The 131,678-nt window shown below is 43.4% G+C and overlaps 3 protein-coding genes, 2 long non-coding RNA genes, 1 other non-coding gene and 2 pseudogenes across 8 annotated transcripts; 3 read left to right on the top strand and 5 right to left on the bottom strand.

Moving 5' to 3' along the window:
• The first annotated feature begins 25,007 nt into the window (after window positions 1–25,007).
• On the top strand, window positions 25,008–25,114 carry LOC127778165 (small nucleolar RNA R71). Its single transcript, XR_008018434.1, has one exon. It is a non-coding gene; the product is annotated as a small nucleolar RNA R71 (small nucleolar RNA).
• Window positions 25,115–33,015: 7,901 nt separating this feature from the next.
• On the top strand, window positions 33,016–59,896 carry LOC127776943 (acyl-coenzyme A oxidase 4, peroxisomal-like). The gene is made up of 14 exons (XM_052303496.1): window positions 33,016–33,142; window positions 39,599–39,705; window positions 39,954–40,060; window positions 40,174–40,251; window positions 48,392–48,515; window positions 49,019–49,092; window positions 49,176–49,235; window positions 50,995–51,104; window positions 51,240–51,399; window positions 51,718–51,794; window positions 51,895–52,039; window positions 52,171–52,263; window positions 53,535–53,632; window positions 59,869–59,896. Exons 2-14 carry the CDS (start codon window positions 39,615–39,617, stop codon window positions 59,894–59,896), a joined length of 1,245 nt encoding a protein of 414 aa, XP_052159456.1. The 5' UTR covers window positions 33,016–33,142; window positions 39,599–39,614.
• Window positions 42,868–45,833, bottom strand: LOC127775872 (uncharacterized). The gene is made up of 5 exons (XR_008018051.1): window positions 45,260–45,833; window positions 45,013–45,189; window positions 44,852–44,924; window positions 43,939–44,136; window positions 42,868–43,172 (listed from the first exon to the last, which is right to left on the bottom strand). It is a non-coding gene; the product is annotated as an uncharacterized LOC127775872 (long non-coding RNA).
• LOC127775873 (uncharacterized) lies at window positions 55,401–58,491 on the bottom strand. The gene is made up of 5 exons (XR_008018052.1): window positions 57,963–58,491; window positions 57,607–57,890; window positions 56,301–57,518; window positions 56,135–56,182; window positions 55,401–56,055 (listed from the first exon to the last, which is right to left on the bottom strand). It is a non-coding gene; the product is annotated as an uncharacterized LOC127775873 (long non-coding RNA).
• Window positions 59,897–60,870: 974 nt separating the features above from the next.
• Window positions 60,871–61,319, bottom strand: LOC127776942 (flavin-containing monooxygenase FMO GS-OX-like 9; annotated as a pseudogene).
• Window positions 61,320–61,708: 389 nt separating this feature from the next.
• On the bottom strand, window positions 61,709–63,971 carry LOC127775871 (sulfite oxidase-like). 3 transcript variants are annotated; one of them, XM_052302181.1, is made up of 6 exons: window positions 63,455–63,971; window positions 63,153–63,255; window positions 62,988–63,055; window positions 62,842–62,878; window positions 62,685–62,752; window positions 61,709–62,028 (listed from the first exon to the last, which is right to left on the bottom strand). In XM_052302181.1, the coding sequence occupies exons 2-6, from the start codon at window positions 63,170–63,172 to the stop codon at window positions 61,991–61,993; spliced, it is 231 nt and encodes a 76-aa protein (XP_052158141.1). In that variant the 5' UTR covers window positions 63,173–63,255; window positions 63,455–63,971; the 3' UTR covers window positions 61,709–61,990. The 3 variants fall into 3 exon arrangements, 1 of the variants encoding a protein (XP_052158141.1); XR_008018050.1 differs by lacking the exons at window positions 63,153–63,255; window positions 63,455–63,971 and having other exon boundaries at window positions 62,685–62,766; window positions 62,988–63,060; XR_008018049.1 differs by lacking the exons at window positions 63,153–63,255; window positions 63,455–63,971 and having other exon boundaries at window positions 62,685–62,759; window positions 62,988–63,060.
• A 3,809-nt stretch (window positions 63,972–67,780) lies between these two features.
• LOC127776941 (uncharacterized) lies at window positions 67,781–69,797 on the bottom strand (annotated as a pseudogene).
• Window positions 69,798–72,023: 2,226 nt separating this feature from the next.
• On the top strand, window positions 72,024–88,777 carry LOC127775869 (acyl-coenzyme A oxidase 4, peroxisomal-like). The gene is made up of 14 exons (XM_052302180.1): window positions 72,024–72,050; window positions 72,142–72,204; window positions 73,109–73,208; window positions 74,182–74,288; window positions 74,391–74,468; window positions 78,153–78,276; window positions 78,904–78,977; window positions 79,079–79,138; window positions 85,344–85,453; window positions 85,589–85,748; window positions 86,120–86,196; window positions 87,012–87,183; window positions 87,293–87,385; window positions 88,329–88,777. Exons 3-14 carry the CDS (start codon window positions 73,118–73,120, stop codon window positions 88,443–88,445), a joined length of 1,263 nt encoding a protein of 420 aa, XP_052158140.1. The 5' UTR covers window positions 72,024–72,050; window positions 72,142–72,204; window positions 73,109–73,117; the 3' UTR covers window positions 88,446–88,777.
• The last annotated feature ends 42,901 nt before the right edge of the window (window positions 88,778–131,678 follow it).

The raw sequence follows: 131,678 nt of genomic DNA, 5'->3' as shown, positions 1-131,678 counted from the left end.
TGGGGTGCTTGGCGAAAGTCAATGTACCAATAACGAAGAAGCGCAAACTTGGATCTAAGACTGTGGACTGTGTCTTTCTGGGATATGCTCATCACAGCATTACCTATAGATTTTTAATAGTTAAATTCGAGGTACCTAACATGCATGTTGGTACAATTATGGAGTCTCGTGATGCTACCTTCTTTGAGAGCTTTTTCCCAATGAAGGATACTCATAGTGGTTCGAGCCAACCCTCTGAAATAATTCCCAGTTCAATCACACCACCAGAACAAACTGAACATACACATGAACATGTCTCTGAGGAGGATGTCAGTGAAGCTCCTCGAAGGAGTAAGAGACAAAGGACGGCTAAGTCCTTTGGTGATGATTTCACTGTGTACTTCGTGGATGACACTCCTAAGTCAATTTCAGAAGCATATGCATCTCCTGATGCAGACTACTGGAAGGAGGTTGTCCGTAGTGAAATGGATTCCATTATCGCAAACGGGACTTGGGAGGTGACAGAGCGACCCTATGGGTGTAAACCTGTGGGGTGCAAGTGGGTGTTCAAGAATAAGCTTAGGCCTGACGATACTATTGAAAAGTACAAGGCTCAGCTTGTTGCTAAGGGCTCTACTCAGAAAGAAGGCGAAGATTTCTTTGACACTTACTCACCTGTTGCTAGATTGACCACAATTCGTGTGCTACTTTCCCTAGCAGCCTCACATGGTCTTCTCGTTCATCAAATGGACGTTAAGACAACTTTTCTTAATGGAGAGCTGGATGAGGAGATCTATATGGATCAACCTGATGGGTTTGTAGTTGAAGGTCAAGAAGGCAAAGTGTGCAAATTGTTGAAGTCTTTGTATGGTCTGAAACAAGCTCCTAAGCAATGGCATGAGAAATTTGACAAAACATTGACATCTGCAGGCTTTGCAGTCCATGAGGCAGATAAATGTGTGTACTATCGCCATGGTGGGGGTGAGGGAGTTATTCTGTGCTTGTATGTTGACGACATACTGATATTTGGGACAAACCTTGAGGTGATAAATGAGGTTAAATCATTCTTGTCTCAAAATTTTGATATGAAGGATTTGGGAGTAGCTGATGTTATCTTAAACATTAAGCTAATTAGAGGTGAGAATAGGATTACACTCTTGCAGTCCCATTATGTGGAGAAGATCTTGAATCGCTTTGGCTACATTGATAGTAAGCCTTCTCCAACACCTTATTATCCTAGCTTGTTGCTTCGTAAGAACAAAAGAATTGCTAGGAATCAACTGGAATACTCCCAAATCATTGGCTCGCTGATGTACCTGGCTAGTGCAACTAGGCCTGATATCTCCTTTGATGTGAGCAAGTTGAGCCGGTTTACCTCTAATCCAGGAGATGATCACTGGCGTGCGCTTGAGCGAGTAATGCGCTATCTGAAAGGTACTATGAAATTGGGGCTTCACTATACTGGGTATCCTGCGGTACTGGAGGGTTATAGTGATTCTAACTGGATCTCTGATGTGGATGAGATCAAAGCCACTAGTGGATATGTCTTCACACTGGATGGTGGTGCTGTTTTGTGGAGGTCTTGCAAACAGACCATTTTAACGAGGTCAACCATGGAAGCAGAACTGACGGCACTGGATACTGCTACTGTTGAGGCAGAATGGTTGCGTGATCTATTAATGGATCTGCCTATTGTTGAAAAATCAGTGCCGGCTATCCTTATGAACTGTGACAATCAAACGGTAATTGTCAAAGTGAATAGTTCTAAGGATAATATGAAATCGTCTAGACATGTGAAAAGACGATTGAAGTCTGTCAGGAAATTGAGAAACTCCGGAATTATAACGTTGGATTACATCCAAACAGCTAGAAACCTGGCAGATCCCTTCACGAAGGGACTATCACGAAATGTGATAGACAATGCATCGAAGGAGATGGGTTTGAGACCCATGTGAGTTATACTATGGTGGTAACTCAGTCTATGTGATCGGAGATCCTGTGAATTAGAACCTGGGAAGAACAAACCATTAGTAAACTAGAGGAGAGTACCAATATATACCCTCTCTAAGTGAAGATGCATGTACTCTCGTGAGCTGCAAGGCAGGTTGGCTATGCCTTAATGAGTTCTGTTGGCTTTAATTAGTGAAGATGCTGTCCTGCAGAGCATTCTTGAAAGAACTCACCTTTGTAAGCTTGACTGTTGGTCGCAGTCTATGGAGATTTTGGGTGAATCTTCTAGGAAGCTTACTAAAGACCTAGGAGTATGACTTATACGCTCCACTCGAGGGGTAGTCTACAAACGGTCTAGTACCAGATAAGACTCTGAGTGAAACTTGCTTGCACAAGACTTGCAATTCAAGGCGTAGTCCATTGCTCAAGTTGTGAGTAAGTGTAGCTTGGAGTTCTAGGTGGATGTTCAACCTTGATCGGTCTCCATCGAACCGCTGGTATATAAACAGTATATTGGAAAAGGCAAATCTCAGTGGGATTTTGAGATTTGGTGGGGGATTGTTGGAATTAATAGATGGGCTAAGGCCCATTCGAAGATTAATTATTTGGATAATCACAAAAGCCCACCTCATGGGATGGCATGCATGTGGAGTTTAGTACCACCTTGCTTATTCTAGGAGAGGGGGACCTCCTTAAAAGGGAGGATGCCCTCCTAGCCACTTGAAGCATGTGTGGTGGAGAGAAGAGGGGGAACACACGAGCGCGCTCGCTCGCCTGGCCTGGCCTGGCAGGGCAGGGCAGGGCAGGCGGCGCGCGTGCATGACGTACGCGTCGAATGGTCCGCAAAATTGGCTCCTCACCCTTGCGTAGATGCAGCCTCCTTTTGCAGTTTTGTTTTGCTGCAGGAAAGTTCGGATTTGTTTTGTTTTGGGAACATTCCGAAAAATCCGGTGCGTGAAAACGGCGTGGAGTCCGGATAAGTTACGCGCGACTTATTCGGTTCGGTTACGTGGAGTGGAGATCGTGCGGGCGCCTTGATCAAGCGACCTATCTCTATATAAACCGAGCCGCCGCCTTCACGCAACACACATGAAATCAATCTAGGGTTTGCCTCCTCCTCTATGCTGCGCCGTCGCTCGTAGACTACTCCATCCCGCTCGCCGGCGTGCTCCTGCGATCGGGAGAGCAGGTCTCCGGAACCTCTGCCTTCGACGTCCTGCACCGGGAGAAGGCGGCAATAAGGTTTTTGGGAAGTGCTTCGCGCGACTGCTCCCTGTTCGTCCGTTACGGCTCGCCTTCCTCTCCGCTCGCGTGCTTCGCGCCTTCGTTGACGCTCGCAACCGCGAGTAGTTCCTGCCGAGCAACCGGTCTTTCCGCCACCTCGGTACGTGTTCGACATGTTGCGCATATTTGATCTGTTCATGTTTTACTGCCTAGTTTACATGTGTAGATCTAATGATGTGTTCAATCTAGTTTACATCTGCAATGTCATGATTTATTTATGAAATAAATTAAATCATTATGTGCTTATAGTTTCAACAATATATAGCTACATAAGGAAAGAGAAATAACCTGGGAAAAAGAGGATAAGGTCGAGTATATTAACAAAATGACAAATTTTGAGTGTTGCTTTTGTCTTATGTACATTATTTTTGCTGCTATATTTTGTGATGTATGAAGGGCTTATGAACCTCGTAGATAAGACAACACGCTGCTGCCACCATCGCCCCTCGCCTCCCGCCACCGAGGGATCCGGGCGAGGGACGGCCGCTGTCCCTGGATCCACATGGGTGAAGGCCCGCCGCTGCTGTCGTCGCCCCTTGCCTCTTCTGCCGGGGGAAGGGCCATTGCACATCAACGGCGAGGGCGGCCGGCTGCTCGCCGCTGCCGCATGCCACGTGCCCAGCACCGACCACTCCCGGTCAAGCCTGCCGCCGGCCAGTGGCCCATCACCGCCGCTCGGGAGGGGAGTCGAGGGAAAGAGAAGTGAGAAGTGAGAGAGAGGAGTTTTAGAAAGAGAGAGGAGTATATGAGGAGGTGAGTGAGAGAAGGAGATAAGGATGATGGTCTTGAAAAAAATGAGGTGTTGAGAGGGAAATGAGGTAAGGCAGACTTCTAGATGGATTTTTAAGAGGTCTGCTAGTGAAAATTTTTTTCCCATGCGGCCATTTAAGAAGTCTGCCTAGGAAAATAGACTTATTTTATGGGTCCTTAAGAGGTCCGGTTGTGAAAATAATTTTTTAGCCCGTATACGGAATTGGAAGTTCATAATTTAGAGAACAAAATAGATGTCTCTTGAGTAAGTGGTTGTTCAAGTTAATAAATCAAAATGGTGTTTGGCAACCCAAAGAACATGGTGGTTTGGGGGTTCATAATTTAGAGATTCAAAATAGATGTCTCTTGAGTAAGTGGTTGTTCAAGTAATAAATGAGAATGGTGTTTGGCAAGACCTATTGAAAAGAAAGTATCTTTATAATAAGTCTATAATCCAAGTTGATAGAAAGCAAGGTGATTCCCATTTTTGGTTGGGACTCATGAAAGTCAAAAACACTTTCTTAACTATGGGTTCTTGAATTGTGAATAATGAGGAACACATAAGATTTTGGGAAGATAAATGGCTAGGAAATGTGACTTTTAGAGAAAAGTATCCATCTTTATATGCTATTGTCAGAAGGAGAAGTTCTTTTGTTGCTAGTGTTATGGCTTCTGTTCCGCTCAATGTTTCTTTTAGGAGAGCTTTAGTTGGTCAGAATTTAACACTTTGGCATGAATTGTGTGCATTTATTGTTCATATTCAGTTGAATAATACTTCTGATTGTATTAGATGGAACTATCATCAGAATGACCAATTCTCGATAAATCAATGTACTTAGCTTAATTAAAAATGGTTACATTGACAGAAATAAGTTAATTTGGAAGCTTAAGATGCCGCTTAAGATCAAGATCTTTATGTGGTACTTACTTAAGGGAGTTGTGTTAACCAAGGATAATTTTGCAAGACGGAATTGGAATGGTAATTTAAGATGTTGCTTTTGTATGAAAAATGAGTCTATCCAACATTTGTTCATTGATTGTCATTTTGCAAAGTTTATTTGGAGAGCAGTTCAGTTTTCTTTTGGTTTATATCTTCCTACTAGCATATCTCATATTTTTGATGATTAGCTTCAGGGAGTGGTAAACAAAAAGAGCAAACTGATACTTGTTGGAGCATCTGCCTTGTGTTGGGCTTTGTGGTTGAGTAGGAATGATAGGGTTTTTGACAAATCACCTACTGTTACCTATATGCAGGTCATTTTCAAGGCAACATATTGGCTTCGTCTGTGGGCACAGTTACAAAAGTGTGATGAAGATGGAGAATTCCTAATTTTTGCATGTTGTAAGCTTGAAACGACGGTTATGCAACTCTTTGCCAATCATGGATGGAGATTTACCAATAGACTGGAATAATGTTATTTTTTCTAGTTTGGTTTCCTTTTAATTTTGGTTGGTGTGTTTGCTTTCATTTGGACTACACTCTTGCAGAGTGCTATATTGTAATAATTGGCTGTAACTCTTCTGAGCAAAGGCCGGGATGTTATTTCATTCCATTATCTAAAAAATACGGAATTGGAGGTCGATTTTTGCAGGCGGACAGTTACTGTTCGCCTATAACCAATAAGGATTCTTGTACAGAAAAAATATATTTATGTAGTAGTGTCACTTGCCATATTCTTCTTATCTTCTCCTTTTTTCATTGCCCCGTGTCCCACACGTGATGCTGCCTCTTCCCTGACAATGTTAACTGCCGTGGATGAGTTTTCATTTATCTAAAGACTGTCACTAATGGTACTCTGTTGACATGAAAAACACGAAGGTCTGGGTGATCTACTTAGCTCTAATGCAAGTTCTGAAATATTGATGAGATGCGGGCGTGCTACAAGATATATAAATGGATGATCAAAGAACCGATCGGCTAACGAGCCAATGCATTGGTACTAGCCGATGTCGATAGGGTTTTGAACAATCGGTTATATGTCCGATGTAGATTTTGACACTTGTATAAAAAATTATAGAACTTGAACAAACAATTCGATCGACCGATGATAATATGATGAAGTAAATGTCCAATGAACCAATTGCCTAATATTGATATATAATATTAAATGTAGGCTCAGTGATTAAAATATACATTGGTTGGAAGGCCGATACAAATATAACTTATCAGCTAGCACTACGATAAAACATAGGTATGGAATCTATCAGCTTAACAAGACTTAGAGTATCAACAACAATGTAGTAGGTCGGACCTAACCGATGCAGCACGACTTTATATATGATAATCTCATACTGAATGAGCCGAAAAGCCCATAGAAATGTGATGGATATAAAAAATCTATTTAAAACAACATTGTGATTGTAGAAATATATCGGCTAAGATAGAAGATGAGACCTAACCGAGACAGCCCCAACTAAATTGATGCGCTCCAAACACAATGCGACTAAAGATAGAATTCAAATATCAGGTAGGCAAATATATTAACCGGACGAGAGCAATCCAAGAGGTCGAAGCGATGCAGCCTTGAACAACACCAATGTAGCCGATAAAATTGCTAGGGCCAGCGGAACTTAGGACTTACCCCTTCACTTGAGATCGAAGCATATGCAGCCCTGCGTCATGTGCCAAGTTCCACCGGTGATAATAAAACCTACGAAAAGAGGGTGGCGATGCGCCGAGAGTAGTTGTATTGATCTGTGAGATAAATTACAGGGACCTGGGTGTACATATTTATACCTATAGGCTGATAAGAGTCCTAGTCGGACATGCCACAAACTTTCCTAAAGATAAAAGGAAAAACATAAGTCCTGATCAAACATGACACAAACTTTCCTAAATACAAAACATGCCTAATTAATAGATAAACTCAAGCTACCATGCCGTGGTCTTCGTGACTCCTTCTCGAACTCGGTCTTTTCTGGATAAGCTTTCCATCGGGTAATTGTAATCTTTCCTTAACCGAATTTACTAAAAAATCTTACCAAACTTTGGCGTTAACGTACTCCTAACATGTTTACTTGGCAACTAGAGAAAAAAGAAGTCTACTTGGCACCTGCACAACGCCACCTATTCCGTATCTCAGCTGATAAAAAAAAATATGATCCACCGCCATATGCAATGCACCTGCAGCAAATCACAACATGAAAAAAAAATCCAATTCAACACATGAATAACACCATCATTGTGAAGGATAAGACTGCAGAAAAATATGTAGTGCAAACTAAAAATGTAGTATAAACCTACAAACTACAGTAAAATACACAAATAGACGTCTGAGATTTGTATACATTATCGTGAGTAAATTTTTGCCGCAACAACTCACGTGCAATCCATAGCAACACAACAAGCAGAGCACCACGCCACCTGGCACACGGAACACAATCTGGATGCTCCGCTCGTTCGGCATTGGTGAGAGAAAACGATAGGAAATCACTACTATAGAACACCACATAGTGACCGGAACCACAGGTGTCGGTTTGATAAAAAGTGACACTTATGAGGTGTTTCCCGCTAGATTTTTCACAATTTGGTCCTTTTGAAAAACTTATTTTGCAAATAGACCCCTGGAAAAACTTATCCTAGAAATGATCCTTTTTGGGGCGCAGAGTGGCTGGCACCGTCGTCCAACGGGACAGCGCCAGCCACTCTGGCGCCGTCCTTCTGCCACCGTGGCGGGGCGGTGCTAAGGTGGCAAGGGGAGCACGCCAGAGTGGCTGGCCCTCCCCTCCCCCCACAATTTTTTATTTTTCTTTTATTATTTTTGATATTTTTTTCACGTTTAGGAACATACAAGATCCAACCACATAAAAAATGAACTCAAATGGACGAAATATGTGACCTGTAGAATTTTTCCTCTACATCTCTAGTTTACAGGAGAGAGATGTGCAACTTTTTTATTTTTATTTTATTTTTTTGATATTTGTTTTACACTTAGGAACCAACAAGAACCAACTATAGAAAATATAAACTCAAACGGACGAAATATGTGACCTGTGGAATTTTCCAAAGCTCTACCGAAAAACTTCTCTCCTCGAAAACACAATTTTGCATTCGGATGTAACTTTTTCTGTAGACGTCCGTGGATATATTATTTGCCTGATTCTGAGTCCATATGAGAAAGTTACGCCTATTTTAATCGATGACACCCGAATGACGCCTATTTTCGGTAGAGCTTTGGAAAATTCTACAAGTCACATATATTGTCCGTTTGAGTTTATTTTTTCAATAGTTGGTTCATGTGTTGTCCTAAGTGTGAAAAAAGTATCAAAAAATAAAATAAAAATAAAAAAATTGCATCTCTCTATACTGTTTAACTTATGGCTATAATTTCATGTGGTTATATTTTAAATTAGATTAATTAATTTCACCTAGTGGTAGAGTGCATTAAATTTAACATGCTGATCAAAGGGTTTTACTAAAGTAGTTATGGTCTAATTTTAGTGAAGGTGCAAAGTAGGCTAAGTGGTATGCTATTTTCAGACTTCTAGCTAAGTGGTACATTCCGTTCGAGTTTAAATTTTTTTGTGGTTGGTTGTATCGTGATCCTAAGTGTGAAAAAACATCCAAAAAAAAATAAAAATAAAAAGATTGCAACTCCATATAGAGAAACAGGAATGGAGGTGAGGGGTGGGGGGGCGCTAGCCATGCTGGCGCCCTCCTCCTAGGGGCGGCGCCAGCCATGGTGGCGCCCTCCTCCTGCCACGTTGGTTCGCGTGTACCACGGTGCCAGGAGGACGACACCAGCAAGGCTGGCGCCGTCCCGTTGGACCATGGCGCCAGCCACTCTGGCGCCCCAAAAAGGACCATTTATGGGATAAGTTTTTTCAAGGGTCTATTTACGAAATAAGTTTTTCAAAAGGACCAAAATGTAAAAAATCCAGGTGTTTCCCGCCCAACGAAGCCATTTGAGCCGGATTAAATTAATAACTGGCACCAATGAGGGCTTGTAAGTGTCGGTTCATAAATATAACTGGCACCTATGAACACCTCCTTTCCCCCAACGGTCCTCCGTCGACTATAGGCGCTAGCAAGTTTTCTAAAATCGGCACCTGTGCCAGTTCTTAACAAGAATCGGCACCTATGAAGGGCTCTGACAAAAGTAGCAAGTACGCCTAATAGATGTTGGTTCTATTTAATAATCGGTACCTATGATACCGGCTTTTATGTACTCAATCCAGTGTAACATAGAGGAGCTTTGTTCTTGCTTGATCACCCCTCCTCCTCGGGGGGGGGGAGGGGGTCCTGTTGACGGTCCTTAAATCATAATATCTGACCGTCAATACCTGCATAGATCTAAAAGTATAAGACATCCAACATAGTAATAGGGTTTATTTCTAACAGTTTCCACGAGTGTTGGTGTATATTCATATGTAGGTGACAAATTACCGAAGTTGAGAGGAAATATATACATGAAGGAGGAGGAGAATCAAACTCGTGTCAGAACTTATGGAGTTTTGGAACCAAAAACCCAACTAAACACCTCCAAATGGGCCAAACATCCATACCAATAGAATGAGGAGCCCAAAATGAGTGTCCAGGCCGAAAACCGGAGCGAACAGAGCCACCCCCAGTTTGGCCGAACCCTCACGGAGGCCGTTGGCCAAGGCCCAAGTTCAGTTCGGTAGCAATCTGCTTCCCAATGACTGTTATGGCCGTTTTCACCGGTAGAAACTGTCCTAAGCATTGACACTTGGCAACACAAGAGAGAAGATGCTCTTTGGATGCTTGGAGCATCTCCATACTCCCAAGGCACTTCTCCACCTATAAATACCCCTCTCATCCTCACTTGTAAAGACACACAACATTGAATTACAAGAGGCTCTATTGTATCTTTTGTACATTAGAAATAGGTAGAGAGTGAGGGGAAGCTCTGGACCAGTGCCCGGAAGTTTGGCGCTCATCCAACTTCTTTCTCGATGAGTGTAACTTTCTAGGAGGAATTCGGGAGGAGTATCGGAGCTACCGGTACACTCTGCTTCGGGTTCGGAGGAACTTCTTCTATAAATTAAGCATTCGGGATCCTTTCTTATGTAATTTAATTACTTAGTCTAAGTAAGATAGATTTTCATCTTTGCGGGTTCATTGTTTAGTATTCATACTAAGTGCTCTAGTACTAGGACTCTGGATAAAGAAAGAAGTTCCTGCGCAAGTACTAGAGTAGTAATTAATAACTTAGACGTGGTGTCTAGGTTAGAGATTACCTTTGTTTATTGTGTATCCCATGGATTTGTCAGAGGTAGGCGGCAGGTGGTGACAGCCCTGAATCCCATCCTAGTAATCTTGCATGTTCGAATACATCATAGAGCTATAGCCGGAACCACGCTGGCAGACCGGCAGGGGTCGGTGCCCGAAGCAACTGATAGGAAATTATCTTCAACTTAGTAAAACACATAGAAAGTCCTCTCTAGCTTAGCTAGCCTACCAACAGTTGTTGTCCTTGGATAGTCTTAGCCTTAGGTAGATTACGCACGTTCCCTAAGTTCAATATCTTTTTGGGGTCATCCGAAGGTGAAGTGCTACAACGGTATTCCATGCGCTTGCGGATTTATCTGTGGTTGTTGTTGTAAGAAATATCAACAAGCATTTCTGGTGCCGTTGCCTGGGAACGGTTGCTAATTTGTCTGAGTCTAGGTCATCCTCATATCTTTATTTTTATTTCTTCTTCTTTTACTCCATTCCTTGATGGAGCAACCCACAATTCAAAACCTCTCTGCTCTCGAGCTGATCTTTGTGAGTCGTCCTGTTATTCAAAACCAATCCTTTTGGATGGCTACAAATTTGGTCTTGACTTCAAAGCCATGGTTCGAGAGCAAACCTTCTCTAGTGGTATCAGTGAAAACCCATACCTCCGTCTTCGGGATTTTGAGCTACTGTGTTCATGCCGATCCATCATAGGCATGACACATGAAACTCTAAAGTGGAAGTTGTTTCCTTTTTCTCTTAAAGATGAAGCGAAGCAATGGTACACTATGTCTATCAAGAAATTCCACAGTGAATGGGAGGAGCTCAAGTGCAAGTTCTGCCTTACTTTATTTCCATTAACCCGTGTGATTAATCTTCGATTAGACATCCTTTCTTTCCGACAGAACGAGAAGGTATCTCTCGGTGCAACCTGGGCTAGATTCTCACTGTTAACTCAGTCTAGCCCAGACTTGTCTTTACCCGACCATGTGTTGTTACAACATTTTCGGTACGGGTTAGACAAGGAGTCTGCTGCAAATCTCGATATTTCTGCCAAAGGATCATTCGCGCACAAGACAACTGCCGAAGGAAGAGAACTCTTAGATACGATCTTAGAGAATGATTCTTTCGGCCGAAGCGAAGCTATCCTAGAGGTCGAGATTATTCATGAGGAACCTCTGCACGTGGCATCGGAACCCGGCTCAACTGCTGAATCCTCGTCCCAGTCGCAGGAGCCGAAGGAAGAAGAAATTCATCCTCCGGAAATTCCATTCGAATTCGAGAAGGATCTTTTCGAAGATTATCGGAACACCTCGAATTATTCCTGCGAGAAGAGACCACTAACCAAGGTCAATTCTAAAGAACCTCTTGATAAAGCTATACTTAAAGAGACGGTGAAGAGTTTGACCACCATCATGAGTAACGAATGGTTGAGAGAAGGAGAGCTCTCTTCTGAAGCAATTCAGATACGTTGCCCCTCCTCAACCGTTACGTGTCTCATTGGAGGTAATTTGGTCCGTGCTCTCTATAATCCCTCCGTTGGTGCCAATATTATATCCGCAACCTTTTCATTTGATTGCTTAGGGGTCAGACCGTTGGAGCCAACTGTCAAAACCTTCTGAATTTCCACAAACTCTATTACCGAAGGAACCTCATAGGAGACTAAATAATGTGATGAGGGAGGTCGTCGAAAAGGAAGTCTTGAAACTCCTACATGCTAGGATTATCTATCTCGTGCCATATAGTGATTGGGTTAGCCCTGTCCAAATAGTGCATAAGAAGGGAGACATGATGGTCATTGAAAACTCGAACAACGAGTTGATCAAACAATGAACCGTTATAGGATGGAGGATGTGTATTGACTATAGGAAACTCAAGAAGGCTACTAAGAAAGATCACTTTCCGCTGCCTTTCATTGATGAAATGCTTGAGCGGCTAGCGAACCATTCCTTCTTTTATTTCCTTGATGAGTATTCTGGTTATCACCAAATCCCCATCCATCCCGATGATCAAAGTATGACCATGTTCACGTGCCCTTACGGAACGTATACATACCGAAGAATGTCGTTTGGGTTGTGTAATGCACCCGCATCATTTAAAAGATGTATGACATCTATTTTCTCTGACATGATGATGCGAACCCGCTAGGGTTTGTGGCCCGATCTTTCGATGAGAGGTAAGGGATAACTCGATTGGATGAAGACGACGTTCACGGCCCGACTACAACCGTCCAAAGACGCTGCGCCTTAGCAACCGATACACCGTCTCCTATGGTCGCCGCGAACTTGTGGTGCGTGTCAACCCGGCCACGAGGGCACTCGTCCTGCAAGCAATCGAAGAACAAGCAAGAACAAGTAGGACAAGCACTGAAATTGCTAGATAAAGATGAAAGTTTCGCTATCAAACACAATATGGTGGGGTTCCGATTACAGGCAGACGGGCGGTTTAGCCAACACGCGCGCTGCGAGCCGGTAGCAAGTAGCTATCTCTATCATCAAAACCCGCCTGTTCTTGGCGGCGACTAGAGGTATAAGAAGAGGGGAAGAACGACCATAGGGTCGTGCTCCAACCCTAGGACGCGCCCCTAATGGGCCCAACTTGGATACACAGCCCATTGGGCCAAAAGAGGTGACGCAGCACCATGGACAGAAAACAGTCGGGAGTAAAATGACAATTGCGGCCGCTCCAGAACAGATATGGACATGTGGCTGGATCCATTTGAAAGTAGACTTGATAAGCTTTCCATGAAGTACTTGCACGCCCAAATCGGAGTTCACATAAAGTCGTGGCGGCCGTCAGAAGATGGCGCTGCCCTGCAGTCCGAATCCACCCCGCGCGAATCCTCTTCCCTTTGGATCCTCTCCATCGTTCCTGAGTAAAACACGAGTGCACGCGTCTCCGGGGTATAAAGACGAGGAATATGAACTCAAGAAAGAACTCACCTGATAATTTAGTTGACGTGCACGAGCGCGGGTAATAGGACCATCATGCTGTACATGGGGGGACGTGGATGTATCGACGGTGTTGATGTCCTCATCATCCTCCCCTTCTTGCATTTGAGTCGTCCTCGACTCAAGCTCATCTTCTTCTCCCAAATACGGCTTCAAATCTGCAACGTTAAATGTGGGACTAACCCCGAAATCTGCAGGCAAATCAAGCTTATATGCATTCTCATTAATCTTTGCTAACACTTTAAATGGTCCATCAGCTCTAGGCATCAATTTAGACTTTCTCAAATCAGGAAATCGTTCTTTTCGCAAATGCAACCAAACCAAATCTCCAGGTTCAAAATTCAATTCCCTTCTACCTTTGTCACCAGCAAACTTATACTTAGCATTCATGCGCTCTATGTTTTCTTTAGTTGTCTCATGCAGTTTTAACATCAACTCAGCACGTTGCTTAGCATCAAAATTCAGTTTTTCAGAAGATGGTAAAGGCATCAAATCAATTGGAGCACGAGGCAACAAACCATACACAATCTGAAATGGGCACATTTTTGTAGTAGAATGCAAGGAACGATTATAAGCAAATTCAATATGAGGCAAGCATTCTTCCCACATCTTGATATTTCTCTTCAAAATAGCCCTAAGCATAGTAGACAAGGTTCTATTCACCACTTCAGTTTGTCCATCCGTTTGGGGATGACAAGTAGTAGAGAACAAAAGTTTAGTCCCCAATTTAGCCCACAAAGTTCTCCAAAAATGGCTAAGAAATTTTGTGTCACGATCAGAAACAATTGTGTTTGGCACACCATGCAAGCGAACAATTTCTCGAAAGAACAAATCAGCGATATGAGAAGCATCATCAGTTTTATGACATGGTATGAAATGTGCCATTTTAGAAAATCTATCCACAACCACAAAAATGCTATCACGCCCCCTCTTGGTCCTAGGCAATCCTAACACAAAATCCATTGAAATATCTTCCCAAGGAATAGTAGGAACAGGAAGAGGCATATACAAACCATGTGGATGTAAGCGTGACTTAGCCTTTTGACATGTAGCACAGCGAGCAACGAACCTGCCAACATCTCTTCGCATCTGTGGCCAAAAGAAATGACTAGCAAGGATGTCATGTGTCTTCTTGGCACCAAAATGGCCCATCAAACCGCCTCCATGCGCTTCCTGCAACAACAACAAGCGAACGGAGCTAGCTGGAATGCATAGCTTGTTAGCTCTGAAAACAAACCCATCATTGATGACGAATTTGTTCCATGTTCTGCCATCCTTACAATGCAGCAACACATCATTAAAATCAGCATCATGCGCATATTGGTCTTTGATTGTTTCCAGGCCAAAAATCTTGTAGTCAAGTTGTGTCAACAAAGTGTATCTCCTAGACAAAGCATCAGCAATGATGTTCTCCTTCCCTTTCTTGTGTTTGATAACATAAGGAAAAGATTCAATAAATTCAACCCATTTAGCATGTCTACGGTTCAGTTTCCCTTGACTACGAATATGCTTCAAAGACTCATGATCAGAATGTATGACAAATTCCTTGGGCCACAAATAATGCTGCCATGTTTCTAAAGTTCGCACAAGAGCATACAATTCCTTATCATAAGTAGAATAATTCAGAACAGGCCCACTCAACTTTTCACTAAAATATGCAACAGGTTTTCCTTCTTGTAGCAAAACACCACCCAATCCAATCCCACTAGCATCACATTCAAGTTCAAAAGTCTTATTAAAATCGGGAAGTTGGAGAAGAGGTGCATGGGTCAACTTATCTTTCAACATGTGGAAGGCGTTCTCTTGTGATGTGCCCCAAGTGAAAGGCATTCCCTTCTTTGTAAGCGCATTCAATGGTGCAGCAATGGTGCTGAAATCCTGCACAAAGCGGCGATAGAACCCCGCGAGTCCTAGAAAGCTCCGCACTTGTGAGACCGTTTTAGGAGTCGGCCAACTCTGAATTGCCTCAACCTTGGCTTGATCAACCTCAATCCCCTGCGGAGTTACAACATAGCCAAGAAAAGAAACTCGATCTGTGCAAAAGGTGCACTTCTCAAGGTTACCAAATAAACGTGCATCACGAAGAGCATTAAAAACAGCACGTAAATGATTAAAATGTTCACCCATAGACTTGCTGTAAAGCAAGATATCATCAAAGTAGACCACCACAAATTTTCCAATGAAAGGACGCAAAACCTCATTCATCAACCTCATGAAAGTGCTGGGTGCATTAGTTAAACCAAAAGGCATCACTAACCACTCATACAACCCAAACTTCGTTTTAAATGCTGTTTTCCATTCATCACCCAACTTCATACGAATCTGGTGGTAACCACTACGCAAATCAACTTTGGAGAACACAATAGAGCCACTCAATTCATCAAGCATATCATCTAACCTAGGAATAGGATGACGATATCGAATGGTAATGTTATTAATAGCTCTACAATCAACACACATACGCCATGAACCATCTTTCTTTGGTACCAAAATTACCGGAACCGCACATGGACTAAGAGACTCGCGTACATACCCTTTATCAAGCAACTCATGAACTTGACGCTGAATCTCCTTGGTTTCCTCAGGGTTGGTTCGGTATGGCGCACGGTTCGGTAGGGAAGCACCTGGGATCAAGTCGATTTGATGCTCAATGCCGCGCACCGGTGGCAGCCCCGGTGGCACTTCCTTGGGAAACACATCAGAGTACTCCTGCAAAATGTTAGCAACAGCAGGGGGCAAAGAATGCTGCATATCGTGAAGTGAAATCAAAGCATCTTTGCATACCAAAGCATAGGCAACTGAAGGTGATGCAATCAACTCATTAATATCAGATTTAGTAGCAAGTAAGCATTTGGGTTTCAAATTGATTGTCTCAGGTGTCTTGCCATCAGATTGGGCTTTTTTATCACTCTCACATTTGGATTTGGCAGCCTTAGCAACATCATCACGCAAAATATCTTCAGGAGACATGGGATGCAACACAATTTTCTTATCATGGTACAGAAAAGAGTACTGGTTTGACCTACCATGATGCATAGAATCCCTATCAAATTGCCATGGTCTACCTAGCAGAATATTACATGCTTGCATGGGCACAACATCACATTCAACAACATCATGGTAATTTCCAATTGCAAAATTAATGTGCACCAATTTTGTTACCTTCGCCTTACCACTGTTGTTCAGCCATTGGATGTAGTATGGATGTGGGTGCGGTTTGGTGCTAAGTGCGAGCTTCTCCACCATCTCGCTGCTAGCCAAGTTGTTGCAGCTACCTCCATCAATGATCATGCGGCAACAACGCTCTTTGACGACACACTTTGTTTGGAACAACGTGTGTCGCTGATTTTGCTCCGCCTTCTCCATTTGTGCGCTAAGGACACGCTGCACAATGAGGCTCTCATAGTGATCCGCAAATGCAGCTCCAATGTGCTCTTCCGGTGGCTCATTATCTGCATGGTCAGCCGCAAGCAAAGCAAGTGTATCATCATCGAAATCACTAGCAGAGGAGTACTCACCATCGTTTTTGACTACCAAAACTCGCTTGCTAGGGCAGTCACGCTGCACATGCCCAAAGCCCTTGCAACGGTGGCACTGAACGTCTCTCATTCGGCCTGTGGATGCCATTGAAGAAGCACTTGGTGCTGGCTGAGCAGCCTTTGTCGCTGACTTGTCACTAGATGGAGGAGGTGCTGCTCGACTGGTTGTGGGTGTGGAAGATGGAGAAGCAGTACGGCCGGCCGGAGGAGTGGTGCGTGTCTGCCATGATGAAGTTTTACCTGCAGAAAAATTAGCCTTGGCACTAGCACGTCGTCCTTGCACTTCCCTTTCAGCCTTACAAGCAAGATGAAACAATCGGGTCATATTAGTGTAATCTTTATAGTCTACGATGTCATAGATCTCGCGGTTTAACCCACCCAAAAATCTAGCCATGGCAGCGTCCTCAGTTTCCTCTAAATTACAACGAAGCAAGCCCATTTGTAACTCCTGATAATATTCCTCTACACTTTTTGCACCCTGTCTCAATTGTTGCAACCTATTCAGCAAGTCACGTGCATAGTAAGAAGGAACAAATCTAGCCCGCATGACCCGTTTCAAAGCATCCCAAGTTTGTGGCATGTTATTAGGATTTTTCTTGCCATGTTCTATCCACCAAACCGAAGCAAAATCGGTGAACTCACTCGTAGCAGCTCTAACTCTAGTGTTCTCAGGAAACTCATGGCATGCAAATTTTTGGTCAACAGCAATCTCCCAAGAGAGGTACGCATCAGGATCATATTTTCCATCAAAAGGAGGAATCTTAAATTTAATTTTAGAAAAAGCATCATCATTGTTGCGTACCTCGCGTCGGCGGCGACCACCCATACCTCGTCGATTGTTGTGTAGCCGTCGACGATCTCGAGCATCTCGATCATCTTTTTCAGTGTCAGCAATATATTCATCCTCCAAATTATCCTCGACGTACTCTCCGTCAACGTCATCGTCATTACCCCCACCATTGCCTCCAGCATTGAGAGCATCAAAATGCCTCACAAGAGCAGCAAGGCTAGTGTCAATGCGGGCGACCGCTGTCTCCAGCCCTGTAAGCTTAGTGTTGGTGGAGATCTGCGTGGACTCCAATTGTCCAATCTTCTCATTTGTCACCTGCAAATCTGTATCAAGTCCTTCTGTGTGCTGCTTCACTTGCCTTGTAAAGTATTGGATGATGCCTTTGGTGCGTGGGGAATGAGATGCACCCTCCTCATCTTTATCCTCTGGACCTGCCATGGGTTATAAATGAAGGACAACAAAACAATGGAGGATGTAATGTAAGCCCTACACAACTATTGGGATGTAGCTTTTGCAAGACGCTCACTCTCACTTCCCTCGCAGCTTGTCTCACAAGCTCTTACCAGTTCTTACCTTGCCCACAGGAGGGGGACAGCAACCCACAAGTTAGCAACCGTGGAACGAGGTGTATCGGTGCTGTAGCAACAAGACCTGTCAAGCTGTAGTCGGGTTTGTGGTGGAGCTGTTGGTGGGCTGAAAGCAATGCTCAAGAGAAAACTAGAAACCACGTTAGCCAAAGCAAATTGAATAATCGCTCAAGGGTATAGTGTACAGTGCTGGTCCTAGGCTGGTCGAAGTAGAGACGCGAGCCTAACCACAAAGGACGCCACAAAACACAAACCCAAACAGCAACGAAAACAAGAAACGGTGGTGGAAGGTGGTGACAAAGGGGGAATGGTGGGGTGTGCTCGCTGGATCCTCTTTTTTTTTTTTTTTTTTTTGCTTGCTCTCTCTAGTGCTGAGGAGAGAGACACAACTTTTTTTTTATTTTATTTTTTTGATATTTTTTTCACAACCAGGAGCACACTGGAACCAACCACAGAAAATCTTATCTCAAACGGACAAAGTATGAAGCTTGTAGAATTTTTTCAAAGTGCTATGCGAATAGGTCCCGAAGCTTCTCGCCACAAAAACAGAATTTTGCAAGAGGAATTTGGCGATTTTAAATTTGCTGAACCCGGCAAAGCCGGGGAGAAACGGATGTAACTTTTTTTGTAGATGTCCGTGGATATATTATAAGCCTAATTTCGAGTCCGTATGAAAAAGATATGATTGTTTTAAGGAAGGTCACTCGAATCAGGGTTCTATTTCCTTTCTAGTGGCGGCAGGTTACAAGGCAACTCACAAAAGCTATCGGCAACAGATCAAACACAAATAGAAAGTGATTTGGTGGGTGACTGCGATGGTGGTGACGGTGGTGATGACGGCAAAATTGATGAAGGTGGCGATGTGCGGTGGTGGCAAGAACTCGAAACTCTAATCACCTAACACTAAGACCAGCAAATTAACACAACCGATGCAATCGAAAACTCAACAAGCCTTAACTAAGCAGTACTAGTAAAAAGGCACAATGGTCTATAGGAACACGGGAAAACTAATCTACTATTTTTTTTTGTTGGTCTTTTCTGGACTATAGGAAAAAAAAATTAATGACGAAGGGAAGGGTAAATTCTCTCACCGATGAACCACGCTCTGATACCACCTGATGCGAACCCGCTAGGGTTTGTGGCCCGATCTTTCGATGAGAGGTAAGGGATAACTCGATTGGATGAAGACGACGTTCACGGCCCGACTACAACCGTCCAAAGACGCTGCGCCTTAGCAACCGATACACCGTCTCCTATGGTCGCCGCGAACTTGTGGTGCGTGTCAACCCGGCCACGAGGGCACTCGTCCTGCAAGCAATCGAAGAACAAGCAAGAACAAGTAGGACAAGCACTGAAATTGCTAGATAAAGATGAAAGTTTCGCTATCAAACACAATATGGTGGGGTTCCGATTACAGGCAGACGGGCGGTTTAGCCAACACGCGCGCTGCGAGCCGGTAGCAAGTAGCTATCTCTATCATCAAAACCCGCCTGTTCTTGGCGGCGACTAGAGGTATAAGAAGAGGGGAAGAACGACCATAGGGTCGTGCTCCAACCCTAGGACGCGCCCCTAATGGGCCCAACTTGGATACACAGCCCATTGGGCCAAAAGAGGTGACGCAGCACCATGGACAGAAAACAGTCGGGAGTAAAATGACAATTGCGGCCGCTCCAGAACAGATATGGACATGTGGCTGGATCCATTTGAAAGTAGACTTGATCAGCTTTCCATGAAGTACTTGCACGCCCAAATCGGAGTTCACATAAAGTCGTGGCGGCCGTCAGAAGTTGGCGCTGCCCTGCAGTCTGAATCCACCCCGCGCGAATCCTCTTCCCTTTGGATCCTCTCCATCGTTCCTGAGTAAAATACGAGTGCACGCGTCTCCGGGGTATAAAGACGAGGAATATGAACTCAAGAAAGAACTCACCTGATAATTTAGTTGACGTGCACGAGCGCGGGTAATAGGACCATCATGCTGTACATGGGGGGACGTGGATGTATCGACGGTGTTGATGTCCTCATCACATGATCGAGGATATCATGGAAGTTTTCATGGACGATTTTTCAGTCTATGGAGAAATTAGACAGTGTCTTACAAAGATGTTCGGAAAAGGACTTGGTACTTAATTGGGAAAAGTGCCACTTCATGGTTCGTGAAGGAATAGTCCTAGGACATCAAATCTCCGAAAGGGGAGTTCAGGTGGATACAGAAAAAATCGAAGTGATTCGATAGCTTCCACCTCCTATAAATGTCAAGGGAGTCCGTAGCTTCTTGGGTCATGCGGGGTTCTATAGGTGCTTCATAAAGGATTTCTCCAAAACCGACACCAATAGTATATGTGCTGGTTGTTTTTAAGCCGGCACATATAAATGAAAATAGGTGCCAGTTTTATAGTATTGAACCGGCACCTATGAGCCATCACCTATAAGGGTTCTTTAGTAGGGGGAGTCTAGGACGCAACCGTTTGAGTCACGCAAACACGTTTTTCCCTCTCTCCGTTTCTTTTCTCGGCAAATTTGCACCCGCATGAAGGTGACGCCACTGATCTTTCAAGCTTTCAACTCATACGCCCATGATTCCTTGTTCTCCGGTCCAACACATAGCATATGTGCAAAATCTTTCTAGGCCCACTAGCCCAAAGCCGTTTCAAAGCCTTTTCTTTTTCTTATTTAGAGGCCTTCTGCCTACATATATATTTTGATTGGATTTAAACTATGGCATAATATATTTACTACTACTAATTTCTACATAATGTATTACTTTATTTGTAAATTAAAACTATATGTACTGACTTTATACATTGAAACTTTCAGCATGGAAACTATATATGTAGAAACTTTTCATATATAAACTTTATACATATTAACTTTTGACATTTTTGTATGAATGAATTTTAAAAATAAAAAATAGGTAAAAAGGAAAAAAACTGTGAACTTTCTATTTGCACCTAATTGGCCAAAGTAGAAAGTAGGATTTATTCAAGTAGAAAGTCAAGTAACATTTGTAATATAATTTTTGAAATTGAATAATCTAACCATATAATAAAAATGGTGTGGACTCAACTATATGCACACATTAGAAAAGAAGAAAAAATAAATTGCTTCGCAGCAGCCTAGCATTCTTGCATGGGCGGCTGGTTTGCAGCTGCGATGGGACCCACGTTGAAAACGACATGAAATCACACTCCGAACAAGCAGCGAAGGAAACCACCGAAGCAACGAAGGAAATCAGGACACGTGCTCTGGTCGGAAAGTGTTCGCGCATGGTGAACGTTCGCGGAGTAGTGTTACCAAATAGGATTTTTATTGATGGTATTATCTCAGTCTTTAGGATGATGTTCGAGTTAGAAAATAATGTTCTAATTAGTTTTCCAGGCAGGCTCATCCCTGAGCACGTGCGAGCTGCGTGACCGCATAGGGCCTCCAAAATTAATGTGTTTTAATTTAAGTCAATACGATTTGATATATTTAGGATCTCTAGGTTTCGTTTTTTTTTTCTCAAATTTCACTCCTTTTGCTCTATTGAATTGGCTAGAACGAGATATTTTCTTCACAACTCCAAAAAGTTCTGATGCTAAATCATGACTACGTTGAATAACTATATTTCGTGATGATAATGTGAAGGTGTGTTCTAGGCAATAATTACTCCATTTTTCCATTTAATAAGAAAAAACTGAATTGTTGTAACTGTTGGAGGTATACCACGAGGATCTTCGGCCGGGCCTACCGAAACCAAGGACCTAGGCGATGGAGTCAAGCCGGAGGTACGCGACGAAGGCCGAGCAGGTACCCACATGGGCGAAAGCCACATAGCAAAAGCCGTGGGTTGAAGTATGCAGGCTTCGTTGAGTGCGGATCCTGTCGGAGGACTGTAGAGGTGAAGACTGCGGGGCGAAAGCCTTAGCGCGAAGGCACAGGCTTCGCCAGGTACCGAACCCTAATGTGAGAAGGCGCAGCGGGCCGTCGTGTCTTTCGGAGGTCTCACCAGCAATTGGGGCGAGCCGTTTAGCCCATTAAGGGCCAATACATGTAAAGGACACTGCGTGCCTCTAGTAATATCCCTATCATGAGGGTAACCATGTAAATTCCCCTGTAAAGCTTAAACCCTAAGGGAGAAGTCTGTAATAGGGTTATAAATAGCCTCCTAGGACCATGTAATAGGGGGATCCCAAAAAATTCTTACTTTCCAATCACTGTTGAGAGAACCACGTCTTTCGACGTGACGCAGTTGTCAATTCGAGTAAGAAAACGAGAACCATGGTCATCTACCACAGCAAATCTCTGCCAACCAATAGCTTTCCAAATAGCACGAAAATCAGTATCCATACCTATCTTTTTCAGCAGCGCCGGAGAGTATTCTCGCATGTGAGCATACTCCCGGTCACTCAGGATGTAGTAGGCTTGTCTTTCCCGATCGTTGACAATGTCGAGGTCGGCGTCGCTCAAGAGACGTTGCGGAACGTCGGTTTCCTCCATCGAGACATCGGCTGATGAACGAGCGCTAGACTCGTCATGATGACTTGATGAAGAGCCGGACCCCTTGAACAAACGAGACAATCGCCTCCTCATTCTGCACAATGGAGCAAGAACGGACTAACTCGGCGGGGGTTAGAATAACAATAATTTCACCCGCCGGTTAGTTTCACCAAAGCGACTTGTATGTATGCAACTAAGTATTTGAATTTAAGGGAAACTATCAAAGCTTGAATTAATTTGTGAGCAAAGTTCAGAGAGGGAATGAAAATGTGTTGAAATGGGGTGGACTTCCCTCTCTCAGCCAGCTGGCTTTAGTAATGCACCCACAACGATCAAAACAACCTGTGGGGCCCACTAGCCGTTACCCTGCCAAAAATGGCAGGTAGCCGTTGCCTAGCTGGTTCGGCCAAACCAAGGATTTGGCCGAACCCCTAGTGGGCCCAACCGGCCCCACTTTTGGCCGTTGGAATCCAACGGTCAGTGTGGTCGTGGCACAATGAATTTTCGTTGAAAATTTTATTTTGATTTGCTCTGAAAAATTCATTTGAAGAATTTCCTCAAAATTCAAAATCCTAAATGCAAATTTTGAAATTCAAACATGTGTTGATGCAAAAATTCAAATTGATGAAAATAAATATGCAGATACATACCAATTTACCTATTGGCGATGGTCGCGTCATTTTGGGTCCGACGTGCAAGACCGCACCTCCTTTCAATTTTAGTTCGCGAATTTTCCACCCGTCTCTGGAGGTGATGGAGCAGGCGTCTTTGGCTTTTCCCTTCCACACCTTCTTTGGTTTTGGTGCAGGAGACGGCTTCTTCTGAGCCGGCTGCTCTAGCTTTTTGATCGGTGTAATGGGTTTCACCGGCATCTTCCAATAACGATTCCTTGGAAACGTTGTTTCCTTTAGCAGGAAATTCTGCATGAACTTCACTAGGCTGTCCGTCTTGGGTGGCTCCACTTCGACCTCTATGATGTTTTGCGGGTTTGGTCCGTACTTGATTCTGACCATGGAGCATTGTTCGGTCCTTGGCTGGAACTCAAACTTCTCTTCTTCATGTTGATATGGAAACGGATACTCCCCATTCCCACGTCAATGTTGGCTCCTGCGGTGCTAAGGAACGGACGCCCCAAGATGAGTGGTGTTTCCTTTTCCGTGTCCATGTCCAGCACCACGAAATCAACCGGGATGAAGAAATCCCGTATCTTGACCGGCACATCCTCCGCTATCCTTGCCGGGTAACAGACTGATGAATCGGTCAGTTTTAGGTGCATCGGTGTTGGTGCCAACACTGTGAAGTTGAGCTTGTTAAAGACGTCCTTGGGCATGACGCTGGCACTTGCTCCAAGATCACAAAAGGCTTGGTCGAACTGCTGTGCCCCGATCGAGTAGGTGATCGTAGGACACCCCGAATCTTTCTGCTTCTCCGGGAGCTTGTGGAGTATGACATTGCTGCACTGCTACGTCAGCTTGACCACCTCCGTTGTTGGGAGTGGTCTCTTGTTGTTGAGGATGTCCTTGAGGTAACGTGCGTATGTTGGCACTTTCATAGCGTCCAACAGTGGCACGTTGATGTGGATTTTCTGGATCACTTCAACAAAACGAGTGAACTATTCGTCCACTGACGGTTTCCTGTTCCTTTGAGGAAACGGCAACAACTGTGTGTCGCAGTACTCATGCGGCACAACCTTCTCTGGCTAAACCTCTTTGTCAGCCGAATTACCAGATGGCGCTTCCTTGGTGATACCATTTCCATGCAGGGTTAGGATATGGCGGATCACAAGTGGACTTACCTCCCCTCGTTGTGATCGCCTTGACATTTTCAATGGATGAGTCGGGCTGCCCCGGAACCCTCCCAGATTCATTTGTAGGTACTAATGCAGCCAATTGAGCCATCTGTGTTTCTATCATCTTATTAAAGCTCAGCTAGTTTTGAAAAGTAAAAGCGAAGCCATCTAGCTTGACATTAATGTTCTCTAAGACCTTGTCATTGGCAGCTAGCTTTTTGCTTAAAGCATCAGTGGTTTTAGCTTGCGCAAAGACGAAATCTTTCATGGAGGATTGGTTAGAAAAGTTACCGTTGTTGTTACCTCCTTGATAGTATGGGCGTGGTTAGTTCTACCCCTGACCTCCCTGTGGACGATACCCATTGTTGTTGTTGCCCATGTACATCGCCTCTTCACGGGTTTCTGGGCAGTCATTCCAGAATGACCCGTGCTGCCGCAGACCTCACACGTGACGTCTGAGTCCAAGGCTTTGACGGTGCCTTGTGGCCTTTTGTCATGGTCGTCCAACAGCTTCATGAGGAGGTCCAGCTTGGCAGCTAGCATTTCCGTCTCCTTGACGGTGTGCATGCCTCGCTGACGGGTTTGGAATCGTTCCTCGCTCCAACCCATATTAGAGACCATCTCCTCGAACTGTCTTTGAGAAGAAGGCTCCTCCAGCTATCGCGTCCAGGTGGTCATAGGACATGGGAGTGAGTCCGTTGTAGCAATTCTGCAAGTTTAGCCAGTCGTCCATCCCATGATGAGGACAGGCGGCCACATATTCCTGAAGTCGTTCCCACGCCTCAGAAATGGGCTCGTTCCTTGTCTGTTGGAAACTCGAAATTCTCCCATGAAGGGTGTTGGTTTTGCCCATCGGGAAAAACATCAATTGGAATGTTGTAGAACATCTGTCCAAGGTGTTGATCGTAGCACGGTTGGCATAGAACCACTGCTTCGCTTTCCCAAGAAGGGAAAACGGAAACAGCTGTAGCCTGACAGCGTCTGGACTGACACCCTTCATGGTGTAGTGCTGCTGATCTCTAGGAACTATTGCAAATGAGCATTGGTATCCTCATTAGGCTTGCCACAGAACGGGCTAGCATGCGCTATCATGATGAGGCTGGACTTCAGATAGAAATCCACGTCTCTCAGGTTGATCTGTGGCCCAATGGCCACATTGTCAGCAGAGGGAGCAGCGAATTCACGGAGTGTCTTATCAGCCAAATTCTTGAAAGTTGGTGGCGCTGGTATGGCCGGTTTCTTTGTCGGTAAAGTTTTCTACTGAGCAACGACTCGCGGCTTGACGCTCTGGAAGAAAGCTTCTGTATTTTCTTTAAAGTTTTTCGGCAAGTTGAAACCAGTCATGCACTACCCTGTTTCCACAACAAAATTGAAAATAACCAAGGTTAGCCTACAAAGGACAGTGATTATACATCGGTAAATATAAAGTATTAGTTTTGGTAATCTTTATTATGAATCTTCCCTGGCAACGACGCCAGAAATGCTTGTTAGTATTTCTTAACGACATTACTAGAAATATAATTCCTAGCAATGGCGCAGAAATACTCCAGGTATATTATGGTTACAGAGTTCATCCACAAGCGCATGGATATACCATTGTAGCATTTCACCCGAGAGTATTCCAAGGGTATCGTATTTATTTAATCCCATGGGAAGATCATAGTAGAGAGAACCGGACTAGTAATTTTTGTGTTACTTGTAATAATCATAGTCTAAGCAGGGGTTAAGGTAAATCAAAGGGTAGAGTGACACACAAGCAGGGAGCTACTCATTCTCATACTAAAATATCTAAGCTAAGTAGAAAGAAAATAGAAAGAGAATTCATTCCTATACTTCTAGTATATATAGTTTACATACATTCTAGTTATCTGATATACTAGCTAATACCCTCTATCCGATGTCCTCCTGGTACTTCGAGAAGCCACCCCTGACTGCCAAGTTCCTTACGACAGCCCGTCATGACCATACAACCGGGGCTAAATATAGAGGAGTACCCTACTCCCCAGGAAATTAACTTAGGACTATATACACGCGAGGAGGAATACCCGTACTGAGCTGTCACCATCAGCGGCCTGCCTCTCATCCGCAGCATATAACCCCAAATAATGATATCCCGTAATCTAGACACCACGCCTAAACTACCAGATACTACTCTAATGTCATCGTCATGACATAGAGTAATTGCATAAGCAAACACTATACCCGTACCTATGCATCTCCTAGATATGCTAGCAGTATAATCAGTATAACATGAACATAATGTAAAGTTGGCATTCGTATACTCGAAAAGTATTTCAATACCATAAATGTATAAAGAAGAGTATTCTAATAAAAGTATAAAGCTTACAGAAGAGGAAAGGAAAGCTACTAGAGCCATACCCGAACTCTTCCGAAGGCTTCCGGACTCTGATTTCTACTCTACTCCTACTCCACTAGCTTAAGAACACTAAACTAAACTTGAGAGAATATAAGAGGTATGTATGAGAGAATATAAGAGGTATGCATAAAGCTTTGCTTGAGGTATGCATAGAGCTTTGCTTGAGGTGTGTGAGTGAAGTGAGAAAGTGAAGTCCTTATATAGAGGTATGTATGACGGTTGTGGAGGGGGAAATGTCCAAAGTGCCCTCCAACCGTCATTGGGATGCAATCCTGGACATCCATGCCAAACCCTGGCCTCAACGGTGGAGATGGGGGTTCGGCCGAACCCCTTGGTTTGGCCGAACCATGGGCTGGCAAAACCAGCCCATCTTCGGCTGGCTTCCTCCTGGACTTCTTCTCTTTGCAGACTTGTGAATTTTGGCCCAATTGATCGTGGCATTTCTGAGTTCTTAGCCCATTCGTACATAAGTTGATTCTCGACATCGTCCGATTGATTTATCGTCTGATTTGATGTCGATTCTCCTCCACTTTATGTTTATTCTCTGCAAAAGGTCAGTGAACCTAATACTAGTGGAATATTATTATTCTAACATGAATATGCATTACAAGCATAACTAGTTCTCCTCTATTTTGGTAATATTGACGGTCGAAACTGATCGCTAACGACCGTCAACAGTGGCTAGATTGGGCGGGGGCGGCACCGACTGCGCCCCCCGCAGCCAAACGGGGACGAGATCGACGGTCTAGTGCATATGTAGCGGGAGTTGTGCGTGTGGTGTCAGGCGCGGGAGTGGCCAGCGGAGGAGGAGGATGATATGGGCGATGAGAGGGAGGCCGTTGTGTCCCGCGTGAGGCCAGCACGTCCAGTGACGGTGAAGATGGGCGCGTCCGGCGGTGGAGGCCGGCTAGTCCGATGGCGGTGAGGTTGGGGCCAGCGCGTCCGGAGGTGGCGAGGTGGAGCCCGGCGCGTCCGGAGGCAGCGAGGTGGAGCCCGGCGCATTTCGGTAGGCTGACAGCAGGAGATGCAGCGAGTGCTAGCTGCGCCGTCGGTGAGCTAAGAGAGGCGGATCTGGGCTGGCTGGCGGTGGGGCGCTAAGGCGGTGGAGTTCCAAGTTGGCAGAGGTTGTTCAGGCGGAGGAGCTTTGGGGCGGCGATGACAGGGGTGTCTGTGGAGGTTTGCAGACGAAAGCCTATCTTGGGATTGCCTGAGTCGGCAATGGCGACATCCTTGGGGCGATGTCGAGCGGCCACTCTCCCCCTCCTCGACAGGACCCTCCAGGTGAAAACCGAGTCCAGTTGGACGGGCAACGGTGACGTCTTTGACGCTATGGCCTTCTTGAAGGCATTGTCTAGGAGGTCCTCGTTTCCTTGCCTTCACCATCTTCTCTCTGTTTGGATGCTGGCAGGTCCTGGTTGTCGTCATCAGGTTGGGGCAAGAGATGAGCGGATCTCCTTCTCTCTTGCTCTCTTGTTGTCCTTCGGAGTTAAGCTGGTGTTTTGGCAAGGCGTTTGTAACCCCCTTGTTGGCCTAGTGGTGACTGGCCATGCTTAGCGGCGGTCGGCTTAGTGCTAGTGTCTTCTTCAATGTGTTGTGTGAGGAGCTACAGCTCGTGGTGGCGGTGTGTTTGTTTTTTGTTTTTCCTAGTTATAACCTCCTAGGTTTTGATCTTGTAATTTTTTTCCTGCTATATCAATATGAACTTTGCACTGTCTGGTGTGAGTTGTTAAAAAAAAAGTTAGCGATGGTCCTGTTATGTATCCATCAAACTGTTATTTGTAATTCACAATGGCTGTAGCATTTTTCTAAGCAAAGTCATGATAGTTTCTATTTTCTTTAAAAAAAAGATCAGCAGCCAGAAAGTCCATCCTCTTTTAACTTCAAGAGAACGTCCAAGGAATTAAAGCAACGTGCATTGGCGGCTATATATAATAATCTTCCCCTCTACATGTTCTGTTCTGGTGTCAATAAACAACCCAGTCTCCAAAAATGTCTCAAATGGAATTCCCCCACATGCATGCAGAGAAAAAGGATCCTTTTGGTGGAAAGTTAACTCCCCTTTTCAGAGCAATTTCAAATGTAACAGTTGGCGAGGGAGATACTACTCTGTTTTGGAAAGATCAATGGAATGGACATGTCATGTCTGAAGAGTATTCAACGCTATTCTCTTCTGTTCTTGATGAGGACAAATCAGTGGAAAATTTTATACAAGCAATACAGCCATCTGATAACTTTCACCTTCCTCTTTCTTTGGAAGCAATGCAAGAATGGAATATTTTATCAAACTAGAAAGGTAGCCCGCGCATTTGTGTGGGCCTTATTTTAGATTACGTTTGAAAAAAATTATATAGACGGAATATCAACCGGATGACACCTCTCATGTTTCAAAAGCACTATTTCTCCATAAATTTTCTTCATCATCACTGCTTAGATAATTTTCTAAAACTATTAGTTAGCTTTTAAAATATATAATATTTAATACATCGCTATAAAATAATTTATAATTATCTATAATCGATTTTAGGAGGTGAATTTTTTCTTAAAGATAATTATAGGGTGTTGCGATTTCGTATAAGAATATCCATAATACTGACATACTTATAGTAAATATGGGTTTTAAACTGTAAATTTATCTAACAACATAAACTTATACTACCATAGAAACCTGGATAGGTGCCGGTTGGAAAATCCGGCACCTATGCCGGGTTCCCAAGCGGTACCGAGGAAGCGGCACATATATTGGAAATCAAAGGTGCTAGTTCCAAAACCATGACCTTTGAGGCTCCAGGTATTCCAAAAAAAAGGCATCGAGTAGCTTCCCTTCACCCCGCCCAAAACACATCAAAGAACATCAAGAACATCCAAGAACACATCAACATGAACATCAAGAATATTCTTCCCAACCACCGGGAACCATCGAAGCTACTCATCCCCATCAAGAACACAATCACAAAATACACATCAAGAACAGATAGATAACACAAAGAGCCACCGCTCGACACCACCTCCGTTGCTGCCGCTCGACACCACCGCCCCTGCCGCTGCCTCTCCTCTGCCGGATCTGGCGGAGGGGGAGGGCGTTGCTGCCGCCTGCTCCCTGTGGGGAGGGTGCCACCGCCTCCCCTCCCGCCAGATCTAGCTGAGGGGAAGGCGTTGCCACCGCTGCTGGGCCGAGAGAAAGGAGTGCGCGCGAGAGAGAGAAAGAGGAACGTACAAGACAGAGAGCGAGAGATAGAGATAGAGCGAGAGTGGAGAGTGCGTGCGCGAGAGAGAGAAAGAGCGAGGGACTCTCGGTCTTATCTACGCGAGAGAGAGAGAGGCGCCGAGCCTTCTCAGCCTTATTTGCTCAAGACCATAGGTCTGCTCTGTTTTTTAGTGTCGGTTTTAATAAAGTAAATTAATGCTGTTAGTTTTTTTTAAAAAACACAATCACAAAATACACATCAAGAACAAATAGATAACACAAAGAGCCGCCGCTCGACACCACCGCCCTTGCCGCTGCCTCCCTCCGCCGGATATGGCGGAGGGGAGGGCATTGCCGCCGCCTGCCGCCTCCTCCCCGTGGGGAGGGTGCCACCGCCTGCCACCGCCTTCCCTCCCGCCGGATCTAGCTGAGGGGAAGGTGCCGCCACCGCTGCTAGGCCGAGAGAGAGGAGTGCGCTCGTGAGAGAACAAGAGGAACGTGCGAGATAGGGAGCAAGAGATAGAGATAGAGCGAGAGAGAGAGAGAGAGTGTGTGGAGCGCGCGAGAGAGAGTGAGAGACTCTCGGTCCTATCTACGCGAGAGAGAGAGGCACCGAACCCTCTCAGCCTTATCCGCTCAAGACCATCGGTCTGCTCGGTTTTGTAGTGTCGATTTTTAAAAACCGAGTGTCGGTTTTAATAAAGTAAATTAATGGTGTCAATTTTTGTTAAAAAAAAAGGGGGCACCTATAGTCTATTAAAAGTGCCAATTTTTTTATTTTCAACATGCAGATGTAGGAAATGGTCTATAGGTGCTGGTTTTATCACTTACGGCACCTAATGCCGATCTCTATATGTCTTTTTATAGTAGTGTGATTAAAACATATACGTATGATTTAGTTACTATATAAATAATCTAGCAGCATAAGCATACTAGAATACTTTTATGATTTAAATGCAATAGTTTTCTAAATGTTTTCACATAAATTTTGCTTTCTATTAGAAAAAGCAAAATAGGAGAGAGAAATAGATAATAGAATGAAAAGAGGAATGGAAATAGGAGCGTACAAAGTTGTTACGTATATATGTGCATCCGCGCAAATTGAGTGGGGCCCAAATTGGAAGGAGATTAGGATGAGTAGATTACTTTTTTTTCTGCATCTAATCTAATGGTCGAAAAGGATGGGCCCACCAATTTAAATGAAAATCAAGGGCTAGATGTTTCTTTGCCACGTGGCAGCTTAGGAGCATTTGTAGAGTGCCACGTGGCGACATAGAAACGTTTGCAGAAAGTTTAATGGACTTTTAGTATATAATAGATAGATATAATACATGACGCCTTGAGACAAACCAAAATGAAGACGGCTGGGCTTACTTTGGAGAAAATAAAAACTTCAGTACAAAGAAACCATATAATCTATACTTCGCTCATATTCAGCCGTGTCCACCCTTATCTATGATATGGAAAAGTAAGTGCACAGTGAAACTCAAAGTCTTTTTATGGCTATTAATGGTCGATGGACTGAACACTAAGGATATGATACAAAGAAGACACTTTACCATCCAAAATGGTCCAGAATGTGTAATGTGTACAGAGTGCATACATGAGGATATCAAGCATCTCTTTTTTATTTGCCCGTTTGCAAAGCAGTGTTGGCAGTTTCTAGGAATCATTTGGCATGATCAATTGACTTTAATGGATATGATAACAGATGGAGGCACTCAATTCAATTTACCTTTCTTCATGGAAGTTTTAGCAATTGCAACTTGGAATATTTGGAAAAGAAGGAATGATTTAATTTTTAAGAATATACAGCCGAGTTTTGGCTTTTGGAGGGTGAACTTCAAAGAAGATTTTGCTCATAGAGCAAAAGAGTCACACAGAGAAATATGGCAATCATGGATTGATACATTCTTGTAAATTCCTGTAACCCAACAATCTTCTTGTAAATATTTCTCTCGTTTCACGTAAAAAAAATACATGTCTCATGTGCCGACATAGCAGTTTTCCAACAAGCTACATGCAAGTTGCAGAACGGGAAAAGAAAAAAAGGGCGGCTGCGTTGGAGTCGACCCATCTCCACACGAATCATGCATTTGATTTGGATACGAGTATACAACCCATTATACGTCCAAAGAAGAAAAAGAAGTACTCCTAAGTACTGCTACGATTTTTTTATTTTTTTATTTTTACGATTACATACAGAAGTGATTTCTCTTATGTTTGTAAGACTGGGCTGACATATTAAAATTGATGAAGTTAGTTATCGACGGATAGGTCGTCTACCACTGATAAAATAGCCGTAAATGCAATGCTTTGAACGCCGATGTTTTGTCAATGTTTTTTTAAAATATGTATTTGTATTATTCCTCCCTAGAAAAGTATATGATATTATTTTTTACTAAATGTAGCACATACATTTTAATACTTTTGTATTAGTTAACGGCTTAAGATTTTGAGATTTTCTCAAACGTATTTTGGGACATCATTCCGGCCATGACAACCGAGGGAACAGATAAAGAAGTTAATTTAAACTTTTAATTTGCTAAAGGAGTGTGGCTTCGTGGAAGCTCGCTTGTGCTTGCTCCTTGCTGCTGCGGCTGCGGTATCTACTAGCCAGCACAGCCGATCGCGACCACTACTTACTGTTAGTTGGAGCCGTTTTTTCCAAACTAATGGCGACGTTTTGTTCTTGTAATGCCAGAATTGGCCGCCGGGCTGGGAAAGTCAACGATCGAATGGCCGATGTATCTTTCTTTATGTTTATGTTGCCCGTATGGTACGGCATTAATTCGGCTATAATCCACTGTTTGTGATTTCTGATAACGTAGAATATAGATGCAAGTACTGTTTCTATATTATTTGTAGTCTACTATACTCCCGGTCGTGTGGAAAAAAAATCGTCTTACAAAACTTACGTGTGGCATACTGATACTGGCGCAATAAAACCGTCATATATACCTGATAGGTTTGGTCCGTACGTGTACGTTAACGACGAACTAGTGGTCTGACCCGACTAATCGTCGATTAGTCTTTGCTTTCTTGGATGATTGGTGCTTGACCCAAAAGATCTTTCAATTTCTAAGTGCCGAAAGCAAGTAAGTTGAACATTATACAGCAAGGGGTCTATATATTGTGCCCCTTTGGCTCCGTCGGCATGTCAAGCTTCCAGAGCACACCGGCCAACTTTTAGCCTCCTGATCTGGTTTTGTTTATTCATCTTCTTTGCTACTCTCCAGTATCCTATGGTCTCCCCATACTGATCTCCGTCAGATCAATTTGTTCGCTTTTAATCTCAAACCAAGGTAAGATATATTCGTCTCACATTCCAAAGTAATTAATCATTTTGTATAATTGGAACTCCTGGCCTTTTTTAACCGTACATCAAATACGCATGCCACACTGACATCACACACATGTGCCTGTCCGATCCAACACAGACTTTCTTATAGAGACTTAGAGGAATTTTCTAAATCCTCTGGTATGTGGGTAAGTCACGGTCTAATGAACACGCCTGGGTCAAGAAATCAATCAAGGGGAAAGAGGTTGAAAATACCATTGGGTGGCTGATCACCTGCTGATCCTAGGGAATTGCGCTAGGCGTAGTATTACAACAGAAATTATTTTTTCGGCCACTAGTTTTTTACAGGTGGCCCTACAAGAATAGTGCCTGAGAAAATGGTTGAGGCTGTCCTATAGCATCTCCAACAGACTATCTAAAATAGACTCTCTAAATACCTATATAGCCAACTACCCAATTGATTTGGCAAGCCAAACTCATTGCTCACTCCAACAAAATCTCTATCTACACTCTCCATTCTGAGTCTATTACATTGGGACCCACTTGTCAGCCTTTACTACCCCTTCTTCTTCCTCTTTCTTCGCTTCAACGTTTCTTCCCCTCTTCCTCTTTTGATATTCTCCCAGCCCTTGTACGGACGACGGCTGGCGATGACGGCAGCTGCAGCGGATGGCGACGGTGGTAGATGGCGACGACGTCGGCAGCTGTAGCCCAGGCCTTGGCTCGGGGAAGCGGAGGCGGTGGAGGCTGCGCGCCGGCCGAATCTGGCGACGACGGCGGGCAAGGGAAGCTGGCGACGGCGACCTCGGTCAGCTACCGGCCAAATCCACGCGGGGGTGGAGGTCATGCACCCCTACCCCCGCCCCAAAATCCACGCCGGCCGAATCTGGTGGGGGCGGAGGAGGTGGCGGTGGCTACGCGCCGGCGAGGGGGCATGTGGATGGGAAGCCGTTGGCGGCGATGCCGTTTCGTGGACGAATCTGCGATGGCGGCGCCTCGGCTCCAACGATGGGGCGAAGGCCGGCGCCACACGATGACCACGGCAACTGCAGCGGATGGCAGCCTAAATGATGGCAGCGGCGACAGCGGCGGCACACCATATGTTAGTGTTGGCGCCCAGAGCCGACGACAGTGGTGCTCAGAGTGGATGGGGGAGGAAGAGAGTGTGGGAGGAGAGAGGAAAGGGAGAGAGCATCACGCGTGGGGCCCACGATTGGCAAGCCAATTTAGACTGGCCATATTTGGCCATTGAGGGAGGCAGTTTGGCCAGTCAAATGGCTTGGCCATCCGTTTAGCAAGACTGTAGGAGCTCGTTTTTTGTCCATAATTGCCAAGTTTTAGCTTGGAGAGTGATATGGTCACTCTGTTGGAGATGCTCTTCGATCAAATACCGTCTTCAAAAACCTAATTTTACGGGTGGATCTGTAAGAAATCCACATGTCAAAATAGTATGTTTTTATGGGTGGCTCTATACGAAATCAGCCTAAAGAAATTGATTTCTGTGGACGGGTTTATGTATGAAAACCACCCTTAGAAATGGAAGCATTACCAAATTATAAAAGAAAATCATAACTCTTTCAAATGAAGTTGGATGATGACAAATTCTACATTAAAATTGGAGCCCTCAATAAGATCTATAACTTTGCTTTGAAAGTTTGTTCATTTGAGATCGTTTAGGGTTCAAATATTCCTTTTTCATCTCAGATCTATTTTTGAATCTGTTTTTCTAAATTTCCTCACGACCATGAATGAAGACATGATCTGTATTAAAATTGTAGAGTCTATGAGATCTTTAACTTTGTAATTTAAAGTTTATACATATGGGATAAATTAAGTGCCCAAATATTCTTTACAAGATTTGCTATCTATTTTTACTAGGGATCTTTACAAAGTAGAAAAACTTAAATAAAATTCTAATATTCACATTTAATATGATTGAAGTTACAAGTTCTATGAAATTCTTATATCATTTCCTATAATAGGACATAATTACTACTTTTATGGAATAATTTTTAGTATAGTCATTCACAAATGTCATAATGTCAAGTTACGTAACACATCAACTGATAAGAACAATCGTATTAAAATGAATATTTTTAGTAAATATGAATCCAACAATATTAAAGAAAATATTGTAATGAACCATATTAAAGAGAATATTGTAATGATCATTGAGAACTTTGGTCCACCTCAATCGAACTTAATTTTCTACAAAATTTTAAAAGTTTAGTAACTTTTAGATAATTAAGGAAAAAAAAGAATTTTGCAGGCAGATGCCATAAAGAATCCACCCTTACAATAAATTTTACAGAGAAACTTACTTAGAAAAAAACCCGCCTATAAAAAAAGACATTCCGTGAAAATCGATTTTCGTGAATGGTTCTCTGTAAGAAAACCGTCCTAAAAAATGACAACAACACTAACATACGAACAAAAACATAACTCTTTCTTTTGTATGATGTCAGATCATAATAAACTTTTTATGAAAATTATAGCTCTCGAGAAGATACAGAACTTTGCAGTTGAACGTGTTTCATTTAAGATCAGTCATGGTGCCAAATATTCGTTACAAACTCTCAGTTCTACTTTGATAAAATTATTTTTTACGTGTTTCATATAAGATTGATAGAGATATACTCCCTCAATCCTAAAATGTCTGACGCTGTTGATTTTTTTAAAAATGTTTAACCGTTTGTCTTATTCAAAAAATTTAAGTAATTATTAATTCTTTTCCTATCATTTGATTTATTGTTAAATATACTTTTATGCATATATATATATATATATAGTTTTATACATTTCACAAAAGTTTTTGAATAAGACGAACGGTTAAACATGTTTAAAAAAGTCAACGGCGTCAAATATTTAGGGAAGGAGGGAGTACTGTATATCAAAGTTGTTGAGCTCGGCGTGATCTACGTTTGTAGTTGATGACCTTTTCATTTGATAGCATTAGAGTGTTAAATAATAGCATTCAAGCCATAGTCACGAATCGATTCGTAGGTGAGATGGTAAAGAATCTACGACGCTATAAGCTGCAGATGCACATATTTCGTGCGTAAAATCACGTGACCTGTGATTTGTAAAATCCTGCCATCCATAGATGACTACTAAAATACGAAATATATTTTTTCAAGCTTTTTGCACCTATAAAAACATAAAGCTTGAAATTCATTTTTATAGGATGGTCTTTAAAGAGTCTCTAATAAAATTCATTTTCAAAGGCGATCGGTATTTTGTCGTACAAATGCCGTAATTTTTACAGGCAATTTGTTTTTTTAATAATGGAATAAACATTCCGGCCTTTGCTCATCAAAGCTACAGCTAATTATTACAAAGTATCACTCAAACAAAGAGTATAGTTCATAATGAAATTAAACACACCCAACAAAATAAAAGACCAAACCGAGATAAGGAGTACACATTTATTCAAATCTATTTGTGAATCTCTATCCATAGTTTGCAAGAAGTTACATAACTGTCGTCTCAAGCCTGTGACATGCAACCTTCATAAGCTCTCCATCATCTTCACACTTTTACAGCTGTGCTCAACACCGGAGCCAATATGTTGCCCTGGAAATTACCTGCAAATATGAGATAGATGGTGATTTGTCAAATACCATATCATTCCTACTCAACCACAGAGCCCAACATATGGCAGATGCTCCTATAAGTATGAGTTTACTCTTCTTGTTAACCCTCAAAAGCCAACCATCAAACATATTAGATATGGTTCTAGGAAGGTATAAACCAAATGAGAACTGAACTGCTCTCCAAACAAATTTCGCATAATGACAATCTATAAAAAGATGTTGAATGGTCTCGTTTTTCATACAGAAACAACATCTTAAACTGTCGTTCCAATTTCGTCTTGCCAAATTGTCCTTAGTTAGCACAACCCCTTTTAGCAAGTACCACATAAAGATCTTAATCTTAAGCGGCATCTTAAGCTTCCAAATAATCTTATTTCTCTCAATATAACCATTATTAATAAGAGCTAGATACATTGACCTATCTGAAAATCTACCATTCTGGTGATAATTCCATCTAAAATAATCAGAGGATTGATTCAACTGAATATGTACAATAGAAACACACAATTCATGCCAATATTCAAGATTCTGACCAACTAAAGCTCTCAGGAAATCTCGGACCTTTGCTTCAACAAAAGCCACGTCAATTTCGTGCGAGCTTTTAAGCTAACTATGCCAGCAAAAAGAGAAACACCCATGTAATTAATTACCAATTTCATATTAGCATTTCACAACATGATGCGTTTAATCACTTGTTACTCTCTCCGTTTTAAAATAAATAAATCTAGTACTGGATGAGACATATTTTAGTACTACGAATATCTGAATATCTAGATATGTTTCTCGTGTAAATTCACGGTAATTTTCTATTATTTGTTTATTTTGAAATGGAGGAAGTAGAAGTTAGTGTATTTGTTTGCAAGGATGGATCAAACCGCAAGGCGTCATATGATGCATGCTTATCCATGGTCGTTTCCGTCTGATCCGGACAAGACTGCCGTGGGTGGCTAGTATGCATATGCAATTATCAATATGGACCAGTTTGTTTTAGTTTTACATATATTGTGGCGGCGAATGATCAATACATAATTAAAAAATAGCATTCTAAAGTATATACAGAGTTATAGGATATATTATATGCCACCTACGCTTCAAGTTTGGGACGAATCCTCTATAAACTAGATAATACCCCGTGCGTTGCCGCGGAACATTTCTATACAAAATAGCTACCATTCGATAAAAAAGAATGTAATATGAAACGACATAAAAAATATGAGAAAGAAAAATAACTGTGACTGAAAAACATGCGTGAGAAGACAACTGTGACTGAAGTTTTACGACATGCATATTTTACTTGATAAATCCGACATGCCTAGCAAATAAAATACCAATAATGTATATAGTAGTTATTATATTAGCGCTTTTGTAGAAGAGATTATTTAACTAACATTTTGGAAAATCAACATAATCGATGCATGTAAAACGGTGAATGCAAGTGGAGCAACTTGTTTGACAACCTTATGCGTAAATGCTCGTGCAATAGTCTTTTGGTAGGCAATTCGATAACATGCATGTAGTACAATACTTTTGCCAAATTATATCAACTGGGTTGAAAAATCATTGAACCTGTCTCCAAGGTTTAGCGTAGCTCCAAAGGATTAGGGAAGCAGACCACGGCGGTAGTGCAACGAGCCTTGACAATGGTGAGAGGTGGGGAGCTTACATGGACCATGAAATCATCCCACCCGACCATATACTAACACTTAAAATTAATTGCTTGCTCTAATGATTTCTGGTAGCAAGTACTATTGCTTAACCGCTTAATTGTAGGTCGACTCGTTTTCTTCTAACGCTTGCGTAATTAACTGCAGGTCAATTCGTTTTCCTAGTGTAATTTGAAGAAGCCGGAGGCTTTTCACATTCATGGTGATAAGGTTTTAAGCATGATCCACGAGTGTTAGTGTTAGTGCGATGTAGTAATGACAATGTAATATGATGATGTGCTTAATAGTGCACTAAACGCATGTGCCGGTACGTACTAATAGCAGTGTAAATATGATAACATGGCTACACTGAGGATGCACTAATTAATCGATGAAATCTCAAGCATCCATTGAAAATCTAATGGCCAAACTAAATAGCGATGATGTGGCACGCTGTGAGAAGAGAGAATTAGCATAAGTGGGGATGAACTTTATATAGATATATAGGATTCACGACTTCTCCAGTGAACCAGGGAACCGGTCATTCTTGCATCTCGTACTACGCATATCCACTATTAGCACGTCATTTTCTCTGTCCTCTTTCTTGAAGGACAACAGAAAATCACAGTAAGAACAACTCCCTCCGTCCCATTTTAAAGGCCGTCGTGGTTTTTTTATTCAACGTTTAACTATCTATCTTATTTCAAATATTTATAAAAAATTTAAAAAAATAAGTCACGTATAAAGTATTAATTATTCATGTTTTGTCATCTAATAACGACAAAAATACTAATCATAAAAAATCAAATAAGACGAACAATTAAACATTGGATATAAAAACCCACAACTACACTTAAAATAAAACGGAGGTAGTATTTTTCTGGTCTTGACAAATCAATTAGCACGACAGAACTATCCACTATAATTTTAAAATACATAAAATATTTAGTGCTTGTGATCATTTATAAATGTTACCCAAAACCACTAAAACTAGGGCTAAGGTTAATAAAAAGTCCTGTCCAGATTTGTTCTACTAGTATATATCGCATCCAACCAAAATACCTTATATTTACGGACGGAAGGAGTACAAGTTTTAAAAGGAGGGGCTGAAATGGAGATTTCTTTTTCATACTGCAATTTAGGCGTTCTTTATAGGTATAAATGTATATTATACTCCATGTTACTGTTGCGTATGAGTAGTTAAATATATGACTTCTGGAACAGATTTGAAGGTCTTGTAATGGGGTCTTCAGAGCTCAGGTCACCGACTTTGAACTTGTCCATAGCTTGCCCCCAGCTTACACCAGCTGCGTCGACCTTTCCAGCAGCAGGTAAAAGATCTGATATGTATATATGTAGACAAACAAGTAAACATGGCAAGAATTAATATCATGATTCCATTGATATTCTATATAATTATTGACCTTACTGTAATTAGTGACATATATGTAAAAAATCCTATGTTAAATCATAGTAAGTATAGTGTACAACTTTGATATTTCAAATAATTTTGTGTGCATATGCTTGGTTGGATCACTTTATTGTATAATTAGCTGACGAACTATCATTTTGCTTTAAGCATCCAACTATTGCCAGCTTGATGAACTGCTGACAGAAGAGGAAAAGGATCTACAAATCAAAGTCCGGCAGTTTATGGAGAATGAAGTTGCACCAATAATATCCAAGGTTGATTGCAGTTAGTGGGTTAATATAGACCCTATTTTGTTTACTTTTCATGTTGAGGTTAATATACCATTTTTTTCTGTTTTTCTTGTTGATTCTATTTTGCCATATATTAGTTTTGGGAGAAGGCCGAATTCCCGTTTCATCTTATTCCAAAGATGAGCACTCTCGGAATTGCTGGAGGAACTATAAAGGTAAATAGATAGTAATTTGTTCCAGTACAATTCTATCAAACTTATAACCCTCAAAAATGGCCTATGTCAACCTTCTAATGTACTCCACCTTAACTTGACCCTTGATAACTTCGTAATATCAACTGTTGGGTCATGGTGGAATTAATAGAATAATCGTGGTCTACTATAAAAGACATTGCTGTTTTAACCGTCACCTTTAAACCATTCATGTTTCAACACGGCGTCCATCAATAGTTCAAACGTAGAGATGTTCTACTAGGTTAAAATAGTTTATTTTAAAAAAACTAAAACTCAGAGAATAACTTATTCCTCTAGTAAAGTATTTTTCAAACTGCTAAACAATGCGTTTTTTGCAAAAATTTCTATACAAAAGTTTCTTTAAAAATCATATTGATCCATTTTTTTAAAAAAAGCTAATACTTAATTAATCACGTGCTAATAGACCGCTCTGTTTATCGTGCGCAGGAGAGTTGTTCCCATCTCCTCCTAACAAACTCAGCCTTAACGCTAATTTTAATGATCTAAAATACCGTGCCCAAGGAATATATGTGTTTAAATTACAAACTTAGTTAAAACCATTTTGTGAAGATTCTTAGCCTCACAATTTAAAACCTGAATGAACTTCCAATTTAGCATTCTGGTTAGTTTTTCGAATAATTAATTATTCGCCACTCTTACGAGTAGTGATAAAGGATTTGCCACTGAACCCATATGACATCATAGACACATGAGGGCCCACATGTCATACATAACGAGTGGCAAATAATTAATTGTCACTGGCAAAAAGTTAAATATCCCCATTTTTTTAAGTCCACATTGCAGTTATTATTATTGATAAATAAGCAATGGCCCAAACTTCTGACTAATTAATCTCACATCGGTTTCCACAAGTTTATTTGTTTAGTTTTTATCAGATGTGCCACGTTTATCTTGTACATAATCACGCTGTTTTTTGTGCAAAATATGTATAACCCAAAATTACTAAATATTCCAGCATGCATGTCTATAAAATATCAATTATATTCAGTAAATTCATATATATATATATATATATATATATATATATATATATATATATATATATATATATGCTATTACTACTTTTGTAGATTCACCAAATATACGTATATGATATTAGGTGTTATATATTTCAGCTAGCTAGCTTGTTCGTTCATAATGATCAGAATATATGGTTACTAGCCTAAAAATAGAATATACGATTATTTTAGATTGGAAAAAGTACGAATTACTCCACTGAACTATCGCGGTCGTCCGAATTACTGCCCTGAACTCGAAAACCAGGTATCACTCACCCTGAACTTCTTGTACCGGACGAATTACCACCCTCGATCGAATCCAAAGCAGTTTCGTCCTACACGTGGCAATACAGTCAGCATTTTCTTTTAAAGTAATGGCGGGACCCACATGTCATACCCAATTCCTCTCTCTGTTCTCTCTCTCGCGGGCGCAACCACGCACAAGGCATGCACAGCGGAGGCGGAGGTGGACCGGCCGGTGGCGGAGCTTGCCCGGGCGGTGGGCGGCCAGTGGGAGCGGGCAGTCCGCGGCGGAGACGGAGCTCTCCCGGGCGGCAGGCGGCCAGTGGTGGAGCGAGCAGTCGGTGGCGGAGACAGAGCTTGCTCGGACGGCGGCGGCGGCTGAGGCGGAGCTTTCCAGGGCAGCCATGGCGGCGTTGAGGTCGTGCAACGGGTCCCCGCCGCAGTTGAGGCGCTCGAGCTCCGCCACGCCGAGGCCGAAGCGACGGAGGTTGGGGACGAGATGCATGATGCCGCCGGTCTCGGGGAGGATGGAAGGGGCAGCGGCGACATCCTCCTCCCTCGTCACCCCTTCGTGTCCGCCCTGCAGCTGCAACTGCTCGCCACCACACGTCGCCCCATCGCCGTCACCCTCTTCCCATATCGGCGTGTGGCGCAATTCTCGATTCGCCTCCGCCGCCGGTCGCCGAGGCGAGCTCCGCCTCCGCCCCGGCAGCCCGGTACACCACCGGCCGCCGCCTCCACCTCCACCCCCTGCCGCCCGGGTGTGCTCAGCCTCAGCCGCTGACGCCGCTGACCGCCCGCTCCGCCACTGGCCACCTGCCGCCCAACGAACTTCCACTACAAGAATCTATTTAATCTATGACAAAAAAAATTCGTCATGGATCACTGAAAATTCATCACAGAAATTTGTCTGTGACGATTATACTCAACGTCATCTATTGAGCGTCACCGACGTTTTCTCCGAAATCGTCACGATCAGCACAATCTATGACGTTTTTTAACTGTCATAAAACGCTTATGGGCTCGTGTAGCCCAGCCCAGGCCCAACCTTTGTGACGAAATTAAACGTCACAGCTAGTTGCCATGTGGCGGCCAACATGGCAGGTGACAGGTGACGTGGCCGTTTTGACACGTGTGCGATGATGTGTCACTGATGACGTGGCAGCTGACGTCAGCAATTTTTTTTTGTACGGCCCATTATTTTTCTAAACGGCCCATTATTTTTTTTAGACTGGCCCATTTTAAAATTGGCCCATTTCAAAACTAGGCCCATTTTATCAACCAACTATCAAATCAAAGCCCACTAAACAAGCCCATTAAATTTGAGCCCACCAAATTCAATCTAATTTCTCATACCATTTCAGATTCAAATCTAATTGCAGGTACCATCTCAGATTCAACTAATAACAGATACAATCAGAATACAACAGAATTCAAACAATATTTCATCTCAGATTCAACCTAATAACAGAAAATCTGAAAACAGAAAACAAAGCAAATCTTTCAAACATTGAATGGAATCACTCCTTGCTTCTCGTCCTCCACTCATAGCAAATAGAGGATTGAATTACATCAAGGCCTTCTTGTTGATGTGCAAATGGAATTTTTTGCTACAACTTACACATAGCTTCTTGAGATGTGCTGCAAAAATACAATTTTAGTGTCAATACTAGGAGTCAACAATATTAAGTTACTAAACTACTCAACAATATTAGTCCTCCCTCCTAATTTTCTTTTTCTAAATGTGAATAAATATAGGTTAATGGAGTTATTTTTGTGGCATATGTTTAGGGCATCCTCTACTCAGAATTAGAAGGACAACAGAAGGCATTAAACTATAGAATAATGGTATGAATAAAGTAATAAGCACCTCAATATATCTGTCCATAAGAAATAAAAGGACAGGTACCAACCAAAAACAGGCAGGATATCACCTAAGATAAAATCATGCAGTAAAATGCCCTCCATAAACTAAGATCCACAAACAGAAGTTATTTATACAAATGACTACAAATATTTCATCTCAAACTCGAAAAAGAAAAATGCAGTCTCAAGCTCAAACCAGCAATACCATCAGAAACATCAAATGCAATCTAGCTATCCATCGCCCGCTAGGCTACATACTACCTATTCACCTCTTCACTTCTCTTTCAGCAAGGCATAAATAAATGATGTGAAAATGAGACGACGTTACAAATATATTTCGACCGATTATGGTTCTGTCACCATATAGGAATTACAGATTCAGCAGAGGAGAAAAAATGATTTGAGGGCCAACCATGCTTAAAATTTAGCGCTAATTAGGAAGAGTTATTATTCATTGCATGGAGATAAATAAATATGGACACAAAAACTCCATGGTGCTTCAATAGTGCTACAGAAATGCATCAAAAGGGAACTTTCATACCTTATCACAGATTTCCCAATTACCCTCATATCAAGTTATCAACCATATAGAGCCAGTGATCTTCAAATTTATATCAACCATATACAGCTATTGATCTGCAAATTGCAAACTTCCACACATCCAGAGAACCAACCTGGAATAACAATCTGCCTATCTTCATTGAGATTTGAGATATTGATCATGTAGGAAGCACTGTATCTGAATAGAAATAGCAAGGCTCAGTTCCACTAAGTGCAGGCAAAAGTAGCAAAAGTAGCTAGGCTAGTTATTGTTAAAGAGTTCAATTCTGCTGGCAAATTAGAAATCAAATTGTATTATCAATACAAATAATTGTACAAAATATGCTTTGTATTGTCAGGTCTACTGGCAAGAGATATCTTTTAAACAAAATTTTGAGAACTGCAAGAGTAAAGTAGCCCAAATTTCACATGAGATATGCAATAAAGCGTATATCTTGTGCAGAACTGCAGACAAGTGGCACTTATGATGAATTGGAACTAAAAATAAGCATATTAACTCTAGAGGATCCAAAATTATCCTTCTGTAATTGAAAGGCAATCAGTCTTGGTGAAAGTTAGTTGTAAATTACATTTGACGAAATAATAATACTCCTGGATGCTCAAGCTGTGTGATTTGCTCATTTGTTTAGCTTATATTATCATGGTTGAGGAGCATTCATGTACATATTTATTCCCTTAGTGGCATATATGCATTATATATCAGAGGCGTCAACACCCACACAGTATGCAATGCACCACATCACAAATGCAATCAATCGTATAAATACAGAGGAAGCAGCAGCAGTCAGGAGATTACTTCACATGTAAAGACACTAAATGTTTCAGGCATTCTTTCCAAAAAAAAAATGTTTCAAGCAGTTTTTACATTCTATATACAGAGGAGATGTACCTACACTGGAAAAAAAATGAAGATTGGCAGGATGAAGGGATCCGGCGAGTCAGCATCTTCCTCGGCGAATCAACTCACTGCTCACCGTTGCAAGCGAAGCAACAACTCCACATGAGATTGGAGAAAAAGGAAAATAACAAGCAGGGTCTAGATGGCTTTGCTGACCTGAGATATATGGAGGGACATCGGAAGCAGTTGAAGAACAGGCGGTGGGTCGACCCTCGCCGTAGAGCCACATCGCCGTCGGCCTCCTCGAGGCGACGAGCCCCAATCCACCCCCCCCCCCCCTCCCCTCCACCACCACCACTTAAGAAGGTCGGTGGCAGGATCCGACGGCGAGATCTGCACGGGGACATGGAAGACGACGATGAATAACAGGGAGAACGAGGAGAAGGCGGACGAGGCGGCTCACCTCCGTCGGCGACGGTATCCAGTGGCGAGATCCGGTGGTGAGGAAGTGACCCGGTGGTGAGGGGGCGGAGGCGACGGAGGTGTGGGGGACAGGGAGGGCGACGCCGTCGAGCTGCTGTCGCCGCCGCGCCGCCCGGAGCTCGCCGGCCGCTCCGTGGTCGTCCCGTACCACCAGATCCGCGTCGCCGGCCTGGGGAGGAGAGCCGCCGGTCGTCGGAGCAGAGGAGGGGTGGTACCCGTCGTGGGAGAGTGACGGAGATGAGGGTGGTGGTGGGGTTGCCGCTCGGGCTGCCCGCCGGCGCCGCCTCCATCCGCCCCGCCGCCCAGCGCCGTCGCCACCCGGGCCCTCCCTTTCTCCGGCCACGGATTTCGCCGCCTCCGCTCGACCCGCCGCCCAGCGCTGGCGCCACTCCGTCCGCCCCGCCGCCCAGCACCGTCGCTGCCCGGGCCGAGCCTCTCTCGGCCGCGCGCGTCGACGGAGGAGGAGGCGGCGGCCGCGCGCGCGTCGACGGAGGAGGCAGCGGCGCGCCGCACGCCTGGTGGCTGGGCACGGGCAAGCTGGAATGGCTGGATCAGAGGATGGGATTGGGAGTTTGACCTTGACTTAGGGTTAAGTTTAATTGGGCTTCATTATTATGGGCTATAACGTATAAAAAGTCTAGAATTAGTCCTCTGTACACGAATGGTCAACGACATCAAAAATAACTACCGGTATTTCAAATGCAAAAATCATAAACAACAAAAATGTAGAACTCATCGATATCTACAACTATTCTATTGGTTCTTTTTACAAAAAAAGTTCATTTGAACAATTCAATTTTTCAATTTTCAAATTTGGATAACTTCGAATGAAAATTGGGGTTAACAAATGATTTCAAATGGAAAAGTCATCAAAACCAAAGTTGTACAACTCATCGAGATGAAAATTTTTTATTTTGGTCATTTCTCCATCTAACTCTATTTGAACATATTGAAATTTGAAATTGAAAGCTTGAGAACTTCCAATGGAATATTTTACTAGTGAACGATTTCAACTGAAAATGTCATCAACATCAAAGTTGTATAACTCATCAAGATCTACAACTTTTATTTAAGTCATTTCTTCATCCGACAAAGCAATTTGTAACATTGTTTATAAAATATACAAATCTCTTATACATTATATAAACTATAAGAGAGAGATGTAAATTTTATAAACAATATTACTATCACTTTACTGGATGAAGAAATGACCAAAATAAAAGTTATAGATATTGATGAGTTATACAACTTTGATGTTGATTACTTTTTCAGTTGAAATCATTTAGTATTTAAAAATGTTGTTTGAAGTTGTTATAATTTGAAATTCAAATTCAAATTATTGAAACAGATCAATATGGCAAAATGAACAAAACAAAAGTTGTAGACGTTGATGAGTTATACAACTTTGTTGTTGATGACCTTTTCAGTTGAAATCATTTAGTATTTAAAAATGTTATTTGAATTTGTCATAATTCGAAATTCAAATTTTATATAGGTCAATCAAACCCAGATGGAGAAATAACCAAAATAAGATAGGTAGATCTCAATAAGTTATACAACTTTGTTTTTGACAACTTTTTTCACATAAGTTCATTTAGTATGATAAAATTCGATTCGATGTTTTAATATTTTCAAATTAATTGAAAGGAGGGAGGCAAAATGGACTTCTCGGTGAGGAGGAGCAAAAGGCCTGTTATGGGCCAGCCTTTTTGCTCATCCCACGCCGATAAGTCTATTCTGCGTCCCTCCTTTCAATTAATTTCAAAATATTAAACATTCGAATCAAATTTTATCTTACTAAATGAACTTATATGAAAAATTTGTCAAAAACAAAGTTATATAACTTTATGGGATCTACCAATTTTTTTTGGTTATTTCTCCATCTGAGTTTAATTGACCTATATAAAATTTGAATTTCAAATTATAACAAGTTCAAACTACATTTTCAAATACTAAATGATTTCAACTAAAAAAGTCATCAACAACAAAGTTATATAAATAATCAATATTTATAACTTTTATTTTGGTCATTTTGCTATATGACTCTGTTTCAATAATTTGAATTTGAATTTCAAATTATAACAAGTTCAAAGAACAGTTTTAAATACTAAATGATTTCAACTGAAAAAGTCATCAACAAAAAAGTTGTATAAATCATCAATATCTACAACTTTTGTTTTGGTCATTTTGGTATATGACTCTGTTTCAATAATTTTAATTTGAATTTCAAATTATGACAACTGCTAACAACATTTTCAAATACTAAATGATTTCAACTGAAAAAGCCATCATCAGCAAAGTTGTATAACTCATCAAGATCTATAACTTTTATTTGGGTCATTTCTTAATCCGACAAAGCGATTTGTAACATTGTTCATAAAATGTACAAATCTCTTATATAGTTTATAAACTATAAGAGAGAGATGTAAATTTTGTAAACAATGTTACTATCACTTTACCGGATGAAGAAATGACCAAAATAAAAGATATAGATATTGATGAGTTATACAACTTTGATGTTAATTACTTTTTCAGTTGAAATCATTTAGTATTTAAAAATGTTGTTTGAAGTTGTCATAATTTGAAATTCAAATTCAAATTATTGAAACAGATCAATATGGCAAAATGACCAAAACAAAAGTTGTAGATGTTGATGAGTTATACAACTTTGTTGTTGATGACATTTTCAGTTGAAATCATTAGTATTTAAAAATGTTATTTGAAGTTGTCATAATTCGAAATTCAAATTTTATATAGGACAATCAAACTCAGATGGAGAAATAACCAAAATAAGATAGGTTGATCTCAATAAGTTATACAACTTTGTTTTTGACAACTTTTTTCACATAAGTTCATTTAGTATGATAAAATTCGATTCGAAGTTTTAATATTTTCAAATTAATTGAAAGGAGGGAGGCAAAATGGACTTATCGGAGAGGTAATTCGTCCGGTATAAGAAGTTCAGGGTGAGTGATACCTGGTTTTCGGGTTCAGGGGGTAATTCGGACGACCGCGATAGTTCAGGGGGGTAATTCGTACTTTTTTCCTTTTAGATTAAGTGTAAGCGTTTTCATTCCACTGATCACAGGCTATCTTTCCATGATATTTTCAGGGCTATGGATGCCCTGGACTTTCTGGCCCAGCTTGCGCCATGTGTTTTCTAGAGATCGCTCGTGTGGATGCAAGCATAGCCTCATTCTGCCTTGTTCAGTCATGCCTCGCAATGGTTAGCATTGGTATGTACATCATTTGGAAGTCATGTGAACATGGACTAATCGAGCAGATATCACACACAGCATTGGTATCTAGTTTACAGTGTTGTTATATATATATATATATATATATATATATATATATATTTTTTTTTTGGGGGGGGGGGGGGGGGAAACTAGAATATTCTCTGTGTTATATTATGAGAAAACATGACCAAAATAGCTAGGTTCATCACAAATGAAGCTCCAAATAAAAACCAGAGTGGAATATATGGAATGGTACAACTAGGGATAACAAGAGATCTAATTAATGTTTTCATTATAATCATTATTTTGATATGTTTTAACTTACTCTGTATATATAATACAATTAGAGCTAAGTCGTAGGACAAATACAACATTTAGGTGGTACTATTGTGACTTAACTGTACAATTCTCTACATATTGCGAGGTAGCTAGAGTGATAATGCTAACATATATATGAATTCATCGATATATGTGCCTTTAATTTACATGTGGTGAAACAGCACAACTCGGGTCAGAAGCCCAGAAGGAGAAGTATTTGCGACCATTGAGCAAAATGCAGAAAGTTTGCGTATATGTAAGGAAAAAAACCCTAGCTCTTGGCTATTGATAAAGTTTGGTATATCATATTTTTCAATTAATATTGTGTGTTAATTCCAGGCCTTGTCAGAGCCGAACCATGGTAGTGACGCGAGCTCTCTTAACACCACAGCTAGAAAGGTACTCCTATATCTGTTATCTTGATTTGTACAACCTGCACTATTCATGGTATATTGAAAGTTCGAAACTTTATTATTGTTAACGGTTAAGAACAACTATACGTATGTGTAGTGTTTCTGAAGCCGCAGATATGTGCAAAAACATATATTGCCGGTCGTAGTATAGATGAAGTCGTATGAATCAAAGAGATTTTCATATAATTAACAGAGATATATAGTCCCCAAATACATATAGTGTTTCAAATATTAAGTATTACTAGTCGCTAACCCATGTCTTGTGTGGGTTATTTTTATTAACTTTGTAACAAATAAAATTTAATAATACTTCAATTATGCTGGTTATTTTTAAGTAATTCAAATGGCTCGTATGAAAGATATGAAGAGTTCCCCTCAATTACAACGTGCCGGTTATTAATTTCGAATTTCATAGTTATGTTAATAATATACTAAATTTATTTCATTTTTTCAAAATAAAGCTAAATAGTTTATGATGTTTTCAGTGGCATGTTTTAATTAAACAGGTAGGAACTCCGAATTACGATCAACAGTCATATATTAATAAGTATTAAAATTTCAATTATTTGTTTAATACGTTGGTTATTTTTTCAATTAATAGTATCTAATGATTTGGAAAAATTACATACATTCAGTCTTTGAAAAGTCTGTGCAACATGCTGAATATAAGCTCCTCCCCCAAGTTCAATATGTGTCGCCTGCAACTTGCCTGCGTTGGCACAAGACTAGATCAATAATTTTGCTATGACTTGCACTCAGATTGAGGGACTATATATCTAGAATTCAATCGCCTGAAATCATTGGAAGGTTTAGTCACCTGTTGTATTCGTTGGATATGCAATCAACGGTGGTATGTAGGTCACGTTCTCTTGTTAAAAAGAATTACTCGGCAGTTGTGAACATGCAAATTATCGGCCAGCTAGCGGATCCAAAAGGTTCTTTTGTTTGTTATTCACATTCATTGGCTTTCCGAACTACGCAAGTCTCTCACGTGGGTTGATGAAAAAACATCCCTACAAGCTAATAGACATAATATTTTCTCAACCAAAAAAGGTAAACAACCAATGTAATGCACGCTTCAATAAATATTAAATATACTCTGTAATTTGAATGTAACATAATATTTATTTATTTTGGGATAAAAAAAATCTTTTTACCTACACCCTCCTAAATCATTGCAGTTGGTTTATTACAAAATTGCACAGACTAATAAACTGCAACATATAAATATCGATTGGAATTTGACAAAAGTAATAGGATCCGAACAAAAATTTACATCGATTTTTCTTAAAAGCTAACCAGAGGGATAGTTTAAGGATGATTCAATTCGTTTCAACATGACTACCAATCAGTTGAAGAAATAATATCAGAACATGACATTTCTATAACAAAATTAGAGAAAAATAAGTCCATTCTATAGATCAAACTTAAAATGGTTTCTTCCATTTTACTTAAAATTGTTTCTTCCATTTACTTAGCTCTATTAAGTAAAGGGAAAATTTACTAAGTCCATGGTTTCTTGATCTATAGATTACAATAATGATAATACTACCCATCTAAACAACGGCTAGATCTAATTAACGTGAGATATACTCTCTCTCTTTCTATTTGTATATGCTGTCTTATATAAATGGAAGAATGGAGTATCTAATTAGTATGGGTACTGGTACTGATTACCTGTTTCTCTTCAGACTACATATTTCAGTGATTGAGTTCCTTGCTCTATTGTAATTAATTTGGAGTAGGTTCCTGGAGGGTGGATACTCAATGGCCAGAAGCGATGGCCAGCAAACAGCAGTTTTGCGGATATCTTCGTCGTTCTTGCCTGCAATACCAGCACCAATCAGATTAACGGGTAACCAAAAGCCATATATCTACACACTACATTAGCTGGTCGTCATACTATGGAAAAATATGTCGATACTGTAAAATGGTTTACAATACATTTGCATTATTGGTTTTACATTCATTTGCGTGGAACGTACTGCAGATTCATTGTGAATGGAGGCGCCCCCGGGCTTAAGATCAGCAAGATCGACAACAAAATGTCGCTGAGGGTCGTCCAGAACTGCGACATCCTGCTGGAGGACGTCTTCGTCCCTGATGATGACCGTCTTCCTGGCGCCAACTCTTTCCAAGACCTAGTGAAGGTAAAAACTACAAACGTACCTAGCTCCGACTCAAAATATAAGGATTTTAGAGTCTTTTTTTGCGGATTATTGGAATAGTTAAAATTAATTAGGTACAGTTATGTTCGACGAGTTGTAGAAGTAGGTGGAAAAATAAGCTATATTTTAGCTAGGATAAAATCCAAATGCAAGAAATGACTATGTGGACAAAATTTGTACACTAAAGTATATATATTTTGGGGTGAATGGTGTACTCGATCACTTTTGCTTCAGATATATAGTATATCTCCACACACCATTGGTGATACAGATTTGACAGACTATGTTGCATACATTCAGGCCCTCTCTTTCTCTCGCGTCATCGTCGCCTGGATCAGTATCGGCATTGCGGCAGGGGTGTACGACGCATGCCTTCGGTAAATACGATGTTACCTAAGCTACCACAGCTTGCAGCTTCATTTGATGCGAGATCGACCCTCTGACCTACACACATTCGCACCGCTCATGTATATGTAGGTATCTGGGAGAGAGGAAGCAGTTTGGGGCGCCATTGGCGGCGTTCCAGCTAAACCAGGAGAAGCTCGTGTGGCTCCTCGGCTGGCGTCTCTACAAGCTGCATGACTCCGGCAGGATGACCACCGGCCAGGCCAGCTTGGGGAAGGTACGTAGTACTAGTACGTTTGAACACTTGCTCGATCTTCTGTTCGCCAACCGTTGGATCTAGAATCACGGCTGATTATTTGAGATAAACCGAAGCGATAGCATTGTGGCCTGACTCAATTGTTGTTATAGGCATGGATCACAAAGAAGGCGCGGGAGACTGTGGCCTTGGGCAGGGAGTTGCTCGGTGGCAACGGCATCGTCACCGACTTCCACGTTGGCAAGGTCCTGAATTAACGGTTTTGCTATATTTGTGTCGCCACAAAATCTCATCGATTACAGTCGATTTTTCAGCCCTCTGATTTGCTTTAGATTAGCGCTGAATATTATGATTTGCGTATGCGTTGTTTGAGATCTGCGCCCGACTACCTGCAATCTATCATCAATGTATTACTGATCTAGAGCAAACACAAAGTAACGTGTTCAACTGATCGATGTATTACTGCCCAAGGTCCTATCATTAACGTGTTCAACTGAGCAAACAGGCAACTTTATTGTTGTAATTATATATTTATACAAATTTACACAGCAGTTACACCCCACTTACATATGTAATTTTGAACTTACATATATAATTTTAGGACTTGCATATGTAATTTTGAGACTTACATTGTAAATACACTAAAATTACATATGTAATTTAGAGACTTACAATGTAAATACATGCTGACCATATTTTGGTGAAAAATATGGCGCCATAAATATAGTTACTCCCTGAATTAATTACCCTCTCAGTCAATGATTTGTTAATTTACCTCGTTCTAGTGTTCATATTGCAATGCATAGGATGTTCTTTTATGGAAATAGTACTACTACAGAAATAATAACCATGCCTTCAATTATTTGGAGCATATTTTCTCATAAGTAGATACATATAAGTTCAGCCGATGTCAAATTTTTGTGTGTATTTGTCTTCTCTATTTGCACAATATATATGAACCTGCTGAATATAAAACTTACAGGTTGTTTAAATGTATTTCAACATTTTAGTTCGCTTCATTTTTTTACGTTCTGCATTAACATGCCACGTCAAACTAATGAAGATATAAGTCTTTAGATTTAATTTATAGTAGTAAGGATGACAGGAAGCACACTATTCTTTTAGTAAAATACACTTCTTGTAATTATACATATCAGGTTGTGTCATCTAACAATACAGAATTAGGTTTGGGAACATGTTAAATTATTTCATCTTGCTAACTTCAAAACAACGTACATGCCCCTTCAAGTGCGTGCGTTGCTGACATTTCACCTAGAGGGTTAAGTGGTAGTTTTACGTCGTACAACACCAGAATACTTGATCCTAAAATATAAGGGACTCAAAATTCCTTATATTTTAGATAGACGCTGAATTTGAGTAATTAGATCAGTATTTTTAAAGTTTAGAAACTAGATAATATAGCTAACAAGTTTAGTGACCACCGACGTATTTTATCCAAAATTCTTTTTTATTATGATAAATTCATATATGTACGTACGTACTTCGATCCATGCAGGCGTTCTGCGACATGGAGTCCTTATACACGTACGAGGGCAGCTATGAAGTCAATGCACTCATCGTTGCTAGAGACATCACTGGCATCGCCAGCATCAGGCGCTAGCCGGCTCTAGTTCCTGTGCACACCAAGCAAATGAATAAAACCTAACTAGTGTATATCACAAAACGTCCCTGTGACATGCCCTGGTGGTAAATTAAGCACAAATTAACTGCAGTTTGTAAGGTCATTGGTTTCACCATCTTTTTCGAACGTTCGTTTTGTAGTATATGAAGAAGTTCCTTGCCTGTTCTCGCAATATATGCACTTGTTGGTATATATACACAGTACCGCTACTTCAGTTATCACTTGTGAGCTTTCTGGACATAATTTGTATGTCGTGGTATTATGACATACACATATATTGTGATATACACATAATTCATATAACAGGTTGTGCATGTATATAACAGCTCTACTCTACACCTACCCCTTAGAATAACTATTCTACACCCCCCCTATCCCTCAACTCCCTCAGTCCGGCCCAGCCCACCCCCTCTCCCTCCCCCATGCGCGCGCCTCCCTCCCCGATCTCTCCCTCCACTCCTCTCGATCTGTTCTTTTTTTCTCTCCATCGATTTTTGTCTCGATCTCTCCCTCCCCTTCTCCCGATCTCTTTTTCCTTTTTTTTTCTCTCCATCTATTTTTTCCTCCCTTCACTTATTTTTCCTCCCATTATTTTCTTTTTTTAGAAAAAGAAAATAAATTGATAAATTCAAGACTAGAACCCATGGTTACAAGTTAATACAAGTACTAAAAGTACTTCTCTTTGTCGATACAAAGATACATACATAGTAGCAAGCTTAGTACAAGTAAACTTTTAGAGTTCTAATATTTAAACAATAATATCTCTCACATCGCATATTATTTTTTAGAACCGTTTTCACCATAATGCTTTAAAACTACGTTACAACGAGACAATAGTCCTGTTACTACACGATGATCCATCATAACTATTTTATAACGTTGTTACCGCGAAAAGTAGTCATGTTACTGCACATCGACCATTGTGTTACTACGCCGTTCCAGCGAGACGAGAACTTAAAAAAAAGTAAATCTTATTCTTTAGAGAGCAATATCTCTCAAGTTATATAGTATTTTTTCTAATCCATCTGCACCATGATGTTCGTAAAAAAATGCTTAACAAAACTAGATCCATCATGACTATTTTTCGATGTTGTTACTGTGAGAAAGTTGTCCTGTTACTGCACGATGACCGTTATATTACTGCGAAATTTCTGCGAGACGTGAAAAAAAAATGGTGGGTGGGGGAGGAAGTCAATGGGCGAGTTTGACTCGGGTTTGACTGGCGGGAGGGAGCTTTGACCAGCCTTTGACTGAGGTGGGAGGGGGATATATATATATATGTATATGTGTATAGGTATATATATGTATATGTATATATGTATATATATATATGTATATGTGTGTATATATATATATATATGTATATGTGTGTATATATATAGATATGTATATATATATATACATATGTATATATATATATACATATACACATATACATATATACATATACACATATACATATATACATATATATACATATATACATATATAGACACACACGGGGTCACGCTGCGTGACGCCACACACAAGCGGTGCGCGCCAGTTAAACCGTGGCGCTACTCACAGCGCTTCCTATCCCGGTTTTTCCGATTTTCTTAACCACCACCGAGTTTTCCGTTTTTCTCCCGTCATCCATCATCCTGCTCCGTGTTTCCCACCCATCCTATCGGGAGTAAAAAAGTTACCGACTAAAGTAATCAGTAAAAAAATTACTGAGAAAAGAAATCATTACCTTTTGTATGCCGAGTAAAAAAATCACTCACGTCTCTGCCCTAATTTTCTTGCCCACCTCATATGCTCGCCCTACGGAGCACGCAGTAAAAAAATTACTGGCCTGATCTGTGTTTAATTCTAATTTGATTGCTCGGTTAAAAAATTACTATGCGCCTTTACCCATCAAAAAATACTGTATAATCTACGGTGCATTCTAATTTGAGTGCCAGTAAAAAAATTACTCTACCCTCTACTCGTGATGAGGTTTATATTAGTGAAATTTTTACTTTGACTTATGAATAAAAGAGAGTAAAAAAAATACTCTACCCTTTACTCGTGATGAGGTTTATATTAGTGATATTTTTTTACTTTAACTTAAAAATAAAAGAGAGTGTTGGTAATTTATTTACGCCTTTTGTCAGGAAAGGTAATATCAGTAAACTTTCTCCAAGATATACATCGATAGATGAAAAATTAAAAAAATGATTATTACACTGAAATGCACATTAAATCACAACAAAGCTGCACAGAAGTGATAATTTTACAGACACATCACCACAACAATTCAAGAATAAAAAAAATTAACACACATTCCAGCATTCAGTAAGCAGCGACTGTGGCAGCAGAGAAATGGGGATGTGGCGACCGGCAGTGTTCGGTGAGCGACGGTGTCCATATGGTCCTGGAGAAAAAATGATTCCGTTTTTAGGCATGGATTTTGATAATGGGTGGTAGTCAGATGTCCTTTAGAAAAGTATTACTCTGATAGTATCAGAATCACCATCAGCTATTCCGTTCAGATAACAGCCCTGAAAAATTGAAGAACAATTCACAATCTATCACATAGATAACACCAGAAATTTACTAATGAAAATGAGGAATGAAACACAATGTACTATTAAGTGTCGTGCAAAAAAGGATGCTTACCGTGATATTACCACCAATTGACACTCTTCACAAGTGCCATAGCAGCTATAAATTTATCTGGAATATGTATAGTCAGAGAGCAAAGGAGACTAAGGAATACCTTGATGTTTAAGCAACAACAATACGTTCAGCGCAAAGGAACATCTAGGCACAATTGTTAGAGAATATGCGCTGACTTCGATTTAATTAAAGTACTAACAAAACCACACAAATGAGATGACAAAAAACAGCTCTACAGATTCAGTGAAGGATGTGGCTAACTGATTCAGTGAAGGATTAAGATCATATGGCTAACTGATTCAGTGAAGGATCAAAGAAAATTCATTTGTGCTGCTCTACAAGAACTAGGGTATTTCAGAAAAATACTAACCGATCAACAATGCTCTATTGAACTAGACAATTTCAGTGCTCATGTGGCAGTACTAAAAAAAACAGAAGTTCAGCATTTCAGGCATCATTCGAGCTCCTCTGTTGAAGCAGAAAATTTCAGAAAACTACTAGCCTAACAACAGTTTTTTCCTAAAAATCTACAGATAAAATCATTGAGGACACATGTATAAGAGGAATCCATTCAAACATATTTGTTCATTGAGAACACAAAAGGCCAAGAAATGCAACAAATGCATCAGATGTGAACAGCTAGTCCATCAAATAAGTTCTGATATTACTAGCACTATCAATGAATCAGAGCCCGAAAATTCATCATGGACATATCTGCGTTTACTGCCGCAGAAGTATATACTGCTCATGCATCTGTACTGCTCAGAAAACAAAATGTATTTTAGATAGGCTGGCATCAAAATCACGAGAACAATTCCACTTAAATTGCTCTGTTGATCCCAAAGTTTCAGAACAAGAGCTAAATCTCAAGTAGAAAAAGCTCCTGGGAGAACTCAATGATGAAGAAAATACAAATGCAAAAGCAAAATTACTGTACTTCTCGAGAAAATATTCATGCATCTCAAAACTAAGGAACTCCAGTCCTCACTTGCATCTCTAGATATGCACCCCTCAAGAACACATTATTATGAATAAAAAATCCTATTGGTTTCCAGATATCCCAATGTGGAAGGTGAAAACTGTGTTTCAATTTCAGATACAAGAAGCTAATGATGTAGTAGTAGCAGTAGTAGCTGATGGGAGCAATGACAAATTGACAATATTTACCACAAGAATTTGACTGAGTGGTATCTTAAAATATGAAACCAGCTGTCAAACCTGCAAATTGAAGTTCAGGGATGTTAAGTAAAGACCGAATGAATAGCAAGTACAGTGATATAAAACTGATTAGAGCTTCTGTACTTACGGACTCGCCGCTTGCATAGTTGAATTCATTAAAGTTTTTGTGTCTTGGCAAGCATTACTGGTACATCAGCAATAATACATGTTTATAAGATAAGAAAGGCAGTGCATTTTCAGAAACTATAAAATCCGAGTCTCTATTAAGGTCTGGCGTTCATGAAAATTTTAATTGATAGATGGGGATGAGCTGCAGATCCTTGGAGCACGAAATTGAAAATCAAAACAAAAACGGAGCTCCTCCACTTCGGCATCGACACTGTAAATTGAGATTGGGACGAACTAGAGTTCCTGGGCACAAATCAAAAAGGGAAAAGAAATGAATAGGGAGGAGGAAGAAAGGATAATCAGATTGGGGAATACCTAGTCCCCGAGGTCCATCTGGGTGGGCTTGCCCCCGGCGGCCGAGTCGGAGTCGACGTCCATCGGCGGCGGTGTGGGGAGAAGGCGGCAGCCACACGGCGAGCTGGTGGAGGACAACCACGATGACGGCAGCAGGCAGAAAGAAGTGAGCGGCGGCGCCGCCCACCACCGGACTCCACCCGGTGCACGACCGTCGTCCGCCAGCCATCGCCGAGACTGCCCCTGGGCTCTCCTCCCGCAGCCCCTAGTGGATCTGTGCGGGGCCGGGCGAGGGACGGCCGCCGCCGCCGGATCCGGGTAGTGGATGGCCCCGCCGAGCCCGACGCACGCCGCTAAAACAGGCAGTCACTGTCGCCCGCCATCGGAGGAAGCTGGAGGGACCCCGCCGCCTGCGCCCGACGCGCTGAGGAAGACCAAGCCGGCGGCCGCGCGCCGCCGACCTGCGATCGCCGCTCGACCGCCCGTCGCTTACCTGCGATCCGGAAAAAAAGGGGTATAACTGTGAGAAAAATTGTGCACAAAGAAACAAATTTTAAAATTTAAGGTATGTGAAGCTAAAAAATAACTCAGTAATGTGGAGAGGGAGAGTAAATAGTGGGGGACGGTTTATACGATGGGAATCCCTAATATACATACCAGATAAAGTTAGTATGTCGAGTTAAAAAATAACTCAATGTGCAAACACCGTTGGATCACAAGACACACAATGGCTATCTCGCAACCAGTTAAAAAATAACTGGCTTCGTATTTAACAATTCGTTGTATTGTTGAGTTAAGAAATAACTCAATGTGCAAACACCAGTGAATTACAAGGCACACAAATGGATAACATCAAGTAAAAAATTTACTCGGATTATGGGAGTGGGGGAGTGGGTGTAAGGGCGGGATCGAGATTGGTCGTCGGTGAGTTAAATTTTAACTGCATGCTATATCAGGTGCTGTTTAATACGTAGCACCTTAGGGTGCTGCATAGTAGTTCTTTTATATATATACATACATACATACATACATACATACATACATACATATACACATATATATACACACACACATACATACATACTATACCGCATCTGGGGTGCGTACAAACTAAAATGCTCCCCCTCACAACCTAGGGAAAATATGTAGTGCAAACCACACATGTAGTGGAAACTTGGAAACTACCGTTAGATCGAGAAATGGATGTCCGAGATTCGTCCACGTCATCATGAATTAAAATTTAACTCGCAGATTCACTCATGAGTTAAAATTTTACTGGGAGATAAATTTTAACTCATTGTGACGTGGACGAATCTCGGACGTCCATTTCTCGATCCAACGTTAGTTTCCAAGTTTCTACTGCATATGTGGTTTGCACTATATATTTTCCCCACAACCTACCCCCCCTCACACCACCCTTCCCCCTCCTCCCCCCACCAGGCCCCCCGCTACCCCCACCTCTGCAGCCCCCCTTCCGCACCCCTATAGTGGGATTATTCTTTTAATGGCTCCTATATATACAATCTTTGCAACTGTAACATCCATCGTCCCTTTTTCCACAAGCGCTCTTTTTTTTCCGGATCGGTGAACGGTGGGTTGTCCGGACTGGTCGCCGACGATGGAGGCGTGGTGGCGCATCGTCCGTCCGTGAGTTGGCGCCGCCTCCCGGGATCCGCCCTGACGACCTACCGCCAAATCCAAGCCCTCGACCACGAAGGAACCGTTCCAGGAGGTCGGCAGCCTCGCTGCTCCTTCCTCCCCGCTCCCCCTCTCTGTTCATTCCTCCACGAGGGAAACCGAGAAACCGACCGCTGGCCTTCCTCCGTGACAGCTGAGATCACGTGGTGGTGGCGGAGAAAAGCCGATGAAGCGGAGACCACACAGAGGAGTTGGAAGAGGATAACTCCCTGTGGAAGCGTTCTAGGAGGCCGACGGCGCGAGTTCCTGCATGCTGAGCGGTGGGAGACTGGCACGTCCTGGGCGCGACACACGCGGTCGTCGGAGTTGTCGCCAGCGGCATTCAGCGACGACGTCGCCGGCGATGCACGGTCCCTTCTCCGGCGGTACAAGGAGGGCTAGTCGATGCGGGACTACGGCGGTGCCACGGACGACTCCGCCGCTGCCGGAGCGTTCCTTGCGTGGAAGGAGCAGCCTGTCGTGTGGACGAGCGCGTGGAAGCCATGAGATCGATCGATCCAATAAGTCCAAATCCGCCAATGCTGCGAATGATCGAGCCTGCGATTCATTTGATTCATTTGTTTAATTTGATTCTCAGTTGATTCATTTGTTTTTTTTAGAACTAGTTGATTCATTTGTAGATTGAGTATTCCATTGACTTGTATAGAAGCTAGCGATAGATTATTTGCTTTACCGGTTAACACTGAGTCTCACGTTCTTGATGCATGGTTCGATATATATATAAGCTTGCTTGCATGTCGTTGGTTTGGACTGATGCATGCAACTCATTACTCATAGCAGATAGGAAAAACTACGAATTACCCCCCTGAACTTTCGCGGTCGTCCAAATTACCCCCCGAACCACAAAACCGGATATTCTTCACCCCCAACTATGCAAACCGGACGAATTACTCCCCTCGACCTAATCCGCAGTGGTTTTGGTCTACGTGGCATACATGTGGCAGTCCAGTCAGCATTTTATTTTTTTTAAATGGTGGGACCCACATGTTATACCCCTCTTTCTCTCTCTTCCTAATCTCTCTCTTTCTCTCTCTCGTGGGCGGAGGCATGCGCGGTGGCGCGCGGCGTGAGACGAGGAGGGGGAACCGGACGACAGCGTGAGGCCGCGGCGGCGGTGGTCCAGGCGGACCTCGCCCACGGCGGCGGCCGGCGCTACGACGGCGAGCGACACCGTCCACCTCTCTGCCATGGCCGCCGCCGTGTGCGCCGCACTTCCCCTCCCCCATCCCCTCTACCTCCCCTCGCCGACGCTTCTGGCCGGCGATGGCATGTACTTGATCGGCACGCCGGCGGCGGCTCTGGCGCGGTAGTGCTCTTCGACGGCGCGCAGCATTTCCTCCACCGGCGGCAGCGTCCTCCTCCCGGACAACACCTGCGCAACCCACTTCCCTCAAAGAACCATGGCGCCGGCACCTTCCTCGGGACGCCGACGAACGACAGCGACGAGGCCAACGCCGGCGGGAACACGTGCTCGAACAGCGGCCCGACACGGTTGTCGTCGATGGTGACCATCCTGTCCGTGTCCAGGAACGGGAACGAGTAGATGTACCCGGTGCAGTACATGGCGGCGAGGGCGACGACGCGCGAGCCGTCGACGAACACCAGCGTCCCGCCCTCACACAGGTGTTTGACCTATGGCCTCAGGTGGATGTTGGCATACTTGGCGAGCAGCTTGGACATCGCGGGCATCGTGGCCTCCTTCGTCGACTTGGTCGCACTACACCATGCCCCAAGTTTCCTTACTACATATCTTCAGCAAAGACCCTATCTAGTGGCAAACTATGTGTCAGTAATTTGTTTCCCGACAGAGATGGTCTGTCAGGACAAGTGCTGCCGGCAAAGGTCTTTCCTGACAGATAATCTGTGCTGACAGATAGTTTGGCAATGGTTTTTTGCTCTTTGCCGACAGATATTTTTTCCTGACAGACGGACCTTTTCCGACATATGGATCTTTGCTGACAAATAGTGTGACATGACTCATACTTTTCCCGGCAGATAATATGACACCAAGAATATATCAGGCCAAAAAAAAATAAAAATAAATGGAGCTCATCACAACAAGCAACACATGACAAATTAAGTGTACTTTTCACTAATTTCACTAATAGATTAGTGAATCCAACATACAAGTAAAAAAATCACATAGCTCAGCTAGGAATTGTGGGAATAGTGCATATATACAAATTTGAAATGACACCAAAGATGGAACATATAATGGTCTATAAGAGAAGGGGATGCTAAAATAACTACATTATCTGGACTTGGCCAGATTTATATATTGTATACATCTTGTTGCTGGCAAATATCCTGAAAAGCATCGAATTGGAAGGTACAGGCTCACTTCATCCATATCAAAAGTTCACATGTATATTTTGATATATTGATGCACCTGTAATGTAAAAGTGTATTGCTTAGATATAAGGTATAACCAAGATAAGAAATGCATTGACAACTGAGCATCAAAAGCTTCTATGTTATGGGGAGATTTCACTTATAGAATTAAAGCTGCAGTTACAAGGCAAAAGAGTTTGACAATTGATAATCAACCGAAATGTCAAATCAGAACCCACTATTACGACTGGTAATTAATAAATCAACGAATGATAGAGCAAAATATAACTGAAACTAGTTTACATGGGATCCATTTAATCAACTATATGACAAAATTTAAAATGATGTCTAGCAGTCGAAACAGAAACAAATCATCTAGCTGTACTGAATCCAACGTTTTGCTCCAACTAACAGCACTATTGGCATTATACTGTAAATAGCATTTTCATAATGTGAATTAGAAACTGGAGTCTCAGGGCTGTATATCATTTATAATGACTGCTTGTTGTAAGAATAGACAACCACCTAATTTCAACTGAAGGAAATTGCAAAGTTCAAGTACACACTTATATTCATCCTTCCGGCAAGCAGTTGTAGAGACCATTCATATATCAGAAGGCAGTTCAAGTAAACACTTAAATTCATTCATCTATGAACAACAAAATTAACATACATTTGGCGAACAAACAAGATTGACAAGTGAAGAACACCAACCATTGCCGAGAGCGCAGATATCCCATGTTATGCCCCTCACCTTCCTACTCTTGCTTATTTCGGTCCTCCTGTTCCCTGCACACTTACCAAATTAAAAGCATGTCACACCAATCCAGCTATCAGAATCTACATACACCACAAGGACACCAAAGTCCACCTGCAGAGTGGCAGTGACATTGTACTTGGGCCGCTTCCTGCAGACACAAAATAAAAACACTGAAATACTTGAGAAACTCTCAGACATATCATCAAACAGAAGGCTTGCCTAGCTGGGATGACTAACACATTATTCACCACACCAACCTCGCTTGATGTCATCCAGAGAAAGCTTGGCTGGCCTGTCTATCAGAGTGCCAATGGTCACATAGTAGCTGCAAATCCAACATCAGTTCATCGAATTAGAGCAGCTCACAAGCAACAAGACCAAACCACACCTCGCAAAGATGAGGATGGAAGTGAAGTACTTGCCTAGCACAAGGTTTACCCATCTGAAGTGCTCTTGCAATCTTAAGATAAGATTTAGGACCTTGGGCAGGAAACGATGCAAACAGCTTAATTGGAGCGTTTGATGCTGAATTGCAGGCACAAGAGCAAATTAATAGCCACAACTAAATGGAATCAGTCATCACGGAAGGCGTCAAACTAAACCAGCAAAGCTAGCATGCTTGGCGCGTCAAAAGCAGAGCTGTATAGAACAATCAATTAACCATGTCGTCTACTATCAACAAAAGTAACAAGGAAGAGGGGAGGAGGGGGGTTTGCTCTGCTACCTTCTCACCACTAAGGTGGTGGTGGTGGTGGTGGCGCCAATGAGGCCGAAGCCCGAAGATGAGGATCCCCCACGACTTGGACGGCCGCAGCTCCTGCTCCCCCGGTGCTCGCGCAGGCCTGCCCGCCGCCTTCGAGCTCGAAGCCCACTACATCGGAATGCCATGGCTGCAGACTGCGGCAGGAGGGGAGGGATCGAGCAAGTGCAGGAAGGGATGGCGCTCGCCGTGGGGTTTCCGGTTCGATGCCGCCACTTCGTGCTTCGAACTCCCTGTCGCCGCCCCGATCTGATTCACGCCGACGCCCAGATCTCCGGAGGGGGATTGGGCATGGCAGCGCGGGATGGAGAGAGCTTGGGGGCAGGGATTGTGGAGGAGCTAGGGCTTCCTCTTCGGTGCGCTCGGGGGCAGGGATTGTGGGGGTGCACTGTGGATGGGGAGCGAGGAGGTGGCGGCGCGATGGGAGACGATGAGGGGAGGGCTAGGGTTAGGCGGTGTTTTTTTTTTCATCCTCCGATGGATCTCGATGGCTGGGGGTGCTTTCCCCACTTAATTTGCCTCCATCTATTTTAGACGGTTGGATCTTGATCCAACGCACCAAGCATTGCTGACAAATAGCTGGTCACTAAGTTTTGTTGACACATATAATTGGTTAGTACTATTACTATTGCCGGCAGATATTTTGATAAAATATACATTTAGAATTACCGACATATAATATGTCTCACTATGCAGTTTTCCCGACATATAGTACGTCAAAATCTTTTACTAACAAATAGATTATCAGTAATTGTTTCTCTTTGCCGACAGATGTGTGTTAGTAATCCAGTGTCATGGTGTAGTGTCGTGAGGCGCACCTCCTTGGCGACGCCGATGAGGACCAACGCGATGTCCTTGCTGTTTTCGCCGCAGCCCACCATACATGGAGCATGCAGACATGGAGCACACAAGACAATACAAGATTACTATTACTGACATGGTTGGTGGCGGCAGAGCATGCATCCAAGGTGATTAGAAATGGAGAAATGTGTGGCCGTGAGCACCTCGTCGCGGAACGGCTCTGGCAGCCGGTACGAGTGGCTGTGCAGCTGCCGCCGCCTCCACACCTCCATTCCTTTGATGGTTGGCATGCTAGGCTGCGAGTAGTGCCCGGTGGTCGGGTCGCTGTTCAAGCACGTGTTCCCGCCGGCGTTGGCGCCGGCGCTGTCGTTCGTCGGCGTCCCGAGGAAGGTGCCGGTCAAGTACACGCCATCGTCGAGGGAAGTGGGTCGCACGCACAGGTGCTGTCCGGGAGGAGACGCTGCCGCCGGTGGTGGAGATGCTGCGCGTCGTCGACGAGCACTACCGCGCCAGAGCCGCCGCCGGCGTGCCGGTCAAGTACACGCCATTGCCGGCCGGAAGCATCGGCGAGGGGAGGTAGAGGGAATGGGGGAGGGGGAGTGTGGCGCGCACGGCGGTGGCCATGGCAGAGAGGCGGACGGCGTCGCTCGCCGTCGTGGCGCCGGCCGCCGCCATGGGCGAGGTCCACCTGGACCACCGCCGCCGCGGCCTCACGCTGCTGTCTGGTTCCCCATCCTCGTCTCACGCCGCGCGCTGCCGCACATGCCTCCGCCCACGAGAGAGAGAGAAAGAGAGAGATTAGGAAGAGAGAGATAGAGGAAGAGAGAAAGAGGGGTATGACATGTGGGTCCCACCATTTTAAAAAATAAAATGCTGACTGGAGTGCCACGTGTACGCCACGTAGACGAAAACCACCATGGATTGGGTCGAGGGGGGTAATTCGTCCGGTTTGCATAGTTGGGGGTGAAGAATATCCGGTTTTGTGGTTGAGGGGGGTAATTCGGACGACCATGAAAGTTTAGGGGGGTAATTCGTACTTTTTCCTAGCAGATACGGCGGTCCTCCTCCAGACCTCCACCAGCTCCGTCCACATCGACGCCGCCACCTCCTCCACCCGAATCTAGCGGCGGCTCATTAGCGGTGGTCGTCCACCACAGGCTCTTGCCCACATCAGTGCCGCCACCTCCTCCGTCCATGCAACGCCGACGCCATAGCCTCCCCTACGCCCGTCGCTGTCCACCCCTTTTGGGTTGGTTGCCGGCGTTGGAGGTGCGGTGGCGCGCCGTCCGGAGCTTGCGGCAGCAGCCATCGCCGGCAAACACCACTTGTTGTTGTTATGTATATATTTGTGTCCTCTATGCAATTCTGAGCTTGTTTGCATTATGAATCAACTGAGAGTAAATGATTTATCGAGAGAAGGATGTGGGTACAAAAATCAGGAATGAGATAAGGGCTGAGAACTACCTAAGAGTAATACATTTACTGAAAGAAGAAATCAACAGAGAGTAATACATCTATTGAAAGAAGAAATCAACTGAGAGTAAATCAGTAGAGTAATACATTTACTGAATGGAGAAGTCAACTGAAAGTAAATCATTTACTAAGAAAAGGATGTGGGAAATCGACTGACTAACAGAAGGACGTGGGAAGAAAAATCTAGACAGAGAAAAGGTGCGAACTGGAGTGCCAGTGGGGGACAGTTGGGGATGGAGGAGGAGAGAGAAAGGTGGTTTCCTGGTGGGAGTGATGGTGGGGGGTGGGGGGTAGGGGGGTGGGAGGTTGGTTGTGAGGGGAGCGTTTTAGTTATTACGTATCCTGGGTGGTTTCCTGGATGAGACCATCCGTGATTATATATATATATATATATATATATATATATATATATTATCACGAATGGTCTCATCTGTAAGGTTCGACTAGAGGACATTAACAAAGAGGCTATGGGCTAAGGCCCTTCACAGGTGAAGGTTACATGTGACGGGTCGATATATACATCCAACAACGATAACTTCTGTTAGGCTCACCTGTCAACCCGTCATAGCCGACCCTAATCCTGTGACGGGTTTATAAATTTAATCTGTTAGAGATAGGACAAAATAACATCAAACAACTCTGTTATTTTTACCAATCACCAGTAACAAGTGTAACCTTATCTATTCGCTCCATCTGACCGAACCATCTCTCTTCAACCCCCCTCTCTATCTCAACCCCTCACTCCAAGAATCCTCTCTCTCGATTCACTAGGCGACCGCAACACCTTCACCGCCACCAACTGCTTGCTCCGGCCGCCACCTCCGCCTCCAACATTGCATCAGCTTCCATCTCCACTGGCTCTGTTGACAGTTGTTAACTACCAATTTTGACCATCAACTACCTTAATAAATAAAGGAAGAATTAACATTTCTTATACATATATAATTTATAATGTAGTTACACTTATATTGGAGAGAAATACTATGGATGCATGAATTATACACTGAACTAAAGGAGAAATGAGTCGGCATGCAAAGAAACACACCTCTGGTGAATCACATGCGAGTACATGGATTGATGGGCCCACAAGTCAGCTCAAACCGACATAAAGTGGGGTCAAACCATCCGCAGCCGCCTTAGGGGCCCAAATGGCAACCTCTGGTGAAGGTCGGTGATGAGAGGCCGAACCACCCCTGACTCCTCTCATCGCCACTTTCCACATGGACGCTCCAGATAGCTCCCAAACGACGGTTACAGGTGCACTGACCTCAGTAACCGCCAGATAACGCCTCATTGGAGGCTATAAAGGAGAGGATCTTCTAACTTCACAATACACACTTCAAGGAGCAAATTCTCTCATTCCATATTCTCTCTAGTAATAGTGGAGTTAGGCTTAGAATAGTCTCCGGTCCTACAGTCTCTCTCAGAGATTCTGGTATGTATTTACTATTTTATTTTTCTTGTAAGACTATAGCTGCAACAAAAGAATTATCTTTTTATTTATTAGTGTCCATAGTTCATATACTAGTCTATTAGTCAAGTGTTCTATAAGTAGATTGTACTTTATTTATATGCTTCACTTAATTAGGCTAGTCATTTGTGCTACTCCTTTATTTTTGCAGGCCAATTGCTCTTTTGACTTTGGAATACAGTCTCACAATGAACTTAACGGATTGCACTAATTCTAACTTCTCCATCCGAAGGGTGGGAGTCCCGAGGAAATTAGTCACATTATTTATTAGCATAAGCATGATGCTTAGGTTAGTTAAATGCAGTTGGATGCGGGTATGCCGCACGAAAAGTGAGGTAGGCGGCAAGTGATGATAACCTTTTCCATCCTTTGTATTCCTCCATGCCTGGTATGATGTAAGAGTTCATAAAATACCATCACCATGCTAGCAGACTAACAGGGAGTGGTCTCTCGATAGAATTAAGTCCTAGCATTATAAGTATGTACGTGTAAGTGTTTAGTGCTTATTGCTTGTAAATAGTCATTTATAGGAACATTTTCTTTGGCTAGCCTGCGGAGATAGAATTCAGTCCACCTCTCAGTCAAGAACTGCGAGGGTTCATAGCTTTGTGTGCTCTGTAACGAGCTGGAAGATGCTGACCGAATTACGTTTAAATGCCCCACATATAGCAAAGTTTCTCTAGTGTGTTATCAGTGATGCCTTTGCCTGAGATTCAAGTCCTAGCTTCTTTGATTACTTTTTCTCTGTCTGATATAATAGGCCACCGTGATAAAAACAATGGTCCTTTGATAATGCTGCTGGGGGCAGCTGCCTGAACTTTGTGGCTTAACAGAAACGACATGATCTTCCGAAAGAAAGTTTTATGCACCCCTCTGACTATTGCCTTTCGTGTGATGTTTTATATACGACCGTGGTATAAGTTGATGAAGCAAGAAGAAGAAGCGAAGGCGGAGACGATGGCAGGGAAGATCATGGAGGCTGTTCAACAAATGTCCAGAACTGGAGTCGGCTGAAGCTTTAGTTTCTTTAGATTTGTTGTTTTCCTTTCTTGGCTGTCTTTTTATCAATGGTTATGCCTTGTGTTGGGTAGAAAGAACTCTGCTTTTGTACCTGGTCTCCCCAGCCGTAAACTGCTATAAAAACATCTCTAGCTTTCTACAAAAACTACCCGGCAAGATGTAGAAGAAACCCCTAATGCCTGGGTCTGCCAGGTCAGTGGGAGGAAGGGAAAGGAAAAAGTACACCGAAGGTCCCTCAACTTGTCATCGAGTTACAAAATCGTCCTCCAACCGCAAAACCAGATACCGGGCGTCCCTCAACTAACAAAACCGTTCGCTTGAGGTCCTTTGATGGTTTTGACCCCGGTTTTGTCCGACGTGACGGCTGAGTCAACGTGAGACCCACATGGCCCCACATGTCAGACACCCTCTCTCTCTCCCCCCTCTTCTCTCCCTTCCGCCTCTCTATCACTCTTCTTCTCCTCTATGGACCACGCCCGCGACGACGTCCTCCGCCTCTACCGCCGCCCGAACGGCCCCAGCGTGAGCCACTCCAGTAGACCTGAGCTACCCCTCACGGCCGGACGGTCGCTGCGGCACGCGCCCAAGCATCTCCTCGGCCTACCCTTGACCTGCCCCATGCAAGTGATCCTCGGCGATGATGGGAGGGCGGCGTCGACGCCGACCGCCTTGCTCTTCTTGGCGTCCTGCGCCTTCTGCCACACGGACGGCGACAACAAGAGCGCCGAGTACGCTGCCATGGCCAGCTTCTTGGCCCCGTCCCTCGGCTGCGGGGTAGCCTTCACGATCAGCCAAGTCGGCATCGACGCCTTGATCTGGTGGCTGTGGTGGTAGTGAAGCGCCGCCGTGGAGATCAATCGATCTACCAACGTGCACCGAAGGAGGGACTTGACGATGGGGGTGAGGTCGACAACGATGGAGGTGTTCTTGCGGATGGAGCAGGCGAGGAGGAGCAGGTAGGAGGAGAGGTCGTCGGTGGAGAGGCCGAGGCAGAGTACAAAGTCGAGCCGCTCCTGGAGCACCTTGAAGTAGGAGGGGAGCTCGACGGCCTCGGGCTCGCCGGCGGGGTCGGAGGAAGTAGGGCGCGAGCACGTGGGAGACGACCACTCCTTCCTCCCCTGGATCACACCCCACATCATCAACGGCATCTCGTACTCCGGCGGCGGCGTGACTGGGAGAGCGGCATCTCCATCGCCCCCATCGCCGTCGACCTTGCCCCATCGTCAATGGGGAGGAACGAGCGTGCGCGGGCATCAACGGGCGGCGGGAAGGCTCGGGCATCGCGGGCGGCGACGGGATGAGGTGGGAGAGGAGGAGGACGACGCCGCGACGGCCGGCGGTGGGGAAGCACGGCGGCAGCCTGGTGGAGCTCCATGGCGCGGGCGTGCACCGGCCGTGCGTGACGTCGACAGGAGGCGCGAGCGTCGACGGGGAGAGGCGGGAGAGGAGGAGGATGGCGCCGCGACGGCGGCCGGCAGTGGGCACGGAGGCCAAGCTCCTAGCCCTCAACCTAGCGCGGTGGTGGCAGGCGCCCCGCCTCATTGGAGAACCACACGTGACCTGATCCACTTCGGCCGCCGCCAGTCTTGGCCCCGTCGCCTACCCACTGAAGAAGAGAAAAGAGAAGAAAAGGAAAGAAATAGGAGAACGTGGATAGTCTGACATATGGGGCCCACGTGGGTCCCACGCTGATTCAGCCGCTATGTCGGACAAAACCGGGGTCAAAACCACCGTAGTACTTCAAGCGAACGGTTTTGTTAGTTGTGGAACGCCTGGTACCTGGTTTCGCGGTTGGAGACGATTTTGTAACTCGATGACAAGTTGAGGGACCTTCGGTGTACTTTTTCCGGAAGGGAAAAGGGAAGCGAAATGGTCTTTGGCTGCAGCTACTTCTATGCTACTGCTCGGCCGAGCGGAAGGAGGAGGGGAAACAGTATAGACTTTGGTTGGGAAGAACACAAGGGTTGGGCTAGATTTTGACCCAGAGCTCAGAAGGGGATTTTAATTTGATTTTCCAATTTAATTTTTTTATTTATTAAAATACTTCCAATGCTCAAAGAACTCTAAGAAAAATCCTGAAAATACTATGGCACTCAAAGTTATTTAAGAAAAATCCTGAAAATACTTAGACACTCAATTTTTCACAGGACCCATATACATCATGAGAAGAACAGAGACAGGCATTGCAAAGTACTGATAGGTTTTCTCCGTTTGACTATTTTTTATGTCGACAAAGCTTTCTTTTTTGAATGGAATATGTCGAGAGAGCTTTCAACGCCGATGCTTCGTCAATTATCTTTCCTATTTAAGTATAAAATCTTGTTTTATACTAAGACTATCACATAGTATTAAATTCTAATACTTTTGCATTTATTAACAGCGTTCTTATACGATTTGCTCACACGTATTTTAGCACATCATTTCTATTACAGCAAAGAAAATGAATAAAGAAAATTTGCTGATGGAGCGTGGGTTCATGAGGCCATTATTAGAATAGTATCCATAGCATTAAATAAGCTGACATCTAAAATAAAAAATGATGTGGCAAGTGAATAAATGAGGAAAGAGAAAAAAAACATATCTTGCATAAGACATAGTTTCTATATAGCATCCAATATATCATATGAGATAATAAGTAGCATTAAATTTAAGTATAGAATAGTGGTGTTTGCATTGGAAGAGTAGTGTCTAGTTTCTTGATGATGTAGAGTTTATGAAAACTATGTCTAGTGTCTTGAGTTGGGAATGGTCTAATAAAGCGTTGTGCCATTTATAGCTACCGTTGCCTGCAATTCTCATCTACTGTACTCCCTCCTCCCATAAAACCAACCTAAGATCAAATGTGATGTTTGTTAGTACAATAAATATAAATATGGGCATAATCAGATTCATTGTGGACTAAAAAAATGTTCTATTCTCTTTTAGATATTTTTTTTATGAGATGGAAGGAGTAAGTTGTAACCGTAGCGGTTGTGGTAGCCGGCCAGCACAGCTGGTTGCGATCAATTCTGCTGTCCGAGTTTTTTTTTTTCAAACTATGCGACTGTTCAATGTCAGAATTAGCCGTACGAATGGGCCAAGTCAACGGTCGAACGGCCTGTGTTGTATCTTTCTTTTCTTTGTCCATATGGTATTATTTTGATCCCCCATTTGTGATTTTGATAAGTGATAACGTTGAACAAGTGCAATTGTTTCGATTATTTTAGTCTACTAGTCCCAATCGTGTGGAAAAGATCGTCTTACCGCTAGGGCTGCGTGACCACCCATACAAACATTCGTGGAAATTGAACCAACATCACGCATAATAATTTTTATCCACGTTTTCGTTATGTTAACCGACGAACTGGCCGGCTGGCCCGATTAATCATCCGATCAGTTAATTAATCGCTCGACTAAGCCTCCATGCGTATTTTTATGATTGGTGCAATTGACTTCAAATATATTTTATCATCTCAAATTGTCATAAGTGTTCATGTTCTTAATTAATTAAGATTCAGATTACACCTTTGTTTCCGTTAGCACGTTTTTTAAACCACTAAACGGTACGTTCGTACGAAAACTTTCTATCCAGGAGTTGTATTAAAATATCAAATCTATTCATTTATCAAGTTTGTTAACTACAACTTAATTAATTATATGTTAATAGTTTTTTCGTTTTATGTGCGTTAACTTAATCTTAATTTTTATCTTTAGCTGCTGTAGGTTGAACATATAGCAGGTCTATATATTGTGCCTCGACTCCCTTCGTATGTATCAAGAGCACAGAGGCTAACATTTAGACTGCTGCATGACCTGGTTTAGTTTCTTCATCTTCCTCTACTAGCTAGCTAATCTCCCATATCTTGTGCTCCCCATATTGATTTCCGTGCGATTTGCAAATTTGTAGAGCCCATCTCTATTGGCAAGTGCGACATCAATCAATTTGTTCGCTTTTGATCTCTAGTCCCAGGTACGATATCTGTCAACCATTCCCAATTAATTGTTTTTTTTACATAAAGAAAAATCTTGGTCCTTTTAAAGGTACTGGTTACATATCCGTAAATAGTAACGGGATCCATTGGGTAGAATGTGATTTAGTTTATTTCTATGCCAGTTTTTATTATGGTTTGGTTATTTTTTAAAATGTATGTTTTTTGAAAGGGTAGGGAGGAGAGAACGATTGTTTTTTTTTTCTGCCGTACCCCTAAGTTTAATCTCCGTGCAGCCTGATGTGCTGTCCTCTCTTCTCTTCTGATCTTCCCAATTATTTTTTCTGCGTGTTCGCATCTGCTCGGGAATTTAATATCTGATTACTTTGCCCCCTTAGAATATTCAAATGGCTGTTTGACTTCGTTTAATTTCACATGTACCAGCCAAATATCTGTGTGTTGCAACGAAAATATTAATTTTTCAAAACAGAAAAAATACATTGTTGTAGAAGAAAATATTAATTTCTTCATCTTAATAACAAAATAGAAAAATATCATAGTTTTCAGGGTAACCAGATGTTTTAACATGATTGTAAAATATTTACTTGCTACTAAGATGAAGAAATTGTGTTGTCTATCTCAATTTTAAATTACAATAAAAATAAAAAAAATGTGTAATTGTATATTTTTGCAGATAAATGTGTTTTGTAGCTTCAAATATTTTTAAAGTACACAAAATATTTACTATACTTCATTTCTAAATGTTACCCAAAACCACAAAAAATCGATCTAACAAAGGTATTAAGGTAAAAAAGATACAAATTTTAGGTCTAGCTGAGAACCAACTGGCTAATAATAATGGAGGGTTGAAATATAAATTTCTCTTTTTTTCCCTAGTGCATATGACTAGTTTAATATAGTAAGTCTTCTGAAACTTTTTTGAAGGGTCTTGTAATGGGGTCTTCGGAGCTAAGGTCGCCGGCTTTGAAGTTGTCCATAGATTGCCCCAAGCTTACACCAGCAGCATCTACCTTTCCAGTGGCAGGTACCAGATCTGATATATAAGGGCAACTACACATAGCTAGAGTTAATATCATGGTTGCAATGACATTATTCCGACTGAAATTGTTGATCGTCTGACTGAAGTTGCATGTGTTTTAAGAAACAGTAAATTTTGTAAAACCCCGCGTATTATGATTCAAGTTGCACAAAAACACAAGGATTTTAGCACATGACACATAACCCTAAATATTATGGTCTAAAAGATTCACAAAACCACACCAGTATACTCCTATATGAAAATCAAGAATACTTTATTTAAAAAATGTAACATTTATATGATGGATAAAAAACTCAAATTTGAGATGTTGGTGAAGAACTTTAAAGTGTGGTAGATTAAAGTCCAAATTATCAACAGTGTGGTTTGTGAAACTTTATGACCATAATACCCTGGATTATATGCCATGTGCTAAAACCGCTATCGTTTTTCTGCAAGTTAGACCATCATACCTAGGGTTACATGAAATTTATTCTTTAAGAAACTAGAAAATCTTTGTTTTGGCAAAGACAATAATTTTTATTAGTTCCTATCTTTTCATGATAATTAAGATGTCTTTTCTTTTGGATGACATGAAAGATGCGCATGCACACACATCACACAACCAGCGAGCTTGAAGCTATAGCATCAACACACTTCACACGTGCTTTACCTAGGAATATGAATGTCCACAAAACACAAACAAATTATTTCTACACAATTATTGACCTTTTAGTTCCACTTGGGTTCATAGTAAGTGCAAGGTACAACTTTGATCTTTTAAATAATTTCGTATGCATACGCATGATTGCTAAAGTAAACAATTGGATTTCAGCAATGTTGTCACAATAATAGCTCACAATATTTGTTTGTGAACATTTGTTATTGGGAACTGATGTAAATCACATCTTTATTCACATCAAAAGTAATTCAATTGACCTCATGGTTTAATTAGCTGATGAATTCCTAATTTTGCCTTAAGCATCCAACTACTATCAGCTTGATGAACTGCTAACAGAAGAGGAAAAGGATTTACAAATGAATGTCCGACAGTTTATGGAGAAGGAAGTTGCTCCAATAATACCCAAGGTTGATTACACTTAATGGGTTAATATAGACCCTATTTTGTTTATTTTTCCTGTTGAGTTTAATATACCACATTTTGTTTGTTTTTCATGTTGATTCTAGTAGTTCTGGGAGAAGGCAGAATTTCCGTTACATCTTATTCCAAAGATGGGTTCTCTCGGAATTATTGGAGGGATTATCAAGGTACATCTAATATTCTAATGTCGGCACTTCCGCTGATATCCAATTTGTCCACGTGGCACCCTTAGTCTTAACGTTTTAGTTCAGTGGTAATTTTCCAAACTGTGCTGTCACGTGTAATAATTTGCTCGCATCCTTCTCGATTTCTTGCGTAGTTGCTTTAGCACGTTTTCGCATGGGCCAAAAACTCCGTAATTTTGACAATTCAACCCTTTTAGAAAATTTATTTGAAAATTAGTCTGTGTCAAAAACTTATTGTAAAAATAGACCAAAACCTCAGCATCAACGGGTTTGGCGTTGAGCTATAACATCTCAGCGCCATAAATTTTTGTGCTAAAGCCTACCGAGCTGGACGCCACGTCATTGGTGGTCAGTCCCAATTCTAAGTGAATACCTGTATAGTATTGTTTGCTTGCTGTAGTGGTTGGAGTTAGATTTGTACTCAGTAGGTCATGGGTTCGAACCCTTGTACTGCACCTTTTTTTTCTTCGTAAAAATTGAAATATCGAGAGGAAGTATATTTATTTTATATTACATTATATAATGTTTAGCTTAATAATATCTATAAATTACTAACAATGATCAGGAGACAAAGTTGTCAAGTGGGAAAAAAATTATGGAGTCGAACACACAACCTCATGAGTGAGCAAATAAAGTCCCACCACTATACTAGCACACCCTTGCTGCTTACTAATGTCTATAGAGCTATTTAGCCAGTAGGGAGCTCAGCGCCAGTCGCATTGACGCTGAGTTCCAATGACCTAGCAAACACTGCCCGCTCGGATAGATGTTTAGCGCTAAAATATGTGGCGCTAGGACGTTATAGCTCAGTGCTAATGTGCTTGGCGCTAAGGTTTCGGCTTATTTTTGCAATCAGTTTTTGACACGGTCTATTCTTCAAATAAGTTTTTCAAAAGAGTCAAATTGTCAAAATTTCGGCCAAAAACTCCCATGCATGCATTCCAGTTATGTGAGCCAGGCCAGCCATGTTTTGGGCCATAAGCCTCTAAAGCACATCCATGTAGTAAACATGTGCCCAAATATATCCAACAGCATAAAACAACAGTACAATGGATAGCAAAATAGATCCATTTAAAAAAAAATAGCAGCTTGACCGATAGAAATATTTAGATGATCATAAGTTTTTTTTTTCAGACCAATAGAACAGTACATGCATATATATGAGTTATGAAAAGTAATTTTAATGTAGGACTTTTGTATTTTAGTTCTTAGAGGTTTGAAAATTTAAATTTGGTTCTAGAATAAGACAACAAGCAAGCAACCAATGAGCAAGCTATTCAGATAAATTATGCTAAGTAAATGATATGAACAATAAAAAAAACTAAGATAAGTGTTAATGTCTTTAAACACTAATTTTGCAAGAAAAAAATATTCATCGGGTTCTAGTGAGATATAAAAGAGAAGAAGGTAATTGAGAAAAGAATTGTCATTAGACCATACAAAACACTCTAGATTTGGAGAATTAAAGTATAGTAGGAGAATTGTCTCTAGTTTATGATATACAGGGGCTAAAATAAGCCAATGTATCAACTGACATCCTATTTTCTAGTATAGAGTAATTTGTTCCAGTAAAATTCTACCTAATTAATAACTCTGAAAAATAGCTTATGACTGGTAAGAGATTTTGTAAATTTGGCACTTGATAATTTCGATTTATCTTTTTTGCTGAAAAATGTATTTGCTGCTCTAAATCAATAAATGACAGAAGAGACTGATTAATACACATTACAAGACTTTTCAAGCTTAGCCATGATGCAACATTCCAACAAAATGACAACACAAGTAAGCAACAGACCATGTCCGTCATATAAAATCCATAGAAGTGTGGAAAATAAACTGTCTGCATGAAAAAAAAAGCAAACGTAATTTCAAAACCTTTGGATTTTGAAAATCAGGACAGAAATCAAAGTTGTTTAAATTTAAAGACTTGAACGTTTGGTACGCTTATTTCATAAGAGATCTAATTGATTAGTAATACTTTACATGATGACTGCATTAATAATCGATTTAGATAAATAGGATTTTCAAAACAGAAATAACAGCTGTATGGAAACTGAATTTCGAAATATGGATGTGAGATATTACACTAATCATTTGTCTGATGTGTGACCATGAATTCTTATAAATAGCAAGTGTAAACATCATTTATTCTCTTCTTCAAGACGTATTCCCTCAAAGGAGGTAATAGTATAATATCAACCGTTGGATCAGTATGGAATGAACAAACTAATAATCTTGGTGTGCTGTAAATGAAAACCCTTGGTTTTAACTCTCACCTTCAAACCATTCATGTTTCAACCGGTCATCAATCAATATTTCAAATGTGGAGATGTTTTCCAAGGATGAAATAGTTTTTTTTAATTCTAAAACATAGAGAATGACTAATTCCTTTGGTAAAATAATAACTCACTTGCACCTCGAAATATTTATAACTCAGCTAAACATGTTATGGAGGAAATAATTTAAAACGAGCACTATGAAATGTAGTGAAAAACGTTTTTTTAACAATCCCATTAAACTTTTTCATTGATGAAAAAATTGATATATGCTCAATAAAAGCAAAGAAATTTTTTGAAGATTTTTTTTTCTAATTTTTATTATTGAAATACCATGCCTAAGGAAAATAAGTGTTTAAACTACTAAATTACTTCATTTTATATTTGAAAATTCTTAGCCTCAAAATGAAAAATTTAAAACCTGAATGAACTTTGAATTTAGCACTCTAGTTATTGTTTTAAGTTGGCGTTTTAGTCATTGATAAATATTTTGAGTTCAACATATTTTCAACCCGTGGTCCATCAAAACTTCAAATGCAGGGATGTTGCCCAGGGCTGAATTATATCTTTTAGTTCTAGAACTTAGAGAATTAATAATTCGTCTAGTAAAATATTCTCACTTGCAATTTGAAGTATTTACAACTCAGCTAATCATGTTATGGAAGAAATATTATGAAGCGAGAATAAAAAGTAGTGTTTAAAGCGAAACAATTGTTTTTACAATCATAATAAATTTGTTTCGTAGATATGATGAGGAAATTGACATAGATTGAATAAAAATAGAGATAATATTTTGAAGAATTTTCCTAACTGTAATGGTCAAAATACCTAACGAAAATATGTGTTTAAATTACTAAATTAATTTAAAATATCTTTTGAAAATTCTTAGCCTCAAAATGGAATATAGAAAACCGGAACAAACCTCCAAATTAAGTTTCTAGCTATTCTTTTAAGTTGAAGTTGTTATTGATAAATATTTAGATATCAACATATATATTCTTCTCAAGTCATGTAGTATACTACATAGCAAATGGCACAAACTTCTAACCAATATTGTCAGTTTCCAGAACACACAGCGTGTATTTGTTACTTTTTATCAGAGGAGCCACATTAATGTTGTAGATAACCATGCTGTTCTCTGTGGATGCAAATGCATAGCCTGAATTTACTAAATATTTCCGCGCATGTCTGTAGAATATCAAGTTTTCAGTAAAAGTTATATATATATTTCTATTACTCCTATAAAGATTCACCGAGTAATAGGGAAAAGGTTTATACGTTCTCCGAGTAATAGGTATTATACAAGTCAGCTAGCTAGCTTGTTCGTTCAGAATGATTAGTTTAAATTAAGTGTAAGCGTTGTCACTTTCCATTCATATGTTTTTTTCAGGGCTATGGATGTCCTGGACTTTCTGGGACAGCTCACGCCATGTGTTTTCTAGAGATCGCTCGTGTGGATGCAAGCATTGCCTCATTCTTCCTGGTTCAGTCATGCCTCGCAATGCTTAGCATTGGTATGTACTACTTCATTTGAACATGGACTGATCGATCATATATACTCTGTCCGCTATGTGTGTGATATATATAAGTGAGTTGGGCTTAAATTTCGTTAAGATTATACCAGGGGACCTAATTTCCACAGTGTCCTTTGAATTTTTTTTGCTTAAATTTCTTATTATGTCTATTAACTGGGCCCGTTGTACTAACAAAGTGAGATTATCTAGTCTACAGTATCTGCTGTACTCTTCTTTATTTATTTATTTATTATTATTTTTTTGCAAAAGGATAATTTCCTCTCTGTTCTATTATGAGAACACACGACCAAACTAGCTAGGCTCATCAAGGATTGAAGCTCCAAATAAAAATGAGAATGGAATATGGAATGCTACAATTAGGGACAAGAGATCTAATTAATGTTTCATTTATAATTATTACGTGATATATGCTTTAATTTGCACTGGATATGTAATACAATTAGAGCAAATTCGTAGAACAAATACAACATTTTGGTGGTCCTATCGTGACTTGACTACAATTCTCTATTGAAGTTAGCAGTGCTGTTCTAAAAAAATAAAAAGAAAAGAAGTCATCAGTGCTAATGCTAACACGTATATCGATTCATTGATCCATATGGTGAACAGCACAACTCGGGTCAGAAGCCCAGAAGGAGAAGTATTTGCGGTCATTGAGCAAAATGCATAAAGTTTGCGTATATGTAAGCGAAAAATACAATCTCTTAGCTTTCGATCAAATTTGATATATTCTCTCAAACTCGTAATTAGTAAAAAATTATTTATCTGGTGTTGTGTATTTCAGGCCTTGACAGAGCCGAACCATGGTAGTGATGCAAGCTCCCTTAGCTCCACAGCTAGAAAGGTACTCCTACTTGTTATCTTGATATGTATGTCCTGCACTATGCATGACACATTGAAAGTTCCAAACTAAATTATTGTTAACTATTAAGAGCAAAGGGAGATATATGCAAAAATATATATTGAAGCTCGTAGTATACATGACCCCATATCAATCAAAGAGATCATAATACTGCCTCCGTTTTGTAATAGATGACGCCGTTGACTTTTTCTCACATGTTTGACTATTCGTCTTATTCAAAAATTTTATACCAATGTATATGATATAAATCACACTTAAAGTACTATGAGTGATAAAACAACTCATAGAAAAATAAATTATAATTACGTAAATTTTTTGAATAAGACGAATGGTCAAACATGTGAGAAAAAGTCAATGGCGTCATCTATTAAAAAATGGAGGGAGTATAATTTACAGAGATATGGCTCAAAGTACGTGTACCGTTTCACTATCATGTATTGTTCTTATTTGTTCCCAACATATGTCTTGTTTGGGCTATTATTACTAATTCTGTAGAATATAAATTTCTAATAATCTCTACTATCTTAAAAACAGAGTCGTCCTCCTTACGTCCCTTCCTAGCACTCACCTTATTCACACATCACCACATCCAATGCTTTATCCTCGATCAACAGCTTCTTACCTCAACCCTAATTATATGCCTAACCCATTACAAAGTACAAACATGCTACTATGCTAAATATGTCGGTTGTTTTTCAGTAATTCGATTGGCTCAGATGAAAAAAGATTCCCCTGGGTTGCTACTTGCTGACTATTAATTTTAAATTTCATAGTAAAATTAATAACATACTAAATTAATTTTATTTCTTGAAAATGAAACTAAATAGTTTACGATGATTTCAATGGAATGTTTTATTAAACAGGCACAAACTCCGAATATGGTCAACAATCGTACATTACTGAGTATTAAACTTTCAATATATGTTTATTGTCTTAGTCATTTTATTTTAATTATAGTATGGCACTGTTGACTTTTGACGTAAATTATGTAAATTCATTTTATTTTGTTGTGACTTGATTTATCATTAAGGAAATTTTAGTGATGAATTATATTTTTCATATTCACACTAAATTTTTAAACAAGACGAATAGTTAAACATCATATTAAAACCTGACATTTAAAAGTTTATAAAATTCTGTATTAAAACATGGAGAAAGAAACAAAAGAGCATACATTCATTCAGTCTTATATATGTTGCCTGCAACTTGCGTGCTTTGCCACAAGCCTAGATAAATTAATTCACCACATCAGTTAAAGAATGGGACTATCTTGAATTTAATCGCCTGAATTCATTGGAATTTTCTGTCACTTCATGTATTCGTTGGATATGCAATCAACAGTGACAAATAGGCCATGCCCACTCGTTAAAAAGAATTATTCGACTCTTCTCTGAGAAAAAAAAAGGAAGAATTACTCGTTGGTTATGAACAGGAAAACTAATGGGCCAGCAGATCAATATTGCAGTCCAACTATGGATAAAAAGGCCCTTTTTATTTGTTCTTGAAACTCCTGGGCTTTTCGAAACAAGGTTTTCACAAGTTGGCCTTTATACGCCTCTGGTTGGGTGGCCTTCGTATTTTTTGTTTGGTAAATCAGAAGGGTTTGTATTCTCTCATGTTGTTTCCTGGGAAGGCCTTACGAGCAAACCGTCCCTACATACTAAATAGACCTAATGTTATCTCAACCAAAAATGGTAAACAACTAATATAGCTGGTGTATATAAATTCTTTCTAAAAAGATTCATAATCATACAATTAAATTTGGAATATAATGTACACTGCAATAAATACAAAATAATAGATAATATAATCTGAAACTTGAATTGACAATAATATCTATTTATTTATCTAAATCCTACTAAATAGTTGCAGTTGTTTTTTTTTAGAAATTTGCACAAACAAATAAAGTAAAATATATTGAGATAACACCTGAAATTTGACTAAAGTCATAGGATGCAAACAAAAATTTAGGGTATATTTGATTTGGAAGAAAAACAAAGGATTTAGATTTCTAAGGATTAATTTCTATAAGTATCATTTAGTTCGTAAGAATGTAAGTATAGAATAATCAAAGGAAATTTCCTTTCCTAAAAGTTATAGAGAGAAAACATAGGAGATTTTTCATCCACTCAATCCCCTGGAAAATTCTTATGAATTAAAGTGTGTGTGCATTCTTATTTCTCCATTTTCCTTATTGCTATGGATAACCGAATGAGCCCTTACACCGATTTTTCTTAACAACTAACCAAGAGGGACAGTTTATGCATGATATTAGTATGTCTCATTTTTGATAGAAAAAAACATATGTGTTTTATTGATTAAGGATGAAGTACATGAGTTACATCCCCCAAAGGGGGAAAGCTGATAGAACAGCTAGTTTTGCAGAAAAAGCCTCTAAGTAATGGGCAAAATACACTTCAAACATAACATATGTAAATGACATAAAAACATACAAGAAAAAGCAATAAGCTCCTTGCAACAACCACTTCGGTTATGGCCAGATGCACGTGCACGGCGACGGTAGGAGCAAAAAACCATGGTTAGCTACAATGGGTAGAGACAAGGTGCAAATGGGGCATCTCGATGGAGGTTGAAGCCACCTTGGTCCATTGGAGAAATCATCAACCACCTTTTGCAAAGTTGTCGTCATAGACGAAGCAGACAACCACGGTAGGTGTGGGAGACTTATCGTAGATGGAGCAAATAGCCGACATGATCTTCTGTTTGACAGGCTAGAGGACAAATCCTCAACCCTAAGCAAAACAGCAAAACTCTAGATTGAAGGCGTTGGAGGTCAACCCAACATTCGTTAGACAGAAAGACGATGCTAGCAAGAACGCCGATGAGGTCTGCCATGTTCGTCAAGCTGAGACAAGAAGAATCAAACGCCGATGACCCTCTTGAGCTACACAAAGAACATGGTGAACCCAAGAACATGAAAGACCCGACTAGACCTAAATATATGTCTACTAGTGGAGGAAGGAGCTGGACCCCTTCCCCCAGCTGTAGGATCGAGATGTTGACTGGGGGGGATAGACGATATTAAAAATAAATAGCCCTTAATCAAAACTAACCTAAGTTGCAAGGCTTGGTGAGAGATAGAATTAATTAGGCAAATAGATTATGTTTTGCTATCCTAGGATGATAAGGCTCAAGTATATCTCTATGAAAATAAATTGCCCAAAATGGAAAAGTCGCTAGTTTTCTAATACTCGTTGAGGCAAGCCCAACTTCACCACTCAAACCATGAAGCAACAGAGCCTTGTTCATCGAGTGGTGGGCAAGGTGGGAGCCGGTCTCTAAGTGGACTACCCAAGCCTCGATCACTAGGATAGTTCTTCCTTCACTCCAAAGTTGGTGAACTCCAAACCACTCACAACCAACATCGGACCTTCTCTACAATCTTCTCAGAGAGGTCACCGAGCAACTCCTCCAAGCCGTTTAGGAGGCGGTAACATCCAAGAGTAACAAGTAACCACCCGGCTTAGAAATGATCATGTGCCACACTAGCTATAACAATGAAGCAATGCACTTGTCTTGGCTCAATCAACTCTCCAACACCAACAATGGATGAACCAAAGCTTAGGAAGTCTGAGAGTGGATGTAAAGGGTGTATGCAAGTGAAGCAAGTGCCAAGAAAGCCATCTTGCTGCTAGTGGGGGAGGATACATACCCCCACCCACGAAAAATAGCCCTTGGGGTCGAGGACCTTCATGGGGTGGCCGGTCACATCGCCCACGATTGTAACATGTATTTTTCTAGCTGTTACAGTGCATTTAATACACGGGTATAGGCTGGTTAGATTGCGCTGTTGGCCGGCCGGTTAGACGGCCATCAGCTCCGATCAGACCGATGGTGGCCCGGCTAGATCGGCGGCTCTTGATTTCCAAGCCAGGCCCGGTTAGACCAGCACCTAGCCAACGGTCAGACCGGCCTCAAGCAAAGAAAAAATTATGACTTCGATCGAACCAAGCGACAATGCAAATGACCGAATGTGGCATTTTAACCAACTCTTTGCCTAGTTCATTAACCCTCTTGATAGTACGGCAAAGCTGGAAATAAACATAGCAAAATTTGATCGCCCAACGCCTCCATCAGTTTAAAATAAAATGCTAGATTAACCACCTTTATTCCATTTGCTTTTGTGCCATCAATCATAATCGCCGGTTATCATCTATGGCATATACATCATGTACTCAAATATATCACTCAAATAGAATAGAATAGTTAGTTCACAACTAGCGTTTATCATTAATTATCAAAATTAATAACGGGGTCAAGATGCTTCACATGCCGATGACCTGGAGGCCATGGAAGGAAGGAATGGGGCTGGGAGTTGAAGCTTTTTGTTTTCCGCCCACCTTTCGAGAGACTTCGAGGTGAAGCAATAAGAGCGGGCTCCGAACTCATCCACAAAATTTCTGCAATGAAATTAGAGAATCAAACACATCCAGAAAAAGAAATCAAATTCCAATGTCCAGTTCATCAGCTTGGGGAGCTCCACCCATCTCAAGGGGTGGTCGATTAAAAATGAAAAAGAATTGAAACTATGACACAGGCTGCACAAAAAGGTGTTGGTCCATGCTGATCTTGGTTATTGGATCTGGTCAACGGACATGATAAAAACATCGTACTCACCAGAGAACAAACCCATATCATAGCACCGATCACAAATATATCCAACGACCAGTAAATTTTGACCGGAAATTCTAAAATCAATAACTCTGTCAAGCAAATTAAAATTTACGGCACATGGTCTAGATAACTCTATTACGTTAAAAAAAATAAACCCCTGGTTTCTTGAATGATCTATGGACTGCTTTGCTGACAATACGACTCATCTATTTAATAAGCAGATAATATGAGACACTACTAGAAAAAACATTTTTCTCAACGTGGGGATCTTATTTTCGCAGGCGGACATAGCCCTTAGAGCCAAATGACCGCCTACAAAAAATATAAATTGAGGTGAAATTTGATGTCTATTTTCACAGGCGGACCACTTAAGCGGCGCCTGCGAAAATCATTTTCGCATTTTCGCAGGCGCCGCTTAAGTGGTCCGCCTGCGAAAATAGACTTGAATATAAATAGACTTGGGATAGGAGGAGATTTTTTGAAAGTCTCCACACCTCACCACTCACGGCCGGCAAACTTATCCATTCAACCCCTCAGTCCCTCACCTCTCTCATCCCCTCCCCCTCACCTATCCTCCTCTCCCCACCTCAACGGCCGGCCTCTCCCCTCACCTCTCCTCCTCTCCCGACGGCGGCGGCGGGTGGTGGCGGCGGAGGACGGCAGCGGCAGCGGGCGGTGGTGGCGGAGGGCGGCGGCGGCGCGCTCCCGGCCCCTCCCTCCCAGATCTGGCTGGAGGGGGCGGGGGGAGAGTGGTGGCTGGCGGATCTGGCCGGAGGGGGGCGGGGGGAGCACGGCGGCGGGCGGTGGTGGCGAGGAGGGTCGAGGTGGCGGCACGACCACGGCGGCGAGGGCGGTTGAGGCGGTGGCGGTGGCTCCCGGCCGCCCCCTCTCTCCCAGATCTGGAGTGACGACGGCGGGTCGTGGCCGTGCGGCGGCTGCGCGGACAATGGCGGGCCGCGGCCGTGAGGCGGCGGCGGCGGCTCCCGGCCGCCCCTCCCTCCCAGATATGGAGTGACGACGACGGGCCGTGGCCGTGCGGCGGTGGCGCGGACGACGGCGGGCTGCGGCCGTGCAACGGCGGCGGACGACGGCTGGGCGGCGGCCGTGATTTCTTGAATGTTTTTATTTGCTTTCTTCTAGAATTGATTCGGTGATTTTGGATGAACTGTGGATGAATTGATTCGGTGATTTTTGGATGAACTGGATGTATTGAATGGATTGGATGGGGAATGGGTGGGAACTATATTGGGAACTGGAAGCTACCGCCGGAAACGGCGGTTGCTGCCCTTTTTTTAGCGCTCGAAGCTATTTTTTCAGGTGGACCTGTTGCGCGCTTGCGAAAATCAACTATTTTCGCAGGCGTTGAGGTGCAGGCGGATGGCTTGTCCGCCTGTGAAAATATGATTCTGCCGACTGGGAAAAGAGTTTTTCTAGTCGTGAGAGCTCGTAAAAAATATCTAGTATCCAATTAGTATACCCATTTGCTCAGAAGATTACGAATTTCACTGATCAAATTCCATGCTCTGCATTAATTATCTAATATTTGGTGTAGGTTCCAGGAGGGTGGATCCTCAATGGGCAGAAGCGATGGTCGGCCAACGGCAGTTTTGCGGATGTGTTCGTCGTTCTTGCCTGCAATACCAGTAATAATCAGATTAACGGGTAACCAAAAGCCATATGTCTACACATTACTTTAGTGGGTCTTACTATGGAAAAAGAGATTAGAGTTATCGACACTGTGAAATGTTTTACTGGACTGTTGGTTTTATACATTCGTTTACCTGGAACTCACTGCAGGTTCATTGTGAATGGTGGGTCCCCAGGGCTTAAGATCAGCAAGATCGAGAACAAGACGTCGCTGAGGGTTGTCCAGAACTGTGACATTCTGCTGGAGGACGTGTTCGTCCCTGACGATGACCGTCTTCCCGGCGCCAACTCTTTCCAAGACCTAGTGAAGGTAAAAGCTACAAACTTACTCCATATATTCGTCCTAAAATAAAAAAAAAACTTTAGAGTTTCTCATGCGGATTAAAGGAGAGTGAAAATTAAATAAGGTCAGTGGTAATCGGTCGAGTCGAGAAAGTAGGTGGAGAAAATTAAATGAGAATGATTGATATTGGTTGAGACGAATAGTTAACGAATAGTTAAGAAAGTAAACTAAGAAATAGCTATATTTTACAATAAAATTTGAACACTAAAGGTATCTATATCTTGGAGTGAACGGAGTACACACTTTCCCTTCCGATATATATCCACACACCATAAGTGATGTAGATTTGACAGACTTTGCTAGCTTGCTACTGATATTTGCTGTTTTTCTGCACACAGGCCCTCTCTTTCTCTCGCGTCATCGTTGCCTGGATCAGCATCGGCATTGCAGCAGGGGTTTATGATGCATGCTTACGGTGCAAATTATGTCAAACTTATAGCGTTCCATAATAACTGATATTGAGCATTATTCACATTTGAACATTGACCACTCATCTTTTATTAAATTCTTTTACAAACACTAAAAAGATGCCGCGTAATTAAAAGGTGGGGTAGTATACCCTAAATATAAGCATAAAACATATGTTTACTTTGTACTAATAATTACGTGTAATTAATGGTCTAAGTTTAAATGAAAATAATATTATCAATTACTCCCTCCGTCAAATTTTGTGATCCCGAGATATTCTTTCATTCCCCATGTATGTATAGTTTAATCTACACCTACCACTTTTGTACTAGTTTGATCCACATCTATCAATTCTTGTACTCCTCCTATTTCAAAATATAAAACACATCTACTTTTCTTAGAGGTTTCATAATATAAGTCGTACATCCATGTATGCAATTAACTAGCACCTCTTCTCCACTAAATTATTATTTTTTAACCATTTCACTCTCAAAATCTCTAATTCTATTGGGTGCGTGCATTGTATTTATTAATTAGGATGATTCTAACAATGAGGTGATAATAATTATTTCTTGGTCTTTGAGTTAAGGGTGATTATGACTGATATTTTGGAATGGAGAGAGTACTAATTTATTCCATCTCCTAATCACTTTTTTCATCAACTTTTATTACTTGCTTAATCTTTGTAAAAAGGATAGTAATCCCTTAAATTACAGGACGGAGGGAGCAGAAGAAGTTTTACATAGCAACCACACTAACAGCATGATTTGATCGAAATCCATCCTCACCTTGCACATATTCACACACCGCCCATGTTTGTAGGTATCTGGGGGAGAGGAAGCAGTTCGGGGCGCCATTAGCGGCGTTCCAGCTGAACCAGGAGAAGCTAGTGAGGATGCTGGGCAACATCCAGGCGATGTGGCTCCTCGGCTGGCGTCTCTGCAAGCTGCACGATTCCGGCAGGATGACCACTGGCCAGGCCAGCCTGGGGAAGGTTTAAACACTAGCTTGTCTTACAACCCGTTGGATGAAGAACCATACTGTTTATTTTGAGATCAACCAAACTGATAGAATTGTGACCCTACTCCATTTTTTGTTCAAAGGCATGGATCACAAAGCAGGCACGGGAGACGGTCGCCTTGGGCAGGGAGTTGCTCGGTGGCAACGGCATCGTCACCGATTTTCACGTCGGCAAGGTCATCAATTACCCTCGTCAATGATTTGTTAATTTACCTCGTAATATAATGTTCATACTACAACGTATAGTTGGTTCTGTTGTCGAAATAGTACTACTACTACAGAAATAATGATCGTGCCTTCAATTAATTGGAGCATATTCTCATAAGTACTTACATATATAAGTTCTGCTTTGTATCATTAATTTGTCAGTCTTTTTTTCTTGTGTATTTTGGTCTCAATTTGCACAATATATATAGCATTAACCTGCAGAATATAAAAAATATAGCTTTTGTTTCAATTTATTGAAACATTTTTGTTTGTTTCATTCTTTTTACGTTGTGCATTAACCTAGGCGCTCCGTTGAGCTGATGAGGATCATAGTATTTTATTTAATTTATATTAGTACGGATAGTAGGAATCATAGTTTTCTTTTAGTAAAGTACATGGATAGTATTAAACTTGTCATGTTGTATCAACCAATGGCAGATCCAGAAATTTAGTTCGATGTGTCATAATGTGTCTATCGGTGTCATAGCATACTAATTTTATTTAGAATATAATATTATAATATATGAATAAGCATTTTAAGCATAGCTCTTGTCCAAAGACATTGGTGTTGCCTGATACCGGTGTAATACCATTGTAGATCCGCCCATACTCATCTTAAAAATACATAATCAAGTTTTGGAACATTGTTGAAGTAAGTCATCTAGCTAGGTTTGAAACTATATATACCACATGTAACATGCCTTTCATATCCCTGCGTGGCTGATACTTCACCGAAAGGGTTACGTGTTATACTTCAATTGTAATATGCAATTGAACTTTGGTACATGGATCTGAATTTTCAAAGTTTATTAGAACCTAGATAATATAACTAACAGGTTTAAGTATACCACCGATTAATATATTATACCCTTCATTTTAGTTCTAATAAATGCACTTATCTCTTTCACGCAGGCATTCTGCGACATGGAATCCATATACACGTATGAGGGCAGCTACGAAGTAAACGTGCTCGTCGCTGCCCGAGAGATCACGGGCATCGCCAGCATTAGGCCGACTAGCCGGCTCTAGTTGCTGAACATCGTGCTGTGCACATATGGCACACCAAGTAACAGCTAGCTAGCGCGTATAAGAAGGAACGTCCATGCGACCAGGCCCGGTGTTAAAGCACAAATTTCTAGGCTAGCTAGCTGTCTCTGAAGGTCTGATTGGAACAACATCTTTCCAATAATTTTATGGTATATGAAGTTCATCTCGTAATATATACTTGTTGGTATACACAGTACATCCAACCATCAAGTTAAATTAACACTTCATAGCTTTTTTCTGTACACAATATATGTGTCGTGGTATTGTAACACATATACATATATATAACAGGTTACGCATATGATTATTATCTCTTATCCATGCATAATGTTATGTGCATCACAGATATTGTCATGAATACTACAACCTCTCAACACCTACGGAGAAAATTTTCTGGATATATATTTGCATTAATAGAAAAACGATATTGCAGTCCACATACATTTAACTACATATAGATGGCGCTTAAGAAGGTTAACCTGCATTAATTTTACTACCACAATCTGTTAGAGTTTGCGTCGAATATGTGTACTATCAATGAATCTGTTAGAGTTTGTGTCAAACTTGGTATGGTAGAATTGATACAAGAGGAACCTACTGGATGGCTACACTCAGGGTAACATGAAGTTCTGTGAGCATTGTGTTTTTGGTAAGCACAAGACGGTAAAATTCAATACCTCAGTCCATCGCACCAAACGTATACTTGATTATGTACATACTAATTTTTGGGGCCCTCTCTTGGTGGTGCTCGTTATATGCTTACCTTTATCGATGATTACTCTAGAAAAGTGTGGCCTTATTTCCTGAAACATAAAGATGATACTTTTGCTGCTTTTAAAGAGTGGAAAGTTATGATAGAAAGGCAAACTGAAAAAGAGGTAAAAGTACTTCACACTGACAATGGTGGTGAATTTTGTTCGGATGCTTTTGATGATTACCACAGGAAAGAAGGCATCGTTAGGCATCATACCATCCCGTACACTCCACAGCAGAATGGTGTGGCTGAGCAGGGATGAAGGGCAAACTCGGCTCGGTCGGGGCGGAACAGGGAAGGAGAAAAAAATGGGGGAGGACGAGGTTTTATAGATGTCGGGGGAAGGTGGTTTGGAGGAGGAACCGACCTCGGGGGCGGTCAAGCTAGCTCGGCTGGCATTGGCGCTTGTGGCCAAGGATGGCAGGGGTGACGGCTGTGATGGTCGGGGATAAAGGAAAAGGGAGGGGAGAAAGGGGCCTTGCTCCTTTACCAAAATGAGAAAAGGAGGGAGAGATGGCGAGGCAGGGAGCTCTGTCTCCATCTCTTGGACACACACGCGCAGACGTGGGGACGGGGAAGGGTGACGCCAGTGATGATGGTGGAGGGCGGTGCGGCGATAGGATGGCAGGCGCTGACGGCGGCGGTGACCGAGCGGTCGGCCACCACACGGTCGCGCGAATAGGGTTTTATTAATTTAGTTTTTAACGTCTCGCGAAAAGCGGGGCGTTACAATGAACTTTTGCACATTCAGCCCAAACCTAAAAGGGAGGATTTTGATTTCTTTTTCCAATTAAATAACGGTTAGCTATATTTATGGCGCCATATTTTTTATCAAAAAAATACTCGACATGTATTTACATTGTAAGTCCCTAAATTATATATATAATTTTAGTGTATCTACAATGTAAGTATCAAAATTACATACGTTTAGGACTTGAAGTTGTAATAGGTATTAGGACTAGAGTATGAGTCGGACTCTATCCTAGGATCTCTCATAAATAGAGAGATGTTCCTGTTGTAACCGTATGGCGACTTAGCATAGCGAGAGGGAGCGGCTGCCGGCGGCGATTGGCGGTGAGTCGTTGTAACTCTGATACGCTGTATATGCTAGACCGGGGAGGAGCGTCCATAATCAGTGCCGCGGAGATGTAGGCCTCGGCTAAACTCCGTTATCAAATATCGTGCCTCGGTGTACATAGTCGGCTACAGTTTAGAACTTCGAGTTGTAATAGGTATTAGAACTAGAGTATGAGTCGGACTCTATCCTAGAATCCCTCATAAATAGAGGTGGCTCCGGTTGGGCTTATGGTGGAGCAGGCCCAATGTGACCTGGGTGCGCCTGCGGGAGATCCATGGTAGAGGTAATAGGGAGGAGCTCCACACAGCGACGACTATGCAGGATGTCTAGGGACGGACATGGACGCAAGGTGGAGCACGACAGCGATCAACGGAATTTGATTGGTGGAATCGGACACTTTAGGCATCGGTCTGAACAGTTCGATGGCTGCAATCAACAGGGAGATGACCAGACGTGGTGCTCGGGTTGATGGCGGCGGAAGCGATTGGCGATCCAATCGGTGGGTTGGACAGTTTGGGTGGGTGGCTCGAACTTTCCACTGAGCTACTTTCAACAGGGAGCGGCTGGCTAGACGCTCGGGGTTGATTGAAGCTGGAGGCGATTAGCGTTCTCGATCGGTGGAATCGAACACTCTGGGTGGGGTGGCCCATGCCTTTCGATGAGCTGCGTTCGATAGGGAGATGGCTAGACGTAGCACTCGGGTTGTTCGGCGGCTGGGAAGATGACATGGTGATTTGTCGGCTTCGGTTCACGGCTAGATTGGTGGATGGTCAAGGTCAGAGCAGATTTGTTTGCGACGAATTCTGGGCGGCAGGAACACGGCTTGGTGTGGTCGTCGTGTAGGTTCCAGCAGGGTTTGACATAGGCCAGCTCCGGTGAGGAGACGGTGGGTATCGGCGGCTCATGCGTCGAGGAGAAGTGGCGTTGGAGCTCCAAGGCAGAGGCGTGTCAGCGCGGGCATCTGGTAGTGGTGGATCCACAGCGGCAACAGCTGTGGGGATCCAGGGCTGGAAGCAGGCACGAGTCGTGTACTCGTGACGGTAACCGAATCGGTTTGTTAGAAAAGAAATTTATTCGGTGGCTAAGATTGAATCGGTTTTGGACTGTTGGCAATTGAGTCAGGGCTTACACATAAGAAGATACTACTAAGCAACAAAGCAAGGCAATTAATGCATTGGAACTTGGTCAAAACTAGATTAATTTTTTGCAGACGGTAGATAATTTATGCGTGTATACGTGTACACAGTGTTGGTGCTCTTGTTCTTGGTGGCTTGCATGTGCATGTAATGGAGGTTGCGCATGCTATTAGCGTATATACTTGTGCTGTGATCGGGTGGACTGTTAAGTCAAGTGTGACTTGGTGGAGACAGTCATGGGAGATCGAGGTAGTTCCCGGGTAACAGCGGGTGAAAATCGTTGAGGGTGTCAACGGGTCTATTTGGCAGTACAGGATATATCCAGCATCTGCGGGGTTTGCATGATGAGGATATATTGAATCTGTGTCACTGAAGAGAAGAGCGAGCGCTATGGTGGTCATTTCTTTAGGTGATTCAAGACAATGGTGAATTTTCTCAAATTATCGGATATTCAGTCTACGGATGCGGAAAGCATGTATGTTGGATTTATTAGCTCGGTTCATAAGACGACAAGGAAGAAAAGGTTCAGTTCTTCATGTCTGGGGAGTTTGATTTATCTATTAGGTGATGACACGGGTTATCTGACCATGGATTAGATCAAGTCAAATTTAACACGGTAGATGGAGTTGAACATGGTCTTCGGGGAGTCTATCATGCGCGAGCTAAGAAGAATTCAATTTCACTTGGCAAGATGACTATGGTGATAGGTGAGAAGTTGGAGCACTGTTGCAGGTGGAGTCAAGAGGAAGAAGTTACAGGGATAGCGGAGTCTCTTGTTTACAGTGAGCTTGGTGGAGGCTTGTCGGGGCAGCTCGATGTGAGCAGCGAAAAAGGATCAACTCAAGTCTAGGTGCACGGAGATTCGTGCATGGTGCAAATTCAGGTTGGCGTGGCATATTCGCCAAGGTGGAGTTTGTTAGAGTTTGTGTCGAATATGTGTACGTAGTCAGTTACAATTTAGGACTTGGAGTTGCAATAGATATTAGGACTAGAGTATAAGTCGGACTCTATCCTAGGATCTCTCATAAATAGAGGGGCGTGCCTGTTGTAACCGCATGGTGACTTAGCATAGCGAGAGGGAGCGGCTGCCGGTGGCATCCGGCCGTGAGTCGTTGTGACTCTGATACACTGTATATGTTAGATTGGGGAGGAGCGCCCATAATCAGTGCCCCGGAGATTTAGGCCTCGGCTGAACTCCATTACTAGATATCGTGCCTCGGTGTCGTTGTTGACGGTCATTAGCGATCAGCTTCGCCCATCAATAATACCTAAATAGAGGAGAACTTGTTATACTTGCAATGCATATTTATGTTAAAATAATATATATTCCACTAGCACTAGGATAACTAACCTCTTGCAGAGAATAAGCATAAGATGGAGGAGAACCGACAGGAAAATAGACGATCAATCAATCTTACGCTGTCGAGAATCAGACTTATCGGAAGATGGGCCAAGAACTTACATATGACAAGATCGAATTAGGCCAAAATTCACAAGTCTGAAGTTTGATGAGGTCAAGGAGGCTGCCAGCCGAATTGTGGGCTAGATGGGCCGGCCCATGGTTCGGCCGAACCCTCCTCAATGCCGCTCGATGCAGGGTTGGCTCTAGAGGGCTGTATTTGCTTCCCTATGGCGGTTGGAGGGTATTACCGACCTTTCCAACCGCCATAACCATCATTACCAGCCTATTTAAGGCCATCAATCTCTCCATTTCAAGACACACCTCAAGCAAGAAGCAGGATACATCTCTCAAGTTTAATATAGTCTCTAAGAGTATATCGGAATAGAAATAGAATAGAATCTTTTGTTCTCGGAGTCTTCGGAAGAATTCGGGTATGGCTCTAGTAGCTTTTCCTTCTTTTGTAAGACTTATACTTTATTTAGAATATTCTTCTTTATACTACTTTGGTATTGTATTACTTTTTGAGTATATGAATACTAACTTTACTATATATCTGAGTTATATTAATTATGATGCTAGCTTATCTAGGAAATGCAATGGTGTGGGTATAATGATCGTATTTACGATGACTCTATGTCATGACGATGATATTAGAGTGGTATTTGGTAATTTAAGCGTGGTGTTTAGATTACTGGATATCATTATTTGGGGTTATATGTTGCGGAAGCGAGGTGGGCCGCTGATGGTGACAGCTCAGTACGTGTATTCCTCCGTGCGTGTATATAGTCTTAAGTTAATTTCCTGGGGAGGGTACTCCTTTGTATTTAGCCCCAGTTGGATGGTCATGACCGATTGTCGTAAGGAACTCGGCAATCAGGGGTGGCTTCTTCGAAGTACCAGGAGGGCATTGGAAAGAGGATATTAGCTAAGTAATTATATAACTGGGATGTATTTATAATATGTATGTATACTAGAAGTATAGGAATAGGATCTTTTTATTTTCTTTCCAACTAGCTTAGATAATTATGAATGAGTATAAATGCTTATGTTTAGTGTCACTCTACCCTTTGGATTATATTAGGCCCTGCCTAGACTTTGGTTATTACATGTAACATATAAATTATTAGTATGGTTATCTCTATTATAATCTTCCCACGGGTTTAAATAAATACGATACCCTTATAATACTCTTGGGTGAAATGCAACAATGGTATATCCGTGCGCTTGTAGATGAACTCTGTAACCATAATATAGCAGAAGTATTTCTGCGCCATTTCTAGGAATTATATTTCTAGTAATGTCATTAAGAAATACCAACAGTCGTCATCGTGTTTGGATCTCCTATGGTGTTTCTTCCGCGTTTTGTTTCCGATGTGATTTCAGGGCCGGTTTTATAACACAATCAAGTCAAAGGAGCGTCTTCCTTGCTAGACGTTCTCGTTCTCGACCCCAAGGTATCTGTAGAATACGAGACATCCAAAGACAAAGAGCCTTAAAAAGGATAGAAGAAGGAGGAAGTCTTCTTGAACACCAAACCAAATTGTTTTGCTTAAAATTACAAACAAGACCGAAAGCAGGAAATTACTCTTCAAAAATAGGGGATCATGGCCTCCACATTCTCGTCCAACTCCGACATCATGTCCTGACGGCGCTCGTCGACTCCACCATTGCCCATCATATCTTCGATTTTGACCCCTGGATGTGTGAGCTTGAGGCATGCGAGTAAGTGGCATGCCCTAGTTTGGATCTTGGACCTCATCCCATCCGCCACCTGGTCGGGTGGGAACTTGTGGAGGTCTTTGGTTCGATGATTTGCGACCCTAGGGATGCCAAGACGGTGGTCTCGTCGGGGAACTCGGGTTTGCTGGGTTTAGTCCCACATCAGTAATTGATGATGGGGGAGCACGACTTAAAAGGTGGAGGCAGTCCTCACTCATCAAACTAGTCTTTTGGGTTGTGTAGGCCTAGGACCTAAGGTTGTGGCTCTGGTTGGGCCTATCGTGGAGCAGGCCCAATGTGACCTGGGTGGCCCATGGTTGGTGGGCTGGGCTGCGCACTCTAACAAGTGCTATCAGAGCCCAGCTTTGTGACCTGGAACAATTTCCATGGGTCACATGGTGGGGAGGCCAGTAATAAGTCTGTGAGGTTACATGGGTTGATGTGACGGAGGAGATTGTTTAGCCTGATGTGTGACGGGAGATATTGTTGGGTTTAGTCCCACATCGGTAATTGATGATGGGGGAGCACGACTTAAAAGTTGGGGGCAGTCCTCACCCATCAGAATAGTCTTTTGAGTTGTGTAGGCTCAGGACCTAAAGTTGTGGCTCTGGTTGGGCCTGTCGTGGAGCAGGCCCAATGTGACTTGGGTGGCCCACGGTTTGTGGGCTGGGCTACACACTCTAACAGGGTTGGGGAACATTTATTCCCAAACTATTCCCGACCACGTCAAGGTGCCCATTGTTTTCGTGAAGGGCTTGTCGGAGGGAGGTGAGGTTGTCCTTCGACTTGGCTAGCTTGTCCTTGTGTCCTCAGCGTTGCGTATCATTTCCGGCTACCACCTCGCTTAGCCTGGCGTTGTCGGCACGCTCCTTTTTCAGTTGGGCTTCAAACGCCACGACAAGATCATTGGTCGGTGACACGGCCTTCCCAAACCAACCGACTTCGGCCACGATATCCCGGGCGCTAGCCTCCGGTTATCGACAAGCTTCGAGTAGCTTGTCGGAGGCCGAGGATGAGCTCGGGACAACAAGGGCTCCGGCTGGTGGAAGAGGCGCCGTTGAAACGATGACCTCACTGGTGGGAGATTGGGAGCTCACATCTTCACGGTCCCTGGTGCTTTGCCCGGGGCCACATGAGTGTGGCTGCATTCAAAACATTATGGGGTTACAAAAAGATAGGAGACGTTAGGCCGAGAACAAAAAGGCAAGCTTAGGCATCTACCCAACTTTTTGCTTCTTCAGCAGCAGTCCCCTCTTGGTCACGCCCGACTTCATGCTGGACGTAGTCTGCAGAAGAAAAGGGTTATCACGATTGTTAGATAAGCCATGGGTAAAAACCTCACCTCAAACCGCTTATCCTGACCAGTGTCTCTGCGCCGGTAGGGTTTGCAATTGTAGTGCACCATTTCCTCTTAGATCATCTTCCCTGCGAAGAGAGGGTAGCAGCCGCCTGATCCGTCACGGCTTGCTCCTTTAAGGAAGCAGACACCTGATGATTGACAAGTGGCCCAATAACGTCAGACAAAGGCCATTCCCACAAGAGTAAAGATTACTCCTACGACCACGAGTACTATTTGCAAAAAGGATGATTCAAATTACTTATGTTGATGACAGCATCCTTCTCGGTTTGTAGGAGGTCGCAAACCGTTGTTGGGATGTTATCAACGGTTGATGGCGGATCGACCACCACCTGTACAACGCACTTCGCCACTGCTGTCCGAGAGAGGCCTACAAGGAAAGCAATAATGAAAGGTCAGATGTTAGAAAAAGTCCAGAATATTCTGGTTGTTAGATAACTTCAGGATATGTACCAAATCGCATTATCCTCGTCGTGTCCTCTGCCCTCATGTACTCAAACGCAGGATGAGCACAAGCCTGAAGAGGATGGATCCAAGAACAGGTGAAGTCGCAAACGACTTCGTACCCGGTCAAGACATGTTCTCGGAGGTTGTGGATTTTGTCAATGAAACCCTTCAATGTGGGGGTTAGAGCAAGTTTGGCAGTCCAGCACCGGCGATGCGGAGGTTGCTCTTCAGGGACGACAAGGCATGGAGAGGTATCGGCAACATGAAGGTAAAACCAGTTGTCCCTCCAGTATTTCCTCGAGGACGTGCAGTAGAAAGGATTGTATTCTCCTCTCATCTTGTTCCTGAGGTGGAGACCACAATATCCAAAAACCCTATAGGACTTCATCTATCTAAGTTCGTAGAAGTCTCTTAACAAATCTAGGAAATGTTGTACCCCAAGGTACGCCTCGCATGGATGGGTAAAGATGCTTAAGACGGTGATGGAATTGAGGTCTAGGTGGAGAAGATGGATGTCATAGAAATCATGAAGAAGCGAAAAAATTCAGAAGGAGGAAGAAAACCGCATTCAACAAAAGATGAAAAGAGTAATCATTTTGAAAGGGTCAATTAGGACTAGAGGGGGGTGAATAGGCTAATTTAAAACTTTATGCGGAAGATAAAACTGAGTTAGGGTCGGAAAGTCTGATCCACAGTCAGACTATCCGAAAATATCAGATAGTCTGATGTTGGATCAGACTGTCTGATCCACTAATATGATACACCAAGCAAATCTAGCACACAATCAAAAGTATAGCGCAAACAGCGATTAGATCTATAGCAGCACAATTAAGCAAAGCTAAAGAGAGGATGAAGAGGTATCACCAACGATGAAGTTCACGGAGTTGTTCCCAGAGTTCAAATCCTTGAGGGGATTCTACTCTCCGTTGAGGAGCTCACTAAGAGCCGGGTCTTGCTAACCCTTTCCTCAAGAGGTTGCACTAAGCACTCCTCCTTCTACTAAGGGGTATCTCTTTCCTTGCGGAGGCGAGATCTGGCCTTCACAAACTTCTCCCGGCCAACCACACGTAGATCGGTGGCTCGGGAGTGACACCTAGCCGTCTAGGAGTCCTCAACCTCCAAGAGTAACAAACACCACATAACTCTTGGTCAAACCCTAGTGCTCAAGATCGAGTGAAACACACACTAGGCCCTCAAACACCAAATCCACAACCACCAAGATCCACCACACAAAGAACAAGGAGGGATTTGAGAGAGGGAGAAAGAGCTCAAAGATCCAAAGCACCTTAGCACCAAGCTGAACCCAAAGTGAATGTGAAAGAATGAGTTGGGTGAGCCTTCATCTTGTAAAGCAAATTCCTTGTATAGGCAAGGACGTTGCTAGCATCACCTTTCTTGGGATTGAGAGTTTTGCGCAAAAGCTTGTTGAGATAGGCATAGAAGGGAAGGAGACCTTTGATGGCGCCTAACTCATAGTCCACATCTTGGTACAAGAAGTGAAGAGAATTTGTGTCCATGGGCTTCTCATCATGAATCTTGACACGATTGGTGCGAGAGCGAGCCGGAAACCCCAAAATGGCAGCAAACTTGGCATACATCACTGAGTATATGATGCCATCTGTCATCCAATGAATAGTCTTTTCTTTGTTTGGCTCAAAGTAAACGGTGGCATAGAATTGTGCGATGATCTCTTTGCACCATGGGTATTGCAAGCCCATCAGTTCCTTCAAGTTTTGTTGAGGTGAGTATGGAGCTGAGAACTCATGCTTGATGCCTTCTTCATCAAGGAAACTCTCGATGCACGTGTTCTTAAACTCCTTGCCGTTGTCGCTTCGAATGTTCTTGATCTTGAGGTCAAACTCGTTTTGGGCTCTTCTTGCAAACTTCTTGAAGATGGCTTGTGTCTCACTCTTGTCATGCAAGAAGAACACCCACGTGAAGCGTGAAAAGTCATCAACAATAACAAGACCATATTATTTGTTACCTCCAACGCTTAGATAAGCAATTGGCCCAAGGTCCATGTGAACAAGTGTCACGCCCGGAATTTCTATCCAAAATTCCAAACGCTTACATGTGTGTGAACCCTCGTCCAGGAATCAGCCGAGGCACACAATAACAAATTGATAATAGAGTACAATTATTACTCTAATTAATAAGCGAATAAAATGTCATTACAGAGGTAGATAGTTTCTCTCAATCAATAAAGATCTAAGCAGCGGAAAATAAGATAAACGGTGCAGACGACTCCACTCCACAGGCATCTTGACCAGGGCTACACCAAATTCTCCACACCATCAGCATCACTGTAGAACTCCTCCTCTGATGAATGATTGCAAGGTGAGTATATGACATACTCAGCAAGCCACGCAGCAAATATGCAAGTGCACAGAATAACAAAGGATGGCATAGTAGGGTTTCATTTGCATAAACAGCATTTAATAAACATTTCAGAATTTAATAAAACAGTTAAGTAATAATTAAACAATATTAATCCAACGCTATACAACATACCCTGTTGCATAGGCCCAACCATTCTGAACAACCAATCCCGGCTGCACAGGTCTATCTCCAAACCAGGAATATAACATTCCAAACCAGGAGCTAATCAAATTATTACCAGTTATAGCATCTTATATTATGGTGAGAAGTGTGAAATTAATCACGAAAGACATTGTTAGACCCGCCCATAACCGCGGGCACGGCTATTCAAATAGTTTTACTCTGGCCAGAGGTGTACCACTGTACCCACAAGACACAGCCCCACGACATGTCACCATGCGCCTCGATACCACCACGGTACCTCGGAAAGGAGCTGTGACAGTACCCCTCACACAACACAATCCATCACAGCGCACCGTTCCTGGATCATAATCACCCCCTTATAAACAAGGCATGGACTCCCCAGCGACCCCCGTGGGCTTATCTCCGCCACTTCTCAGTCTGGTGCCCCGCAATGAACCATGCTATACAAAAGGTAAAGCCGTTGCCCACGCTGGCTTGTGGTTGGCACTGTTAATGTTTCACAACCGAAACTCGTGAACCGGTCCTTAATTGTCATGAGCACGACCATCAAAACCATGTGCTCACAACCCACCATTATCAGGTTTTAGTTGGCAAATTAATTAATTAACCAATCATGATTAACCATCATGAACTATCATTAAGCCATCATTAAATAATAGTGAATCATAAGTTATCCCAATAGTGTGCTAAAGTTTCTAAGCATGGCTAAGCAATCATATCTAATATCTAGCTGAACCAATATATAAAGCTCAACTAGTCAATTTATAATAACCCAAGGTATCAAGGAATAAAGTAATCAAGAACAAAAGGGCTATAACAAACAATAGGTTAATTCCACCCAATGACATTCGAAAATAAATGCAATAGTTGAATAGAAACAATAGCTTTAAACGGGATCAACATGCTCAAAGGATTGTTTGGGATCTGTGTGACTTGCCTTGCTGGCCTTGGAAATCTTCAAAATCTTCTCCTGCGAAAACAGACTCTCTGGAAACGTCGGAATCTAAACAGAAAAGAGAAAAAACACCAAAACAGCACATAAACAAGCATGAACAGTACATGTGGATATTTTTAACATGTTGATCTCAATTTTAGAAAAATTTAGAGACTTGAACCAACTAAATCCGAGCTAAGATGAATTAGTTATGAATTTTCAAAGATTAAATCGGATTAAATCATTTATTTAGTTTTTAATTGAATTATGACGCAATAATGAATTATTTTTGAAAAGGAAAAGGGAATTATTGCGTCAGCGGCTAGGGTTTGCGGTGGACCGGGTGCACGGCGGCGGCTCACGGAAACGAACGGCCGAGATCGATCCTATCCAAAACGGACGGCCAAGATCCATCGGTCCACGACCGGGCCACGGGGAACGACGACGATGACGTTGGCGGTGACGTCACCACCGGCGGCGGCTCGGGCGTGCAAGCTCGCCAGCGAACGACGGCGCGACGATGCGAACGGAGGGCACCAGCGCGTAGAGAGCGACGCGGCGAACTCACCGGTGACCAAAACGGCAGCGGAAGATCAACGGACAGCGACGGCGTCGAGGAAGAAGCGGCGGCGACCTTCGGCTTGACGACGACGGCGGTGCTCCGGCGGTTGACAGCGACGGCGAAGGAGCGGACGAGGACGGCGACGAGACGGCGACCACGACGGTGACCTCCTCGAGCAGCGACGACGACTGGAGCGACGGCGGCGCACGGCTGGAGCGGCGGCGACTACGGCGGCGCGAGGGCTCACGGCGCTAGGGCTCTACGGGCGACGAGAGGCGAAGGCGAGGGTGGCGGCGGGTAGCGGCGGGCTTGGGGGTCCTTTTATAGGGGCAAGGAGGCGGCGGCGAAGGCCCACGGCGACCGGCGACGGAAAAGAAAGGTTAGGGTTCAGAAAGAAAGAGAAATCCGATTCGAGATCGAATCCACCACTTTCCAAACGATTTTAGCCGACGATTCCAAAAGAGAAAAGGTAGAGGAGATCCCGAGGATCATTTCCCCTCATTTGATTTCACCGGAGAAGGAAAGGCGCGGCCGAATTTGGAAGGAGACGGCGGCAGCGCGGCGTGGCTAGGGTTTCGGCGCGGCGGCTGGAGGTGGACGACGAGTCCGACAGGCGGGCCCCACCTGTCAGCGGGCGGACGCGCGCGCGGGCGGCGGCTGCGAGCCGGCTTGGGCCGAGGGAGGGAGAGAGAGATGAATTGGGCCGACTTTCGGCCCAAAGCCAAAAGAGGATTTTAAAAACCTATTCCAATTTAAATTATTCATGAAATACAATTCCATTTATTAAAAATACTTCCTTAGCTCAAATAAATCCCAGAAAAATCTAGGAATTATAGAATTAAGCAAAGTATTTAATGAAATTTTATCTGGCCCCATTTTATGTTGGAATTTATTATTTAAAAATTAGATCTTCTTTTCAAGGCTTTTAAAATCATTTCTAATAATTCCAATTAAACAGCAATTTATATATTTAGGATTTTTAGGGTGTGACAAACCTACCCCCTGAAACAGAATCTCGTCCTCGAGATTCTGAAGAACTGGCGAACAGATGTGGATGAGCTGACTTCAATTCATCTTCTCGTTCCCAAGTTGATTCTTCTTCCGAGTGATTACTCCATTGAACTTTACAAAAACGGATAACTCGATTTCTGGTTCTTCTCTCATCTGTTTCCAAGATACGGATTGGTTTCTCAACATAGGTCAGATCCTCTTGGACTTCTATCTGTTCAAGATTAGCTTCTTCGGTAGGTACCCGTAAACACTTTTTCAATTGTGACACATGGAACACATTATGGACTCCTGCTAAAGATTGAGGTAACTCCAACTGATAAGCGATCTCTCCTCTTCTACTGACAATTTTGTAAGGTCCCACGAAACGCGGTGCCAATTTTCCTTTAGTGTGGAAGCGATGAACCCCTCGAAGAGGCGTGACACGAAGGTACACATAATCTCCTTCGTCAAAACTTAGATCTCTACGACGATTGTCGGCATAACTCTTATGACGAGACTGGGCCACACGCAATCTTTCTTGAATGATTTTCACCTTTTCTTCTGCTTCCCTCAAGATATCAGTCCCAAAAACCTAACGTTCTCCCGTTTGATCCCACAAAAGCGGAGTGCGGCACTTCCGACCATACAGTGCTTCGTAAGGAGCCATTTGGAGACTAGCTTGATAACTGTTGTTGTACGAGAATTCCGCATAAGGTAGATTCTTATCCCAACTTCCACCGAAATCTAAAGCACAAGCTCTCAACATGTCCTCCAAAATTTGATTTACCCTTTCGGTTTGTCTGTCTGTCTGCGGATGATAAGCAGTACTAAAGTTTAGCTTAGAACCCATCTTTTCCTGAAGCTTCTTCCAAAACTGTGAAGTAAACTGACTACCTCGATCAGACACTATTTTCTTAGGGACGCCATGCAAACACACAATCCTTGCCATATACAATTCCGCCAACCGACTTCCAGAATATGTTGTCTTTACTGGGATGAAATGAGCCACTTTGGTAAGTCTGTTGACTATCACCCAAATAGAGTCGTGTCCTGATGACGTTCTGGGTAGACCAGTGATGAAATCCATACCGATTTCCTCCCACTTCCATTCAGGAATCTTCAAAGGCTGCAGCAAACCTGCGGGTTTCTTATGTTCTGCCTTGACTCGCTGACAAACATCACATACTGCTACGTATTCTGCGATTTCACGCTTCATACTTGCCCACCAAAATCTTTCCTTGAGATCCTGGTACATCTTGGTACTACCAGGCTGAATGGAGTATAAAGTATCATGAGCTTCTTTCAGAATTGCATCTTTTAAATCTTTGTTGTCGGGAACACAGATTCTCTCACCCAACCATACAGTTCCTTGCTCATCTTCCAAGAAACCGATAGCTTTTCCTCTTCTCATATTCTTCTTGATTTCTTGAATATCGGGGTCATTAATTTGGGCTTCTCTAACCTGATCGATTAGCGTGGGCTTTGCTTCTAAGGCTGCAACGGAACCTCTACTGACAATTCCCAAATTTAATCTTTCAAATTCCTTGCATAACTACAATGGCAACTGTCGTCCTTCCGTAGCATTGCAATAGCCTTTCCTGCTAAGAGCGTCTGCTACAACATTAGCCTTTCCCGGGTGATAATGAATTCCCATGTCATAATCCTTAATTAATTCCAACCATCTCCGTTGTCTCATGTTCAGATCTGGCTGAGTAAAGATATACTTTAAACTCTTGTGATCGGTGTACACCTCTGTACGAGTACCGAAAAGATAATGACGCCAAATTTTCAACGCATGAACCACTGCAGCTAACTCAAGATCATGAGTAGGGTAGTTCTTCTCATGCGGACGTAACTGACGAGATGCATAGGCAACCACCTTCCCATCTTGAATCAGAACACAACCTAACCCAAGTTTGGATGCATCGCAATACACTTGGAAACCCTTCTTTGGATTAGGTAAAATCAAAATAGGAGCTGATATTAAGCCATTCTTCAACTCTTGAAAACTCTGCTCACATTCTTCTGACCACTTGTACTTTACATCCTTTTGAAGTAATCGTGTCATGGGCTTAGAAATCTTGGAAAAATTCTCTATAAACCTCCGATAATAACCTGCAAGACCCAGGAAACTACGAATCTCTGAAACTGTCTTTGGTTGTTTCCAGTTGGTTACGGATTCCACATTACTAGGATCAACGGCAACTCCTCCGGTTGAGATGACGTGACCAAGGAACTTCACTTTAGACAACCAAAATTCACACTTGCTAAACTTGGCATACAGTTGATGTTCTCGTGGCTTCTCTAATGCAAGACGAAGATGTTCTTCATGCTCTTCTTTTGTTCGGGAATATATGAGAATGTCATCAATAAAGACCACCACGAACTTGTCTAGGTATTCCATAAACACCTTATTCATTAAGTTCATGAAGAAAGCGGGGGCATTGGTAAGTCCAAAAGACATAACAGTACATTCGAACAATCCATACCTAGTGGTAAAAGCCGTCTTAGGTATATCTTCTTCTTTAATCCTCAACTGGTGATACCCTATCGAAGATCTATCTTGGAGAAAACGGTGGCACCTTTAAGCTGATCAAACAAATCATCAATTCTGGGCAGCGGGTACTTATTCTTGATAGTCACATCATTTAGTGCACGATAGTCCACACACATCCTCTGGGTATGGTCTTTCTTTTCCACAAAAATAACTGGAGCTCCCCATGGAGATGAACTCGGTCTGATGTATCCCTTTTGAAGCAAATCGTCTACTTGCCTCTTGACTTCTGCTAATTCATTGGTTGCCATTCTATAAGGTCTCTTATGGATCGGAGTTGTTCCGGGTATCAGATCTATTCTGAATTCAATATCTCTCTTAGGCGGCATACCAGGTAAATCGTCTGGGAACTTATCGGGGTATTCCTGTACTATTGGAATCTCTTCCAAAGCTATTTGGTTCAGACTTGACCTTAAAGACTCAGAAGACAATGCATGAATAGTTACAACTCGACCATCATTGCTGGTGAGAGTTATTTTTCTGTTGGCACAGTCTATCACACCTTTATATCTGGCTAACTAGTCCATCCCTAGGATGACATCAAGGTCTTTGGATTCTAACAGGATAAGATTGGCCAGAAATGGTACTTCTTGAATTTCTATTCTGACAGAGGGGCTACGTTGCAAAGAGAGTGCTTGATTACTCGGGGTACCAACCATCAAAGGACGTCTAAGATCTTCTACTTCCATCCCATGATTTCCCGCAAAACGCATAGATAAAAATGAATGTGTAGCGCCAGAATCGAAAAGCACTGTTGCAGGAATTGAGTTAACAAGGAACGTACCCAAAATCACATCTGGAGCACCTTGAGCTTCTGCAGCCGCAACATGATTGACACGAGCCTTTGATGCTGGTGCGGTAGAGTTGCTCTGGGCAGGGACAACCTTCACGCGTCGGGGCTTCGGACACTTGTCAGAGTAATGGCCTGGTTCACCACAGTTGAAGCATACTCCAGGCTTGCTGCCTTGCTCCTTCTTGGCAGGCTGTTGTTGTGTCGAAGCTGCAACAGGGCCTGGAGCTTGATTGCGGATGTTGTTGTCAGCATTGTTGTTGAAGAACTGACGCTGCGGACGAACAGCAGACGAAGAACCTCCCTGTGGCATGGACTGGGGTCCTAAAGTAAGACGCGGTCCTAAAGTGAGCAATCCGGCGTTTCTTCTGCTCCATGCGGTTGTACTTGTCCTCCTGACGAATAGCCTTATCCACTAACTTCTGGAAATCATGATAATCCCCAGTCATGAGTGGGTAAGAAAGCTCATCATTAGGTCCTTCCAAGAACCTCTCCTGGCGCTCTTCATCAGTGCGCACATCTTCCGGAGCATAACGAGCCAGACGATTGAACTCGTGCAGATACTCGGTGACCGTGCGAGATCCCTGGGTGAGCGACCTGAATTCCTTCTTCTTGAGAGACACCACTCCCGATGGTATATGCGTCTTCCGGAAAGCAGCGGTGAATTCAAGCCAAGTGATAGGTTCAGCAGTAGTCCTGTTAAGGCGGAAGTCATCCCACCACTCAGAGGCAGGGCCATGGAGTTGGTGTGATGCAAATGAGACCTTCTCCTGATCAGTGCACTGAAGCAAATCCAACTTCTTCTCTATGGCGTGCAGCCAATCACCAGCTTCAACAGGATTAGTGGTGCTAGAGAAAGTGGGCGGCCTCACACGAAGAAATTCTGCTAACTTGTTCTGGGGAGGTGCATGGTTATTTCCTTGGTTCTGCTGGTTCTGGAGTTGCTGCATCATCATGTTCATAAACTGTGCCTGTTGAGCCAGGACTTGGGCAAGCGTGGGATTCTCTCCATTGTTGTTGTTGTTGTTGATGTTGGGGCCATTCCCGTTGCTGCGAGTGAGCACCATCTGGCATGGGCAAGAGCACAAGAAGAGAAACCGGGGAAAACTACTTAGGACAGAGAATTATTTTTTTCTACTAACTTAACTTTTATTGATCTTAACTGAGTTTCATTATTACAAAACTGAAGACTCTCACACCACTAAACTCACCAACTACCTAACACTCGAAAGCAAACAAACGCATGCACTTACATCCCACCACTGATGTAAACCACATGCAAGACCCACACACAACCAAGCTTAAATCAAGCAAACTAACACAACGATCTAAGACAACGACTTGACAAGGAACTCTAGGTCTTCCGGGCATCGGAGTTGATTGAAGGCTCGTTCGGTTCGTGTCCATCATCTTGAGTTGCTCCCCACTCGATCTTGGAATGGGTGCGCTTGGATTCTTCTTCACCATCATCACTTACATTGACGACCGGAGTATCCGCTAGGGCTGGGGTAACTTCTTTCTCCACCACACGGACCTTTGGCACCAATTGGTAGCGAGGGACGAATAGAGCTCTCTTCCTTGCGGTAAGACGAACCCTGGACTTCTGTGGCGGTGCTTCTCCCTTCAATGCGGCTAGTTCCTTCTCCAAACGATCCACCTTGTCTTCTAGCTTATAAATCTTTCCACGATTCCGGTCTTCACGATCTTGAGCTGCTAGCACAACCTCCGCGCGGGTCTCATCCATAGCCCACAGCATCTCAACCAAATGCCTTGTGGTAGCATCATTCTCGATCCCCTCAGTCTCAAGGTAGCTGCCACGGTCACTTCCCTGTGGTTGGCGAGGATGGTAGCGATACTTAGTGTCGGCCAACTGATCACTGTAGCGATCGCGGAGCTCTCCTATGGCGATCCGTGCCACCTCCTGACATGCATGAATGTAGTTTCCTCCTCCAGCTTCGAACCTGACTGATGGGATATCTTCACTATTACTGTTCAAGGTGACTTTGACTCGGCACTTCTCTTCATCACGATCATGTGGAATCTGGGCATACAAAGGGGCAGTCCCAAATCCTATGGCAAAGGACATAGTACGCAACTCCTGGACAAATCCCTCAACACCAAACAAGTACTCAGGCTTGTAGCGCGGCATCTAAAGACAAGTGAAAGGAGGGAGTTAAGACATTTATCCAATTAATAGCACAAGTTTTTGGATTAATTTGAATAAAGTTAGAAAATCAAAGGAAAAGGTAAGTAAATAAATAAAGTAAACCAAGCTTGCAAGATAAGTTGAAACAGTTGGAAACAGGATCACAAATTTTGCACTTTTGAACAACAGGTTTCAGAAGAAATAAAATAAAAGAAAGTTATAAAATCAACATGCTAAATTTTTTTCATTGCAGCAAGATTAAATAAAACAGTGTTGTAAAACTTTTACTGGTAAATGGGTCATTAGTACAGTAATAGATGTACGGTACTAATAACACAGGAATAATAAATAAATTTTTAAATGAGACAATTAAAGGAATCATTAACTGCATGTGCGATTAGTTTGGTTTAATTAAAAGAGAAAGAGAGGAGAACAGTCCTACTTTTCCAATATTTTTAGAGGGTTTCTATGGGTAACCATTTGGCATAACCTAGGGTCAAGGAGGCTCTGATACCAACTTGTCACGCCCGGAAATTTCTATCCAAAATTCCAAACGCTTACATGTGTGTGAACCCTCGTCCAGGAATCAGCCGAGGCACACAATGACAAATTGATAATAGAGTACAATTATTACTCTAATTAATAAGCGAATAAAATGTCATTACAGAGGTAGATAGTTCCTCTCAATCAATAAAGATCTAAGCAGCGGAAAATAAGATAAACGGCGCAGACGACTCCACTCCACAGGCATCTTGACCAGGGCTACACCTAATTCTCCACACCATCAGCATCACTGTAGAACTCCTCCTCTGATGAATGATTGCAAGGTGAGTATATGACATACTCAGCAAGCCACGCAGCAAATATGTAAGTGCACAGGATAACAAAGGATGGCATAGTAGGGTTTCATTTGCATAAACAGCATTTAATAAACATTTCAGAATTTAATAAAACAGTTAAGTAATAATTAAACAATATTAATCCAACGCTATACAACATACCCTGTTGCATAGGCCCAACCATTCTGAACAACCAATCCCGGCTGCACAGGTCTATCCCCAAACCAGGAATATACCATTCCAAACCAGGAGCTAATCAAATTTTTACCAGTTATAGCATCTTATATTATGTTGAGAAGTGTGAAATTAATCACGAAAGACATTGTTAGACCCGCCCATAACCGCGGGCACGGCTATTCGAATAGTTTTACTCTGGCCAGAGGTGTACTACTGTACCCACAAGACAAAGCCCCACGACATGTCACCATGCGCCTCGATACCACCACGGTACCTCGGAAAGGAGCTATGATAGTACCCCTCACACAACACAATCCACCACAGCGCACCGTTCCTGGATCATAATCACCCCCTTATAAACAAGGCATGGACTCCCCAGCGACCCCCGTGGGCTTATCTCCGCCACTTCTCAGTCTGGTGCCCCGCAATGAACCATGCTATACAAAAGGTAAAGCCGTTGCCCACGCTGGCTTGTGGTTGGCACTGTTAATGTTTCACAACCGAAACTCGTGAACCGGTCCTTAATTGTCATGAGCACGACCATCAAAACCATGTGCTCACAACCCACCATTATCAGGTTTTAGTTGGCAAATTAATTAATTAACCAATCATGATTAACCATCATGAACTATCATTAAGCCATCATTAAATAATAGTGAATCATAAGTTATCCCAATAGTGTGCTAAAGTTTCTAAGCATGGCTAAGCAATCATATCTAATATCTAGCTGAACCAATATATAAAGCTCAACTAGTCAATTTATAATAACCCAAGGTATCAAGGAATAAGGTAATCAAGAACAAAAGGGCTATAACAAACAATAGGTTAATTCCACCCAATGACATTCGAAAATAAATGCAATAGTTGAATAGAAACAATAGCTTTAAACGGGATCAACATGCTCAAAGGATTGTTTGGTATCTGTGTGACTTGCCTTGCTGGCCTTGGAAATCTTCAAAATCTTCTCCTGCGAAAACAGACTCTCCGGAAACGTCGGAATCTAAACAGAAAAGAGCAAAAACACCAAAACAGCACATAAACAAGCATGAACAGTACATGTGGATATTTTTAACATGTAGATCTCAATTTTAGAAAAAATTAGAGACTTGAACCAACTAAATCCGAGCTAAGATGAATTAGTTATGAATTTTCAAAGATTAAATCGGATTAAATCATTTATTTAGATTTTAATTGAATTATGATGCAATAATGAATTATTTTTGAAAAGGAAAAGGGAATTATTGCGTTAGTGGCTAGGGTTTGAGGTGGACCGGGTGCACGGCGGCGGCTCACGGAAACGAACGGCCGAGATCGATCCTATCCAAAACGGACGGCCAAGATCCATCGGTCCACGACCGGGCCATGGGGAACGACGACGATGACGTCGGCGGTGACGTCACCACCGGCGGCGGCTCGGGCGTGCAAGCTCGCCGGCGAACGACGGCGCGACGACGCGAACGGAGGGCACCAGCCCGTAGAGAGCGACGCGGCGAACTCACCGGTGACCAAAACGACAGCGGAAGATCAACGGACGGCGACGGCGTCGAGGAAGAAGCGGTGGCGACCTTCGGCTTGACGACGACGGCGGTGCTCCGGCGGTTGACAGCGACGGCGAAGGAGCGGACGAGGACGGCGACGAGACGGCGACCACGACGGTGACCTCCTCGAGCAGCGACGACAACTGGAGCGAAGGCGGCGCACGGCTGGAGCGGCGGCGACTACGGCGGCGCGAGGGCTCACGGCGCTAGGGCTCTACGGGCGATGAGAGGCGAAGGCGAGGGTGGCGGCGGGTAGCGGCGGGCTTGGGGGTCCTTTTATAGGGGCAAGGAGGCGGGGGCGAAGGCCCACGGCGACCGGCGACGGAAAAGAAAGGTTAGGGTTCGGAGAGAAAGAGAAATCTGATTCGAGGTCGAATCCACCACTTTCCAAAAGGTTTTAGCCGACGATTCCAAAAGAGAAAAGGTAGAGGAGATCCCGAGGATCATTTCCCCTCAATTGATTTCACCGGAGAAGGAAAGGTACGGCCGAATTTGGAAGGAGACGGCGGCGGCGCGGCGCGGCTAGGGTTTCGGCGCGGCGGCTGGAGGTGGACGACGAGTCCGACAGGCGGGCCCCACCTGTCAGCGGGCGGACGCGCGCGCGGGCGGCGGCTGCGGGCCGGCTTGGGCCGAGGGAGGGAGAGAGAGATGAATTGGGCCGACTTTCGGCCCAAAGCCAAAAGAGGATTTTAAAAACCTTTTCCAATTTAAATTATTCATGAAATGCAATTCCATTTATTAAAAATACTTCCTTAGCTCAAATAAATCCCAGAAAAATCTAGGAATTATAGAATTAAGCAAAGTATTTAATGAAATTTTATCTGGCCCCATTTTATATTGGAATTTATTATTTAAAAATTAGATCTTCTTTTCAAGGCTTTTAAAATCATTTCTACTAATTCCAATTAAACAGCAATTTATATATTTAGGATTTTTAGGGTGTGACAAGAAGCTCCAACGGTCTTGTAGTAGTCATTACGTTCTTGACCGGGTGATGTGCTCCAATTTGTTTCCCGGCTTGACATGCACTACACACCCTATCTTTCTCAAATTGAACATTTGTTAGTCCAAGGATGTGAAGATTTGTGAAGATTCCTCATACCAACATGGGCTAGCCTCTGATGCCAAAGCCATCCCGTGTTGGACTTAGCCACTAAGCATGTCTCATGTTTGGCTTCAGTTGAGGAAAAATATACAAGATAAAGCTTTCCCTTGAGAACACCCTTAAAGACTACCGAGAAATCATTCCTTCTAAATACGGTCACATCAACATCGGTAAAAAGACAATTGAATCCCATGGAACATAATTGAGAAACGGACAATAGATTGTAATTTAGAGATTTTACCAAGAGGATGTTGGAAATGGAAAGGTCATTTGAAATTGCAATCTTACCCAATACAATTACCTTTCCCTTTCCATCATCCCCGAAGATGATGTTCTCTTGAGAAGTGCCATTTGGATCAAGAGATGAAAACATTGATTCTTCTCCGGTCATATGATTAGTGCATCCACTATCAGTCACCCAACTTCTTCCACCGGAGAGATATTCCTACAAGAGTTCAATTTCTAGTTTTAGGTACCCATACTTGCTTGGGTCCTCTCATGTTAGTGACAAGTGCCATAGGCACCCAAAGTACTCTCTTGATGGAAACATTTTTGCCCCTTGGGCCAACATATTTAGCAACTACACGACCATTAGCATTCTTCCTAAGAACATAAGATGCATCAAAAGAACAATGTGAAGCATAATCATTAGGAAGGATACTTTTGGCCTTAACAAAGTTGCTAGACCTTGGGGCTTCTTGATCAACACACTCTTGTCCACCTTTCCTTTTGGTGGAGGAACATACCCAAGGCCTTCATGGTTGAAGTTGTCCCTTTGATAACCTAGGTACTCCTTTAGGGCCTTACTACCTGTATGGCACTCAAGCAAGCCATTGTGAAGGAGTCCCATAAGCTTCTCATTTTGCTTTTGCAAGGCACTCAAGGAAGTAGAGTTAGTAGCACAAGCATCAATATCAATATCCTTACACCTAGCACATGGTTCATTGCTTGGAACAATTTTGGAACAAGGTGCCTTGCTAGGGAGAGAGACACTATTCTTTAAGGTTTCGAACTTCTCTTCAAGAGAGAGATAAGTTTTGTCCAAGCCATCCACTCTCTCTTGAAGTTGAGCATTCGTCACCTCAAGATTAGCGTGAGACTCTTTGGTTTGCTTGTAAAGCCGTACCAAAGCCTCATTTTTTTCTCTCTCCTTAGCAAGCTCACCCTTGAGTTCATGAGACCGCTCTTTCTCACGAATGAGTAATGCCTCTTGCCTCTCAAGGGTTGCATATTGATCCTCAATTCTCCCAAGCAACTCACTCAAGTGTGGTAGAGACTCCTTGGTTATGGACTTGAACAACTCCTCATCCATAACCTCATCCTCAACATCATCCTCCTCATCACTAACAAGATCAACATTAAATGACTTGAGGGGAGAGGGTACCTTAGGCTCCTTTGCCATGAGGCAAATGGGAGCATCCTCATCACTTGAGTAGTTGAAGAGTCTCGGTGGTGATGAAGGCTTGACGACGAACGTGGCAACTCCTTCTTCATCACTTGAGCTTGACTCAGAGTCGAAGCCGAAGATCATCCGAAGGTGAGTTTGGCCATAGCGATCATGCTTGCTATGCTTGTGCTTCTCCTTCTTCTCAAGCTTCTTCTTGTCTTCCTTGAGGTGGGGGCAATCCTTGATGTGGGGGCAATCCGCAATGAAGTGCCCGGGCTCTTTGCACACATAGCACACCCTTACGGAGTGTCTTCCACTTGACTTGTTGGAGGAATACTTGGACGAACTTCCCTTGGCGAAGCCACTTTGCTTCATGAACTTGGCGAACTTCTTGACGAAGAGAGCCATCTCTTCATCATCGATCTCCGCCTTGCTCTTACTCTTGCGACTCTCTTCTTCTTCTTCCATCGCCTTCAATGCCAAGTCTTCCTTCTTGATGCTTGTGGTTGAGGTTTGGTTGATATATTGGATGACCTTCTTGGACTCTTGCTCGAGCATGTCATGGGCAAGGATACGCCCGAGCAAGTCATGAGGTGTAAGAGTCTTGTAGTCCGGACGCTCACGAATGATGGTCACCAAGGTAGAGTTCCTTGGAGTGATTGCCCGAACCATCTTCTTGACCACAACCTCATCGGTCATGTCCTTGGAGCCAAGTCCCTTGATGTCATTAACGATCTTGCTCAATCGATCATACATGTCGCTTGGGCTCTCACCATCCAACATCACAAACCGTTCAAACTGCCCCTTGAGAATCTCCACCTTGGACTCGCTAACACTATCCGTGCCTTCATGCAAATTCCTAAGCGTGTCCCAAATCACTTTGGCACTCTCAATGCCGTCCACACGGTTGAACTCATTTCCACTGAAGGCGCTAAGAATTGCATTAGCGGCTTGAGCGTTCTTGTGCTCGTTCTCATCGTTCTCCTTGGTGGGATCCTCGGGATTCTGTAAAACATAGCCTTTTTCGACTATTCTCCAAATCAAAGGGTTAATAGATTTCAAATGCATCTTCATCTTATGTTTCCAAGCGGCATAGTCCGTACCGTTGAAGTACGGAGCTTTGCCGCTATAAGTACTCACATAAGAGGTAGATGTGGATGGATAGTCATAAGGAAACGTAGCTCCCTTGTCACCATCTTTGCCATCCCCCGTTTGGCCCGACATAATCTCTCCAAGCGGTTAAGCCTAATTAGGATATTAGGCTCTGATACCAATTGAAAGTGTTAATTAGGCCTAGAGGGGGGGTGAATAGGCTAATTTAAAACTAAATGCGGAAGCTAAAACTGAATTAAGATCGGAAAGTCTAATCCATAGTCAGACTATCCGAAAATATCAGATAGTCTGATGTTGGATCAGACTGTCTGATCCACAAAGAAGTCACAACAAGCAGATCTAGCACACAAACAACAGTATAGCGCAAACAACAACTAGATCTATAGCGGCACAATTAAGCAATGCTAAAGAGAGGATGAAGAGATATCACCAACGATGAAGTTCACGGAGTTGTTCCCGGAGTTCAAATCCTTGAGGTGATTCTACTCTCCATTGAGGAGCTCACTAAGAGCTGGGTCTTTGCTAACCCTTTCCTCTAGAGGTTGCACTAAGCACTCCTCCTTCCACTAAGGGGTATCTCTTTCCTTGCGGAGGTGAGATCCGGCCTTCACAAACTTCTCCCGGCCAACCACATGTAGATCGGTGGCTCGGGAGTGACACCTAGCCGTCTAGGAGTCCTCAACCTCCAAGAGTAACAAACACCACACAACTCTTGGTCAAACCCTAGTGCTCAAGATCGAGTGAAACACATACTAGGCCCTCAAACACCAAATCCACAACCACCAAGATCCACCACACAAAGAACGAGGAGGGATTTGAGAGAGGGAGAAAGAGCTCAAAGATCCAAAGCACCTTAGCACCAAGCTCAACCCAAAGTGAATGTGAAAGAATGAGTTGGGTAACCCTAGAAAAGAGTTAGGTGGGGGGTATTTATAGATCCCCCAAAATGTAGCCGTTGGGAAGGGAATCTTTTCATCCCACCTCGGAAAGTCCGAGATGACATCGGATAGTCCGATGTTTTTGAGTCCCAAACAACCCAGAGACAGAGGACAAAGTTCTGAAGAATTTCGGACTGTCTGACATGTCGGATAGTCCGATATTTTTGAGGCAAGAACTTCATCCTCGCAGAGACTCAAGTTCCATAGAATTTCGGAGTCTCTGTATCATCGGATATTCTGATCACATCGGATAGTTTGATCTGAAAAATCACTTAACAGAAAATAAAAAGCATTTCAAGACAGAGAGTGAAGTTCTGAGAGATTTTAGACATTCCGATGCATCGGACAATCTGACCTTATATCGGATAGTCCGATATTTTTTAGCCAACACTCAGACCAAAAACAGAGGGCAAAGTTCTGTGAAATTTCGGATAGTCTGACCATCGGATAGTCTGATCAGGATCGGATAGTCTGACAGGAATAAAATAGGAACACTTCAAATAAAGGATTTTGAGCACTAGTGTTCTACCAATTATATGCATGTGGTGTCCCTCTTAATAGTACGGCATCCTAATACTCAAGAACACAGGATACACAAGGTTTAGAGAGGTGATTACCACAAAAATTGCCACAAAGCTTTCTATGCTTAAGTTCCACTCCTTTTTCATCCTTGCAAACATCTCAACAAAAAGCATTAGTTACCTTCTAATTGGGTTGTAATTAACACCAGAATAAATGAGGGGTCCTAGATGCACTTTCACATTTGCCCGAGGCTAGGCATAGGATCAATACCTCATTCCGAGCACCATTTCACCTGCTCGCTTGGCAGCATGCCCTCAAGCTGCAGCTTTGCCAGTGCATCGATGTCGACGACAAATTGTGGGAGATCCATGAATATTGTTGGGAGATGGAAGTGGCAGAGTTGTGGTTTAGGTTTTTTGGGTTGCTGGAGCAAGGAGAAGGTGTGCGAAGGAAAGGCAAAATAATTGTGTAAGCAACCAGAACCCAAACAGACCTCATAAGTGGAATTTATAACTCACCCGACGGTTCGAATTTCCAAGAAGACGGAGAAATTGCTGTCGGGATTTTTGCTGATTTGTTTATGGAAGTTTAAATTTTCTGACTTCAATACAAATTCAAATTCACGTGGAGTTCACGGATCAAGAGAAAAGGACCTTGTTGCATACTCTGTATCTTCTCAATTGTCCTCTGTTTTTTCTATTCAGGAACATTGACATATTCAGTTCTATTCAAGTCGGGGACTACTATTAGTGTCATTCCTTCTATAAATGGATTGATGCAATACGGCAATACCATAAACCCGTTTGTATACGAGAAAATAACCTTAAATTAAGGAAATTAAAATCTAAAAAAACTCTAAGCACAGAATTTTTGATAGTTCAGCTAAAACATGCCCTCACTGTTTGGATTGTAATCCTTAAACCACTTAACAAAATATAGCAAATAAACTAATCTAGAGCATCTACAGAAAACTATATACAACATTCATGTTGAGTAAAAACTCTAATTTTGTATATATTGGTGTCAGCAACACTGTTTCCATTGTTTCTCCTAAGCCGTTTATCTCAACTAAACAAAACTAGAACAGTTACAAAGATATTTAAAATTGGCCACAACTTTCATTACGCCTGACAAAATAATCCCAGATTTTAAGATAAGCTATCAGCCTACTGATCGAAAAACTAAATTTGAACCAACTAGACTTGATTTTTACTTGAAACTAGGAAGGTAGCATGCATTATAGATTGCGTTTGAGAAACTTGTGTTGGTGGAATATTTCAAAAGTACTATTTATTAGTAAATTTTCTTCATTGGCATTTCTTACAATATATTTCCAAGATATTTGTTTGTTTTTTAAAATTATCTACGAACTCTTTATTAAGAGATTTATTTTTTTTTGGAAAAATGTGTCTAACAAATTAATTGTAAATTAAAAATAGCCAACTCTCCGAAGCGCTTCTATCTCCAGCCCATGCCTCCAACCGTGCGGACGCTGTCTCCTCCACCTCCTACACCTTATGCCCCACTCTCCCTCGCAAACTCATGCGACGTAGAGACGCACGTTGCCCACAACGCCGCACCCGTCTCCGCCGGCCGTTGCCGCATGATTCTACCTCTCCTCGGCCTTCCCACCACCTCTCGAGTATATAAAAATGTTCCATGGGCTACCTCTCTCATTTTCTGCTCTTTGCCCGAGCTTCCCGCACCCTCTATCACTCTCCCCACACTGCTCCCTTGAACTGACGCTCGCCGGAGTGCTCCAACCGCATGCCGCCGTTGTCCTAGCCGTAGCCGCTGCCGCCGCCGCACCGTGCAGACACCGCTACTAGCCTCGCTGCCACAAGAGGAACCTCGTCCACCACTCCATTTCCTATAATTGTCGTCGGGTCGCCCTTTTCCCCACACTCCCAAGCCACCGCCATTGCTACCACCAGCCGCTCGCCACTAGCGATTAAGGCCACGCCGATCCTCTCCAACCCCTCCCACGACTCAGCAGTGTTGAACTGCACCTTAGCCGCCCCTTCATCGTCCCCAATTGACGTCGGGAATCCATCCGCTTCCCGTGAGGTGAGCTCCGCCACCCCTCGTCGCCTCCGACTGCCCTTTCTCGCCATCTTTGGCCACACTGCGCTCCCCTAACCTCTCCACCCTCTTCCCCAGGTCCCAAAGGGTGTCGGCCTCCTCTCACCGTTCGTTGAATGCCGCCGGACTGTCGTCTCCTCCATCAACCCATTCTCGCCACTGCCATCTCCCTGTCGCTAAGCCATTACCCGTCGCTCGTGCGCCCTTAGTGAGAAACGCATCCCTCTCTTTCCTTTGACACCTTCTACACACCCTCTCGCGCCGCCTCCACTCTCCGCCGGTGGGCCTTAGGGCCATGGGCGCCTACGCCGCCCCACAGTCCGCTCGGCCGGGCCGACGAGCTGGCCCCTTTCCCAACAACCGCCCGATCTCCTTCAAGGAGATCTGTCACGTCCCAAATCGACCCTAAAATACATCCTCTAAATTATGCCTAGAATAATTAAAATGCTTGTGAAAGCCTTCAAAAATTAAAATGTGCAAAGTTAAAAGTCAAATAGGGCTTGGAGGATTTTTGTATATTTCCTAAAAGCCTAAAATGTGTAAATAAATTTTAGTGGAATTTTCAGAGCACAAATAATAATTATTAAGAAATAAACAAAGTTAAAATGATTTTATAAAAAGAAAAACCCTAAAAATCATCCTCTCCCCTCTAATGGGCCGGCTCGGCCCAGCTCCCTCCCTCTCCCTCCTCCTCCCCGCGGCCCATTCGGCCTCCTCCCCGCGCGCGCGCCGCTGACGGGCGGGCCCGCCCGCCACCCTCGCTGACGGGTGGGGCCCACCCGTCATCCCCATCCTCCCGCCGCCCCCGCCGCCTCGCCTGCGCCTAGCGCCGCCACCGCCGCGAATGCCGCCGCCTCCCGCCGTCCCCGCGCGCAATAAAATGGGGGGAATTATTCCCCGGGATCCCCTCCCCCTTTCCCCCCATTTTTCCCTCCCTCTCTCCCTCGGATTTGTTTGGAAACCTCTCCCCTAACCTCGCCGGCGCCATTAATGGTGGCCGGGTCTCCCGCGCCCATTTCCCCCTCCTCCGGCCGCCTTCTCTCATTCCCAACCCTATATAAACCCTCCCCGAGCTCCCCACCACCGTTTCCGCCACTCACCGCCCTCTCTCCTCGCCGGAATCGAGCTCGCGCCGTCGCTCTCTCTCCGCCGTCGCCGCCGAGCTCCGGTCCGCCGCCGTCGTCGCCCCGGACCACCTCCCACCTCGGCGCCGCCTCCTTCGGCTTCGCCGCATCCTCGCCGACCTCGTCCACCCCTCCGTTTCGCTCGCTGACCGCCGGAGCGCCGTCGACCCCGTCCACCCAAGCCGCGCCGCCGCCTTCCTCCGTTCTGGTCGCCGTTTCCGTCGTCGCCGTCGACCCGGGGTGAGCCATGGACCGCCGCTTCGTTTCCCCCTTTCCCTGCCCTCTCCCGGCCGCCGGTCCGCCGTGCCTATGGCCGCCGCCGGCGACCATAGGGGCGCGGGCGCGCCGCCTCCCGCCGGCCGCGCCGACGTGGCCTCCTCCGGGCATGCCTAGCGGCTGCCGCGTGGGGCCCGGCCGTCATCCGCCCGCGCCCTCGGGTGCGGCTGACGCGTGGGGCCCACGGCGCCGGCCGGTGTGAGCCGGGTGCACCCGGTCCACCGTGGACCGTGAGGCTGCCGCGTGGGTCCCACTCCCGTGGACCCGGTCCGCGCGCCCTCTCTCCCGGCTGACGCAATAAATATATTTTTAAATTAAAATTTAAATGAAGAAATTCGCAAATATTCATTTAAAGAGCATATAAACTTCAAATGGTCATAACTTGGCCATTTGAACTCGGAATTGGACCGTTCAAGTCTCTAATTTTTCCTTAAGAAGTCAAGAACACATTTTAGTGCTTTGTTTCTGCTTGTTATATGGAGTTTATTGGAGTAAAAGCCCTTTTATTTTCCGTTGGTCGTGTAGACGCTGCAGCTTCGGAAGATCCGCTCTTCGTGGAGGTTGAAGCCGACGTTTGGGAAAGCGAGCAAGGCAAGTCACATCATCCTTGAACATATTGAATCCCAGTTTATAAAGTTATTTTGATTTAAATTATTGCATTACCGCTTTATTTAAATTCCCGCGTTATCACTGTTTTATTTAGCCATGCCTATTTACCTTTGTTATGAACTTATTATTGTTATTGTTATTATTACCTTTTTCACCCTAGGATAAACAAAACCCCAACTAGTGGACATTTTATTCATGGTTCCACTAGTATGAATTTAGGTAGATGCTTCGCTGTTTAATAGGACAACGTTAGGTGGTTTTATAACTCTAGACTTTGGGAATATTCATATCACTTGGACACCATGGAATGGTTGGAATATTGTGGAATTGGATTCACACCTCTCCCTCTATTCAAAACCCTCAAAATGGTTTTAGGCTGGGCTCGCGGTGCATGGTTTTGATGGTAGCACCTCGGCCATATAAGGACCGGTCTTCGGGCCTCTGTTGCAAAGCACTACCGTACTTCCACATGTCTAATGGGTAAGGCTTAGTTTGTGGCTCAGTCTGGTTATAAACAAAAGTACACGGATGGAGATGGACGAAGTCGGGGGTCGATGGACATCTCTAGGGCAAATGAAGGCTACACGAGCTGCGGCCCGGTAGTCGAGATGTCATGGCACAGGGCCGGTGTCCTGCTGCTAGGGGCTCAGTCCTGCCTACCTGTCCCGGGGGTTCCGGCCGTAGGTGGGGTTGGGTCGGTACTCTTGTCTATGGCTAGGATGGGTTGGAAACTATGTCACGTCTTCCGTCCGTATATCGTGGTGGTATGTGGCACGTTGTTACATGTGAGGAAGATGTGTCTTGTGGGTAAAGATGTACACCTCTGATCAGAGTATAATCTATTCGAATAGCCGCGCCCTCGGTTATAGGCAAGCCGAGCAATGTATCCAAGTTAGTGTTTTAATTCTTAAAACCTGCTTAATAACTAAAATGTGGAATGGTTGGCCTGGGTTGGCTTGGGACGAGCTGGGACCTAGGGTCGGGTTGCCAGTTCGGTCTGAATCATCGTAGGCCTTGGGTTAAGGCAGGTTCGTGTGGGCTCACGGCCTTCTTTAATAATATTAAATAGTTCTAGGATCGTGTTTTAAATTTAGCTTTGAGCAACTAAGGGTCTTTTAAATGCTGTTTATTGCAAAACCTAACCCCTATACTATTACTCCATTGTACTCCCTTGCATTTATTCTGCACTCATGGGTGTGTCTTGTTGAGTACGGTGGTTGTACTCAGTCTTGCTCAATTTTTTCCCAAACCCAGAAGAGGAGCCCCTGGATGATGAAGGCTTTGGTGTCTAGCTCGTGCCTGCCGTCAAGCGCCTGTGGTCGTCGCCTTAGTCTTCCGCTGTTTTTCGTTGTCTTTGAGTGTGTTGGGCCGTCGCTGCCCATGTAATAATTATTTAATTATGCTTCCGCTTGGTAAACTCTGAATTGTATCGACTTTGGGTGTACCTTGCCTCCTGGGACAAGGAATAATGCACGCACGTAAGGAACGCCCGTTGGGTTATTTCCGGTCGTGACAAGTTGGTATCAGAGCCCCCTTGACCCTAGGACGAGCCTTAGATCCCAAGCCTTAGCAATATTTTCGAAATAAAAATCCTCTCTTATTTGTGAAAATCCTTTAGTCTCTCTCTGTCTTGCTGCTTCATTTATCATCTAAAGCTGATCTTTAAAATATTTTCTGTCGTTTGTCCTTGCTTGTAGATGGCCGGCAGCATCAACCGTCGTGGCCTGGATCTGACCGGCTTTGTTCTGGAGCTGCGGGGCATGTGCGTTGTCCTGGGATATGCGCATGGAGTGGACTACCAGGGCAAGCAGCTCCCGGAGCAGGAGGGTGACGATGCAGAGCCCCACGCTGCTTGGGAGGTCACTGCAGTGATCCTCACTGGCTCACCCGAGAGGACTTCGTTGGCAGTCACCACGGGAGGAGATTCCTTCTCCGCCGCTTGCCAGAACGCCGCACTCCTCGCCATCGGCACTCTTCACCAGCGCTACCCGGACGAGTTGCAGCACTCGCCCTACCGCTACCACCCTCGTCGCGGAGGAGCCCGCGACCACGCCACCTTCCGGGATGCTAGCGCGGAGGATGACGCTACCATCATGCACCTGGCGCGCATGGTGGAGGCGTACGATGCGGCCCGTATTGATTTCCATCATATGGTGTGCCGTGGGATGGTCGAGAACAACATGAAGATCCTGGAGCTGCGTCAGGAGAATCTGCAGCTGAAGAAGGACCTAGACGCGCTGGAGGCGCAGCTGTGTCAGCTCAAGGTCGCCCAGGGAGAGGTCTGCCGTCCCAAGTGCCGCCGCGTCTGCCGCAGCCAGAAGATCACCGCCCGCAAGAGCACCTCCAGGCCTGAGCTTGTTCGTCAGTCCCTGGCGTGGACCTGCTTCGTGGAGACCCCTCGTGCCGAGCCCGCGCCCGTGGTTCCTCAGGAGGGGGAAGCCTCCGGCGTTGGTAGCACGGAGGATGCGCTGCTGCTCACCTTCCGCCCTGGCCCGTCGCAGAAGTAGACGAGCAGTTAGTAGGCTTGTGCGTGTGTTCTTTCTCGTTTGTCTTCCTGTTGGAGTCGTGTGGGGCATGGTTGTACCGGTGTGTGGTATAACTGTGTCGGAGCCTGTCTTTATTTTTATCTGCTTAAGCAACTTGAACCTTAATGAACCCATTTTAATAGCAGTAATAAATTCAAGAATTATGGTAGTCGTGGGTGATTAGTTTTAATAGTCTGTTCTCTCTCTTGGCTGGTTCTGTATGGGATATTTCCGATGGTGACAACCAGGAGAAGTGCTGCTATCGGTGATGGCAACCAACCCCAAGGCAGCAACCACAACAACCATGGCAGCCCACCTCCCCCTCCTCCCCCGCCTCCACCACCACCACCAGACACCAACACCATCCTCACCCAAATCCTCGCCCAGCAGGCCAACATGATGGCTGCTTTCCTCCATCACATCCAAAATCCGCCACAGCATAATGCTCCACCTCCACCCCCACCCCCGCAACATTCTAAACTCACCGAGTTCCTTCGCATCCGTCCGCTTACCTTCTCTAGCTCCAATAACCCCGTGGATGCTTTGGATTGGTTGCATGCCGTGGGGAAAAAGTTAGACACCGTGCAATGCAACGATGAGGAGAAAGTCATCTTTGCCGCTCACCAACTGCAGGGGCCCGCATCTCTATGGTGGGACCACTTCCAGGCTACGCAGCCAGAGGGGCAGCCTATTACTTGGGCCCGATTCACCGCCGCTTTCCGGAGGATCCATGTGCCCGCCGGAGTCATGGCCCTTAAGAAAAGGGAATTCCGGGAGTTGAAGCAAGGCAACCACTCCGTGATGGAGTATTTGGATGAGTTTAACAACTTGGCCTGGTACGCTCCGGAGGATGTTCGGGAAGATGAGGAAAAGCAGGAGAAGTTCTTGGCAGGAACGGACCCTGAGCTATCTGTGCGTCTCGTTTCCGGGGACTATCCGGATTTCCAACGTCTGGTGGACAAGAGCGTCCGCTTGGAAGCCAAGCACAAGGAACTGGAGTCGCACAAGCGTCGCTTGGCGAATTTCCGCAATCAACAGGGGGCTAACCAAAGGGTCCGCTACACCAATCCCTATCCAGGGGGATCCTCCTCGCAGCAGCAGCAGCAGCAACCACGCTCCGCGCCCCGACCTCAATTCGTGGTGCGCGTCCCACAGCTGCAGCAACAGCAGAGTCAGCAAGGTACCCGTGCACCCCGTCCTCCTGCGCCCGTTGTGCAGCCTGGTCAAGGCCGCAGAGACGTTCAAGGTCAGCAGCGTCTGTGCTTCAACTGCTTCGAGCCCGGACACTTTGTGGATAAATGCCCAAAGCCGCGGCGCCAGCAAGGCCAAGCGCCTCCCCGCCCCAACAACGGTGGTAAGGACGTCGCTCGGGGTCGTGTGAACCACGTGACCGCCGAAGATGTGCTGACGACTCCGGACGTCATCGTTGGTACGTTCCTCATTCATTCCATCCCTGCTACCATTTTGTTCGACTCTGGAGCTTCCCACTCGTTTATATCTGTGCCATTCGTGGGGAGAAATCAGCTGGGGGTAGAAAGGCTTAGGAACCCTCTGCTCATCACCACCCCTGGAGGGGTTATGACAGCAAAGTATTATAGCCCTGCCGTTCCTATAGAAATCCAGGGAATTCCTTTTCCCTCGGATCTGATTCTTCTAGACACCAAGAACTTGGATGTGATCCTCGGGATGAATTGGTTGGCTCAATTCCAAGGAGTAGTGGATTGCGCAAGACGCACTGTCACTCTGTACCGAGGGCCGGAACAACCGGTTGTTTTCTTTGCACCCCCAACCTCTGTTGGCAGTTCAGAACTTCATCAGATAGGACTGTCAGAAATCCCCATCGCCAGTGAATTCGGTGACATGTTTCCGGAAGAACTACCCGGTATGCCGCCCAAGCGGGAGATCAAGTTCCGGATAGATCTTGCTCCCGGAACAACTCCTCTGTACAAGCGACCCTACCGTATGGCAGCAAATGAACTGGCCGAAGTCAAGAAACAGTTGGAGGAGTTGAAAGAAAAGGGGTATATACGGCCGAGCACTTCCCCCTGGGGTGCTCCCGTGATTTTTGTGGAAAAGAAGGACAAGACAAAGAGGATGTGTGTTGACTACAGAGCTCTCAATGAAGTTACTATCAAAAACAAGTACCCTCTTCCCCGGATCGATGATCTGTTCGATCAGCTTAAAGGTGCCACCGTCTTTTCTAAAATCGATCTTCGTTCCGGATATCACCAATTGCGTATCCGTGAAGAAGATATCCCGAAGATCGCATTCACCACGCGTTATGGACTGTATGAATTCACGGTGATGTCGTTCGGTCTGACTAATGCTCCTGCCTTCTTCATGAACTTAATGAACAAAGTGTTCATGGAATACTTGGATAAGTTTGTCGTGGTCTTCATCGACGACATCCTGGTGTACTCGCAATCAGAGGAAGACCATCAGCAGCATCTCCGTCTGGTGTTGGGAAAGCTGCGGGAACAACAATTGTATGCCAAGCTTAGCAAGTGTGAGTTCTGGTTGTCCGAAGTCAAATTCTTAGGGCACATGATATCTGCTAAAGGAGTTGCTGTGGACCCTGAAACAGTGACCGCCGTCACTGAATGGAAGTAATCCAAGACGGTCACCCAAGTCCGCAGCTTTTTGGGTTTGGCAGGATACTACCGAAGATTCATCGAGAACTTTTCCAAAATCGCTCGACCCATGACACAGTTGTTGAAGAAAGAAGGAAAATTTGTGTGGAGCCCGCAATGCAAGAAGGCGTTCCAAACTCTCAAGGAAAAGCTGGTTTCCTCGCTAGTTTTAATCTTACCAGATACTCGCAAGGACTTCATGGTGTACTGTGATGCTTCGCGCCAAGGATTGGGGTGCGTGCTCATGCAGGAAGGTCATGTGGTAGCCTATGCCTCACGCCAGTTACGGCCTCATGAAGGCAACTACCCTACCCATGATTTGGAGTTAGCCGCTGTGGTTCATGCTCTAAAGATCTGGCGGCACTATCTCATTGGGAATCGCTGTGAAATATATACTGATCATAAGAGTTTCAAATACATCTTCACTCAGTCGGATCTGAATCTTCGGCAGAGAAGATGGTTAGAGCTCATCAAGGATTCTGATGTGGGAATCCACTATCACCCTGGTAAGGCCAACGTGGTCGCAGACGCGCTGAGTCGACAAAGCCATTGCAACACTCTTGGCGTCCGTGGCATTCCATCGGAACTTAATCAACAGATGGAAGCCCTGAACCTAAGCATCGTTAGCCATGGCTTCTTGGCTACGCTGGAAGCCAAGCCTACCTTGCTCGATCAAATCCGCGATGCTCAGAAGAATGATCCAGATATGCATGGGATCCTCAAGAATATGAAACAGGGTAAAGCCGCTGGTTTCACAGAAGATGAACACGGAACCCTATGGAACGGAAATCGGGTATGCGTTCCTGACGACAGGGAACTTAAACAGCTGATACTTCAGGAAGCTCACGAAAGTCCTTATTCCATCCACCCTGGCAGTACGAAGATGTACTTAGACTTGAAAGAGAAATACTGGTGGGTTAGTATGAAGCGGGAAATTGTAGAGTTCGTGGCTCTTTGTGATGTGTGCCAGCGTGTCAAAGCAGAGCACCAACGACCGGCCGGACTTCTCTAACCTCTCCAAGTACCAGAGTGGAAATGGGATGAAATTGGTATGGATTTCATCACCGGACTTCCAAAAACCCAAGGCGGATATGATTCTATATGGGTGGTCGTGGACCGACTAACCAAGGTAGCTCGGTTTATTCCTGTGAAGACCACCTATGGAGGGAACAAACTAGCCGAACTCTACTTCGCTAGGATCGTGAGTCTCCATGGCGTTCCTAAGAAAATTGTATCTGATAGGGGAAGCCAATTCACCTCTCACTTTTGGAAGAAGCTCCAAGAAGAGTAGGGTACCCGATTAAATTTCAGCACCGCGTATCACCTGCAGACAGATGGACAGACCGAGCGTCTGAATCAGATCCTGGAAGATATGCTCCGTGCCTGTGTTCTAGATTTTGGGAAGACCTGGGATAAGAGTCTCCCCTATGCCGAGTTCTCCTACAATAATAGCTACCAAGCCAGCATACAAATGGCACCCTATGAAGCGTTGTATGGACGTAAATGCCGGACACTGCTATTGTGGGACCAAGTTGGGGAAAGCCAAGTGTTCGGGACTGATATCCTGAGAGAAGCTGAAGCTAAAGTCAGAACCATTCGGGATAATCTCAAGGTGGCACAGTCTCGGCAGAAATATTATGTAGACAACCGACGCCGTAACCTGGAGTTCGCAGTGGGCGATTTTGTGTACCTTCGGGTCACGCCATTGCGGGGCGTACACAGGTTTCAGACGAAAGGGAAGCTCGCACCTCGGTTCGTGGGTCCTTTCCGCATCATTGCTCGACGCGGAGAAGTTGCTTACCAGTTGGAGTTGCCCGCATCCTTGGGCAACGTGCATGATGTGTTCCATGTGTCGCAACTCAAGAAATGCCTTCGAGTGCCGTCCGAGCAGGCCGACTCAGAGCAGATTGAAGTTTGCGAAGACTTGACCTACGTGGAGAGACCGGTGAAAATCCTGTACGTCATGGAGCGCAAGACTAGGAACCGGGTAATCCGTTTTTGCAAGGTCCAATGGAGCAACCACGCCGAGGAAGAAGCTACCTGGGAGCGTGAAGACGAGCTGAAGGCAGCCCATCCAGATCTCTTCACCAGTTCTTCCGAATCTCGGGGTCGAGATTCCGTTTAAGGGGGGTAGGTTTGTCGCGTCCCAAATCGACCCTAAAATACATCCTCTAAATTATGCCTAGAATAATTAAAATGCTTGTGAAAGCCTTCAAAAATTAAAATGTGCAAAGTTAAAAGTCAAATAGGGCTTGGAGGATTTTTGTATATTTCCTAAAAGCCTAAAATGTGTAAATAAATTTTAGTGGAATTTTCAGAGCACAAATAATAATTATTAAGAAATAAACAAAGTTAAAATGATTTTATAAAAAGAAAAACCCTAAAAATCATCCTCTCCCCTCTAATGGGCCGGCTCGGCCCAGCTCCCTCCCTCTCCCTCCTCCTCCCCGCGGCCCATTCGGCCTCCTCCCCGCGCGCGCGCCGCTGACGGGCGGGCCCGCCCGCCACCCTCGCTGACGGGTGGGGCCCACCCGTCATCCCCTTCCTCCCGCCGCCCCCGCCGCCTCGCCCGCGCCTAGCGCCGCCGCCGCCGCGAATCCCGCCGCCTCGCGCCGTCCCCGCGCGCAATAAAGTGGGGGGAATTATTCCCCGGGATCCCCTCCCCCTTTCCCCCCATTTTTCCCTCCCTCTCTCCCTCGGATTTGTTTGGAAACCTCTCCCCTAACCTCGCCGGCGCCATTAATGGCGGCCGGGTCTCCCGCGCCCATTTCCCCCTCCTCCGGCCGCCTTCTCTCACTCCCAACCCTATATAAACCCTCCCCGAGCTCCCCACCACCGTTTCCGCCACTCACCGCCCACTCTCCTCGCCGGAATCAAGCTCGCGCCATCGCTCTCTGTCTCCGCCGTCGCCGCCGAGCTCCGGTCCACTGCCGTCGTCGCCCCGGACCACCTCCCACCTCGGCGCCGCCTCCTTCGGCTTCGCCGCATCCTCGCCAACCTCGTCCACCCCTCCGTTTCGCTCGCCGACCGCCGGAGCGCCGTCGACCCCGTCCACCCAAGCCGCACCGCCGCCTTCCTCCGCTCCGGTCGCCGTTTCCGTCGTCGCCGTCGACCCAGGGTGAGCCATGGACCGCCGCTTCGTTTCCCCCTTTCCCTGCCCTGTCCCGGCCGCCGCTCCGCCGTGCCTATGGCCGCCGCCGGCGACCATAGGGGCGCGGGCGCGCTGCCTCCCGCCGGCCGCGCCGACGTGGCCGCCTCCGGGCGCGCCTAGCGGCTGCCGCGTGGGGCCTGGCCGTCAGCTGCCCGCGCCCTCGGGTGCGGCTGACGCATGGGGCCCACGGCGCCGGCCGGTGTGAGCCGGGTGCACCCGGTCCACCGTGGACCGTGAGGCTGCCGCGTGGGTCCCACTCCTGTGGACCCGGTCCGCGCGCCCTCTCTCCCGGCTGACGCAATAAATATATTTTTAAATTAAAATTTAAATGAAGAAATTCGCAAATATTCATTTAAAGAGCATATAAACTTCAAATGGTCATAACTTGGCCATTTGAACTCGGAATTGGACCGTTCAAGTCTCTAATTTTTCCTTAAGAAGTCAAGAACACATTTTAGTGCTTTGTTCCTGCTTGTTATATGGAGTTTATTGGAGTAAAAGCCCTTTTATTTTCCGTTGGTCGTGTAGACGCTGCAGCTTCGGAAGATCCGCTCTTCGTGGAGGTTGAAGCCGACGTTTGGGAAAGCGAGCAAGGCAAGTCACATCATCCTTGAACATATTGAATCCCAGTTTATAAAGTTATTTTGATTTAAATTATTGCATTACCGCTTTATTTAAATTCCCGCGTTATCACTGTTTTATTTAGCCATGCCTATTTACCTTTGTTATGAACTTATTATTGTTATTGTTATTATTACCTTGTTCACCCTAGGATAAACAAAACCCCAACTAGTGGACATTTTATTCATGGTTCCACTAGTATGAATTTAGGTAGATGCTTCGCTGTTTAATAGGACAACGTTAGGTGGTTTTATAACTCTAGACTTTGGGAATATTCATATCACTTGGACACCATGGAATGGTTGGATTATTGTGGAATTGGATTCACACCTCTCCCTCTATTCAAAACGCTCAAAATGGTTTTAGGCTGGGCTCGGGGTGCATGGTTTTGATGGTAGCACCTCGGCCATATAAGGACCGATCTTCGGGCCTCTGTTGCAAAGCACTACCGTACTTCCACATGTCTAATGGGTAAGGCTTAGTTTGTGGCTCAGTCTGGTTATAAACAAAAGTACACGGATGGAGATGGACGAAGTCGGGGGTCGATGGACATCTCTAGGGCAAATGAAGGCTACACGAGCTGCGGCCCGGTAGTCGAGATGTCATGGCACAGGGCCGGTGTCCTGCTGCTAGGGGCTCAGTCCTGCCTACCTGTCCCGGGGGTTCCGGCCGTAGGTGGGGTTGGGTCGGTACTCTTGTCTATGGCTAGGATGGGTTGGAAACTATGTCACGTCTTCCGTCCGTATATCGTGGTGGTATGTGGCACGTGGTTACACGTGAGGAAGATGTGTCTTGTGGGTAAAGATGTACACCTCTGATCAGAGTATAATCTATTCGAATAGCCGCGCCCTCGGTTATGGGCAAGCCGAGCAATGTACCCAAGTTAGTGTTTTAATTCTTAAAACCTGCTTAATAACTAAAATGTGGAATGGTTGGCCTGGGTTGGCTTGGGACGAGCTGGGACCTAGGGTCGGGTTGCCAGTTCGGTCTGAATCATCGTAGGCCTTGGGTTAAGGTAGGTTCGTTTGGGCTCACGGCCTTGTTTAATAATATTAAATAGTTCTAGGATCGTGTTTTAAATTTAGCTTTGAGCAACTAAGGGTCTTTTAAATGCTGTTTATTGCAAAACCTAACCCCTATACTATAACTCCATTGTACTCCCTTGCATTTATTCTGCACTCATGGGTGTGTCTTGTTGAGTACGGTGGTTGTACTCAGTCTTGCTCAATTTTTTCCCAAACCCAGAAGAGGAGCCCCTGGATGATGAAGGCTTTGGTGTCTAGCTCGTGCCTGCCGTCAAGCGCCTGTGGTCGTCACCTTAGTCTTCCGCTATTTTTCGTTGTCTTTGAGTGTGCTGGGCCGTTGCTGCCCATGTAATAATTATTTAATTACGCTTCCGCTTGGTAAACTCTGAATTGTATCGACTTTGGGTGTACCTTGCCTCCTGGGACAAGGAATAATGCACGCACGTAAGGAACGCCCGTTGGGTTATTTCCGGTCGTGACAAGATCTAGGCCATCCACGTGGCGCATGCCATGGTAGTCAGCGGCTGTGCCGCGTTGGCGTGTCCATCCACCGTGGCTGCCTTGGCGCGTGCACTCGTCCCTCCTGAGTTACCAATGTATGGGGCCCACTAGTAGGCATTGCTCTACCACGGCTGACATCATGAATCGTGATAATTACGCAATAAATCAAGTTTAATTCCAGGTATTCATTTAAATGGCTCAAAACTTCTAAAATTTATAACTAATTCATACGAACTCCAAATTGAGCTATTTAACTTGCGAAATTCATCTAAAATTGAAATTTTCATATACTGTTGAGATGGTTTTAATTAGAGTTATTCCACATTTTGCGTGCCAGCTTGTAGAATCCGTCGTTTCGACAGATTGTGACCGCGAGGGAAAGAGTTCGGCAGATTGATCGAAGAAGCGAGTCAAGTCACACATTCCTCCTTGAGCATGTTGAATCTTATTTGTGAAATGTTTTAGCATTTTGCAATAAATTGCATGTTTTGCTAATTGCATGTGGGAATAGGGACAACCTATCTGCTCGCTTCTGCCATGTTCACATTATATCTAATCCTTTGTCAAACATTGGTGATAACTTGACTAGCTCCTATCTCTAGCTAGAATCACGATATGCTTAGCTATGCTTAATTACCAGTAGCTCACTTAATAGGATAATCACATTATTTAGCTGTGATCTCGAAACATCTGACCATGACAATTAAGAACTAAAATATGGCTTAATGGTGGGCTATAGGTGCTTGGTTTTGATTGTCACAATTAAGAACTGTTTCGCATGAAACCCTGGAAGACTTACCGCGGTTACCACAACAAGCACCTCGCTACCAATAGTACACTCCTCTACGCCTTCCAGTACTTCGAAGAACAAATTACCTTCAAAGAAGTAGAAACCAAGTGTATGCATGGATTGTCGAAGAATTATGTAAGGTTATTTTATGTGTAATGTATTTGAATAGTTACTATTATTATGTCTATTACAGGCACGATGATTTGAGGATGGTAAACCCAATTGAACTTTCAAAATCCCACTCACCGGGTAATGTAGGTAAAACACAATCACATTTACCTTTTTTTTTTGAGATATATATGTGTATGTTGAATTTTGGGAAATGGGGAATTAGGAGAGGTAGAAATGTTTAATGCAAATGTTTCAAATTGAGGCTCCAACTAATTAATACATATGTGATTTTCGAAGGAATTTCAGATATGTGTATAATGTTAATGGAAATGTTTTGAACATGGGCTTTATATATAGAGATAAGTATTTGTGTACGCAAATGTTTATAACTTAATGGGGCTATGATATTGTGTAATGGAACTTTTGATTCCATTCTCGTAAGTACATAAAAATATGCTCCCGTAATTTTCTTTGCAACACATATCAATATCCTAATCATCATTAGTCAGTTAACAGTTTGAAAAGGATTAAAGGGAAGAGCACATAATGATATCTAATATACTTTGCAGTGCTGAAGCATATAGTAAAGGAAAGAAAGTACCCGGTAGAATTAATTAACCGGTATTTAGCTGTTATTACATGAAACAAAAAAAGCTGGACGTATTAAATTTAGTGCTGCAGATCAAATTTCTGTGTTCATTGAGTGCACCATGGACGATAGCTGTGCAGGCTGCCGGTTGGTGGGGCATGCACGCAAGCCAACCTATACCTCATAAATGTTGGCCCAAGTAGTTATTGGAGGCAGGATTCACCGTCCCTGCAAACTGCAGCTGCAGGGGATTGCACATCTTGCACTGAGGTACTACCTCTGTCCCATATGACTTATCTTTTTAAGTTTTTTTTGTCAATGTTTGATCATTCGTTTTATTTAAAAAAATTTAAAATTATTATTTATTTTGTTTGTCATTTTCTTCATTATTAAAAGTACTTTACATATTACTTATCTTTTTTTATATTTACACTAATTTTTCAAATAAAATGAATGATCAAACGTTGCAAATAAAAAGTCAAAAACGTCACCTATTATGAGACGGAGGGAGTATGGTTTGTTCCTAACTTTTTCTTCAAACTTTCAACTTTCCCATCACATCAAAACTTTTCAGACACATAAAATTTCAACTTTTCCATCACATCATTCCAATTTCAATCAAACTTTTAATTTTGACGTGAACTAAACACAAGTTACAAACTTTTTCTTCAAACTTCCAACTTTTCTATCACATCAAAACTTTCCTACACACACAAACTTTTAACTTTTTCGTCGCATCGTTTCAATTTTAACCACAGTTCCAATATTAACGTGAACTAAACACACCCTTCGCATCCATGTCTCCCCGCCACTGCACTTAAAAAGAGGTCAGCAATTGACGTGAGTACCATCGTATCAATCGTCAAGGGAGCACTCATATTGTCTGATGTAGTTGGAAATTAAGTAGCCTCACTGCTGGGACTAAAAAGGTTTTTTTTTTCAATGTTTTTTTTATTGTTTGCATATTGGTTCCAAACCGAACTCAACAACAAAATCATCCACATATATAAAAACATCACAAAATCATTCATAAATTCACAGATCAAATGAACATACTCAAATTCACATCATAAATTTACAGATCCATAGACATCACCTACAAATCAATAGAATCACGTACAAATCAACTAAATAGACATCCGCGCTGCCCGAATCCGCCGGCTTGCTAGC

This window comes from Oryza glaberrima, chromosome 6, assembly GCF_000147395.1.
Source record: "Oryza glaberrima chromosome 6, OglaRS2, whole genome shotgun sequence".
NCBI classification, from domain to species: Eukaryota; Viridiplantae; Streptophyta; class Magnoliopsida; order Poales; family Poaceae; genus Oryza; species Oryza glaberrima.
The sequence above is the reverse complement of the archived record's forward strand: the minus strand, read 5'-3'. Positions and strand labels throughout refer to the sequence as shown.

Bases quoted from the DNA above. Each gene is read 5' to 3' on its own strand.
- LOC127776943 (XM_052303496.1), top strand. From the start codon at position 39,615: ATGGGGTCTTCAGAGCTCAGGTCACCGACTTTGAACTTGTCCATAGCT. The intron at 51,400-51,717 runs GTAAAAACTACA...GCATACATTCAG, and splicing joins CTTTCCAAGACCTAGTGAAG to GCCCTCTCTTTCTCTCGCGT. The intron at 52,040-52,170 runs GTACGTAGTACT...TTGTTGTTATAG, and splicing joins GCCAGGCCAGCTTGGGGAAG to GCATGGATCACAAAGAAGGC.
- LOC127775871 (XM_052302181.1), bottom strand. From the start codon at position 63,172: ATGGGTAAACCTTGTGCTAG. The intron at 62,753-62,841 runs GTGGACTTTGGT...TGCAGGGAACAG, and splicing joins ATGTCACTGCCACTCTGCAG to GAGGACCGAAATAAGCAAGA. The intron at 62,029-62,684 runs GTTGGTGTTCTT...TTTACATTACAG, and splicing joins TATCTGCGCTCTCGGCAATG to GTGCATCAATATATCAAAAT.
- LOC127775869 (XM_052302180.1), top strand. From the start codon at position 73,118: ATGGGGTCTTCGGAGCTAAGGTCGCCGGCTTTGAAGTTGTCCATAGAT. The intron at 86,197-87,011 runs GTGCAAATTATG...CCATGTTTGTAG, and splicing joins GTTTATGATGCATGCTTACG to GTATCTGGGGGAGAGGAAGC. The intron at 87,386-88,328 runs GTCATCAATTAC...TCTTTCACGCAG, and splicing joins CCGATTTTCACGTCGGCAAG to GCATTCTGCGACATGGAATC.